This window comes from Triturus cristatus, chromosome 4_1 (genome assembly GCF_964204655.1).
Source record: "Triturus cristatus chromosome 4_1, aTriCri1.1, whole genome shotgun sequence".
Taxonomy (NCBI): domain Eukaryota; kingdom Metazoa; phylum Chordata; class Amphibia; order Caudata; family Salamandridae; genus Triturus; species Triturus cristatus.
The window spans coordinates 941,644,293-941,788,471 of NC_140585.1; the positions used below are offsets into that span (position 1 = coordinate 941,644,293).

The following is a 144,179-nucleotide window of genomic DNA, read 5'->3' on the forward strand; positions in this document are numbered from 1 at the left end:
GGAAGGCCTCCTGAAGCCTAGGAATCTGGTTGAAATATATACAGCAGGACGGAAATCTCAGATGTCTATCCAACGCCTCTTCATTTTGTAACCGCTCTCCCTCTCCTATGTCTCAGCGCGGGGGACACACCGTTAGGTGAAACCAAGCGCTCTATAAATGGAATAAACTAATATGTCCCCCATAGTGCCCTTTACCATTTAGGGACTCTAGAAGGGATCCACAGTCCATAGATTAACATGGGGTGTCACCCAAGGAAACCAGAGGTTGGCAGCTCCATTAGGGTACTGCCTAAATGTCAGGTTTGGTATCAAACAAAGTGCCCTATCACCCCTGACACAAATCTCACATCAAGGGTGATATGGCATGCACCCCGGCGGCTTCCTTAGAGGTTGCCCCGTTTATTTGTGCTCTGGCTGGCAGCCCGTGCTTGCTGCCACCAAGACAGGATTTTGACCAGCCAGGAAGCATGATCACTCCTAGGAGTCAGGAACAAAGACCTCTACTCTACTCCCAGGAAGGCTAGTGAAGTGGCACATTAAGGCAGTGAGCTACAAAGGCTGCACTACCTCTGAAATAAATCAGGGCTGACTCCCAGAGTAGGAAACATCCATCCATCCCCCCCCCCCCCCCCCCCCCCACCCCCACCAAAAGGCACATTTGCACCATGGCAGACTGAACATTAGATAATCAAGGCTAGCCACACCTCCAGGATGTGTAGCCAGGTCTGTACGCTGAAAGAAGGGTTCTGCCATTTTAAAAAGTGACAGAATAGAGATTACTGAGTCGAAATGGTAACCTACACCCCTGTATGTGGTCACCTCACCTGTGGATTTGCCGCTGGATCGAGCAGCCCATTGGCCATGTGCACCCACCCCCTTAACATCGCTAAATCTAGGATTTAAGGGCTACCTCTGACACCAGAAACTCAATTATAAAAAACACTGCATCGAAGAAGATAAAAAAGAGACCGGTCTCGGCGACAACTGAACTTGCACAAAGTAAAAGAGGGATACTCTGCACCTGTGGCAATGCTCCTGGAACTGCCTGATCAACAATCCTGCAAGACTAACTCTCTGTTCCCTCAAACAGAAGGACCCCTGTGGAAGCCTGAAGCACCCTCAGTCTCCCCTGGACTAGTGGCATAGTCCCCCATTTACTACAGGTAAAGCAATGCTCCGAATCCAAAGAATCCCCAGTCATCGGAATTTCAGTAGGATCGCCAAAATCCAGAGGTTGAATGCATTGCGGGGACTGTAGTCCTGCCTTCCACAAATTTACAGGTAGCTGTGCTCCCTGGGCCCACCAGACATCAAAGTACCTTTTTCCAACAATGACCTCTGCCAAGGCTTGTTTGGCAACTGACCGTTTCACTCAACGATGCACCTAGACGGAACTCCATCCGACCTTTGACTGACATCAGCAACCATCCTGGTGTGTTTTTGCATCTTATTTCCTTGCAGCACTGTGTAAGCAGCAAAAGAAGAACTCTCGCTGCTCCTGTTTAGTAATAGGGACAGCCAGGACACCTCTGCACCCGGGCTCCATGGGTCAGGTAAAATCAAACTGACCGTCATGGTCTGGTCCTGGGCCAGCATCAACTTTATCCTGCAAGGGTACCATGCAACTCGCCCTGCAAGTGACTGATTGTTACTAGTGAGTTTTCCCATTGAAGGCAATGTTAAATTTTTACTATATTGTCAGGAACTCTCAACTATGCAGCAAACTACAAAAAGAGAAGGCAACTAATGGGACTCCAACGTAACAGCGTGGTTCGTTAGACATTAGACTCAGGACTCATTGCGTTAATTACAGAACAAGTACATTGGTTATTAGTGCAGCCTTAGGTTTCAGGAACTTGGTGAACATTAACCATTTAATTCGGGATTTCCTGGTGTATTTTAATTAAGATCATTGTGAACTAAGTTACGAGTTTTCTGTTCAGACTATCTTTCTGGTACTGATGTTTTTGGACAAAGAACTTGGATTATGTTGGAGAAAAGGAACTAACTGTTTTAATATCAGAAACTACTATTTCTATTCAGGTAATTCTCACTTGTACATGTTGATATAGATGTTCGCTCTATATCTGCCGTTGCAGTTAAAGTGACGTTTGCTAACTTGCTAACAGAATCGGTTTCAGGTCTCCCTCCCCGCAGTACCCTTACCCTCACCTGGCCATTCTGATCCTCTGTTTTTAGATTAAGAGTCAGAACGGTCAGAAGGTGGGCCCCTTGAAGGTAACTGTTCCCGAGGAACGTCTCTGGCCTTGACAATTATTTAGCACCGATTTTAAATTGCTTCTAAAATGTACAACTCCGGCTGTATGTATGCTATTCGGTGTACATTATCTAAATTAAGATAAAAAAATATCTTGAGCTGTATTAAGTTCTTATAGTCAATGTTGGTACTCCAAAATGCTTATCACAGGTTTCTATAGTAAAGCCTGGTTGCTCTTTGTCACATTACCAGAACTAAGTTAAGGATTTATTAGTGTGAATCCAAGGGCCATATTTGGGGTTTGTGACAGCATTGCATGGCGAGGGCTAACTGCAGCACCACATAATAGTCTACCTTCTTACATTGGTGTTACAGCTGGGATCCTGAACCTGTGTTTTGCAGGACAACCTGGTTCTAAGTGTTTATACAATCAACAAAGTATCCTTCTGAAAGAAGACACTCTTAAGAAGGGGGCTGTTATGTACCACACCTATACATCACTTCCAAAAAAGGTGGGAAAAAGGGGGAAAAAAAACCCCATCTTTTAATACCCATTCTAATAGTGTCATGCCTCACCATAGAGTTCACCCTAACCTCTAAAAGTCAGGGTGGGCTCAACCATGTTCAAGGGAGTTCTTTCAATATTATTATCTGGGGGGCCTAAAACTAAGATAAAAATTCGCCATCCAGTCCCAAGGTATCCCTTTATTAGCAGGCTGGATGGGAAAGATTAAACCCAAGTACAAACAGGATGTTGGATATTATGGAGCCATAATATCCTAAATTCCGTTTTTAATTGCGGCCTACGACGTCTGTCATTTTTTAAATTTTAAAAAATAAATAGAGGACCTCAGAGTACAATTGCTAGTACTTAGTCTGGCTGAACGGCATAACCGGCAAGATGCAGGGCTCATGAGGAGGAGACCGAGGTGAATCGGAGAGTGAGCAACCTTGAAGTCGGGGAAAGTAGTTGGCAGCTCAGCCTACGTCCAAGATACCATGGATGGTTCGAACTGCCCTTATTCCAAAAACTATAACCTTCTAGAGTGACGACAGGGTTCACCCCATCGAGGCAACCATGTTGTGAAGAAATCCTACAAACAAGTAGGTCCTGATCCAGGAACCTTTTTAAATTGCAAATATGACAATCCTGAAATATCACGGTGCATGACGTCAAGCTACAACAATCACGTATGAATCTGCCTTCCATATATCCACAGCATTATTCTGAATGCGGTGGTACAGAGACTGTGTGCCGGAGGTTCCTGCATGTGTGGAACATGGTGCATGACCTTTGCACCATGCTTGGACTATGCCAATCCTCCCTGTTCTGAAATGAGAACACCACTCTATCCTTTTTTACATTTCATTAACAGAAATCGTCACAAGTAGTTATTTCCTTGATTTACGAGTCCGTAAATCTTTCAGATCCCGATATCCTTTGATCACTTGAACAGGCCATCTCTCTGCTAACCTGTTTTCCCTGTGTTCTCCTTGCTGTTTACAACTGTGTATGCTCTACTTGGTCTCTCGTCTTTTTTGTCATCTCTAAATTCTTGTCTGTAAGATTTTTGTTCTGCGTGACTTTGCTTAGTTTTCATGTCCCCTCTTATGTTACCCTTCCCCTCTTAGACTCTACAAATGGTTCTATGTTATTTTCAACTGTGTGCCCCTAGGTTAAAACTCCCCTTCAACTGTATTTAATCCTAAGATTTTTTCTCCTTTCTCCTGTTCTTTGATGGTGAAATTCCTATGTATTTGCATGTAATTACTGTACCACTGTATTGCCTTTCCCTTGCATCTGTAAAGCGCTCTGATACCTCCGGGTCTAGCCAGTGCTATAAAAAAAACTTTTAAATAAAAAAAAAAAAAAATGTGTTCATTGTAGGTAAGAATTCAAGCTTACGCTGCATATCTTAACGTGCATGCAGCATTTTTCGGTCCTGGCGAAAGCCACATTGACCCACATGGGCACAAAGTAAAGATGGCTGAAACATGTTGACCATAAATATGGTAACATGAGACCACTTATGACTGAACGATAGCCACCACCGATCTCAAAACCTGCTCAAGACCCCCATTATGAAAATACCTTAACACGTAGGTGGTCTTGAGTCAATTTATACAATCACATGCACTTTCACAAACAAACAGCTCCATTGTAACTCGCGCTTTGAATCACATCCTGGAGGCATTCACCACCCAGCGTGGGAACCCAATGATAAACATGTCACCAACTAGGTTGGTGAGTGAGGGTTCTTAAATATATATTTTTTTTATTTTAAATGGGGAAAAAAACCTTAGGTTCCCCCCATTTTGAGCATGAGACCCATCAGTAACATTTGTTTGGTTGGTAGGGAGCTTGTTCCTTTTGGTTGGTATATAGATCAGTGAAGGTGGACAAGTTCCTCTCATTCCGGTTTGGTATTTAATATCAGTGCTCAGCTGTGAGTTTTTTTCAGGTGGAAACATTTACATATGGTGAAGTCCCTCACACTTGAAGATTTGTTAGCTAAGAATAGGGGCACTTAGAAAGATGGGTATTAAGGTTAATCATGGCATAATATCAAGGCTTGACATTCACACAAGAGTATGTAAAACCAAATCCTCTTGGTATCAGTTACTATTGGACCTGAATGTGGCTTAGGCTAACGACTGGGATTCTCTTATAGAGCAGGAACGGAATAGAATTAGAACGATCCTACATGGGTGTTCGTGACAGCATCAGCAGCCTTTCCAGCAAGCCCTACCTGACCAGCACAGATCCTGAGGGGAACGGGTGGAACGTGACTCCTCCCTGCCGCCGCCGCACCCGGTAATCTTCCTAGCGGCCGCAGTGTGTAACGGGGGACAGAAAAAACCACACTTCCCAAGCCCCTTTGCGGCGGAAGCCCGCCAACGCTACCACCGCCAACGCCTAGGGGCGTATATCTTCGCAGACTACCCCGGCAGAGCGGGTGTTCGTGACAGCATCAGCAGCCTTTCCAGCAAGCCCTACCTGACCAGCACAGATCCTGAGGGGAACGGGTGGAACGTGACTCCTCCCTGCCGCCGCCGCACCCGGTAATCTTCCTAGCTGCCGCAGTGTGTAACGGGGGATACAAAAAACCACACTTCCCAAGCCCCTTTTGCGGCGGAAGCCCGCCAACGCTACCACCGCCAACGCCTGGGGGCGTATATCTTCGCGGACTATCCCCGGGACGCGAGCGGGCTAAGCCCGGGCAAAGGGCGGGCCGTCTGAGGCCGTCCGAGGTCGGACAAGGTTGGGTTGGGCCAGGGACTCTGCCTGAAATTTCCTCTGTACCATCTACGTACACACGAGCTGTGTGGTCTACATAGGGTAATTATTACGCTTATCTGTATACTGTGCTTTAAGCGTATTGATTATTGTAGCCTCCTTATTGGTCTCACTCATGCCTGGGAAAAAACAAACCCCAGCAAATAATACCTTAGACAATTATTTGATCCAAGTTGTGGCTAAAATCAACAATGACAGGAGATCTTCATTGGGATTGGATTCACTTAACCAATCCCATATGGCCGAGAAAGAGTATGGGGATTCTTTGGTTTTACACAGAAGTAGTGAATCCTGTGTGGCTCAAGTCCCTCTATTTGATACTGACGCCATCCTGCCTAGTGGTGTAGTCGCTCTTACAGAAGCCAATAGCGATAGTGAAGGGGTGTCAGTGATATCTACTAACATCGAGTCCCCTCCTTCTATTATCCCTGTACCAGCTCCGAGGGTTACTAGGGGTAAAAGTAAGGTTATTCAAAAAAGAGGGGGTCTAAGATCAGGCAGAAATAAAATTGCAACCCCTTCGAGGAGAATATCAGTGGACGAGGAAGAGGAGGTTGATCTGCCCAGCGAAGCTCATGTTACCCTTTCTAACGCTCAATTTACTAAACTATGGAGTATGATGGATACAAAAATCAAAGGTATAGTCAAACCCCTGGTTAGTAAAATTGATAAATTAACCGCCGAGGTCAACAGACTAGGTGGTTTATTAGAGAAATCTTTGGCGAAGGAAAGGATTACTACTGAAGTTGTTGAAGAGCCAGCAACGAGCAAAACAATTCTTGCTGAGAATAGGGGATCTGTCTCTAATCCTGTACCACTGTCTAATGTATCTAGTGGTGCCTTTGCTGATCCACCCCCGGTCGCTTCCACTAACGATTCTAATATGGGGAAAGGGTCTTCCGAGCTTGTAGTTGAAGCCTCTCCATTAGTTCTTGTTCTTGCAAATGTACCCCCTTTGGCTTCTGGGGAGGTCGAATCTGCCCCTTCTCTATTAAACAAATCTTTATCATGGCTTACTAACAACATGATAATAACACCCTGGGGGAAGCAACAATTAGCTGTTGAACTTGCAAATGCTAGAAGAGTTGAATGGATTGGTAACAGCATCAAAAGGTTCAGAGGGGACTGTGTTATTTTAACCTTCACTGGCCCTGAGGTTTTGTCAAATATTTTACCTAACATCTTGCCTCCACAGCGAAGGTCAACTTCAATTGTACCACTGACCCTGGACTTTTTTTATTCTCGGAAAGGAAGAGGCATGAACCCCAATATTCTAAGAACTAAATGGAATGTTGTGACCAATAGGAGTTGTAATGATGTCAGATTTCGTGAATGGGGTCTATGTGTGGAAAATAGGTTTTCTGCTCTGTCAAACCTGAATGCTTGTGATTGACAATCATCCCTCTGTTTATCTGATTCACTCTACACTGTTGAGTTGGGCCAACGAGAAGGTTCCCGTCCTGAGTCTGTTATTCCGGAGACCATAGCTGGTTTAATACCTGATAATCTAGTACATAATGGTTTAAATGATAATGTGATGAGTGTATTTACTCTTAGCCCCAATCCCGTATTGGCACATGATTCTGGAAACTTATTATCTTGGAATGTGGCCGGGCTAGGCTCAAAGCAGGGTTGCGGTGACTGGTTTAATTTTGTTAGTAATTTTGATGTTTGCATCTTTCAGGAAACATGGGCTTGTGACCCTGTTTTCGCTCTGGGGTACTTAAACTTTTATGTTCCAGCTTCTAAGGGCCCTAAAGGGCGTCCGATGGGGGGCCTTACAATATGGATCAAACAATCTTTAAAGGCCGTTGTAAAAAACATAGAAACCGGGAAGAAAGATATCCAGCTCATTAGACTTATGAGTGATTTATCCTTATCCATCGATATTTATAATATTTATGTCAGAGGTGGAAACGTAGGAAAATCTGTGGTTCTTCTCGCCCTGTATAATCTCCTCGAGACACATTCAGGTGGTAAAAACATAATAATTGCCGGGGATTTAAACCGCACGTTTGAACCTCTTGATACAGGCGAAGCCTTTTTAGGTGCAGAGGAAGACAAACAATGGGATATCCCCCCCATTAGATACCATCCCAGTAACTCGTTGGACAGAGGATATTTTGGGTTTGAACGCAATGTGCCTTGAACAAGGACTAAGAGCTTTAAATGGGAGGACAAAATCAGACAGGGTACCAGCTATGACTTTTGACAACGGAAGAAGCAAAAGTCACATTGACTATATTATTTGTAGCTTTTCTCTCTGGTCTACTGTTAGAGATATGGTCGTGACAGAAATGCCAGAGAGTGACCACAATCCGTTATGTGTCACCCATAAACGGTGGCTGTCTGAATCCAACGCCTCTACTACTCTTGATGTTAGCCTTCCCCCGTCCATTGTGCCAACAAACGATATGCGTAGGCTAAGATGGACTAGTGTTAGGACAGACCAGCAAGCTATCGATAATATAGGAGCTGCGACCGATAAGGCCATTACGGCCCTAGATGGCGAAGCAGGGATTACTACAAGCCAAGTTAACATCATTGAAGTTCATGAGTCCCTTTTCCAAGAAATCAAACATTATTTCCTGAAACCAGTAAACCCTAAGGCGACTCGTGTTTACAGAGTGGCCAAATGGTATAATCATGCTTGCAAGGCGGCACAAACTTCCTTGGGAGCTGCAATTAAGGGCAAAAACCTGGGGGCTATCCGCTCTGCAAGAAAGTCATATAAAACTTGCATTGCTAAAGCAAAAAAAGATTGGGATGAAGCCCATTGGGAAAAGCTGAAGTGTGCTAGTGGTCGAAAAGATTCTAGATTATTTTGGCATATTGTCAAATGGGGGCAAGAAAGGCCTGAAGAGGCTTGCAATAACTATGTCCCGCAGGAAGCCTGGGTAAACTTTTTTAGTGATCAATATGCTAATAGGGTTCAGATTGTAAATAACATTAGCCCTATCTATACAACTCCTGAGGATAATCTCTTTACGACAGGCGAAATCCTGTCGGCCCTCAAAACTGTACACAGAGGACGTGCTCCTGGCATCGACGGAGTCCCAGCGGACGTTTTTTTAAACGACACTGATAGGTGGTGTAAATATATTCACTTATTAATAAACCACATTGCGAGGGGAGCAGCTATCCCGGCTTCATGGCGGGGTGCTGTTATCATCCCGGTGTACAAAAAAGGTGACCGTTCACAGCCTTGTAATTACCGCCCGATCAGCCTGATCGACACTGTGCAAAAAATCGTTGGGCGAGTGATTGTTAATCGATTGCTCGATTGGGCGGAAGAATTCAATATTCTATCGCAATTTCAGGCTGGGTTTCGTAAGGCCACTAGTACTGTGGACCAAGTTTTTCGGTTCCAGCTGATTCAGTGGAGGACTGTGGTGCTAGGCGGGGGCAGTCTTTATGCGGCATTTGTCGACCTGAGGGCTGCCTTCGACCTGGTTCCTAGGACGAAACTGTGGGAAGTACTTGCGGCCTTGGGGGTCCCAGGAGTTCTGCTGACAATGATCATGAGATTACATGAAGGCACCTATGCTAAAATTCAATGGGGTGGATACGGTAAAGACACTGCCGAATTTCCTGTTGAGCGTGGGGTTCGGCAGGGGTGCTCAATGGCACCTACCTTGTTCACCCTTTTTATTAATGGCATAGTCTCCTGTATTCAATCACAGGCAGTTGATGCTCCTTCTCTTGCAGGTGTAAAAGTTCCGATTTTAATGTTTGCCGATGACACGTTAATTTTATCTAAAACTCCAAGTGGATTGCAAAAAGCATTGGATATTTTTGATAAGTTTTGTGGGGATCACGGTCTCGAGGTGAACGCGTCTAAAACAAAACTCATGGTTTTTAATCCGTATCGTAATTTTAAATCTAATATTACCATGAGTGGACGAACCCTTGAGGTCGTATCATCTTTCACATACCTGGGAATCCTTATTTCTAATGACAATAGGTGGAACCAGCACCTAAACATTGCAACTTTGAGGCACAAGCAACTGGCTGGAACCATCTTAAAGGAGCACAGGAAATCATTAACTAAACCGATCAAACCACCCCTGATCATATACGAGGCAAAAGCAATTGGGTCGGCATTATATGGGGCTGAGTTATGGGGGCATGATAACCTACAAGAGTTGCAAACCTCAGAGAATAAATTCTTTAGGAAACTAACGGGTACACCTCAGAGTAGTCCGTTATTGCCTCTGAGATATGAGCTTGGAAGGAAGAAAATCTCGGAAATGGCCAAACTACGACCAATTCTATATTGGCGTAGGTTATGGACCACTCCTGAGCTCATTCATTATGCATCCGGGTTCACTGACGTTGTTAGAGCAGATTGCTTTAACAAAATCAGATGGTTCAAATTATTAAAATCAACACTACTTGAACTAAGCCTGAATGCACTCTGGTCTGATCCAGCAGGGGCATCATTCCCGAGTAAGGCAACCCTAAAAAATATTTTTGGGGATAATGTCGCTAACAAAAGTCTCCTCAGTATCAATTGTGGGGCCATGACTGCTAGTTTTCTCGAGGTCAAATTGTACCCCATGTATGAACTGTACTGGGATTATATATCCAAACCTTTGGATAGGAAATTGCTTTTTCAATTGAGGGCGGGCTCTCTTCCTCTTCGTTACCTAACATCTAAATGGAGGGAAGGTGGCCCTGCTACATGCCCAGCTTGTGGGGAAGGTAATGAAACATTTGGTCACTTTGTTTTCCTGCAAACCATACTCTACTCCAAGGCGTGTATGGTTGGCACCTATGTGTAGGAATCTGGGCACCAAGAGTAGTATGGTGGCTTTGCGCATAGTAAGATCGACTACTTTAACTTGGATTATAATCGCCACCGCCAAGTATTTGGGGTGGGCATGGACAATTAGGCAGAGATTGCTAGTCCGGTGATTACTCTCCGCCTAGTTGAACAGAGACTGCTAGAGTAATGTCTATTCTCTGTTAAGTGTATTTTATCGTGTCATCTGGAAAAAAACAATTTTTAAATGACTTTTTAGAATAATGTTTTTATAAAATTATATTTAATTGTACTAACTACATTAATGAACGTTACACCTGTGAAATGTATGTCTAAGTGGCTCTTTCACTAGCACAAAGAATATATAAAATGTATATAATTGCAGTACCTATAATTATGAATTTTATCATTGCGATTAATTTCAACTTTTCTTTGTAAATAATTTGTATTTTTCTTATGAACTGTGCGTTTGTCAATATGACATCTCAGATTTAATTGTTTATTATATGTTTGTATGTCTGCTTTTATGAGTAAATCTCGAATAAAGCACATTTTGAAATGAAAAACTTGAGATCTAGTCCTCCAGAGGACTAATCGTGACAAACGCACCCAGCACAATTTGGAGGATGCCTCCTTCAGAAGAGACTGGGCACAGATAGCCTGGCACTGCACTAGGGATTGGCGGATTTTCATCATAAAAACTGCAAAACTTCGGAGGCAATGATGATCGAAACTCAAGTAATGGAAACACCTAAAAGCAACCATCACTTCACACAAAAAGAAGTTGGATAACATTAATAAGGAGATAACAGAATACAAAGATCATTTCAGACTAAGATCCAATATTTTCAAAAGGATCTCAAGACGTTTTACTATACCCTTACTCCGCGCCAGAGTACACCAGCACACAAAAATAAGGCTACACCTCAGAGAATTACACATCAGATGAGGGTTCATTAGACAGTGGGAAATGGTTATAACGTGGCCACAGACATGGCAAGGTTATAACCTCATGCAAAATCCAATGGGGATGCCCTAACAATTCTTCCAACACCCACAACCCCAGCAATACTTTGGGTGGGGAAATGCTCTCACTCAAGGCCCTCCACCAGATTTCCCCCAAAACCAATGGCCTCCTTTTTACGGAGGGGAGGAAGGAAAAGGGACAACCAATTACACTGGAAAGACTCCCAGCCAAGAGTAAACTCCAAGAGTATGTTGAGGGACAACTAACCAGAGATGAGCCAACTCTCAGAATTGTAACTAACTTGTCCTCAATCGCACAGACAAAAAGCAGCGTCCTAAATAAAGGGCTAGGATTTGTACCAACAGCACACCTGGACAAATTCTGCCTCCTACATTGTAAACTGGTAGAAATCTTTAGGGAAGTCAAACTGAAAGCCTTTTTTGAGAAAAACTGAGAATCAGAGAGACAGTGCAGATGGGCGACAGGGTTCAAACCTTCTGCCCAGCCACAATCTCCATCAAATTACTAACCTTTGAACAGACAGGCAATGATATTGAATACTAGAGGGAGACAGGAATGACTACCACAACATGACCAGAGCAGAATATATGGCATTAACAGAGCTAAGAGAAGAGGAACATATAGTCTTTAAACAAGACGACAAGGGGGTGGAGAAAATTACACAGGACAAACAGGCCTACATGACTGAATGCCTCCGCCTCCTATATGATAAGAAAAACGACAAAGTCCTTCTCACAGATTCCACCCAAGAACTAAAGATGGATAGAAATAATCTGGTGGAAACTGCAGAAAAATGGATTTGTAGAAAGGAGGTTGGATTCCTTTTTAGCGCTATTCTTAAAACACCATCTTTTTTCATATGCTACCCAAGATGCATAAAAACAGGTCATCTCCCCCAGGATGCCCGATAGTGTCAGGGATAGGGACCCTTCTGGAGCAACTGTCAGGCCACTGAGATCTAAAACCTTTGGTACAGGGCACATCTACATACCTAAAGCTCAAAGATCTTCCTAACCAATTGAAAGACATTGAATATGACCCTGGGAGGAACATATTACTGAATCTTGATGTAGAGAGCCTATATAAAAGAGCCTCCCTCAGAAGGATACCCTGACAGTGATACAAGAAGCCCCGGATCAGGGAGAGTGGGAATACATCACGCCCGAGCTCTTCATTCTAGACTGCTCACGCCTAGCCCTCAAGAAGAATGTTTGAGTTTGAAAGTACCCTATATTTGCAGACCTTCACAACATCGATGAGCAGCACTTTAGCTTCAAGCATGGCAGGGTTGTATGCATTCAGCTTTTTAAAAAAAATATACTACATGATGACAACCCCTTCATGAAGCACATACGATTGTGGAGATGCTACATTGACGACATCCTGGTGATCCAGAACGGGAACAGTGCCTCAGTCACCCAGTTTACAACACGGATCAACAAACAGGATCCCAGCTTGAAATTTACACACACACACACACACACGACACTTTGCCCTAAGGACACCACAGGCATGGACCATGTTAGGTCCAGAACGCATCTTGTAAGCTGAGGAACAGTACCACAAAATCGTACTTTAAGGTAGGCCACTGACGAGCACAGACAGGCATGAAGAATAAAACCAGACGATTAACCACTCAAGTATGGTGTTGGGCCTTTACAGATACCTTAAGTTGAATACAAAACTCTCCCAAGTTATAAAGTTCCTTATTTCGGGCCAGGAAATCAGCTCAGACCCAAAAGCCTGTTGAAGACCCTGAATAAGTCAAATGTCAAGAATTACTCACAATAAGGAAATACATTCACGGAATCTAGTCAAGGGATAGTAAAAAGATTTTTTTTTTTTTTAAAACCTCCTGTGAATAACCACTGAGCAAAATACCCTGTGTAGCAATACAAAGGAGTTGTTGAGAAACTGAAGTCATGGGATGAGGGTGGGGAGGGGAATTTGGACGAGGATGAGTTGCACATGCGCCATGGGGGTACTTTTACCCATCTTGTGTGGAGCATAACATCATAGAAGTCTAAAGCAGGACTGTAATTTACTAGTAAAGAATTAAACAATCACATTCTACATGCTTAGTTCTATTGAGGATTCCCAGCTAAACACAAAGAATAGCCAAAGGCTGTACAAACAGGGTAAAGTAGATATAGATGGGCGTCTATGTGACTACTGTTGTGATATATATATATATATATATATATATATACATATACACACACACACACTACCAGAGATAAATATCCAGTAGTCTTAGTAACTTATATTGTGGCATGACTGAAGGATTTAACCAAACAGAGCAACTCGTTACATATTTCATATTGTAGATCACAATTGCAAGACAGCATTTCGGAATATATTTTTATAAATAAAACTGTTGGGGAGGTTTTTCAGACAAAGATCACACAACACCTAAATTTGCTTTGTCATACAAAGGATAATGCAGAGTTCTCTTAAGTCTGTTATCTAGCAGATATTAGCATAGGCTAATGTAATGTCAGTTTTAAGTATCAAGCTAAGATACCAAAATAAATTTGATTTGTTAAAGGGACAAATTCAAGAACAATAATGTAGAATTTGGGAAACCTTGATAATCTGAATTATTTCTATAAACAGGATATCTATGTACGGTTTATGAAAACTTTATTATCACACAATGCTAATAAATATATTCTTGCGAGACCAGTTTACCTTGCAAAATAGATATAATTATGAAGCACCTACTACATAACTAAAACAGTGAATTACTAAAAAGAATTTAATGTTGCACGCAAATGAAGGGTTGTAAATTCAATACTAAGAATTTGATACATAATACAGCAAATTACAGTTACAATGATCTGCTAGAAAAGTTAGTTTTCTACGTAAAATATTATTGCCATCTTTGACTCAGCAACTTACAATGCTTGAAGGAATTGCAAAGTTTATTATTCTGCCTTATTGGACTACCTCCTTTCCAGTCCAAATGTTTCACATAAAAGTCAGAATTTAAGAACTTGTCAGTATGTAGTCTGACAACACCACAGCTTCACATTCACAGTTTTGCCCTCAAAAATTGATGGTTGTGTAAAACGTAGTATTTTCTTCAGAATCAGCTTTAAGAGGTCCACATTAAAAAATAACAGCCTAAAAAAGTTTCAAGATACCCAATTAAAAAAACATTTCTCTTTGTATGGCACAAAGTGACTTCCTAAAATCCAGTTACAAATGCATTTTAAGTCCACTTGTGTACATATGACTCAACCAGTTATGAATATATTTTAAGTACGTTTGTGTTGACCAGAGGGCAGAAGTTCTGTTCCGATAGTTATAAAAAAATAGATGAGTGGGTATTCTGTAGCTCTAATGAAGATATTTAGTAAATGGATTTCCTTCATTTGTTTCCATAGCTTGATACACCAAGAACAAGAAGACTGCCACAAGAACAAAAATAATAATTTTTATCCATACAGGAAGAGTGCGTCCTTTCTTTGCTAGTTGAGGTTTGGAATCCACCAAGGTAGTATATTTTGGGACATATTTTGCTGAATAATTTTCTTCCATTTTGTATTCAGATAGATGCACAGGTCGGCCAGCGGCTCCTTTGATGGGTCTGCGGCAACTCACACTGTGAAATACAAGTGAACCATCAGTTATACATTTAAACTGACAAATACTAAACATAAGAAATTCAAACTACCAGAACTCACAGGACCATATACAAGCAAGACATCTTGTGCGGACATCAATTTATAAACTCCCCCCCCCTCCCCAACAATACCACAGTACTGGGCACACATATATACACACAAAATTATATATATATATATATATATATATACATACATACATACATACACACATACACACACACACACACACACCTACCCCCCCAGTTATGCAGATAACTTCAGAAAAATAAACTAAATTCGGGCCTCAAATTGTCATTCCTCCCACTAAAAATTTAAGTTTTCTTGCCATTATCCATGGTGTCCAAGGACAGGACCTACTTTTAGAAGTATGGTCAACTTTCTACGTTGGAGTGCTTTAAACACTTCTAAAAGCTTCTTGCACCATTTATAGCACGTTTTTTCAAAAAGGGCAGGATTATGAGAAAAAGTAATTCCTAGATTTTTATTTTTTCTGAAACAGTTACATGCAATCCAACTAGGGAGAGAAGGACTCCTTTGTCAATATACACATTCATGTATAGATCAAACACTAATCAGTAGTTAAGCTCTCGAATTTTATAAGAATCTCGCATAGGTTGTATATTTTCTTTGCAGCTACAATGTCTTGAATTCCATAGGGCGGAATACTGTGACAAGTACCAAAATATATAAAATACTGGTTTGTACAGCAGTGTTTTAAAATAAAAGATTTCAAAGGACACAAAAGTAGGAGCACGAAAAACAAAACAAAAAAAAGATACATTTGAGAACAAAACTGTTACTTACCAGTAGGCGCTGTTTTGCAGCTTGAATAATTTTCTGGTCTGTATCTTCTCTGCCAACTAGAAGTTGTGTCCAGAAACGTGTTGGTCTTTCCTAGCACCTAAAGGTTGTGCATTTTGGACACTATTTGGATTAAAGTTCATCCGCTATGTGAGGACAGATGGCGCCCCGGACGTTCCTGTGCGTGGTCACCATATTCAAATTCATTTTTCTTTTCCTCCTTTATTTATTAAGGTTTCCCCTCCCTCCACCTTTTTTTCATTTTAGATGGGGTTTTTTTTTTTTTGGCCAGTTTGCTTCTTCCTCCAGTTCCGGTGGGTTGCATGTCAATCCAGACAATTCCCCCGGATGCAAAACTACTTCTACTGGTAAGTAACCATTTTGTTTTGCAGCATGAATCTTTCTGGATTCACATGTTGCGCATCCAATTATGTACCAGTATTTTGTTCCTTGGGCAGGTTGGGATGAAATGCGGGTGTGTTGGCAAAGAGGTGTTGGGAGTATTCTGTCCAACCTGTGCCTTATTGCTCAACTGGATGTCCACGTAGTATTCTTTTGTGAAGGTGTGTAGAGATGACAAAAGTTGCAGCCATGCAGAAATCATTAATCGGTAGGTTTGCTAGGAATGCTAGTGTTGCACCCTTTTTTCTGGTTGAATGAGCTGTGGGTATATGGGTAAGATCTTTCTAGCCCCAGTGTACATTAGAGCCCCTACCGCATCCAGTGTGTGCGCAGCTAATTCTCAGCCTGTGTCTTCAGTTTCTGAAAAAAAAGGCTGGTGGGTGGATGCTTTGGTTGAAGTGGAACTGATGCCCAACCTTTAGTAGGAACCATTGATTTGTTCATAGGACAACCCTGTCCTCGTGGATTTGTAGGTATGGCTCTTGTATAGTCAGTGCTTATAGCTCGTAGACTGTAGGGACAATATCGCTATTAGGAAGGGGGTCTTTAAGGTTAAGACTTTAAATCCGTCTTGCAAATAGGTTCAAAAGGCTCTGTTAGCAATTGCAATATGTTCAGGTCCCTCTTTGGCGCTGGAGCCACCCTCAGTGGTAGCGTTACTCTTTGGTACCTCAAGGGGATTCTTTTCACCACCAGGAGTGTGAAGAGGCTGCTCCCTGTTGTACCTGTGGTGTAGACTACTATTGCGGACAGGTGAACCTTTAGCGATGCATAGATCAAGCTGCTGTCCAGCAGAGGAGTAAGGTGTACAGTCTCGTGCTCAGTCCTAGTTTCCAACGTCTCATTGTCTCTGCACCAGTGAAGTACCTGTCCCACTTCTGTAGTGCACTTCCTAGTGCTTGGTATTTTAGCCCATACCGCCACCCCCCCCACCTTTCCAGGATTTCCATTGTCTTTGGAGGTAGCTGTAGGTGCCCGAATTCTAGGTATTGAGGAGCCACACAGATTGTGTGTCTGGTTCCAGGTGGCTGGGTAGCAGGTCGTGTGTTGCCTGGATTAGAATCCTCTGTCCTCTGTGCCATCCTTCAGTCGTCGGGTGTTTCAACACAGAGGCTGCTTATGAGGAATGTGAATCCAAGACTTCGCGTTCGGGCCTTTAGTTACATTCTTTCGCGGACTTCTTGGATGCTTCCCCCTTTCAGCGTAATGGACGCGAGTCCCCCACCCGCACCCTCCTGCGCTGGTTCGGCCTCCTAAAAATTCTTAGTCTTCACTGGATAGGCCAGCGTCTGAGATTCCAACATCTTGTGGGTACTAGCCATGGTGTGGTGTGCTAATCTGTCGGCGTTGTACCTTGAGGGTTTTTGGCATGAACTTGGCACAGGCTTCTCAATCTTCCTCCTTGTGGTCTTACGGTAGGCGCCGATTGCAGACCTAGTGTGGATCCCTCTGCGCGTACTTGTACTTGCAGTTAGGACAGAACTTAAAAAGGGTATTTTCCATGACCCTCTGCTGCCTCTCCTTCATTCTCCAGCCACGTGGGTGTTACCGGCAGGGCAGGGGGACGGGGGTTAACGGAGGGTCGAGAATTCTCCCGTTCTCTGTACGTACACTCTTCCCGTGGCCCTTGGTATTATCCTATCTTTCTTCGGTTATTCACTGGGATTCTTCGCTGCGCCTCCATCGTGCTTCCAGACCGAATGCTGGAAAAAAAAAAAACGAAAATGACCACGCACAGGAACTTCGAGGCGCTGTGTGACGTCACACAAGGGTTGGAATTAACACAGAATGGTGGTGGTCAATGCGCCTGAAACAAGTTTTTTTTAAATGTATTACTGGACCAAACCACTAGATGGTGGAATAGATGCACAGCATGTAAATCCGGAAAAGGATTCATGCTGCAAAACTGATGTGTCACATAAGAGTCACACCTTTAAATCTAACAAGTGGGAACGTTTACTCTCTGTAACACTACACTTTAAACATATTGTGCTCTGTGACATACACAGGGCACTTAAGAGTTCTTACAACAAAGAAATAAAATAATTGTTTGTGGACCAGATGAATTTGTGCAGGTTTCCTTCCCATGAAGGCTATGCATTTGAAAGTACTGGGACCTCTCATCTAAGTAATACAACTGCACAAATAGCATAATTTCAAATATACCACATTGTATTCGACACACCATCACAGTTTGGACTTTCACTTCTGTGTAATCAGAGGCCCTACGCACAAGTTCCAAGGGACTACGAGGGTGTTGGCAAGTAGAACTCCTTTGACAGGGGTTGAACGAGCTATGCATACCCTACAGCTCAGGAAAGAAATTTTATTTCATACTAAAAATATCGGTTTTCATTTTTGGCCTTCTGGGGCTGGAAGAAATAGTGCTGCTATAAAGCACTGCACTTTGATGCAGGTATTTTTTGTAATGCCTAGCTAATTTCCTGATTATCATAGCAGAGCTGTGCTACACCTCTCTAGCTGTTGGTTAAAAAAAACCTGAAATTTAGATTGCATTTTTTCCTGACACATGCTATCAAGTACAAAACAGTAATGTTTTTTTTTCCTAAAGCACAAATACATTTAGCATGAATGTATGAAAGCATGAATGTATGAAAGCAAACCAAAAAAAACTTTTGCCAACATTGAAATGTGTGTGCAAAACTGTAAATAGATGTAGCATTCCCTTTTATTGTGAAATGCTAAGAAGCACCAAGTTTGTTTGGAAATCTGTGGTGCTTTGCTACTCTTTGTAAATATTTACATATGCACCATCATATGTAAATATTTGACTACCTCAATCAATAAACACGGGGCATAATGCTTTTGGACCAGGCCTTTCATTAAATTGGTGCATTCTGAGAATTGTAGTTTTTATTTGCCTGAGAATAAAGTCTGGAATAAATTGCACGAGCTGGCAAACATGAGTCATATGCAAAATTCTAGACCAAAAATGTCCTAAATTGCACGGCCACATAAGAACGATTGCACCAAAGTGGCCAAGGATTGAACGGTGTGATAGTAGTACTGAGTGTTAGATGAGCATTCCTCAAAGGGAAATACTCTAGCTTAACTCTAGCTTAGAGACTGAAATATTCCCTCACTCAGCCGCAGCGAGTTACAGAAGAGTTGTACATGGTTTGAGTAGGCACCTCCTTAGTCAGCCAGCATTAAATAGCGAGTCTCCGATCCCTCACAGTTTTTTGCCCCCTTCCACTGCTTCCCTCTAATTTTCACTACTTATGCTCCATTCTTGTGAAACTGAGGCCAAAGTTGTCAGCCTTAACAGCAGCATTTTGGGTCAGACATTCGCAAAACTACTACCTCATACTCTCGCTTTGCAAAAGAGTTTATGTTCTGTATGACATGGTTCGTGGTGTACAGCAACGGAGCCCAGAGGGACTCCTAAAGTGACAATGCTCTGAGGAAGGCAGTCTTGACTCACTAGTTGGGAAGATATGAACATGAGGACCAAAAGTAATACATTCACCATAGAAGCAAATCTTTACTTGGGCTCACATTTTGCAAGAATCCATTGGCTTGTAATGGTTCCTATATTAAACAAAACAAAAAAAAAAATGTTTAGCTCCCAGAGAATACTCGGGTGGGATCTTTAGGAAGCTGGCTCTGTATTTGCAATATCAAAAATACATAGTGCGCACAGAGGTCAGTAAGTCCCCAAAGGTATAGCAGAGGGTAAAGTAGATAATATCTTACTCTCACTTTAGTGGTAGCTGGGCTGAGCAGTTAGGCTTATCAGAGGGTAGTGTGAATGCATTTGTTGTACACATTCATTCAAGGCAGGAACACACACTCCATGACTAACTCCAGGCCAATGCTTTGCAAAAATATTACTTTAGTTACTTTTATTTTAGGAACCAAGCTGAACTCAGTTACAGGCAAGTAGACTTTTCAGAAATGTAATACTTTTTATATACAGTTGACAAATGTTTGTATAAGCATTCAAAACACTACAGTTGCATGTAATACTTTTCAATGTCAAAGGAGATACTTTGTATAATTCTCAGAATCAACACTTGGTACAATACAGAGAAAATTAACGCAATCCTATGGGAGGATAAACAAGTAAGTAATTTTCAGGTAAGCCCTCTACTTAAAAGTTAAGTCTTTGAAGGGTTTAACATACACAGGGCAAGGGTCTGACCAAGGTAGGCACTGCACCACCAGTAGCACTGGATCAGTCAGTTGCAAAGGTCACTGGGCCCAATGTTCGCCTATAGTAGATGAGGGTACCTCGAAGAGGCACTGGTTGTAGGTGTGGTTCAGGGACACGGGCCCTGGGGGTTGAGGTCAGCACTGAAGGTGCAACCAAGTAGCACCCCCAGTGGCACGGGGTGGCCGGGTGCAAAAGAGTGTTGGTTCCCCTATAGGAATCAATGGAGATCCTCTGTTGAAGAAATCTGCTGCAGGCTTGGACCAGAAGACTGGCTGAAGGAATCCAACTACTGGAGACGGGAGTTGGATTGTAGGGGCATGCCAGGACACTGTTTGGTCACTCAAAAGCCTTGGGGCTGCGGGTGCAGGGGTGTCTTTGGGCGTGGGTTTCTTTCACCAGATACGGTCGCGATCGGGAGGACCCTTCAAGATAAGCTACAGGCATCGTGGTGAAGTTCAGGAGAGGTCGTCCAACACTGGATCCCAGGTCAGGCTCGCCAGGGAGACATCACTGGATCTTTGGGCCACCTGTACTAGGGCAGAGGACGACGGATACAGAGTGGTGAGGAGTCTAGGTTGAAGGAGGTACTGGAGTCCTTGTTGGAGGTTGCTTTTGTTGGACAAATATGATGTCCACAGGAGACAGTGCCTTTATTGAAGGCTGCCCATGTCTCTACAGTTACTGGAGAGTTGCTGGCCACTGGACACCCCCGTTTCTTGGAGCAGGGTTGCTGGAGGAGGAGGGAGGCCAGTAGGGCTGGGTCTGAACCACTTGTCTTCGACTGCTGCACGACTCTTCGGTCCTTCATAGGTCATCTAATCAGAGAAACAAGGTTCAAGAGATCCCTTCGATACTACATTTAAAGGTGTTACTGAGGCCGGGGGCAGTAGCCAATGGCTATTGTCCCCTAGGGTGACTACACCCTTTGGGTGCACTCTCCCGTTTGGGAAACTGGCACATCCCTATTTCTACTGGGCCTAATTTTCCATACCAAGATGGAGAATTTTGAAGAGTGGTGGTTCACCTACGCTCCTGGTCATCCTAGGGGTGTGCCAGGCCCAGGTGGACACTCCTACTCTGCTTACCAATTTTCCCACCTAGCCTGCCACCAAAAAGTGGGGCGAGAACAGGGGATCAGGCATCTCCACTAGTTGCCAAATCAGCTTTACACGTTCTGGCAGTAGTTATGAGTCAGTAAGATTCTGTTAATTGCTGGGTCAATCCGAGTATCTGGTGACACATTTATGTATAACAGCTCCTACTCCACCAGGCACTTGTAGAACTCTTCCTGGGCGGGTGCTCCATGAGATGTTGGAACTCATTATGAATGCTCCTACTTCCAAAAGACAGTGTCAACACTCACAGGGTTTCAGGATGGTTCGCGAGGACACTCCCATTCAGGGCAACATTAGGATACACCCAAGATGGCACCCACAACAGCACAGTGAATCAAGCATCCCTCCCCTCTCTAGACAAGAAATTACATGGTGAATGAACACCTTTAAAAGAGTCGGCAAAAAAACTGTTTGGACGAGCATTGAGAAAGGCTATCGCCGAAACGAGTCTGCTCTTTGAAATAAACCATCCTGAAACCCGAGAGAACAGACTTTCTTTTGGAAGTAGGAGCGTGTGTGTATGTATGTACGTACATACATGCATATATATTAAATATACACACAAATGTGTCACTGGATACTCAGATTGACCCAGCATTTCACAGAATCTTACTGACCAATAACTACCGTCAGAAAGTGTAAAGTTGGCCTCTGTATGGTCTTCAGTGCCATAGTCTGAAAGACTGAACACAATTTCGAGCCCTGAATAAGGTCAAACACCAAGCCAAGCGAGAAGAGAACTGCATTTTTGCTTAAAACCCTTACACTTGTTAAGGAGAAATGGAAACACAATACAGTATTGTATACACTGTATACATAAGAACTAACTAGAACTGGGAAACCAGTTCCAAAAAGCACTAAGTGCAGTGCCAAAATAGCTTATAAAATAAATCCTTGTCAAGACGTACATACGACACCTGTGATACAAGACAATATATGAAACAGCAGCATATTTTATCAAATCTACACCGCATACCAAAAACCCACTGAAATGAGAAGTTCAGCAAAAATACACAACCGAGAAAGAAAAGGGGGTACTACGTCACCAATACAACACTGCAGGTAACTTGCCATAACATAAAGCAGTCTGTCATAAGGTGGTCTAAAGAATTGACACCACAAGAAAAAACAGTCATGATTCCTCACGAGATGAGAAATGCTGTAAACAAGTACATCCTGTCCAGAAGACAGGAAATGTGGATCCGACAGAACCAAGTATATAAAGCACATCATAGGAAAAAGAAAAACACTATATATATATATATATATATATATATATATATAAAAAACAAACTTTCATGGATTACCAAATATAGGTTGGTCTTGCTGAAAGTAAGACCAACCCGTGCATCACAAACCTTTAGCTGCCAATTTACCACATCACAAAGTGGAGCAGGGACAGGCTGCCTGCACTTGAAGAAATATTCATGTCCAAACTAGACGCTGTTCCTTTTACTTTAAAGGAAGAACTCACAAGCAAATAGCATTCAAAAGAATGCAAAGTATATACTCTGAAATGGAGCAATGCTCCAACTTGCTCAATCTCTTCAAAGAATTGAAGCACTCATAATAAATACAAAGTCCGCTCAAAAAGAGAAAGCAAAAAGCACTGGAAACACTGGTTCCCAAAAAAAAAAAAAAAATCGTGCAAGGGGTAACAAAACCCCCTGGAGGGCATCGCAAGAGGAAAAGAGCAGTTATTAGCCAACTACCATAGTCCTTAAGAGAACATAAAATGAAGTCCCAGAAGCTGTATATCAGAGATCTACAGTATAGAAATAGACTACAAAGTAGCATTTCTGAAGAGCTATACAATAGCAACCCAATACTCTACATAGAGTAAGTCACATACCCAATAAGGGGTATAACCGAGACTAAGCTCTAAATCAGAGTAAAACAAAAGAATAAACCATCTACATAGCTGTAAACACCATCCGGAGATTCGAAAAGACAAATCTTATTATATGCAAAAAGTAATGCAACACTTCAACACTACAAGACATAGCAGAGGGAGGAGATAATCCTTAAACATAAGAACCACAGCTGTGGATACATAAGAAATAAAACTTGACCAGGTTGACATACAAATGACAAGGAGGCATACCGCAGAATCAGCATGTTATGTTACGTTAAAAGGTATTTGTAAAGCGCACAGCTACCCAGGAAGTGTGTCCCTGTGCTTATGACCCTCGGAGCTGGACACTTACTGTCCCTGAAAGGGGGGAAAAAAACCTTAAGTTTGTTGCTGGAACAGCCAGGTTTTCAGCAGTTTCCTAAAGGTAAATAGATCCAACGCCTGTCTAAGTGTTGTTGGCAGGAAGTTCCAGACTCATGCAGCCTGATCTTGGAAAGAGCAGCCACCAGTACGGGTGCGAGAAAACTTGGGAACAACTGCCTGATGCCGTGAAATGACCTCAAGGTTCTGCCAGGGACACAGTGTAAGACTACTTCTCAGATAGTGTGCACCCGTAACTTGTAAAGCCTTAAAAGCCAAAACCAAGGCATTAAAGCAGATTGTTTTTCGGACGGGAAGCCAATGTAAAGCCTTCAGGTGAGGTGAGATCCGAGCTCTCGGTCCAAGCTGGAGGACCACCATGGCGGCCGCATTCTGAACCACCTGAAGTCTCTTCAGTAGGTAGCTACAGAACATTTACATAGTCCAACCTCGAGACAATGAGGGCTCGGACCAGTCTTCCTGTGGGTGAGAGGCAATAGGGTAGACATTTCTTGAGCATCCGCAGCAGGCCAAAACAAGTTCCTGCGACTGGTTGGATTTGGGCTATCACGGACAGGGTGTCATCCAACTTAATACCCAGGTTCTTGACAGTGTTAACCGAGGCGAGGGGATGGGACATGTCTGATGGCCACCATTGTTCCCACTCATCCCGAGAAGGAGAGCCAAAGAATATTACCTACAAATTCTCTGGGTTACATTTAAGTGGATTCTCTCTGAGCCATGTAAAAACCCCAGTCAGGCATTTGTTGATCTTCTCCCCTACAAAGTCCTCATCCTTATCACATGTAAACAGAAGCTGCGTGACGTCCGCATAGGAGATTGTCGCATCGCAAGCTTCGGCCAGGCGAGCAAGGGGACACATGTAGAGGTTGAAAAGCGTCAGGCTCAAGATATAACAGAGTGACACCCACCTTCATAGTGGGAAAAGAGCAGGGAAAGGAGGGGACCAGACCTCTTGGTATCTATCCTCCAAAAAGGAGGAGAACCACTTAAGTATCATGCCACCCATGCCGCACTCCTGTAATCTAAGCACGAGTCGGTCATGTGGCACGGTATCAAAGGCCGCAGAGAGGTCCAGCAAGATCAACACCGCTTTACCTCCTTTATCCAGCTTCTCCTTGATGGACTCAAATTCTGAGCACAGCTCTCCCAGTGCTGAAATTTGATCTAAAACCGGACTGGCTCTGGTGGAAAAGGTGATTAGTTTCTACGTAATCCGTGATAACTGAGTTCACATATTTCTCTAGGGCTTTGGGAAAAACGGGAGTAAGATAGGTCTATAGTTGGACGCCACCAAAGGGTCGGCAGAAGGCTTTTTTAGCAGTGGTAGAATTTTAGCATTTTTCCATCTGCATGGCACCTGGCCATTCCTCAGCGAGGAGTTGGACAATATTAGCAGCTGGGTTAATTACCTCGGCCACCGAGGCCAGCACTTTCGCACGGTAAGGGTCCGTGGGGGAGCCAGACTTAAGGCCCTTCATAATCTCCAGGGAAGTCTCCATAAGAAGAGGGGGAACTGTTAGACATGGACTCTCTACGGGAGCTCCGGTTGTTAATGATTCTGGGCTCCATCCCTCAGCCGGGAGGGTCTCTGCAAAGTAGTCTTGAATAGTTTTGGATTTGTCATGAAAGTAGGAGGCAATTTGGCTTGCCCATTCCATAGTAGGAGTAAACGGCCTGGCAGCCGCATTCGGTGAAGAAAAGTCTTTTCACAATTTTGAAAATGGCCTTGCTTTTAATACCAGAGGACTCCATTTTGGAGGAGATAAATGTTTATTTGCCTCAGATTTTATTGTGATGTACTTTTAAGGCTTGTTTATAGATTTAATTGTCCTTGGAGAAGTTTGCAGGCGCTTTTGCTCTGCCTAATAGCTTCATTGAACCATGGGGCAGAAATTCTAGCTGACTTAGAAGAGCGAGTAGGAGCAAGCTCTTGGGAGCGCTGCTGCAACCAGTTCAAGCAGAGAGCATACCTCTCCGGATTGCCACTGAATGAAAGCAGGTGAAGGACTAGCGCTTCGCTCAGGGCTGCTAGAGTGATTCGATGGAAGAGTCTTGAGGTAGTTGCTCGCTGCTTCATGTAAGATTGAGAGCATCTTACCAACCTACCCACCTTAATTCTATCAGGTAATGATCGGACCATACTAAATGGTAAAGGCACATCTATTTGGAGCACTACGTTAGAAACAATCTGATCGAGGGTGTGACCATCATGGGTGGGGTGACAAACATAAGGGGACAGATTGAAGATGGCAAGGTAATTAATCAGTGAGATGGACTCCTGCTCTGCTGGTTTGTCCATAAGAATATGGAAGTCACCCAGTACCAGCAAATGCTTATACTTGGTGAGATTGACTGATTTGAGAAAATTCCCGGCTAGCCCAGGGGACCTATATATTAAGACTCCGGCCAGGGATTGGTGTGCTGATAGTACACAATCCAGGCCCAAGCATTCCACCCCTTCCAATTCTCCTATAGTGACTATGCTGCAGGAGATGTCCTTTTTAAAAATAATTGCAACTCCACCACCCTTGCCCCCAGCACGATCCTCCTTCAGGATCGGATATCCTGAGGGAATGGCAAAAGCAGTGGTGGGGTTAGAGGCCTCGGTGAGCAGCGTGTACTTTCAGAAAGTACACGCTGTGTTTTTAAAGTTCTTCTCTTTGCAAGCTGCAGCCCCTCTCCCTTGTGGTACCTACAGCATAGGCGGAGGTATGGGGTCGAAAATGCAGAGCTTGAATTCTAGCTAGTCACTTTGTGGTTTGAGACGTACAGAGGGTGGCTGTTATTTAGGCATCTATTTTAGTATTTGAGGAACTCCCTTGAATAGGCTGCCCTACTGTGCCTCGTTCTTACAATCAAAAGCTAAATTACTCTTCCGCTCGGGTGGTCTGTCGTAGGTTTTCTGCCATTGCAATGAATGGATATGCAGCGCTTTGATAGTTAATAGCTTACTGTTCTATATTAGGATTCAAACTTCTAAACTGCAAGTAACAAAAGGGGCAACATTTCCCCACCCAATGAACAGTGCTCCAGTTAAGAATCTTCAGTAAAATCTTATGATGGTACCACCATTGAGGGCATATTATCAAGAATGGAGTTAAAATTATTGCTGCTTTAGCAGCAGGAAACGGCCGCTAAAGCGGCGATAATGGGCTTGAGAATATGCCCTTGAGCATTCCAATAGAAGCCCAGGTTCACACCAGAACATGGGCTTCTATTGGAATTCGAGGGCATATTCTCGAGCCCATTATCGCCGCTTTAGCGGCAGTTTCCTGCCGCTAAAGCGGCGATAATTTTAACGCCGTTCTTGATAATATGCCCCTTGGAGTCTTGTGCTGAAAGAGGGAGTATAAATTGGCTGAAAAGATAACTCCTGCAATAGGCTGACAAAGCATCTATAAGTGTCTGAGAAAAGCTTTCTTGCGGGTCAAAAGTCTCATGGTCATCTGCGGACTGGCTCAGTGGCAAACATCAAAATGGTAAGAACAAAATTAAAGTTTCACTGAGATATAAACAAAATGCAGAGGGGAAACCTATTAATGCCCCTTTAAAAATGCAGCACAACTGCTGGACTATAAGAAAGAAGGCGGATCACGCAAACAAAAAAGTCGAGAGGACCGATACGCAACACTAAGCGTGCCCACAGCTAAGCTTTGCTGAGCCCAAAACAAAGCAAAGCAAGTCAGACATCTCCTGGAGAAGATGGACTGGTCTGTCCTCACATCAGGCAACAAACAGACCAGCAGTTAGATGGACAGCGATCAGTCATATCACTTTCACCACCTCTGGTGGAAGACCATTTACTCACTTGATTCCACTGCAGATTGTGGAGGCTTGGGAGCAGAACTCGAACCTCCTATTGGGAAATTAGAGCCTCTAAAAAAATGCAGTTTAAGTGGAGAGCAGATGCAGGAGGTAGAGTACCAGACTCTCCAAGCCCAAGCGAGGGTTTTTAAGATGAGTTGGGTTCTTTCTTAGCCTTCTTCAGAACCCCTGGGATCAGAGATATGAAGGCATAAAGGAAATCTGGGTTTCACTGAATTCATCACCCAAAAGGTCTTGAAGGAAACTCAAGGGCACAATAGGCTGGACATTAAGCGGTCTCAGACTGCCAAGTTAACCTGCCCTTGCATTCAAGGAACTGGCTAAGTGACTGACCCTGCACCACCATGCTTAATGCAGTACTATTTAGCACTTATGCTGTCCTTAAGAACCAGGATCGACCTGCCCCCAATGGAGAAAAGACCTTCAATGAAAGAAGTATGGTGTACAGCACCAGAGAGCTGATGTGGACACAGACCTCAGATTTCCACCTCATCAAGGTAAACTTCCCAAAGTAGAAACTACACATCGATCACCATCTTGAGCTGTGGATGGGGAAAGTCAGAACAGTGTGCTGCATTTTTGGCCTGAATCCACATCCACCACAGAATATCTTGGGATGCCTGCTCTGACAAGCAATTGTTTCCAGAGAGGAACCACAAGTGTTGGGCACGTTAAAGGCAAAGGTTTCACTGCAAAGCACATATGTGCCAACATGCATGAGGCACAACAATATGTACAAGGTCAGGAGACCAAGACAACTCAGACCCATCTTGACGAACAGAAGCACCAGTCCGAAACTCCTGGCTCATAGCATGAATGTTCTGCACTTGTTCGAGCCGGAAGGGACGTCAAAGGCACTGTGTCAAGAAAGACACCAGTGACAATAATCCTCTGCAGAGTTTAAGATGAGATTTCATAGTTGGAGAATCATGAAGTGAGCAACAAAATAGCTTCATCACGTGGTCTGAAACCAACAGAGTTAAGCCTACCAGTAGTAACCAGTCATCCAGGTTTGGGAACACATGTATGGCTGCCCTGCAAAGACAAGCTAGACCCACCACCATCACTTTCGTGAACACCTGGCCGGCCAAGATAAAGTGAGAGGGCAGGACTGTGAACTGGAAGTGCTCCAACCCAACATAGAACCAGAGAAGATTCTGGTGTAACAGCAGCATTGGTACATGAAAGAACATTTCTTACTAGTCCAAGGACATCATCCAGGCTCTGGATCAAAAGCCACCAGAACCTCTTGCAACATCAACATTTTGAATTTTTCCAGAGGAGTGTCAAGAGGTTTGAGATACGAGATTAGCCTCAGCCTTTTCCCTCCATCCAAAACCCCACCACTGCAAGAGCTGTAGTTCAACTTTTTTTTAAAGTTCTCTAGGAAAGAAACTGCTTGTTCCTTGAACAGCTGCTCGCCGTCTAAGGGCATGTCCACGAGTTGAGTATTCCAGACAATACAGTGGCAATATGGCATCACAAAAGTGCCAATAGAATGAGCTACTGTGTTAGGAGAGTCCAAGTTGCAGTCAAAGCTCAGTCTGGATGTATTTAATTCATCACGGACTAAGTTCATAAACTGCATGTCCATAGGTCTGGAAGGCTGATCACCACATTTCACCAATTACCACAAGGCACAAACATATCAATCCAGTAGGCAAGTTGCATTAGCCGTGTGGAGGGCAAAGCTGCCAGAATAAAGACTGTACGGCCATTAGTATCTAGATTCTTCAACTACCTATCAGGAGGTGCTATAGGTTAGGCATTCCGGTTCAGCTTGGAGGACATTTGAACAAGTAGACTTTGCTGCAGTGACAGCAGCTCTATGTCATCTGGCAATTGGTCTAAATCCCCATGACAGGAACCAAGAGGGCTTCACTGAATGGAAGATGTAATATATACATACACACAACATTTATATTACTAAATGGAAGATCTAATATATACACACTAATGTAATATATATATACACATATATATTCCAACGTAAAGGTTGCCCCAAAAGAAGACGCCGACTCACAAGGAGGATTACTTCCTTTAATGGAGGACTTCAGCAGGGCAGCAAGAAACACCATCCCAATTCATAAAATATATACACACACACACACCAAAACCATCTAATAGGGGTGTTTAAAGCAGCATTGTTCAGTGCAGCAATGAGCAAGAAATCAACTATATCTGTCCGTCTATAAAGACCCAGCCCTTGTATTTTGGCTTTGATTTGATCACTGCCAGTACACCATGTAATACAGCAAACAAGATCCATGCCGGTGATCAGATTCCTGGCGATTCAAAACAGAAAAGGAAGCTGGGACAATATAAAGTGCCCCACCATATTTTGCAATCATTCTCAAGAAACCAAATAAACGCATTTATCTATATTTGGTCCAGAACAGCTTCACATCATTAACCCCTGGTGCATCTAGAAAGACAAACTTGTAGCACAATTAAATAAATTGAATCGTTCTTCCATATCAATCTGTTCTAAGCCCTGACAGTAAAGGTGTTTACAACTCACTGATGTAAACGGGAAGGTTTGTCAGTGGAAACTCCATACTAAGTGACAAGGTAATGTTCGAGGCAAGAAGAAAGCAAAAATTACAAGCAATTTTATTTTCACTGCTGTAAAACCCTCTACTGTTATCTAGGTTTGCAATCGTCAAATATCGGAACATAAACGTAACTTTTTACAGCTAAATCTTATGACAAGTTTTAAACCTACCTAATTCCTGTTGGAGTAGAGGATTCATAAGGGAACATTTCTTTGAGAATATCTTTATTTGACCTTCTTTCTTCTGTTGCCGTTTTCTCCAGTACCTAGTAGGTGGGAAAAAAAACTCTTTATAAAATTTGCATCCTAAAACTTACATGAAGTGCCACCGTACGCTGTGCTAATTTTGAGGAGTTAAGTGCCGTCACCAAGTGAATTATATATTGTTTAGAATGCTTCCCTGTGCTTTTGCTGGTGTTACAAATGTGGTCATTTTCAACTGCCTCATCTTTTTTGGCATCTCATCGTCGTCTATCCGGTTCTTAGCTTCCTTCAATATGAAGCAAGATTCGTTTTACAGACAATGACAAAACAGCTGATGGCAAAAATCACATATCGAGACTGTGGTCAGAAGAATACAGGGCCATTTATGCCTGATGAATATGGTCAGCTTCATTATCCAATTACAGCCTGCTCCGCAGGGCTACACAAGTTATTAATGGCTCTGAGTTACAACGCCCAAGACTCAGGAGAGGGCCATTAACATTTGGCATAGCTCTAGGCAGTGGGCTAGGATTGCATTATAACATTCCCTAAAGCGCCACCATATTGCCATTCGTATAATCGTGTGTATTTAGGTTACAAATAACAATAAAACACTATAAAGTTTTTTATAAAAACACAAAAAAAAAAAACAGACTACTATACACCGTATCCAGTTAAAACAAACTAACCTTTTTTCTTTGCCAATGTTTAAGGCGCTAACACATGCAGCTTTGTGAGACTACAAAGACACTGGAGGGAAACTGCAAGAGTGGAAAGTATAGTTGTACAGTAGTCCAACATGCAGTTTAATTTAAGCACTCAACTGGAGAAGGATGCGTCCAAAGAGCCAATAGCGTTGGGTGCAGGAGTACTCTATTGGAATAAGACAAGATGTGCCAGACAGTCTCCAGCCAATGGCAGAAAGATGCCGGTTGAAGAAAGCGAATAGCTGAAAGATGTACTCAAAGCCCACTTAATGTATATTGCAAAAGGTCAGTATGACAAATGCGCTGCTGATGCCCCGACAAATTCTTTTCCAATATCCGCAATAAATAAAATATTTTTTTTAAAAAGAACACGAGGCAGAGCCACAGTCATCCTCAGCTACAAATACTGATCTATTAAAGAGAGGATTTATTTCCCTTTTGAAACATTAACACTAAAAACACAGTGAATCTATTCAATAAGGTTATATTCTTCACTTAATTGTTTTAGTGCTCGAGCTGAGCCTACCACTCAATATAGAATTTGCTCCTTTTTATTACTGCTGCAACCAAACATGTGCTTGTGGCAATTTTAGTTCTGCAACTTCTGAATTGTGCATCTTGTAGTAGCTGAACCAAATCTCGGTTGTGCATCAAAAAATGCAAAAATATAATAACTGTATCAAGTGCATAGTGGTTTGTGAGGACATTCTTACACAAGGATAACATGAGTGAACTTCAAAGGCGCACAACCCGAAGGAAAGGAGAGCAGGTGATGTTGGAACACAAATCTTATTGGCGCTTGACGATTGCCTGGCTAGCTCTATATGGTATTTAAGTACATTAAAGCTTCAAAAGTATGTTTTCAACTACTGCTTCACTAGGATTTGTGTAAAGAATGGAGGAAATGCAAGAAGGGGGCAGAAAACAGCCCCTGGCGACCAAAGATAATGCAGTGGTTTGGTTATGGCTGATGAAAGGGACTAAAAACAACCTTGCAATATTTCTTGAGAAGATGCTGAATGGCTGCATTCTGATATCCATGAAGGGGACAGCAGACCAATTTGACCATACCCACCCAACGCTTAAAAACTTCTTATGAGCGGAAAAGAAAGCAGAGTATTGGGGAAGATACTGCAGGCATTTAACAACGCATTGTTTTCCATCTGTAAGGTGGTTGTGGTTAAATAGCGCCATAATCTATATGCAGTTATGGGTATTTGGCTTTTAAACTCTCACCATGTGTTCAATTATCTTAGAACAAATTAATGGTTCAAAACTAAACAATATACACAGGGACTGTATAGAACACAAACTTCTAGAAGAGTGTAGCAGTCTTCCGCACAGGTGGCTATCAAAAGGAGTAACAAGATATGAAAAATCCTTTATGCACAAGTGACTTCTCCCCGTATTGCATTTTCAGTTTTTACATTTCTTGGATCAATGGAAAAGGACCAGGGACAGGGTCTGGTTTTGACATTTTTTATTGAGTGCCAAACAATTTGCCTCTGCAACACATTTGTTCTGTTGGAAAGGACAGTGTGGTATAACTAGTTACCAGCTCTAAAAGACAATTCGGAGCCGAAGAAAGTAAATGTGGCGTGAGACTAACTGCAAACAATACTACTGTTAACAAATTGACATGCTACCAACAGTCGAGAATCTAGATAAAGAAGCATTTGAAAGAAAACAGCTGGCTAGTCTGATCAAAGTTCAGGCGAACAAAAGGTTTAGTACATTTCCAAACACAGACAGCCCTTATCTACTAACCAATCTTTAAAAAAATCTTCAATGTTTCTGATTAAGCAAGTGTTGATTGTGCTTTTTTTTTATTTTATTTGTTTTTATTAACATGTGATGTTATATGGTTTTATAAAGTAAACTTTTACAGAAAAAAAATGATTTACAATCCTTTAATTGGGAGCAAGGACTTAACACTTACTTGATCGGTCATAAGTGTTTTCTTTGGTGTTCTTCTGGGTAATTCTGAGAAATCACTGACTGATAGCAAAGAAGCTGCATGCTGGAAATTTCCCGTTACTTTATTGCCCACTTGTCGAGACTCGTATTTCTCATAGTCCGAATGCGCCTGCAGAACAGAGAAAAAGTAGTTTAAGGGCTGCAAATAATATGCAGTGTAAATAATCTTAGAGCAATGTTAGAAAAAGATAAACACTATTTGAGAAACTTAGACTTCCAGAGAAGTTTCAGTATCAAAATGCCAGCAGTCCGTCCAATTCTCACAAAAGCACCAGAATTCACACCTCTCTCAATTCTAACCACCTAACACATTAAACATTTTAACAAAGTCGATTTAACGGAATTACCACTGTGTTCTAAAATATCAGTGTATCCAACTACGATGGAAAAACACTCAGAAGAGACTGACAGTGTCCCTTTTGATCCTCACTATGCTAGTGACTGTATAATGGCTACTGAAGAAGGCATCAATCATATTCCGCCATATGAGGACACAGCCATGAAAAGAGGTTGCCTTTGTAGGTAGTCCGAACTTTGTTATTTCTACTCCCTGTTGGATAACACGGACAAAAAAATAATCGGATTGCTTGACTAGGTCCTAAAGCACACCAATGTGCAGTTGAGTAAGCCTCTTAAGAATTCAAACCCTCACAGCAATACAGTACAGATAAGCTATCGATGTACCATTTCAGCAACCATCTTGCAACTGAAAGCCTAACCAGCCCCATAGCAATCAAATGTAGTAAATATTCATAATATAATTGATAGTTGAGCTTCACAAGTTGGTGGTGGCACATTATATAGTACCACTAAAATTGCCTGGCTGCATAAAATTGTATAGAACTGATCTCAACTGGCTCGGGAAAAAAAAAATACACCAGGCAAACTCATTATAACAGGCCCTTTGTGGTATTCGATACCTCAAACTGCACCAATATGTTTCTAAGCCTTCCAGTGACAAATAGAAGACATGGATACATATAAAATAAAATATATAGTTACAAATGTCTGGTTGCTTGAAGACCTTAGTGTTTCAGTTATGGGAATACTCCCTGAAATGATTGCTTCATCAAAAGGCTGTTCTGCTCCTTCCACCTGTCATTGTTTATGAACAAAAAGAAAAAAAACAGATATAAGTGCTACTAATCCCTCTTTACCAATCAATAAATTCTTAAGTTAATTAAGCCGCGTGTCACCCTTTTTCTTGATGTTCTCCTCGATACTGGTGCAGTGTCCCTAGCAATTGTCGGCAGAGGTCCAATTTTGGTAGAGCTGCTTGTCCAACTAGCCTCAGTCACTGCTTCCCCAGAAAATGTCTATTTAAGCATTGAACATAAGCATGAGCAACAGCTTAGTGAACAAATAAAGACACCATCCATTTCAAAACTAGCATGCATTCCTGGCCAAGTCTTTAAAAAAACACCGGGGCCCTTAAAGCAGTGCATTAATTTGGTTATAAGACGACAGGAGCCAGTATTTTTAACATTACAGAAACCACTAAAGCCACATTGTGTTAACAAAGGCAGCTTTAAAGCCATATCAAAAGGCAGGGTTAAATCCATCACCCCATTTGAAAACCTTAACCAACTAGCGCCAAATTTCAATTGCCAAATTTCACTTGCAAGAATAGAAAAGCTGTGAGAAAATAAAGGTAACATGCGATAGATTACACTATTAGTTCTGTCCAATTCATCATCTTCTGAGGAAAATGCCTTAATAGGAGGCCTGTTAATCCGTTTGAGACTCTGCTCTGGTATTTCAGTCATGTCTTCAGTTGTCTAAATACAAAATTATACTTCATTTTAACTGTGCTATAAAAGTCTTCTAGCCTACATTTTCATTTGCAGTACTACAAAAATATTAGTTGTATACCTTTCTTTCATACACAATTTCTTACCAGGACAGCCTGCATACAATGCACAAAAAAACATGTCACTGGCATGTACACTGGACAAAAAAAAATATATATATCACTTTATTTAAAGTTCCCTTTTGTAGTGGTAGCTTTGAGTACAATATAAGATTGGCACTGAGCAGTAGAAATGTAAAACAAGTCTTACCTATAACATTTCCCCCCCAACTTCTTTTAATAAGGAGCAAGCATTTCCCATGGTGATCGGGGAGAACGGTTCTACGTTATGTAGGCTGTACATGTCTCCAGATTAAAAATTAACGTGGTAAAAGCCCAAACAAGTTATATGCAAGGGGAACTTTAGCTGAAGAATGCCTACATCACGAGGTTGAGGTGAGTGGGGGTGTTTTACAGCACTTGGAGCAAAGATAAGGCTGAATCTAAGGAGAGTAATTGTGAAAGATTCTTTGCAGAGAAATATAGTGTTGTCACACAAGAAAAGAGCCACGGGTCTTGATTAGAAGGAGGTTAATAAACTGTTTGAATATAATCTGTCATGCAAGACTGGTCTAGTGATTTACACATTTGTCTCTAATGTTGGCACTTGTTTCATCAGCTCCTCACTGTTTTTAATCCAGACGCCGGGTAGCCGAATAAAGTTAAAATATAGCTAACCCTGTAGCCAGTCTCGCATTACAGCACTGCACTTTTTTTTTTTTTTTTACACACCCCAAGCTCATAGGGGTTTAGGATACCCAGCCTGACTCAATAAAATCATCCCTGAGCTCCTCCCTCGTAGAGAGGGGGGTTGTAGACCAAGCAAAGAGTAGGTCTTTTGCCTGAGGAGGCCCCCCTATGATGAAGCATGACACCTTTGGTGTGTGTGAGGGGAACCGTCTTGAAAATGGAAACCCCATGTCTTGCACAACATTATATTCAGTTTATTAACCTCCAGTTTATTAACCTCCTTCTAATCTGGACCCGTGGCTCTTTTTTTGTGCGACATTAATTTGGTGGGGAGTTAGCTCACGTAGATCCTTAAAACTCCTCAAGCCCCCAAGTGTATTGAAATAGTGTTGCCTGGCGCCAGTGATGCACCATGACCGAAACATTATAGGAGAGGTTTAATCAGTTTACTAGACCGAACAATCAACTACGCTGCTTTCACACAAGATCTGGTATGGGTTAGCATCCAGGTCAATGGTGCAATTCATTGTTCCAATACATTTTAGCAATTTGATGGGCTGTGTATGAAAATGGTCTACAATTATGAGGGTAGAAATGAGAAATGGCAAAAGTTTAGACCAACTGACTGATCCATAGAGAGAAAATATTTCACAAAGGGTGCTTTAGTTCACCGTTGGTAGCTATGCCGACCATAAAGACAGTTTGAAGGTAAAACGTCCAAGGTGTTCTGTAACAGCACAATGAAACAGGTGAAGAAATGTAGAACTTTGAAGAGCATATCTATTTACCAGTAAGAGCAAAGAGAAAAAACGGACACTTGATGGATCAACATGAATATCAGGGACCTCCAAAAATAGCCATATCCCCTTTTAGGATTCTTACAAGGGAAAGGACCCAAGATCTCAAAAAGCAGGTATAACAGTCAGGGTCCAAGGTCAGGCTGTGATTTGATTTATGGCAATAAACCAATCAATCAGTTTCCATGCGCCATTCCACCAATTTTCAGCAGGGTGCGTGTGTCTAGTATTGGTTGGTCAAAACCTCCGATTCAGACCCAAACAAGTTGAAGTACTAGTTAAGAAAAGGCTCCTTTAGAGGGAGATGTTTAATGTGATGTCCTTAGATATAGGCCGTGCTAACATTTAATGGTACTCATGAATTGTGTGATGTTTTTACTTATTAAGTGCACTTTAACCCAGAAGGACTCTTGGCTCTCAACTGTAATAGAATGGCAGTGAGGTACTGGGTCAAAAATAAGCTGAAAATATCGTAAGAGACCGGTTTATGAGCATTTCTGAACTGTAACCGGTTAGTTATCAGTTGACTGCATCATAGAATATTTCATGTGTGACAGGCATGTACAGAAAACATCCTACGGAGAAAACAAGTAATATTTAAAGCTGCATTATTTGTGCAAAGGGATCTAGTTCGAGTCTATTTAGTCAGCCTTTGAATGATAGATTGGAGAACCTTTGCATACAGAGGTGGATTAAACAAAAGGTTTCATGTAAAAAATAAAAAACAAACATGACAGATGAAGCATGGCAGTGGCACGAGTCTTCATTCTAGTTGCTTGGCCCTAAAGGACCTGTAATCTGGTAAGAGACTTCAAGCTCAGATACAGACGGCTTAACTATTCTAACTGGGAAACTATAAAAACTTGTATTTACAACTGTTTACAATCTGGAGAACATAAGCAACAGAGGTTCCATGTGGAAAAACAATTAATTTGGAACACAATCAAAGTAGGGTTCAATTAATGGAGAGACAAAAAGTGTCCCCCATTTACAACTATACAACAAGCATTGGTAAATGCATTAGGTTTCAACTGTGTGATTAATACGCTGTTTTTTGTTGTAAGTTGTAGCTTGCAAGGTAGTTGTACAATATCAGCTACAGAATGTCTGTTAAAGTGTTATAACTTGTTTATATACAAAAAGGCATTATATTGTACTGTTACTAGTGGTATAGTGCGGGTAATAGCAACATTTTAAAAAGTTGAGGGAAATAGAATTGATGTAATAGCAATACTGTGTTTAGAGGAGTACTGACAACTTTTGGCCCCGGTGCCGCTGCACCTTTCAAATGGTGACCCTGTTGTCTGCAAGGTAACTGCACTTGTGACTGCCTCTTAAGAAGTAATATATTGCAATGTTTGGTGTTTCGGGGTGTTCTTAGAGCTTTGTGCCGCGGTGTCACTGCACCATTGAAATGATGACCCTAGTGCCTGCAAGGTAACTGCACTTGTGATTGCTTATTTAATAGTTGAATATAGCAATAATTGGTGAATAGAAGAGTTCTGACAACTTTTGGCTCCAGTGCCACTGAACCTGCAGTACCATTGCAATCATGGCCCTAGTGCCTGCAAGATAACTGCACTTGTGACTGCCTGTTTAGTAGGAACATTTAGCATTAATCAGCGTTTAGTAGATTCCCTAGAGCTTTTGGCCCTGGTGCCAAAGCACCTGCTGCACCATTCAAATAAAGCCGCTTTTAACTGCAAGATAACTGCACTTATGACTGCCCGTTTAGTTGTGAAAAATATAGTGATGTGTGTTTAGTGGGGAGCCTGGAGCTTTTGGTCCTGGTGCCACACCTGCTGCACTACTGAAATCATGACCCTAACGCTTGCTAGATTACTACTAAACAGGCAGTCACAAGTGCAGTTATCTAGCAAGCGTTAGGGTCATGATTTCAGTAGTGCAGCAGGTGCAGTGGCACCAGGACCAAAAGCTCCAGGCTCCCCACTAAACACAGATCACTATATCTTACTACTAAACAGGCAGTCACAAGTGCAGTTAACTATAGCAATATAGGTGTTTGGTGGGGTGCCTAGCTTTTGGTCCTGGCATCACTGCATCTGCTACACCATTGAAATCATGACCCTGTTGTCTGTAAGGTAACTGCACTTGTGACTGCCAGTTTAGTTTACATCTTTAGCAATATTCTGGGTTTAGTGGGGTCCCTATAGTTTGGCGCCCGTGCAGCTGCTGCATCACTAAAATCAGGTCCCTTTTAAAAGCAAGGTAACTGCACTTGCCTGTTTAGTAGTAAAATATAGCATAGCTCTTGTATATTAACTTTCTTTTCAACGAGCAACTTTTATTATATATAGCTCTTGTAAATTAACTTTTTCAACGAGCAACCTTTATTATAACATTTAGAATTTGATCATAATAGATTAAGTGGAAAAAAAAAAATCAATCCAATAATGCCTACAAAGTGCAAAGAAAGGTACTTCAGCACGAATAGGAAATGCCACAAACGTTCTAAGGCTATAGCATCTGCTTTACCAACCCAAGTACTAAAAAGCAAGCATTCCAGCACACTGTTAGAAGGCGTTTGCCTTTTCCATGGAACGAGATCTTATCTGGACAGTGAATGGGGCTTAAACAGTGTGAACAGCTTTAGAAGTATTGTAAAAGCGTGCAGCCAGGGGAAGTTAACCAAAAAAAAGTTCCACACAAAAACAAATTAACAGTAATTCGGCTATGGCATCTGGCATTGTTAGAGGCAGCAGCAGAAAGGCCACGAGGAGATTTTTACACCGGGTGACCGCAGCAATCTAGTTCGGCCTTTGGCGCGGTCGCATCAGCCATATTTTTATAGGCCTCGCCATCCAGAGGATAAGCTGCGCTCGGGCGACGCTCCTAAGGGATCCTAGGACAGCTTGCGTTACCTACTGAGGGGTGAGGTAGAGAGGCTGATGGGGAAGCTTTGGAAAAGGAGCGACACGCAATTGGCCTGGGGATGCGGTCCCTCGAAATGTTGATATAGAGAGCAACGAGGGAAAGAGTGAGACGGACCAACTGCAGCACTGGTGGAGGTGTGGCGGGGAGCACCCCCGTGCTAGGAGGCCCCAGAACCGAGTTGGGAAAACAGTCAGTGACACCGGCGTCTGTGGCTTGCATTGAATCCATATAGTAGTCTTCTCACATAAAGGTGAGCTGTACTGACACTTGGATATGGGGGTGGGGAAGGGGGGGGGGGGAGGAAACAAAAGTCGAAAATTAAAACTCCAATTTGTTGCACGTAAGTCAGCACAGGTGGAGACTGTCACCCTCTGCTTTCGCAGCATGGCCTAGTGTAGGAGCCGCGATGGGAGAGAAGACACTCACTTAAACCTTCCTTAGGTGTATACAGGGTAGCTTGGCATCCATCGACACTAAAATGGACACGCTGGGGTCCAGAATAGACACAAAGCATAAACTGGAGAGACGGCTGCAGTAAGCAGAACGGCGCATATCCCACATGGAAGACAGGGTGGTGGCTAAAAGCAAAATCGCTTTTAAATATGGAAATGACCCCGATAGCAGCCAAAAATGAAGATCTTGAGGAAAGACGGAGGCGAAATAAACGTATCCTAAGCATTCTCAAATCCACAAACATGGGCATAATGGAAGAATATGTTGAACAGCTGCTGGTGGCCGTATCTGTAGCAGGAGCCTTTTCCTTAATGTTGGTAGTGGGGAGGATGCATAGATCTTTGGCTGCCCTGTCGCACACTGGGGCACTGGTGAGGCCCATCAAAGCCCACCTGCTCAACTTCACGGATCAAGACAGCCCTTGCACACCCAGAGAGAAGTGTACACTGGTGCTTGAAGGAAATACAATGAGTTTCACAATTGCTGACGAAAATTCATTGCTGTCAAGCAACCACTTCAACAGACAAACATGCAATATACTATGCTTTATCTGGCAAGACTGTGGATCTCCCAGCAAGGTGAACAAAGAATTGCAAACACCACAACAGGTCAATGAGTTTACAGAGTTGATGTTAATATACAAGAGAAGATCGCCGGCAGACTCCATCAGGCAACTCTGCAACCTCAGAATGAAGCTGGCCGTGGAGGGGACCTGCACTGAAGCTGGGGATGATGACAGCCCTCTCAGTACCAATGATAGAGCGAGGCCTACTGTTTTATTGGATATGAGACTGACATGCAGGAGTCAGGAGTAGCTGGACTGCCTGTGAGGGCGGGGATGAAGCCCCAAGAAACAGAGTTTATGAACCCAAGGTGTCTGGCTGTCTCCTCCCAGCTAACTAATACAGATTTCCCCGGCATCAGTGGAGGGTTACTGTTCACATGGTTCACGGAAATTGGATTTCTATTGAGCGTTTGTTGTTTAACCGGACTTCATTGTTTTATTCAGAGCAGGAGTGATGACCTGGTGGGATTGGGCTGCGGGGGAAGTCAAAGGGGATGGACTGGTTTGAGAGGGGATATGACTACAGTTAAGGCATTGAAGTGGGACAAAAAAAAAAAAACACAGGGGACACACGGTTCATTAAAAGTACGCAAACACACCAGTCACGTAGATATCAGAAATGTGGGATTACCAGACTAATTGACACTGCTGACCTAGGATGTGGGAGGAATGAATTACCCTCCCAGAATGAGGCCGGTACTTTCAGCCTTGGACCGACATCAGGTGCATATTGGGTTCATGCAGGAAACACATTTGGCATCAAGCGGATTTGCCATGAAAATGGGCATCTCATCTGCTTTTTTTCCACCCTACTACACATATGCTAGAGGGGTGGCCACAATAATAAATGCATGGAGTCCCATAATGAGAGGTGGGCTCCGTCACGGATGATCAAGGGCGGTCGTCATCACATGGGGGCAAACTAGGCACTTCAAAGGCAACGTTTGGTAACCATTATGGCCCAAATGAACCAGAGTTTTAGAGATTATGGGGAACGATCATGGCCACGAACCTGCATGCATACTCCGGGATGGAGATTTAAATCATGGACCCTTGGTGTTGATCATCTCATGTGCACCTCATCTGATAACTCAACTGCTACCGAGGTTTAAGCCATCGGAGAACACCTCCTTTTGGAAGCATGCCCCTAAGACCATATTAGATCAGGTTATTTTAAAGACTGATTGTAGGGGAAAAATAGCGTAGTTCTTTAAAAACAAAATGAAGGGGCGGTGGACTTGTTTGACGATTTGGAAGCCTTTAAGGTTACCATCTGGGTAAATAGCAAATCCAATCATAGGGGAGCGCTCCAATCCTTGTGTAATCTTGATTACAAAGTGAAAAAAGGGTTTTGGAACGTGAACTGGTGGGGGGGCAGGGGAGAGGTGACAACCTAGAGCATATTAGAACCAAGATAACTCAGTTTCACAATGTGGCTGAATAGGGATGCAAATGTAGGGGCAAATATGCCTAGGGCAGGAAATATGGGGGAAAGGAGCCATGAGAAGGCACTGGCCTCAATAGTTCGGTGCCAGAGAAATGTGAATTATATCACTGAGATAACACAGGGTATGGCTGCTCATGACCTAACTGGCATCCTAAATGTTTTCGTAGATTACTATAAAGTGCTCTACAACTCTACTGACCTGATGCCAGAGGAAACTCCTGCGCCATACCATGAAACAGAACTCCGGACGAGCTTGGTGGATCACAGGTTCTCCCTGGAGCAACCCCTAACACTGGATTAGCTCTAGTTGGTCATTGGCTCATTTCCTACCTGTAAGGTGCAGGGGATAGGCTGATTTCCGGCAGAAAGAGGTAAACTTCGCAACTAGGTCCCAAATTGCAGATGTTTGAGGAGGCAAGACACAAGGGAAAACCTCCACAGACTATGCAGGAGTCAATGATTACCATTCTTTTGAAGCTTGGTAAGCTCCCCTCTGTATGAGACTTACTGGCCGCCGTCCCTGCTTAACTGTGATGTGAAAACATTAGTGAAATTGGTGGCTAATAGGCTCTTGTTGCTCATGCCTCAGTTCGGGTAGATCAGTCAGGATTTGTTACAGGATGCTACATAGCACATAATTTGCACACCCTTTTTGCCATATTGCACATTCTCGACCTTGAGATGGACGAGACAGTTAAATTACTAGCTGCCACTCAGGCAGACACTGGAGTGGACCTTTTTATTTTCCTATCCTCAAGAGGATGGGTTGCCATGCACCTTCTTCGGATGATCAGGTTACTTACAGCAAGACAAACATATGGCAAGTGGCCGTATAAACAGTGAAGTCAGATCCCTTCACACTGGCGCTGGGCACGAGAGAAGTGTCCTCTCTCCCTAATCTTGTTCACGATAGCGACAGCAGTTGGCAGCTAGGCTTCGGCAGCTACACTCCAAATATGCTCTTAGATTCATTAGGAGACATATCCTGGTATTGCTCTAGGTGGATGAGATCCAGCTGTACCTGCGGCAACCTGGCGATCTGCTTTAATGTCCTACTACGCAAGTTTATATGGCTCGCATACTCTGGCGTGTTGATTAACGGAATAATGAAAGATTTCTCCCAGTTAAAGGCTAATACCCTGCGATTCACGCCCCTCCCCTGCATTGGTGGTGTGACAAGCTTAAATAATTAAGTAACTGGATACATCTGGAGGGGAAAACTGTGAATCGTGCAAATTATGGCACACAACATTGACACAATATTGGACACCATTGCTGACACATATCCATGATGGATACCACTTTCACTGTCGCTAGGCGGTTGTATAGGGCTTGTGAAGATGGTGGTACTAATAAAACTACTTACTTTTTATCAATTTACTGATACTGCTGCTCGCAGCATTTCTTTGAACTCTGGTCCCAGATGGTTAGTATAAAATGGGAACCACCCACATTTCCATTTCATAAATGGGGATTTGAGGGGGCCGTCTTCTTACTCTACTATATAGGTGTCCAGGCCCACGTTCCTCGCCACTGGTATCACCCAATCAGGCAGTTGAGTCTGTTTAGATACTGCCTGGTTCACCGCTGTCATTCCTTGGAACTCCATTCGCCTCCAACTACAGGCAATACACCACAGTGCCCCTCCACCTCTGCCTGCCACCAGGGCATCACCCTCTACTACCAGTCACACGATCAGATTAATATAATCCCATTTGCAAGAGAGGGCTGTGACATTGGGAAGACTTGTCTAGTCAAGGCATCTTTCTATCGTTACCAGAGTTTGAGGGATGGCCATGAAACACCACTTGGCGGTATCAATTTATCACTGCCTCAAAAGTAGCTATAGAAGCAAGATCCCAGAATTCACTCCAAAATGTAAGCAATGAACTGCCGACTTACCATATTGTAATGAGCAACCAGAGTTTTCTGTAAAAATGCTAACCGCTCCCTCAAGACCTAGGGATAGATTGCAGCCATTCACAATGTACTTATACAGCAGCCTACAGACTCCTAGCCGGAGGATGCTTACCTCACTATTGGGACGGATGAGCCAATTGAGATTGACAGTCAGCAGCTCATCTAATCTATGCCTATTATTCGGTTGCACTGGTTGTGTTGATCCGTTTAAGCTGCTACACTGATTCGGTCATGTGTCTGATACAGTCTCGCCATTGTTTATGTTGATTGGCTGATTCCCATTTTATGCATGTGTTCTGTAATTCGACGACAACTAGGTCTACATTGTATTGCACTGTTAAAACCAAACAAAAACTATATACACACATACATATACACAGATATATTTAGATATTTGTCCAACTGTCCAGTTTAAAACCCTCACTTTTCCATACCACTTTACCAATGTAGTGCAGAGAATATACGGGGGCCTTCCACTGGCTCTACAGAATTTGACTGGATATTTCAAAAGTTATGGCATTTTAAGTACCTGATTATGCTCAATTCTAATATGTTTGAGGTTTACTTGAGCTTTTTGCCTTCCCTTTAATGGTTCCCTCTTCTCAAGTTTCAGTATAATCTCAGGATCTGGAAGACAAAAACACATAATCAATGTCTATTTTTTGTACAAATCTTGGAGCTACGTATTCTATATAAATTAATGATGTATTGAGATGAACTGTAGGAAAGTGTCCCTTTTTGACATAGTCACCCCCATTTTTTACCTGGTAAATAATGCAATTTGACGGAAGTGCATTTGGTTCCTGCTATCCAGGTCCCCAGAGCCAGATCTCTTTCCCCAACACTGTACAATTGTTTCCCCAGTTGGCAACGCCTTTAGCACACCTGTAAGTCTTTAGTAAATGGTACCTAGAGCATGGGTACTAAAGTGGGTCCCTAAGGGCTGCAGCATGTATTTTTTTTTTTTTGAAAAACCTTTATTGGTCACAAACAAATAGTACACAGCTTTTTACCTACATCCTGGATGAACAGGCCGGCAGCGTCAATGCAGTGTCATGAGCAAAAAACAGTGGCTGGCAAGTATCAATCAGTCGACACAGCTCAACGCCTACAACCCTTAAGGGCCGGCAGCGAAATAGGAACACAAGCTGTTTAAGTGTGCATTGGTGAGCAGTCACATCAACAATATAGAGTCAGACAGAGAATATTTGAGGTTCCGTTTATCTTCCTTAACCAACTTAAAAAAACTAACAATATCAGTTCTCTCCCAGGATGTGTCCACCATACTCAGTATGTGGCATAAAGGACCGTTCAGCGCAGAGCTGCGGTGCAGTGTATCTCGCTGCGGAGTGAATCAAGAGCCCGGAGCGGTGCAGCTCTACACCTGGCTGACCTATCTAGTGCCCTGGGAGGGTATGGTTATGATCTAATCAGGGAGCGTAACCTGGGGCTACCATCTAGGATGCCATGCTGTGTGTGCTATCATAGAGCGAGTGCCACTCCACCCAAGACCCAGGGGAGCCGCAGACCCGCTGCCCACCCCGTCCGAGTATCCAGCGTGCGGTGTGCAAGTACATCAGAAAGTGTGCAACCTACCAGGGCGCACTAAGAAACGCTGTGCGTGGTATGCGTTGGAAGGAAAGGAGTAAGTGAGGTGAGGAGATCAATCAGCCACGGGTGCCAGTGGGGGCAGGCGCAGGACAGTGCGCAACGGACGGGCCATCTCCCTCTGAGTCCCCGTGTAGGTCCCTCCCAGATTCATCTTAGTTCTGAGTCCGTAGGAGATATGTAATGAGGGGCCCCCATAAGTCTTTGGGACGGGATTTGAGAGGCAAGAGGTCAGCATAACTGAAGTTGTTCCTGCCAGGTTGACATTGTAGCCAGCTAGATCTTGAACTTGGGCGCTCGCCCCCGTCCCCATCTGCACGCCATATGGCGCTTAGCCAACAAAAGTCCCAGCGTGAAAAATTTCCGATGCGCCTTTAACGCGGGGCAGGAGCGGCCCAGCAGGGCAATCATAGGGCAGGGTGCTATACCCACCCCGATCATTTCAGAAAGGGCCGCGTACACCGCCACCCAGTAAGTAGCCACTGCCCGGCATAACCATGCAGGGGTAAAGTAGAGGCGATGTAAGAATTTAAAATGAACCAGTCGAAGGCGGGCATTACCTGTCACCGCGTTAGTATGAGAACAACTTTCCTCCCACTGTTCATCCGACATTGGAGCTCCCAAATCACTGTCCCAGTCAGTCCGCGCTCTAAGAGAGGGGGGGGAAGCGGAGCCGCCTGTGCATGCTTATATAACAGAGACCACATGCGTCGGAGTGACCGCCTGGAGCAAAGCATGCAGAGGCGTCATGGTTTCCGGATCATCCGGGAAGTTAGGCGTGATAGCCTTGATATTTTGCCGAAGCCGAGTGTAAAGGAATGTATCCATTACAGGAGGAGCGGTTTCCCCAAAGAAGTGTGCAGACGTGCGAAAGCCTCCCTGGTGATAGAGATCGCCCCACGTGTGAATCACGAGCCGCGTGAGCAGTTTGCGTCCAAGTTCCTCGCGGGAAACACTCAGTCTGGGGTCATGTGCCAGAACCATACGAGGAGAATACAGGAATTTAACTTCCATATAGTCTGCCATGCGTCTCCAGGCCCGCACAGTGCAATCCACCGTGGTGGGGTCACGATCCCCCATTCGAACCTCCGTGTATAGATACCCGGAGGGTTGCTCAGGTCTCACACCCATCCTCCACTGCCAGGTGAGCCATAAGAAGGGGGGGGGGGGGGGGGGGGGCAAAGTGGCCCTGGGCTCAATCATAGCATCGCTGAAAGTTGGGTACATCTAGCCCACCCGGATGATAGGGCAACATAAGTGTCCGCAACCCGATCCTGGCCTGCTTCCTACCCCAGATAAGACGAGACAGCTGGGAGTTGAGGGTCCGGAAGAAGCATGCCCCTGGGCTATACGGTATATTGGTAAAAAGGTATAACAATTTGGGAAGCACCACCATCTTAATCGGGGAGATACGGCCCACCATGGACAGCGGGAGATGGATCCAATGTGTGATTTTATCCGAGAGTTTGTCTATGACAGTCCTGTAGTTCGCTCTAATAAGGGCCTCCCGGTTCCTGATCACTCTAACCCCCAGGTATGTTATCTCGTCCGCCTCCCACACCAAGGGGTAATCTATAGGGAACTGCGCAGTGTTATCAGTCATGGGGAACAAGACTGACTTAGTCCAGTTTATTTGTATCCCCGCTATAGCTCCGAATTTAGTTATCTCACGCAATAAAGGGTTAAGGTTCTCTTGCGGTTTGTGAACGTACAGCGTCATGTCATCCGCATATAACGCAATAAGTAGTTGGCGCTCTGGATAGATAAGAGATCGGTGTTTGTGATGTTGCCGGAGTTTGGCCGCCGGGGGGGGAGAGAAAAAGAGAGAGAGAAAGAGAGAGAAAGAGAGAGAACCCCTGTCGGGTGCCTCTGTGGATAACAAAAGGAGCAGAGCGGGCCCCATTGAACAGGACCGTAGCTTGAGGCTGGCGGTACAACAACCGGATCCAGTCCAGGAAGTTGAAGGGCACCCCCATCCGTTCCAGTAAGGCCAGAAAGTAATCCCACTCGAGTGAGTCAAACGCCTTAGTGGCGTCCAGAAAAACTGCAGCAGCCTCACACCTGGGATCAATATCCTGTATCACCGCCTGCAGCGTACGCAGGTTGTGAGAAGTCGCCCGATTCGGGACAAACCCGGCCTGATCTGGGAGGGCGAGACGCTCCATCAGGAGGTTAAGGCGTGTAGCTAGTACCTTTGCCAGTATTTTACTATCCGTATTCAACAAAGAGAGGGGCCTGTACGAGTCGCAGTGCTCTGGGGGTTTACCCGGCTTCAACAGAGATGTGATGAGGGCTTCGCGCATCGTACCCGGCAATACACCCCCATCCAGGGCGGAGTAGTACACTTGCTTCAGTATAGGGGCCAGGACATGTATGAAGGTTTTGTAAAAATCTATTGGTAACCAGGCCAATCCCGGCGCCTTGCCCGACTTCATGGACATTATTGCGTCCTTTATCTCATCAAGTTCTAATTCATGATGTAGGAATTTCTGCTGGGATGGGCCCAACCAGGCAATTGCAGTGTCATCAAGGTACTCATGCAGAGCCATCGGTGTCGTCCTGTGGGAGGTGTACAGTCCGGTGTAGTGATCAGTAAGGACTCGGAGTTGGGCCACAAGATCTCGCTGCCGGACGCCGTGCTCGTCTAGCAGGGAGGCCACGTAATTACGGTACCTAGGGGGCCGGACTGCAGAGGCTAATGCTCTACCGGGTCTGTCACCTTCGCCACACACCCGCGCAACATAAGGCTTCCCTAGGAACTTGCATTCCTTAGCAGCAGCTTCAGTGTATTCATTCAGTTTCTCTCCAAGTTGGGCCGCGACCCCCTGATCCCGCACGTTCCGCGCCATCTCGCGCTCCAGGTGCAGCAGCTCGGCCTCCCGCATGCGCACTTCTCCGTGCAGGCATTTGAGGACTCCCATCGGGGAGGGACGGGGGGGGGGGGGGGGGGGGGGGGGGGGACGACAATGTCTAGGGGCGCCCAACCTGCCAACCACCTCCCTAATTACACCCACAAGAACCCAGACGCATGTCTGGCCTCTCAGTGTGGGACGGAGGTGGGTGACCGAGCACAAAATTAACAGTGGGTGTGCATTATCTTGATCGGGCAAGTTCAGCATCGGCATGCGCAAGAGACTGTGGCGCCACCACAAACGCAGTCAGTCCTGCTGCCCCATCGGTGAGGGCGATCTAGAGCGCTGTAGTGCAGCACTCTCTCTAGCTAGGTCTTTCTTATGTTGCTTGAAGAAGTCTTCCACGTGTTGCGGTTGTTGAAAAAAAAGTTGTTTGCCTTGGTGAGATATTTTCAATTTCGCAGGGTATAGCATGGCGTATAGAATCTCCTGGGCTTGTAATTTCTTTTTTACCCCTGCAAATTTCCGTCGGGCCTCCTGCACAGATGCAGTGTAGTCGGGGAACAAGGACAGCGTTGTATTGCCGTGTCTCACTGTACCAATCTCCCATGCACGTCGCAGCACAGCGTCCCTATCCCTGTAGTTAAGAAATCGCGCAATGGTGGGCCGTGGAGGGGTCTCAGGAGGGGGGCGGGCAGCTAAGGATCTGTGTGCTCTTTCCACGATGAGGTGTGAGGAGAAGGAGTCTTTCCCAAAGAGCTCAATCACAAGATTCTCAACGTAAACTTCCATTTTCCCAGTATTGGTGGATTCCGCAAGGCCAAGAATGCGGACGTTATTGAGTCGGGACCTCGCCTCCAGGTCCTTGTCCGCAATTACTTTGAGAAGCCTTTCCACTTGAGTCACCCGTTTGCCCGTGGAAGCGGCGCCGTCTTCCAGGGTAGAGATCCTGTCCTCAGTTTCCTTAATTCGGGTATCATGTTGTTCCAGTTTAGCCACCACACTGTCCAGTCTGGCATTGATGGTATCAATCTTGGAGTCGATGGTCGATAGGCTTTGCTTCATGCCCAGTAAAAGGGATTTCCAGTCCTCGTCCGGGGGCTCGGCGGCCGGAGGCCCGCTCCCCACTCCAGGCTTTGCCGGGGGGGGGGGGGTTTTCTTGGTCTCGAACGGTAACCTGGACTGTCGAGCGTCACTGCGGCCCATGGCGCGGCCAGAAAGCAATCCCCGCACCGCCCACAATGTAGACCGCAGGGGCAAGAACGGCTGAGAGATGAAGGTTCTTCTCACCAATATCCCCCTGCAGTAGCCAAACTGGGGATGGAGCCTGGCCTCTATCCGACTGGCGGGCGGCAGTAGGCCGTATCACCCAGGTCTAGGTAGGTTCCAGCCCAGGACCTCCACAGCAACACAAGTGGAAACGTTTCCATATGGTGCCAATAAGTGCTTCGAGTCGCGCGGAGACGCGTGACACAGGCGGGGTCCGGACCAGCCCGCTGGCGAATGGGATCTTCCTCCCTGCTCACAGGCCACGTAATCCCAGTCGCGTAGTGAGCCTCGCCCGCTCTGGGACCACCGGGGGGCCACACGCCTCGGCGACCCCGCCTGCGACGCGCGAGACAGTCCGCAAGGGGTGCTAGTATTAGGGACGGAGGGAGGAGGGCCGAGTCCAACAAGGTTCAGTAGGGCCGCAACTTGCAGCGTGAGATTGGCCCATGTGGCCGGTCCAGCCTCGGCACCAGCAGCCACCTCGGGCAGAATGCGGCGGAGGGCCCCAAGCCGCGTCCGTGGGTGACTAGCGGGCGGGTAGAGCACAGTCTCCAATCTCGGCTCTGGAATGCCGCTCAGCCCCGGTGCCGCGTAATACGAAAACCCTTCCCTGCATACATCAGGCCGCAGTAGGTCTTCGGACACCTCCCCCGGAGCGCAGGGCCATCGGCGGCGTAGATGAGCCCCAAAGCCAGGCAGCTCCACAACAAGGCCGACATCGCAGCTACCCGTTCGGCTCACGTCCCCCGGTCGAACCGGCAGCCTTACAGCCTAGTGCCGGAGCAGCAGCCCAGATCAGCGGGTAGTGACCAGTCAAGGTCCCCGGCGTGCACACCCTCCACGAGCCGCTCACCTCTGCAATCCGCAGGCGATATCTCCGCTGATGCGGCAGCCCCGTTCCCTCCCGTGCCGCAATGTTCCTCGTTTGCCACCGCGCCGCGCAGGCCCCAAAGCCTAGCGGGCACGCGCCAACGGACCTCGGGCCTCCAACAGACACCACTCTCCGCCCTGAGGAGCTGCAGCAGGTATCTTGGCTCTCCAACGTGCGATCGCGACGATCCTGACACCGCCACAGTCAGCAGGCTCTTGCGGTGAGGATTCCAGGCAGGATATCGCAGTCAGGATGGCATGCAGGATGTTGAGAGTGCCCGGTCGGGCGGGAGCCTCACTACAGTGCGGCCATCTTGGTTTGGCGCCACCTAGCGCCCCCAGGGCTGCAGCATGTATTGTGCCAAAATGACCCCTCAGCACAGTCCTGCAAACTGCCATTGCAGGCTGCATGATATGGCGAATACAAGTGACGACCTCTCATATTAATAAACCCCAACTGATTCCTGTGATGGATTTATTAATACATGCACCCAGAGAGTACCTTAGCGGTACCCCATGAAACCTACTAGTCCACTAGTGTGCTGACTGACTGGTCCAGTCCAGCCTGCCACTACAGACGCGCTTCTGACTAGCTGAGAGCTACGCTCTGAGAGGTCAGAAACCATGCCTACTCTGGCAGGGGTGTTTACACCTTCTCCAAATAGGATGGCTAGCAATCAGCATACTAAGGCTGGAGGCTTCAACGCCTTAAATATGTGGCCCCGGCAACCCCCAGACCTGGGAGATGCCACCACCTGCTTTGAGGCACATTTGGCACCAGGACAGGCAGGAAATTAGCATGTGAAGTAGACCTAGAGAACATCCAGGTCAGCCACACCCCTATGGTTAACTGCCTGATGTGCCCCACGCTAGGAAAATTCCACCATCTTAGTGATAGCAGAATTTAGGAAACAGGGACAGGGCTACTCCCACAGGAGTCATATAGGAAGCATACTGACCCCAAGGGTAGGTAGCCCATTGGCTACTACTCTTGACTCTACCACCCCCACCCCCCCAAATGTACTATTTGTGGGGCTCCCTGAATCCAGAACTTCAGATTCCCTTGACTGCAAAGAAGAAAAGGCCACTGAAGAGCCAATCCTAGCAAGAACTAAAGACTGCTATGGCCTTGAGTGTTGCCAGCCATTTATCAAGCATCTCCCTTGGAGTAGAGGAGCTACTTGCCTGCTGGCACTGAACACAAGATACTAAAGAAGCTGCTGTCCACGTGTCCACCGAGCAGTAGCCACCCAGGTGGTCAGCGCACTCAAGGAGGTCAGATCTGTCTTTCTGCCAAGCCTGAAGACATCAGGACCTCCACAAGTATTCCTGCACCCATACACAGGGCACCGGACCCTTGCCGCAACCAAAGCTTGTTGAAAAGTCCTGTTCGGACTCTAAAGATATTACAGATGACCAGCCGATGAGGGACATCAGAATCGAGTGACCCAGCTGTCCCGTTTCCCCCCCCGCCCCCTTGCAGGTCCTGACCCACAACAGTGAGCGACTTGACGCTCAAGAGCCAGCCGGATACAAACACTCTGCCACCGAGCTGCCAGGCCCTGAGGAAACTGACAGCTCCCAGACTTGTCCCAAAGTCCCTATTTGCAATCTCGTTCCACGTGTGCAACCCCCCCCCCCCCCCCACCATAATGAATATGCTACTTACCAGTATGCATCTGTTCTTGGCATGTAGGGCTGCTGACATTCATATCTGTGCATAGATCGCCGCCTAGTGTTGGGTCCGGATGTTTGCACGTTGTTGTCCTGGAAGAGTCTTCGAAGTATCCTTGGATAGGTGACTCCTCCCCTGGACTACAGTGCGCATGGGCATCCTCTCCATCCTCAGATTGTTTTTCGCCATTGTGGCAGTGATGGAGTAGATACAGAAAGTGATGACCATGCTTGCAGTAATTCTGAGAGCTGCAGCTGCGACAGGCGCCGGGGAGGAGGGAGGGCGATATGAATGTCAGCAGCCCTACATGCCAAGAACAGATGCATACTGGTAAGTAGCATATTCAGTTCGAGGCATGTGGGCTGCTGAATTCATATCTGTGCATAGAATACATAGCAGTGCCCTCTATTAGCGGCGGCTACCCGTGCCAGCTGCAGCGGTCTGAAAAAGCGTCTTGAGAACAGCCTGACCTACAGCTGCCTGCTGTTTTGACTGCACATCTACACAATAGTGTTTTGTAAATGTGTGTGTAGTGGACCATGTGGCTGCTCTGCATATATCATGCAGGGGAATATTTCCTAGGAAGGCCATGGAAGCCCCCAACTTACGTGTTGAGTGGGCTCGTGGTGGAATAGTTAATGTGCGTTTTGCCTTTTGATAACAGATTTGAATACACTTAACTATCCATCTGGCTATCCCTGCTTTGGAGATAGCGTTACCTTTGTGGTGTGGGGCAAAGGCAACGAACAGTTGTTTTGTCTTCCTGAATGGTTTAGTCCTGTCGATGTAGTACATGAGGGCCCTCCGTACATCTAGTGTATGTAGTGCCCTTTCTGCAACAGTTTGTGGGTTTTGGAAGAAAACGGGCAGTTCAATAGTCTGATTCATGTGGAACTGCGATATTACCTTGGGCATGAATTTGGGGTTGGTACGTAGTACGACCCTGTTGGCGTGAACCTGAATAAATGGCTCTTGAACGGTTAGTGCCTGGAGTTCACTAACTCTTCTAAGGGAAGTGATCGCTACTAGGAAGGCCACTTTCCAGGTAAGGAATTGAATCTCGCATGAGTGTAGAGGTTCAAAGGGTGGACCCATCAGGCGTGTGAGGACCAAGTTGAGGTTCCACATTGGGGCCGGTGGGTGACTAGGTGGAATGACTCGTTTGAGCCCTTCCAAGAATGCTTTGATGGCAGGCACTCTGAATAGAGAGAGGTGCTGCCTGGTTTGCAGATAGGCTGATATTGCGGTCAAATGGACACGTATAGAGGTGTACGCCAGATTGCATCGGTATAGGTGTAAGAGGTAACAGATGATGTTGTGGATGGATGCGTCCAGCGGGTTGATGTCATTATTACCGCAATAAATGACGAACCTTTTCCATTTGGCTGCATAGCAAGCCCTGGTAGTGGGTCTCCTGGCCTCCTTGATGATGTCCATACAGTCAGGTGGCAGGTTGAGATAGCCAAACTCTAGGACTTCAGGAGCCAGATCGCCAGGTTCAGCTGTTGCGGATCTGGGTGCTGAACCTCTCCATGGTTCTGCGTCAAATGCGCGGGTTTGATCCGCAGCCTTTGATGCGGCACCACGGAAAGTTCGAGGAAGGTGGTGTACCACGGCTGGCGTGCCCACGTGGGAGCAACTAGGACGAGTGTCAGGGAGTGTTGTCGTAGTTTGCGAGGTATCAACGGCGCTGGGGGAAAAGCGTACGCAAATCTGCCGGACCAGTTCATCCATATCGCATTGCCCTGCGACTGCGGATGTGGGAATCTGGCGGCGAAGCTTTGGCATTTTGCGTTTTCGCTTGTCGCAAATAGGTCTATCTCTGGATGACCCCACTGCTGGAAGTACGGTTGGAGTACTGATGGGTGTAACTCCCACTCGTGCATCTGGTGGCTGTGTGTGCTGAGCAGATCCACCATCTGGTTGTCCTTGCCGGGGAGGTGTTCCGCCATGAGGAACATGTTCCTCTGAATGGCCCACTTCCACATGCTCTGAGCCAGATGAGACAACTGTGGAGAGTGTGTTCCTCCCTGCTTCTGTATGTAGTACATGGCGGTCATGTTGTCCGTCCGGATCAACACGACTTTGTTGCACAAGTGTACTTTGAATGCTTTCATAGCCAGGAAGATTGCCATCAGTTCCAGAAGGTTGATGTGCATCTTCTTTTGTTGTGTAGTCCATAGTCCCTGCACTGTGTAGTGGAGTACATGAGCTCCCCATCCCTGGAGAGACGCGTCCGCTGTCAGTACTATTTGTGGAACAGGCTCTTGGAACGGTCGGCCCTTGCAAAGGTTTTGTGGATTCCACCAATGCAGAGAGTTGTATGCCCGACCGCTCACCAACACTAGGTCTTTCAACTGTCCTTGAGCCTGATTCCACTGACGTGCTAGGCACTCCTGAAGTGGGCGCATATGTAACCTCGCGTGCGGGACTATGAAGATGCAGGAGGCCATCATGCCTATCAACTGCATAAACACTCGCGCTGGAAGCGAGTGATTGGGTTTGAACTTGGAAATCAGCAGTTGTATGCTGTTGATCCTCACTAAATTTGGCTGAGCTGTGGCCGCCAGAGTGTCTATAGTCGCACCTAGGTACTGTTGTACGTGTGCGGGCTGGAGATGGGACTTTGGGTAATTTAGTGAGAATCCCAGACTGTGAAGAAGGTGAATGGTGCGGGACATGTGGCTTGCACATTGCTGGGCTGACTTCGCTTGAACGAGCCAGTCGTCTAGGTAGGGGTAGACGTGTATATGCTGCCTCCGTAAGTGCGCTGCCACCGTAGCTAGGCACTTCGTGAAAACCCTGGGCGCTGTTGTCACGCCGAAGGGAAGGACTTTGAACTGATAGTGCTGCCCCTGAACAGTGAACCTGAGGTATTTTTTGTGTGAGGGGTGGATGGGTATGTGAAAGTACGCATCCTTGAGGTCCAGTGAGGCTAGGAAGTCTCCCTGCTTGAGAAGCGGAAGGACTTGCTGTAGGGTGAGCATGTGAAAGTGCTCTGAAAGAATGTACTGGTTCAGGGGTCTCAGGTCTAATATAGGCCTGAGCGACCAGTCCTTCTTTGGAATTAAAAAGTAGAGGGAGTAAACCCCCGTACCCTGCTCGTGGATGGGTACGACCTCTATGGCGCCTTTTAGAAGCATACTTTGCACCTCTTGCTGTAAGAGCGTTAAGTGCTCTGAGGACATAGGACGGTTTCTTGGTGGTATTGTGGGTGGAGTGGAGGTTAACTCCAGACAGTAACCGTATTTTACAATATCTTTGACCCACCTGTCCGTGGTGATGGAGTTCCACGTGGACAGGAACCTTTGTAGTCTTCCCCCGACAGGTGTTGTGTGGTCGGGAGGAAGGGAGAGGACGTCACTGCTTGTTCTTGGGGGAGGACCTGGTGTTGCCGTAGCCACGTCCTCTGCCCTTTGTACTGGAGCCACGATATCCACCTCGGGTGTTTTTATCGTAGGTGGTCTGTGTATTGCCTTTGTTATACGTTTGTTGTGACCCCTGTCCTCTACCTGCCCCCTTGTTTCCGGGGCGACGAAAGGAGCCGCTCCGAAAGGACTGAGTTTGGAGGGCGCCCATGGACTTTGCAGTGTCCGTGTCCTTTTTTATCTTTGAGGGTGGTGTCAACCTCTGGGCCGAATAAATAGTCGGGGTTGACGGGCTGGTTCAGTATGTTGTTTTGTACCTCAGGCTTGAATCCTGAGATTCGTAGCCAGGCATGTCGTCGCAGCATGACGCTTGTGTTTATGGCCCTGGCAGCCGTGTCTGCAGCATCTAGTGCACATTTGATGGAAGCATTTGTGAGTAGCTGTCCCTCTCTGATAAGAATTTCTGCACCTTCTTTGAACTGGTCAGGGAGATGTTGGAGTAGTTGCTCCAAGGTGTCATAGTGCGCTCTATCGTAGCGAGCGAGGAGCGCTTGAGTGTTGGCTATGCGCCATATGTTGGCAGCCTGGGCGGCAACCCGCTTGCCGGAGGTCTCTAGCACCTTGGACTCTTTGTCCGGGGGAGGAGCGTCACCTGTCGTTTGCGAGTGTGCCCTCTTGCGAGCATTCGCTACGACGATGGAGTCGAGTGGTAATTGTCCTTTGATGTAAGTAGGATCCCCAGGTGCTGATCTGTATTTTTTATCAATCCTGGGGTTTATCACTCGTGCCCTGGTGGGTTCCTTGAAAATGTCCTTAGCTGGCTTGAGGACCCCCTTCAGCATTGGCAGAGTTTTTACATGTCTTTCTGAGGATGCAAAAGTGTCCATTAGAAAGTCATCCTCGATGGTATCTGAGTGAAGCTGTACCCCATGGTTATTTGCAGCACGTTCAATAAGAGCGTTGAACGCCACAGTATCCTCCGTGGGAGATGTTTTTGCCCCATAGAGTTGTGGGTCCTGTGTATCGAGAGGTGCACTGGGGTCTGCAGGGTCGCCCCAAGTTTGATCAGGGTCCTGCTGGTCATCAGGGTCTGTGTCTACATGGTAGGGTGCTTGGTCATCCATGTAGTCCTCCAATGCATCCGTGTCGGAGCGTGTGGGGGAGAACCGGTGTGGATCCTGGTAGGAGGAATGGAACGGTTCATAAAGGAGAGGTTCTGATTCCACAGGCAGCTTCCTTTTTAGTGGGATCCTGAAAGGGTCCAATGGCGGTTCCGAAGTTATTCTTCGGTCGTGGAGAATCATCCTGCCAGTGTCGGCGTCGATGACACGTGACGGAGACGTCTCGTCCGGTGGAACCGGAGTCTGGGTAACCCGTGTCCTGAGTTGGAACATCTTCGGGATTGTTGACGGAGGCAAGCCAAAGGTAATGTTGGCTGGCCCCGTAGAGGTTGCTGGAGCTCCGATCGGGCCGGAACCCGGCGGGTCTTTGAGGGCCGCCGTGGTTTTGTTGCTTTGCGTCGCAGCAGGCCGCACTTGGGGCGTCTTTGAGGCTTTGGCACCGGGCAGGTTCGTAGAGCCGGGCGTGGATTTTTTCGGTGCCGGCGGGTCCTCGAGTCGAGGTGTGGAGATCACCGTCGACGTCCTCGATACGTGAGGCTTCGGCGTCGTCGAGGGAGCGACGCGAGGCAAAGCAGGCGGTATTGCCCTCGGTGTAGTTGGCGTCGGTAGCAGAGTAGGTTTCTCGGTGCCGATGGCCTTTTTCCGGTTGTCGACTCCGATGTCGCCCGATTCCAGTTCGGCACCGAAGTCCCTCTTGGTGCCGACGCGTTGCGCTGGCGTCGAAGGCGTGGAAGGCCTCGATCCGACCAGCGCCACTTTCAGTTTCGGTTTCGTATGAACCGGAGCAGCTTTCGGTTTCGTGGTAGGGAAACCAGCTGGCTTATGCAGCAATGGCTGCCGCTGAACGTCCGAGGCCGGGCCCGAGGGCGGGGCCGAAGAACTACGGGATGGGTCTCGGGTAAGGCCCGAAGGCGATCCCTCGACCGGAGCCAAAAGGCTGTGGCGCTGGTGTTTCTTCGGTTTGAACAGGTAGGCCTTGTTCATCATTGGAGCTACTCTCTTCGGCCCCTAAGGCCTCCTCGTCGTCTCCTACCTCGGTGTCGTCTTCACCTCTGTGGAAGAGTGACTCGTCGCCCTCGTCCGATCCGGGGTCGTGTTCGGAAACGGGACTGGAGGGCATGACTTCTAATTCTTCGACGTCGGCCTCGTCGAAGATGTCTGTTGGGGCCGGTGCCGCGTGCCGCGCCTCGAGTCTCGCCGCTCTTCGGTTCCTTAGAGTCTTCTTGGAACGGAACCGGGCACAGGCCATGCATGTCGATTCGTCGTGGTCCGGCGAAAGGCATTTGTTGCACACCGGATGGACGTCGATGTGTGGGTACTTCGCATTGCATACCGGACACCTTTTGAATGGCGTCCTGGATTCCATCGTCGAAGTAGTCGATGGACCGGTAAATGCGAAAGAAGTCGGTGCTGAAAGTTAGTAAACTTAACAAAATTCTATCGAAACCCGATCGATAAACAGTACCGACGCGAACTAAAGGCCTTTTGGCCTCGACCAAATATTTTCCTAACTTGAGCTAAGATAGCACATCCGAACCCAATGGCGGAAAAAAACAATCTGAGGATGGAGAGGATGCCCATGCGCACTGTAGTCCAGGGGAGGAGTCACCTATCCAAGGATACTTCGAAGACTCTTCCAGGACAACAACGTGCAAACATCCGGACCCAACACTAGGCGGCGATCTATGCACAGATATGAATTCAGCAGCCCACATGCCTCGAACTGCAGCTCTGCCGGTGGAACTTTGGTCCTTGTCCCTCTACCACCCAAGGACTGAAAGGGGTCCCACTAAAAAGTATTCTAAGTATATGTATGCAGTGAGCGTTCCTTCTCCTATAGGAAAGCATGAAGCTTAAAAACGCACTGGTGGTTAACACTGCTAAAACTATAAAGTCTATTATGAAAAAGTACTTGCCTCTTTTCGAAGTTCTTGGTTTCAAAATATATATATATATATATATATATATATATATATATAAAATACCAGTTATATTTCTAAATTGGTGTGGATCTCCTATTTTGTGTGTGCGCATCATTTATTGACTAGGTGTGTGCAACCAATGTCTAACACTACTCTCGGATAAGCTTATGGCTGCTCGACCACACTAAACTACAAAGAGCACACCCTGGTCCACTCTTAAGTGATACCGGGACTCTTTATACGGCATACCTCTTTTTGGAGTACTATATAAAGAGCCAGCTTCCTACATGAACCAATTGAGTAATCAATTTATAGGAGATAAACTTAAGGACACTCACCTTTGGGACCAGCCATGCACTTGCATATAAAATGACATGAGCACTTGTTTATTTTTGTTTAGCAATCTGAGTTGGATCGGTAAAGAAAAAATAAACACCTCAGGATGGGTGGTGGTGTATGGGAGGGCATTTGTAATCTGTGTTGGCAAGCTACATGATTGCGAGTGCGGGAAGCTATATGGAATGGGGAAGGAAACAAAATGGCAGAGGAACATGGAGCAATGAAAAGCAAACAAATGGGGCCCAACCTGGAGCTGGGGTGGCAAAAACAGATGGGAGCGAACGAGCAACAAAAGTATTGAATATATTTGACACCAAATGGCACACTGGTGTCAATTCTTGATATCCCTAAATGTGTTTGCAATTGGGATCTTAAAATGGAAACCTATTTTGTCTATTCTGTATTAAAGCAGTCACGTCTGCTAAATGAAGCCCAATAGATGTATAAGGAAGGCCTGCTTTCTGCAAGTGTAACAAACAGCAAATAATGTCCTGAACTGAGGCAAGAAAAGGGTGTCTGTCTACTTCAAAAGTAATGCACAAATCTTTACACTTTGCCACGTAATAAGCTCATGTAGTAGGTCAACACGCCACTAGCAAAAGGGGCATATCTCAACGTACTTTGGAATTAATTTCCCACTCATATGTGGCTTGAAGCGTCCAGTTTAGTGAGTCTGCAAAGTGGCTGTCCAACCACTTCAGATTCGCATCTAGGAGCAAATCCTGGCGAAAGATGGCCAGATGCCATATCCTTTGTGCTAATGTCAAAAGTCATATTCTGTGCAATGTAATTCTTATTTAAGTGTTTAGATCAATACAAACAAATAGGTTCTCTTCACCAAAATCATATACCGGTGTCCAGTTCTAGAATCGAAAATAGCCAAGCATCGACAATATGTACAGTTTGCAAATCTCCTGATGCAAAAACACGGGATATGCATCTCCCATGCCTTTAGGTTGGTGTCCAGTTACTTTGCAAAAACAACAGTCGATGGACAGAATGCAGAATAAGGTCATACATTCACCCCAGTACAGAGATCTGGGCCTAAATCCATCGTGTTTTGCTCATCATGCCATTCCAGTTTGAACCCAGCCATATGCAAATCAGTCTTGACCCTGTGCAACAGTCCGGTCCAGGGAAGACATGGCTTCGCAGTTCGGGCTGGACTGTTCCCATGAGGCACAGGGTCAGACTGATTTGCATATGGCCATGTCTGAACTGGGCTGGCAGAGTGGGCTAAAGAACGGTGAGGGATTAAACCCAGATCAGTTGACTGGGGGTGAGTGCTTGCAATGTTCAACACTCCGTCCATCATTTCCTTTGGTTTTTGCTTTGTTCGCCATAAGTTGGCAGGGTATGCTCAGACGCGAGTCCCTTGCTCACTTTGCCACTGGATTCAAGCAAGCCTGGCTTAAGACTGCGGATTAGCCAGAAACCGGTCCCAGGATGCTCGTTTCCAGTCCAGGGAAGACATGGCTTGGAAGTTCGGGCTAGACTGTTCTCATGAGGCACAGGGTCAGACTGATTTGCATATGGCTATGGCTGAACTGGGGTGGCGGAGTGAGCTAAAGAATGATGGATTAAACCCAGATCAGTTGGTGTGAGTGCTTGCAATGTTAAACACTCCGTCCATCATCCCCTTTGGTTTTGCTTTGTCCAGTTACTTTGAATAGTCCGGATGTAGGTTTCACAGTGGTCCACTGGAGATCTCAGTTCCATTGCTTTACCTCCATAAGAATACGTTCCCTCGATATCCTCTGCAACAAGGGTTGTTGATGGCTCTGGAGGGCCTCTGAACCACTTCCTCTGCCCATCAACATTCCCTCCAATATTATAGTTTGAATTTTTAAAGGCCTGGCAAAAAGATCAGCCAATTTACTCGTGTTCTCTCGGTAAGCAAAGGTTACAGACCCTATGCTCGTCTTATGGTAACCTATTGTTGCACTTGGGGCAAATCTGAAAGGCCATAAACTCCCTCTCCCCACCACAAGTTATCCTCATATACCATAGTGGTAAAAAACACCTGGTCTAGGTTAATTTTATAACAGCCTCGTCTGCCAATGTGTTCTGCATTCATTGGCGAAGAAGCTAGCGTTTGGAGTCGGAATGATGTCCTTTCCTACCTAGTCTGTTTGGCAGCTGCAAAAGCTTGTCCAAACCAAATGGTGACAAAAAATATTCCTGATGTGGATACTTGCACTGGTGCAGTGTAGGCATCCGAGAAGGATCACAGGTCACCTTGAAACAAACTTGTTCTTCGAAGAAAAAAAAAAGACAGGAATTCAGAAAACGGTGACAAAGGGATAAAACTAGGTAACGATGTGTACTTTAGCAAGCATTTGGTCTCAAGTTTCTAATTTTACTTTGAAGGCGCCAAGTCACTTTAATATTCCATTGCGTGAAGTACAATTTGGACAGGTCCCTGGCTCCTCATTTCTTAGAACGTAGATACAGAAGCGAGCCCAATACTCATTCGCTAATACTGAGCCGCTGACTTAGTCCACCAGTACGATTAAAGCTAATGTGTGCCCATTTACAGTAGGGTGTGAGGGAAACTCACTGCCAGAGTCATACCAGGAACAGTCTGCTCCTAGTGCGCAACTGCCCAGATGAAGGCATATTCTCTTCACAGTTTTACTATTTACCTTATCTTGGTGGACTATCCCTGTGAACAGACCACAGTGCTCAATTTGATCTTGCAACATTCAGGCACTGCCCCCCATAATATGGCCCAGGGGAGGCTGAAAACAACAATCAGAAAAAGACACGCTGCTCACCGTCATCATCACTGTACTGATCAGAGTCCGTGTTGCCGTTCTGTTTGGATTCTTCAGCTGTTGAAGAAACTGCGTGTGAGGGTGGTGGTAAATCTGAATCCTCTTTCAATTTCAGCAGTTTTTTCTCATACACTTTTCTCGTCGATCCTTGGACAGGAAACAGTCAAAACTATATAATTTCTTATAGAAGCACACCAGAAAAAAAGTCTTTAAGTCATTGAAAAATCGACTGCAAGAAAGAATGCACTGAACACAAGATAGATATTTTTCTTAAGTATATTGTTTGCCCCAAATATCTTGTCAGTACACAGTATGAATCTTCTAATACGTATTAAGCAAGCAATGAAAGCTTTCAAAGAGATGTTCAAGAAAACCATTAAAGCAGAGGAAAAAAGAAAACACAATACTGAAAAAGAAAAACACCAATGAAATGTATAAAATACAGTAACTACAGGTTTCCACAACAACGATTTACATTTAAACAGAATTTAAGGATAATTCACTTCGTGGAAAATAACTACAACCAATGACTTGCAATTATTTGAAAGTAATGCACAGTGGATAAGGGTTTCTGGCATACGTCCAAAATGAAGTTTGTGGCTCAAAACTCCATGAATAAATAAGATTAACTCCATGCTCAAGATTTCTAAGACAATCGAAGGTCTTTATTGGAGTAAAGGGTTGGGCTAGCCAGGTCAAAGAAATAGGCGCAATCCATTCAGAGTTGCAGCTGGGGGTCCTATGATGTGGGGACAGTCTTTCCTGGCTCGGAAGGTCCAAAAAACAAACAAACAAAAAAAAAAAAAACACAAAAAAACAGAACTCAAAGTGTGAGAGGTCGAGCCACACACTTCAAATCAATCCACGTATTTGTGTATTGTATTACCAGCCACAGACTCCAGACTGGCCTTTAACCTTGCGTTTTGGTATGCCTACCTGGACATGCTAGAGTTTTAGACTGGGGTTGTAAAGTGATAGGTCCACATGTTAACTTGTTTCCATTCACAGTTCATAGCTTTTCAGGTCGGGATTTTTGCATAAGGAGAGATGCAAGACTTTAGTGTTTGATGGTACATGGATTTTCATTCTACCCGACAGCGTTGCACAGATTCGTTGGCATGCTAGTAGTGTGAAACAAATATGGAAAGGCTGGGAGCTAGATAAATGTTGATAGGGGGTAGAAAAATCAAAACAACATGAGTCTAAGTTGCTGCAAAGTGATGGAATTTTCAATTATCTCACAATCCGAGACTTGATTAACCACCTCTAAATGGTAGACCTTATTTTTGACCTACCCTGCCGAACCACAATAAAGTAGAAAATGTAATCTACTTTTTCTTTACCTGGCATTTGCAAGGAACCTTTTTTCCCCTGAGAAAAACCCATCAAAATACATCGGCAGCCCCAGGATATCCGCTTGCCACATGGCAACTCTTAACCGGGGCCAACAAGATGAACAGAGGGGATTTCAGTCTGCTCGCTTCACCCACAGCTCTGTTGTGAGGTCATTACCATTTGCTTCCATCCAACACACCATACAGCATGTAGCGAGCCCTCATTAGCCTTTCTGTACGAGTAACTACATTCTGACGAATCACAAAGTGGTCATCAATACAGGAAATATGCAGTTTTACTGCGGGCTTGAAGAATAATTTATGCTCTTTAAAACATATTTTTCCAAGTGTTTCTTTCCTGCACAGTGCTACCGGCCTGCTTGCTTTTCTGGATATGCCTGCATATTTCATTAATTAATGTTACCAAAACCATTCAATTGTGCCTGCCATGTATGCACAGAGGCACTCATCTTGGAATGTGTTTTCAAAAACTATCCAAAAAAAAACACCATTCCAAAATGGTCACCGTGCATCTACAATTAAGGGGGATCTTTAAAGATTTTAAGTATAACAAAAATTATTTATAAGACAGGCATTGGAAACGCGGAATGGTTGGCATCTAATGCTAGACGTGCTGGCTTTACAAATTCTCGTCGTGCTTTGGTAAGGTGTCTAATCTTCAAATCTGTATGGGTTTGGTTCCTGGGGAACCATGCTCGGGCCTTTTGTCACTGCACAATTATTAGTACTGGAACTTATAATAACGTTCACTAAGCTTTTTGTACACATTTAAAAGATCAACTAGATCTAAACAATTTTGCCAATTTCTAACTTATGCAGGACATTCTTTCCTAATACTACCCTAATCAAGGATTTATGAAGAAAAATCCAAGTACTAGGTTACTCCAGAGGTCTAATGAAGCCAGCGATTTAGGTACTGCAAACAGGGTTTCTTTGCTTCAGGCTAAGAAGCTCATTATTTAAGAAAGACCAGCGTTTAGCAAGCAACTACCTCAAAGCTTGAAGTGTTGGCTATCAACTACAAAAAATAAGGATAGAAAGGCAGCCGTCTTCCACAGTTGTTAAAAAGACCACATTGAAGAGGAGTTTGTTCAAACAGATGTGCTCTCTTCAGGCTAGCGATCGTATCAGTCAACATTTGATGGACTGCCTGTGAAAGTGGACAGAGGGGAAAAAAAACTTGTACCCATTACAAAGTTGGATCCCATCTCAATCCTGAGCACACACAACAGTGTCGGGGCCTTTAACAGAAAAGGGTGGGTTCTGAAAACACCCAAGTAGAAAGGAATCACTATGCTAAAACTACTACTGCAATGGTCTTTTCTGGAACAACTGCACCAACTGATCATCCATTCTAAGCCACTGAAAACCAAAACTCGGATGAGTGGTGCATGGCTCGTCATAGCAGCCAAAGTAAGGTCCTCCTAAACTGTGAATGGCAGAGAACAAGAATTCAGATCTCCATTTTACAAAGGAAATGTTATTCAAAACACTTCATTCAGTTAAGGAAGCAGGCTGTGCGGCAGAGAGGAATCCTAAAATCTGTATTCTTTCCCCCCTTTTAATTTCTTGAATTGGAAAAGGTGGGAGGCTTCAATTTCACTAGATTAAGTAAACAGAAAATTGAATTTGAAACTACTGCCCTGGCCTTTAGATTTTCCAGTTTGAGCCAACTCATGTGCAGGTTATCTTATTACAAGTATTACAGTATCCAATACATTAGTTGTGTCACGTAACAGTAACAAACAAAAAAAAATCTGATCAGAACATTGGTCACAAACAGGAAACTCTTGAGCTGCTAACTGACAAGTTTCGTCTATTGGTGCCTGCCACCAGAACACAACTGGAAGAGAGCACAAAACGTAAGTAGCAGGGAAATCTGTTTAGGTCTCGCCTGAGCCAGCGCATGCGCTCCACTCGCGAGACATTTAGTGTGTGGTCTTTAAAAAGCCGACCACAGCTTTTTGGCTGGCATAGAGGGTGCGGTTACGCGCACAATGACGAGCAGAGGCGCCATCTGGCTTACCTCTCTCGTCATGGTGCGCGCACATCGCACACCACCCGCGATACGCGCCTCTTTTTTTTTTTTTACTTTCAGCGTTAGGTGCGCGCGCTTTTCAACAATAGCAGCCTTCTCCATACCGCCTGGCCCGTCCTCCAAACCTTCCATGTTGCGTCCAGACTATAGCGTTAAATAAACAGTGCTTGTTTTTATTTGCAGAGCACTTTCACTTAACAAAAGCGGCCTTCTCCATACTGCCCAGTCCCGCCCTTCAAACCTTACATGTTGCTTCCAGACTACAGCTTATAAACTGCGCTTATTTTTATATGCAGCGCATTGTAGCACGCTTTCACTTTTAATAGCGGCCTTCCCCATACAGCCGGTCCCGCTCTCCAAACTTTTCGGCTCTGCTGCAGTGGCTGGGCCTGCAAAATTAGGACCCCCCCCAGTCAAGTGGTAGTGCTGCTTTATTCTCCATGGCCATGGGCCACACCCAGGTCCGCCGCATTGAAGGCCTTTCATGTTGCACTAGCTTCGGGAGACCACAGAGGCTTCCCCATCTTGACCATGAGTAGCACCACAGCGTCCCGCCAATGTGCTGACTGGGTGCTGCAGCCAGGCGTATGGATTCACAGCCGAGAAGGATGGATGCCACTGCATCTCCAACAGTGGTGTAGGTGCAGTGCCACTCCGATGTCGAGAAAGAGCCCAGGTTGGCAGAATAACTTTGGATTTTCCTGCCCGCCATCCGGGAGTTCGTTCGGAAGCTGTCCGCCATCTTTGGCAGCTAGGCCACACCCCCCAAAATAAGAGAATGTATATTGATTTTCATGTAAAGAAACCCCATTATTCTAGCTTAGGAAAACCATGATAGTAAAACCAGTAAGCGATTGTTATGCATGCAACTCTACTTTATCATTCCTGAGCAGCAGTGGAAGAATGAATAACATTGTAATGGAAGGTAAAATGCCCATGTATCAACGGTAATCTCCTCCTCTCCCCCCCCCCCCCACGTCTTTAGTTGCGGTTAGATCTGCTTCATTATGATCCCTTTTTTTTTTTGTAGAGTTGGCCATTTTACATCTAATGTGTCAGTCTGGAAGCAGTTAAATAGTTCATTTGGACTGCAGGTAATTTCTCCTTCGCACGGTATGGGTGCGGAGGTGTTGCAGTTTTGTTCACAGAGTAGATAGACATACATAAGGCAGTCTGTGTTTGATTTGTTCATCATGGACCTCCAGCCACGCTGTTACATGGCCTTGTGGACCGAGGACAATGCTCTGGCACACACATGCATGGAGTAGAAGCCAAACATGAGGCTAAAGATAAACGTAGGTATTAATGACAACTGAGTAACTAACACACAGTAATCAGCACTGGTGGTTGCAAGGCAGCAACACTGCGACTATTTCGGGTTTACCCCTGGTAAGAGATGATGCAAGGCTGCTAGACAGCCAGGATCCTAGATTTGTGAGGCACATGGAAGCGCCGGAGAATCATCTGGGTTGCCAGGCAATACCAGAATCATCTCTTCGAGCTTGTGGTCAGCAGCAAGCCCTCCTACTCATAAAACAAATATAGGATCTTAATTACGCAGTGTTATCCTTTGGAATTTTGTTTCATTAGTAAGGTTTCTGGAGTTTCACGTTTTGTCTTCTCATTCAGCAGAATCATGGAACATGAAGGGAAAACTTCCCAGACTCCAAGTTTAGGAGAAATGAAAGCTTCGGTGTGGAGAATTTGTGAGGCTGTCATCTGCAATGTCAATATTAATTTGAGAATTCCCTTAAGATTTTTAGTTTGTTTCCTTCCAAGTTTGGCTAGAAAGGCCATGTGGCTCTCGCCCCTCCCTTCCTGAGGAATAGGTTATGTGCACTGAGGAGTGAGACTTCATTGCGAGGCACCTAATGGCAAAGCGAGACAGGTGATTAAAAAGGCTTCTGCAATTAGGAAGTAAAGTGCTGGTGACATTCATCCCTTGTTAAAACAGAAGATTTGTCTCAGGGATATGACCCCACAGACAGGCTGGCAGGCCCAGTATATTGACACAGTAGAGACCTGGTTAAGAGGCAGTGGATTGCTAAACCTAATGTAGCTCTAAATTTGGACGAAGAGTCATTGGGTGGGGCATGGTTAAATTATGAATCAAGTTGCTCTGAATGTTTAGGCTTAAAAGAACAGATATTTCAGCTGCAAGATAAGGTTAGTGAGTACTGGATCCTGGATGAGTGCAACCACCAGTTTTCTTCATGATGTGGCTGCCAATCATTATGCCACTGCTATATACAAGTTATATTGCAAAAGCAGCGACTCAAAGAAGCCAGGTAAACAAGCATTGGCATAGCCAATAGGTCTAGCCTTTGGGACCTTTTAAGTGTTTAGCCATGCAATGGTTGATATTGTTGCACCAAAGATATTGTGCTGCATAACTAAATACTTATAAGGTCCCAAAAGCGAGACCTATTGGCTATGCCAATGGCGGTTTAAAATGGACTCAAAAGGCTACTTTTACCAGGACAAGATGACACCTGAGGTACTGTGTGAGCTCTTATTGCAGCCTGCCTTCTTTTGAAAGTTACTTAATTGCTAGGCTTTTAATGGTCCACAGGCACAAGCAAGCATGATAGGAAGTCTCACTTTACTTAGGAAAAAAAAAACTAAACAAGTCTTAGCACCTTCAAAAGTTACTTCCCGACACTCCAAAATTGCGTAATTTCAACTTTTCGGGAAAGACTGAAAACAAAACAGCACTTGGTTAATGAAGAAATGGGGACTACTTTGTCTAAGTTTGAGGAGACGTTTGCAAAGGAATCACTCCTAAAGATTTAGAACTGAATACTACTGTTTAAGTGCCAACCATGCGATTGGTCGAAGGCAAGAGTCAAATGTGCACTAAGAACAAAGTATGAAATAACTATAATAAAGTACTAGTTGCAAATATTTTTTTGCTCTTTTATCCGTGTAAAAAAAATTAGTTTAACACATACCCATTATAGGGCCAGGATTCAATCCGTATTTTAGGAGCTCTTCTTTTAGATCTTCATTACTCAGTCCAGTTACATCAAAGTCATCTTTTTCTTCTGGCCTCTGCTTGTCAGTTTTCTTTGTGGCCTTCTGGAACAAAGGCAAGATAACCCTGGTTAATAGCTGCATGTATTTGAACAGCGAAACCAGTAAGGCAGCTTAATGAAACGGTTTTAGGTTTGAGTGTGCCCAACAGACTATGGACGCTAAATGCTTTGTCAGGTCAAAGGCGGCAGGGCCCACTTCATGAATACTCATCATGCGCCAACTGCATGTACTAGGCTTTGGCTATGCTCACTGTCCCTGCTGGGTACAGCCAAAGACCCAACAGATCCTTGTACTTACCAACCCTAATTCCAGGGCCACCTGACCTTCAACCATGGCCCAAACAATGTGGGTTCAGAGCCTGACCAACTACCACTCCTATCGCATATGCCAACTGACAACTCTTTAGACTAAAGGCGCAGAGCGAAAACCCTAAATTCGGCACCCCTTGTTGTCAATATTCTGCAGGCATCTATCCTGGATTAATCACCCCCAGTCTGCATGCCAGCTTTAAAATGTTTAACAGTGATGCATCAAGGGAGGTCTTCACTGCAACAGTATGGTAATCTGTGATATGAGGCGATGCAAAGTGAGAAGTAAAGGCCACTCTGAGTAAGTGTCTCACAGAAACCACCGAGCGCACGGCTAGGACAGTGTGCAATGTCCTGCAATTACAAGATGGAGAATTTGGCCACACATTGGTCACACCACGATTCTAATATCCCATCACACAGCACTTGCCCAAAGCCCCCATATTTCATATCAATTTTGGCACAAGTTGAACTTTCATTTGAAACAACAATTTCAAGACCTCAACTGTGGGCAGTCAGATTAGAATGTTCTCAATCACTTCCCTACACAACATCGGCTAGTGGGTCAGTGTAACAAACATTTTACAGCAGACAGATGTCAAGTGCCCAAAATGCTTTGGAGTTGGCTAATTCCAAAATTTCAGACAAAAACCCTTGGCTAATCAGATTAGTTTTTCATTTTAATGCTGTACATGAACTGGACAGCAGTTGTACTGGACAAACTTTCCAAAAGAGTAGGTTTCCTATGTCCATCTGGAACCTTTTGTACAAAACTCAAACAAATACTGAATGAAGATTGGGCTAAACAAACTGTTGTGTTAGACTTTATGAAATAGCCTGTACCAGGACAGGGTCAGGAGAAGAGCCAAGTTGATGAAGTATCTGTAAATTAATATAAGCTGGGCCTTGAAGACCAAAGTACAGCATCTAAATATCTAAAACAAGCTCACTACTACATCAAGATCCCTTCTCTATTGTATACCCTTTAATACAGATATAGTAATTAAAGTGTGACCATACTATGTAACATTTCCTGGTTAAGTCATAGATAATCAAATGTAGACAAATTGTGGATGACCCAAAAATGTATTTTTTCAAAGAAAAACTTAATGTATAAAATATGAATTCGATATCTGGCAGCTACGGAACCCAGGACACAGGTAGGGCACCTGCCCCTCAGCTACGCATAACACGTTGTCCCCAATAGACTATTGGATAGCAACACTCGGGGCTAGTACTTGGACAAGCTCAATAGACCATATGCCCAAGACACTATCAGATCATGCAACTGTCTGACTGGTACTCCCTACACATCCCCCCTAAGCAATTTATATGGCGCTTTCCGAAGATGGCACTGATGGACCAAGTATTTAATGTGGACTTCTGGCAAGCCATAATAGATTATTTTGAGCATAAACTTTGACCAGCCTTGGTTCCGCACCTGCGCGCCGTGAGAGGTAATATACCTTTAATTTTTTGGCAGTCTATTCGGCACCCCACATACTTACCTGCTCCCTGCTGACGAGAGGCAATTACCTCGAAACACGTGTCCAGGGATGGCATAATAGTGACATACTCGTGGCATAGGCGTACTCACCGAAGCCACTACATTATCCAGAGTTCTATGGGGCTATTAGCTGGTATGACGAGCAGTGTGCGACCTATTTCGTATTTGCATTTAAGCTCTCTCGAGCGACTTGGGCTGACGAGCCTTGGTTCCGCACCTGCGCGCCGTGAGAGGTAATATACCTTTAATTTTTTGGCAGTCTATTCGGCACCCCACATACTTACCTGCTCCCTGCTGACGAGAGGCAATTACCTCGAAACACGTGTCCAGGGATGGCATAATAGTGACATACTCGTGGCATAGGCGTACTCACCGAAGCCACTACATTATCCAGAGTTCTATGGGGCTATTTGCTGGTATGACGAGCAGTGTGCGACCTATTTCGTATTTGCATTTAAGCTCTCTCGAGCGACTTGGGCTGACGAGCCTTGGTTCCGCACCTGCGCGCCGTGAGAGGTAATATACCTTTAATTTTTTGGCAGTCTATTCGGCACCCCACATACTTACCTGCTCCCTGCTGACGAGAGGCAATTACCTCGAAACACGTGTCCAGGGATGGCATAATAGTGACATACTCGTGGCATAGGCGTACTCACCGAAGCCACTACATTATCCAGAGTTCTATGGGGCTATTTGCTGGTATGACGAGCAGTGTGCGACCTATTTCGTATTTGCATTTAAGCTCTCTCGAGCGACTTGGGCTGACGAGCCTTGGTTCCGCACCTGCGCGCCGTGAGAGGTAATATACCTTTAATTTTTTGGCAGTCTATTCGGCACCCCACATACTTACCTGCTCCCTGCTGACGAGAGGCAATTACCTCGAAACACGTGTCCAGGGATGGCATAATAGTGACATACTCGTGGCATAGGCGTACTCACCGAAGCCACTACATTATCCAGAGTTCTATGGGGCTATTTGCTGGTATGACGAGCAGTGTGCGACCTATTTCGTATTTGCATTTAAGCTCTCTCGAGCGACTTGGGCTGACGAGCCTTGGTTCCGCACCTGCGCGCCGTGAGAGGTAATATACCTTTAATTTTTTGGCAGTCTATTCGGCACCCCACATACTTACCTGCTCCCTGCTGACGAGAGGCAATTACCTCGAAACACGTGTCCAGGGATGGCATAATAGTGACATACTCGTGGCATAGGCGTACTCACCGAAGCCACTACATTATCCAGAGTTCTATGGGGCTATTTGCTGGTATGACGAGCAGTGTGCGACTTATTTCGTATTTGCATTTAAGCTTTCTCGAGCGACTTGGGCTGACGAGCCTTGGTTCCGCACCTGCGCGCCGTGAGAGGTAATATACCTTTAATTTTTTGGCAGTCTATTCGGCACCCCACATACTTACCTGCTCCCTGCTGACGAGAGGCAATTACCTCGAAACACGTGTCCAGGGATGGCATAATAGTGACATACTCGTGGCATAGGCGTACTCACCGAAGCCACTACATTATCCAGAGTTCTATGGGGCTATTTGCTGGTATGACGAGCAGTGTGCGACCTATTTCGTATTTGCATTTAAGCTCTCTCGAGCGACTTGGGCTGACGAGCCTTGGTTCCGCACCTGCGCGCCGTGAGAGGTAATATACCTTTAATTTTTTGGCAGTCTATTCGGCACCCCACATACTTACCTGCTCCCTGCTGACGAGAGGCAATTACCTCGAAACACGTGTCCAGGGATGGCATAATAGTGACATACTCGTGGCATAGGCGTACTCACCGAAGCCACTACATTATCCAGAGTTCTATGGGGCTATTTGCTGGTATGACGAGCAGTGTGCGACCTATTTCGTATTTGCATTTAAGCTCTCTCGAGCGACTTGGGCTGACGAGCCTTGGTTCCGCACCTGCGCGCCGTGAGAGGTAATATACCTTTAATTTTTTGGCAGTCTATTCGGCACCCCACATACTTACCTGCTCCCTGCTGACGAGAGGCAATTACCTCGAAACACGTGTCCAGGGATGGCATAATAGTGACATACTCGTGGCATAGGCGTACTCACCGAAGCCACTACATTATCCAGAGTTCTATGGGGCTATTTGCTGGTATGACGAGCAGTGTGCGACCTATTTCGTATTTGCATTTAAGCTCTCTCGAGCGACTTGGGCTGACGAGCCTTGGTTCCGCACCTGCGCGCCGTGAGAGGTAATATACCTTTAATTTTTGGCAGTCTATTCGGCACCCCACATACTTACCTGCTCCCTGCTGACGAGAGGCAATTACCTCGAAACACGTGTCCAGGGATGGCATAATAGTGACATACTCGTGGCATAGGCGTACTCACCGAAGCCACTACATTATCCAGAGTTCTATGGGGCTATTTGCTGGTATGACGAGCAGTGTGCGACCTATTTCGTATGTGACCATACTATGTAACATTTCCTGGTTAAGTCATAGATAATCAAATGTAGACAAATTGTGGATGACCCAAAAATGTATTTTTTCAAAGAAAAACTTAATGTATAAAATATGAATTCGATATCTGGCAGCTACGGAACCCAGGACACAGGTAGGGCACCTGCCCCTCAGCTACGCATAACACGTTGTCCCCAATAGACTATTGGATAGCAACACTCGGGGCTAGTACTTGGACAAGCTCAATAGACCATATGCCCAAGACACTATCAGATCATGCAACTGTCTGACTGGTACTCCCTACAAATACCCCCTAAGCAATTTATATGGCGCTTTCCGAAGATGGCACTGATGGACCAAGTATTTAATGTGGACTTCTGGCAAGCCATAATAGATTATTTTGAGCATAACCTTTGATCAGTCACTAGTGCCCAAACACTATGGGAGGCAATCAAAAGGTACCATTCGAGGATTCTGTATAGCTAGATACGCCAGAGTATTAAGGGACCGAGGAAGGCAGTTCGCCGAAACGCGTCTGTTCCGGAAATAAAGACCTGTTGCCACGCCACCCGTGAGTGCTTGCATTCTTTGTATATGAAAGGATTTGGAGCGTATATATATATATATATATATATATATATATATATATATATATATATATATATATATATATATATATATATATATATATATTACCTACTGGCGGTCGCCAGTAGGTAGTTATAGTTAGGACCCTGTTTCCATAGGAAATCCGCAACATTCTATTTTGAATAACTTTTGCGCCGGTCGACGAATCCTTGCGAATTTTTCAAAATAGGTGGGGCGCTACGCTCCGCTCCTACCCTGAAAGTCTCGGGGGGATTCGTCAAGCGGGGGCTGAGATAAAAGGGGGGTCCCAAAACGCGTTTTTCCCATGCATTTTTCCATAGGACCTTTAGACACAGCTACAGCCCGAACGGCTGAACAGAATTACTTGAAATTTGGCAGAGAGGTAGCCATAAGGTCAAGGAAGTGCCTTTTGCAGGTCTGGTGTAAATCTGTTCAGTATTTCCTGAGTAAATAGCATTTAAAAGCATATATATATATGTGGGCGGAGCCTAACCACACATCTCATCCTGAGATCTGATTGGCTGTCAGCACTTCATCCAAGAAGTGTTGGCAGCCATCTTGGGACCAATATACATGATAGCACCTCATTAAAAAGCATTGCAGTTAATAGAAGGTTTTAAGACTTTAGTTACATTATAAATCATTTGTTGATGGTACCATACTCATTTTAGGAATTGTGGTATGTTCTAAGGTGATTTCACCATGTGAAAAAGCCTTCTGCTGGGATATCATGATTGAGAGAAAAATATTTTCTCATGCTTTTCCCACAGAGGTTTGGAAGGTGATCTATAGGCTAAACTGAGAGCTTATTTTCTGTAAATTCACATTATCTTTCTCAGTCATGTGAGAATGAAGTCTGACATTCAGTAAAACATGTACATCCAACAAGGGCAGAGACTGTCAGTTGATTCCTTTGTGTTCTACTGCAGCTTCCCAGAGTGTTCCAAAGAACTACTAGAGCGCTAACAGTCCTACTTATGATAAACGTATGGCACACCTGAAGCCATATTGCTTGGATTAAAGTGGTAACTCTTAAAACATTTAATTTAAAAAGGAACAAAATGAGGGGGTTCATTTTTCCATAAAAAGTATGATTAGTGCTGCAGAAAGAAAAATTAGGGCACATTTTGAGTGACTTCTCAAATCCTCTTCTATTTCATTAAAAAATTCTGACATGCAGACTGAAACATGCACTTTCAATACCAGCAGCAGTTTTCCCTGGTGAGCAGTAGCTTTACTACAGTGATCTAATGAGCAAAAAGAGTGCTAACATTCTGAATTTATGGCAAATGAGTGACACATCTGAATGCCTTCTTGATGGAATCAAAGTAAAAAACTGAAAGTATTTCCTACTGAGGAGACTGCAGTAAATGAGGAAATTAGGAAACTTCATAACAAATAAGTCTCCCAAGATGGCCACCAGAGACAAAAGAGCCCAAATGTAGCCCAAATATCACCCAGATGTAGCCCAAGTATAGCCCAATGACAGAATGTCCCAGAATGTTCTTAAAAACAACTAGAGCGCTTACTGTCTTCATTATGACAAAAGTATGGCACACCTGAAGCCATCTTGATTGGAATAAACTGGTAACACTTAAAACATTTAATTTAAAAAGGAACACAATGAGGAGGTTCATTTTGCCATAGAAATTATGATTAATGCTGAAGAAAGAAAATGAGGGCACATTTTGAGTGACTTCTCAAATCCTCTTCTATTTCATTAAAAAATTCTGACATGCAGACTGAAACATGCACTTTTAATACCAGGAGCAGACTTCCATGGTGGAGTAGTTTTACTACAGTGATCTAATGAGCAACTAGAGTGCTAACATTCAGAATTTATGGCAAATGTGTGACATATCTGAATACCTTCATGATGGAATCAAAGTAAAAAACTGAAAGCATTTCCTACTGAGGAGACTGCAGTACATGAGGAAATTAGGAAACTTCATAACAAATAAATCTCCCAAGATGGCCACCGGAGACAAAAGAGCCCAAATGTAGCCCAAAATCAACCAGATGTAGCCCAAATATAGCCCAATGACAGAAGTGTGCAAAACACTTATTATTTTGTGTTTTTGCAGTGTTATATAGTGCAGACTTGTCAGGTATTGGAGTGCTTTACATGAGCATTGGTTACATCACACAAGAACAAATTCATTTTGGTTGTAGACATGGGGAGACTAAGTGATTTGACCAGAATCACAGAATGTCGAGCTGAAGCAGAAACTTCAACCTGGTTCCCCAGTTGCAAAGTCTGCAGTTCTGGAAGTAACACCACATCCTCTCCCCTAAGTGCAACATTTAATCAAGTGGTCAACTGGATAAAAAAACATAAAGATAACAAATAATTTAAAAGTGCTTTGTCGCTATTTGAAAACTCAGAAAATATGTCCTTATTTTAGTCTTTTAGAGCACTAACCATAATTTTGATGCCAATAAGACCCTCTCATATATGTAATTTCTAAAGGAAATGCTCTAGGTATTACAGTTTTGATTACATCAAGATGATGTCAGGCGTTCCTAACTTTTGTAATAAATATAGAATGTTAGCAATCTAGTTGTTCATTAGGATACTGTTGAGAGGCAGAGGCCAGGGGCACGGACTCTGAAAATTGAAGGCAGGTAGGAGGGTGCAAAGGCAACAATTTAACCACACTGAGCAGGCAGGAAGGGCCGTGGAAGCACAACAGACTATGGAGGGCAGTGGAAAGGGGGGCAGGGGCAACAAACCAACAATACAGGACTTGCAAGAGAGGCTGTTGGAGGGAAGATCTATTACGGGTCAAGGAAGCTAGGGGCGGTCCCCAGATCCCCGGGAGCCACCACAGAACTGAGCAGGAGAGTGAGTCAGGGACAAAAGGGGCACCTTAATTTGAGCCGGGGTGCCTAGGAACGCTTGCTCCAAAAATGAAGAAAACAGACATATGAGACATGGAATTGGAGGCAGAATACAATGGCAGTTTAATGAGAAGATGCAACTTCAAAGAAACCGCAGAATAGAGACATAAAGTACAAAATACAGAATCCAGATAATCATACAGCTGTCATAATATTCTCTGTATCTCAATTAATGTACTGACAGAGAGAGAGAGAAAACACATCTATAAATGCATCATGAGAAACAAGTTACACCAAGGAAAATGTTACCTAGGAACACTCACGTTTACTCTTAGAGCAAGCATTCCTGCAATTACAATACAAAATCTTTTAAATGCAAAAGTAAAGAGAACAATGGTTAAACATAACATGACATTTCATATAGGTAAAATAGAATAAGATACTTCAAGCAAAGCAGAGCAAGACATTTTAAGCAAAGGAAGACAAGAGCTCCCAGCTCTTGGGGAAAACCTGCACTGCCTGTTAACCTACATACAGACGGCGAGGTAGTCCGTCGATATCTGTGGGTGCTCCCTTTTTATATCATTTTGTGGGCTCCTTTGCACGCTACATCTACCTACGTATGCTACCCAAAAGCTTCGTCTGCAGATTTTACCAGACATTTCGTCATTTACCCACTTAATGCTGACAATGGACTGGGTGAAAAGGTCAGTCTCTCAGGCCAATCGCTTATCGTAAGTTCCATAGAGCAAGCAGAAAATAATGGGTATTGTACGGGAATTCAATATATTTATGTATAAAATCTCCTCAGTTCTCCTAACTTGACGCTCTGCGGTTGCCACTTCCTTAAAAGCGGGAAACCTGCCCAGGAAGCAAGTACCAGTCCAGGATGCAGCCTACTGTATGTCGACAGCTTCAGGGGGATGTTGAACTTTGATACCGAGCACGGAGCACTCGGGTAGGGTGGGGGCTACTAGTTTGGATCAGAAGGCCTCGCAGACCTGCCTTCAGACTGCTATACACTAAAATTGCAGAGCTATGGTCAATTTAACAAAGAGGCCTACATATTGAACAGAAGGGCCTACACAGGGGTTTTATGCTGGCTGAGTGGTAAGGATGTCTCAGGATAATTATATAGCAACACAGGACCCGCTGGTCAATTTAATACGGCCTACAAATGCAGCTGGCAGGGCAAGGACAAGGGTCTCATACTTCAGGTGTGGACAGAACGGGCCAGGGGCCCCCTGTGATACAAAATCTACCCTCCTTCAAGGCTGTGGCAATGTAATAGACCATTGTGGGCAGAAGGAAGAGGCAATGGTAGTACAACCATACATGCCAACAGACCCGATTCAGCCAGGAAACGTCCAATGTTTTTAAGCTCAAATGGGCTTTATTTGATCTGTCTCCTGTCTACAATATCCTCTTTTTCAATGTAACTCAAAGGGGAAAATCAATACCCCAGTTTTTTTTCAAAATCTCCCTCTTACCAAGTTCAAAATGTTCGCAAGTATGGTACATTGGATCATGGAAGGAAATGGGATAGGGACATGGACTTGGATAACAAAGGACAGGAGGGACATGGAGAGGTGCACCAAACTGACCCTGCAGGGCAGGCATCAGGGTTTGCAGCAGCACAATACACCACACAGGGCATGCAGGACGGGAGTGCAGCACAACAATCCATAGAAAGCAAGAGGGAGGGGACAGGACCATGCACATGGACAACAGAGAACAGAGGGGCAAGAGGCAATGGTAGCTAGCTGACCATAATGGACAGACAGGAGAGAAAGCTGCAGCATAACAGACCATAAAGGGCAGGAGGGACGGATCAGGGGCATTACAATGGAACAGACAAGCCAGGAGGGAGGGAGTAGGGCTGGGGGCAAGGGGGCAGGGCAGGAGCAGCAAGGTAGCCATGGAGGTCAGGCAGGATGGGCACTAGAAGCAAGACACACCATGAAGAGCAACAGTGAGACTGTGATGGCATACACACAGACCATGGAGGGAAGGTGGGAGGGGGTCAGGGGCAGCTAACTGACCACACAGGGAAGGTGGGAGGGGCCATGGCAGCACAGAAGACCATGCATGGCAAGTGGGAGGGTTAGTGGCAGCACAATGGCTATGATGGGCAAGAAGGAGGGTGGAGGGGCATGCACAAAGGACAATGGAGGATAGAAGGGAGGGTCAGGACCTGTGCACAGACAAGAAAGTTCAGGGGAAGGGACATCACAACAGACCACACGGGGCAGGCAGGAGGAGCAGTTGCAGCACAACAGACCAGGGAGGGCAGAAGGGTGTGGCAGTACAATGGACCATGTAGGACAGGAGGAAGAGGATAGGGGCATGGCATGTGGACAGGCAGGGTGGAGGTGGCAGGGACAGGTTACAGTCATCTGACAATGCTAGGCAGGTGGGAGGGGAGTGGCAGCTCAACAGAACACTCAGAGTAGATAGGAGTGGCAGGTCCATGGGACATGGTGGGCAAAAAGGATGGAGCAGGGGCATGCACAAATACATCGGAGGGCAGGGGGAAGGAGAATAGGGGCAGCAAGCTAAGCACAGAGTTTAAGCAGGAGGTCAATGATGGGGCATAGAATTGGGCAATGGAGGGCAGGAGGAGTGGACTGGTACATCATCTTAAATTGAGGGCAGTGGCAGCACATCAGACCATGCATGGCAGGAGGGAGGAGGCTAGTCCATGGATTCACACAACAGAGGATAGGGAGGAAGGGGATGGGGCAGCAAGCTAACTGTTCAGAGAAGGCGGGTATTAGGAACTTTATTGTTTTTAAAACATTGTGTCTGTGCGAACTACTTAAAATATGAACAAGTATGCAGCATAATCTCACTTTTATTCAGGAAGAAGAGGACGTTTGTGACTGTGACTCCGGGCTCACTTGGCAGAAACACCCCCTGACCCTCCACCCCCTATCGCAAAATGTAATGCCCGTGAAAAGGGTAGGTGAACACAGTGTTATATAGAACATAGTCCTGAGAGCACGATTGAAAATGAAAACTAGATATAGTGTATGGTATAAACTATGCACCAAAAAGTGTGATATAAGATGAACCGGGCGTGAAATATAATATGCAATACATTGTGCGCAATGACAGATTCATTGGAGAGCGCGAGATAGCACAGGCACTAGCGCGTGCTATGCGATATGCGCCTTGGAGTGTAATATGCACAGGGCAGTGTTGTGTAACCTAACTAGTCTCTAAAGTTGTAATATAAAATATGTGCTGGGGAGTGTAACGTTGCATATGCACTGTGACAAATATATGGATCCCAGATTGTAATATGTATGGCATAGCACTGTGCGTTATAACATAGGCATCGAGAAAGGCACGTTAGATGGGGCAATATAACCCGTGCGAAGACAAGTGTGGCATGACATATTCACGGGGTGGTGTTACAGTGCACATGGGCTAGAGAGTGTCATAGCATATGCACTAGCTAGTGGAATACAACACAGAGGTGTGTGGCACTCGGCAGGCAATGGTGGGTGTAACACAGCATTGGGCTCTGTCAGGAGCACGCTGTGACTCTCAAGTGATGTTCGTCCCCTTTCCAGAGAGTAAAATAAAAAGTATTACACATCCGGCAGTGGATGTGTGTTTTATTAACCGTGAGGGGGGTTTCTTGCATAGTTTTGGTCGAATTTTTGTCGAATCCCCTTTGAATGGCTTGGTGTGCATGTGTATTAAATGTGCCCGTCAATAGCTACCCATGTTTGTATAAATAAACGACAAGGGTGTCTACCAGGATTAGGCACGGTAGGGCATCAGACATGTCAGAGCTTCACTAGTGGTGTAAATACATTCCACGTGGATTCATTGCATGCATAGTCGCCTTTTAATGAATATCACGCAAATCGTCATGGTGATAGGTACGTACGGTTTGTCCAGCATGTCCTAGGTGTGTCTATAAATATATATTTTTTAAAAATAATAAAAAACAGTGGCCGGCCCTGGGGATTGGGGTCAAAAAAATATAATTAGGAGACTGGCCCTGGGTTATGGGGTCATCAGGGCCAATAAATTAGAATAAGAAGGGGAACCAAACAGCCCCCCTTCTTAAAAAACTAAAATAAATAAAAGACTGGCATCGTGCCGGAGGCCATGCCCCCTCCGTGCAGCACTCTGCAAACGCGCCCCCAACAGGCATCTCCAGTATGCGCCAGGGAGCTGCGCTGCAGCCAGGTGTTCTGAGGCCAAGCCCCTTTTTACACCTCTCTGCAACGCAGCTCTGTGGCGCTTACTGGAGGTACTTAGTGGTCTAGTTTGACCCTAGGGACCCTTAGGATTCAGGGGGACTTAATCTCTCAACTTAGAACAGCCACAGGGCGCGTTTACACAGTGGTGAAGGGAGGGGACGGGGCCTGAGGTGACGTGTGCAAACACGCACTATGGCATGTTTTAAATTGGGGATATAATTTCCCTTCAATACTGAGGGCCCCTGGGGGCTAACTAGCCCACCAAGTGCTTCCAGTAAGCGCCACTGAGCTGCATTGCAGAGAGGTGGTCCAGGCCGTGCCACTTTTTACACCTCTCTGCAACGCAGCTCTGTGGCACTTACTGGAGGTACCTAGTGGGCTAGTTGGACCCTAGGGACCCTCAGGATTCAAATGAACTTAATCTCCCAACTAAAAATGGACACAGGGCGTGTTTACACAGTGGTGAAGGGAGGGGACGGGGCCTGAGTTAACGTGTGCAAAAACGCCCTGTGGCCTGTTTTAAGAGGTAGTTTTAATCCCCATGCCCTATTATACACTAGGGGCTTACAGAGGAGGTCATGCTAATCACAGGGGGACCCCAACGCATAATGTTCCCTAGTGTATGTAGGTGTTTACTGTATTCTAAGTGTCTTTTAACATAGCACTGGCTCTAGGACTGGTTAGTCAGACTCAGTTACCACCAGTATCCGTCTGAAAAAGTTGAGGGTACAGGATGATTTTGCAACAAGGCTTCTTTCTGCTCTTCTTTTTGTTCTTTCTGCACGTTATCCTTCTTCCTGCACTTATCTTCGTATTTGAGGACTTCTGTTGCTTCTTTCTGCACTTCTTTTGTTTCTTTCTGTGCATTTTTTCTTCTTTCTTCACATGTCCTATCTCTGTAGGCATAGTTAGAGATTAGCATTTAAAAAACCTTTGAAATTCACAGAAAAAACCATAGGTTTCAGGCACGTTATAGTTAGGAATTAGCATTTAAAAAACCTCAGAAATTCACTGAAAAAACCATAGGTTTCAGGGGTGTTATAGTTAGCTGGACTTTTCACTTGTACAAAACCATTGAAATTCCCCCGTTATAGTTAGTTCAGCTAACTATAACTCGCGCGCCAGCAATGCACTGCTGATGACGTCACATATTACATCACTCATGACATGGTCAGTGACATCACTCATGACATCACTGATGACATCTCAAATGACATCACTGATGACATCACTGATGACATCATCCTTGTGATAGAGTGGCAGACCTCCTCTCACCCTAATATAACCTTTGATACACACATTCAAAAATAGAGACTAAAATTTTCAAAACAATGGACATACCAATACCAGTTACAACAACCTCTTCAGTAATTCTAAGATCCACATACACATCCACTCATTCACCAACAGTCCTATACAGTCACTCATACATGTACTCACTCGTCATATGTACTCATACACCTATACATCCTGTTACACAATGCCACTCATCCATAGAGTTACTCACACACATAGTCACTCATGCTAATAAAGAATCAAACATACATTTACTTGCATATACAGTTATACACACACCACCATACTTACTTCTACGGAAACTTACACATACTTAGTCTTTTAAACAATCACTTATAGAAACACATACTTATTCATACAGGAACTCTTTCAATCTCTCACTCTCACATATACTCACATATATACACCAATAGTCACATATACTAGTTTAAAACATATGTAGTTACTCATAAAGACACTATTGAGACAGTCATTCACTCACTAACACACCCATACACACACTCATCCACCCATACAGTCCTGCACACATGCTGTGTTCAACACATACAAACAGTGAGTCACTCATTCATGCACCTATGCACTACGTAATACCCCCCACCGAACCATGCAGACACTCAGACTGATACTCAAAAAACCAACTAATAACCTATATAGACACCCATGTAGCTACTCACCAACCCATGCAGCCACTTATACACAAAGTGAGAGACTGATACAGATATTTACATATTTAAACATTACTCACTAAGCCATGTATTCACTATGATACACTTAATCAGTCAGTAACACAATCAATTTTTCAAAAACAAATCATCCATTTAGACACTTATATACCCATTTATTCTTCCATCGACCTTGAGATATACATATATAAAACATATTTAATTTTCAGAAAAACACACATTCACTGGATGATGTCATCAGTGATGTCATCAGTGATGTCATTTGAGATGTCATCAGTGATGTCATTTGAGATGTCACTGACCATGTCATGAGTGATGTAATATGTGACGTCATCAGCAGTGCATTGCGGGCGCGCGAGTTATAGTTAGCTGAACTAACTATAACGGGGGAATTTCAATGGTTTTGTACAAGTGAAAAGTCCAGCTAACTATAACACCCCTGAAACCTATGGTTTTTTCAGTGAATATATATATATATATATATATATATATATATATATATATATATATATATATATATATATATAGAATTTAGTGACCTCTTGCCTTGCCCCCCCCTTATCTCTTAGCTAAGTACATGGAGGCATACGATAGTGGAATCCTTCCCCCTAGACTGAGAGAAGCATTACTAATTACACTGCTCAAACCAAAGAAAAACCTGGCACACTGCGGCGCATACCGGCCCTTATCCCTCAAACCCGGATGCTAAAATACTTGCCAAATTAATAGCAACCCGAATACAACCACTAATGCAAAATGTAGAATTACCAGACGAATCAGGATTCATCCCAACACGATCAATGACGCACAACCTGCGCACTATATTTGCCAACTTGACCCTTACCTGCCTTCGGCTGCAGCCCTCTGGACGCAGGCAAGGCATTTGATTCAATAAAATGATAGTTTATTTTCTCAGTCCTCCATAGAATGGGATTCCAGCATCCGTTTCTGCACTGGAATAAAATATTATATACCAAACCATGTGCGAGGCTGCGGATAAATGGTATTACGCCGCCCCCTTATATATAAACAGAGGAACACAGCAAGGATGCCCCCAGTCACCCCTACTGTTCACACTAGCACTCTAACCGCTAGCGTGTATGATTAGACAAAAGCATGCACACAGCATTGCAGTTTCTGTTACGCCCTATTAGCATAACATTATATGCAGATGAAATGGTATTATACACCAGGTATCCGGAAGACAACCTAAACACGGTAATATGGGAATAAACCAAGATTTGAATATTACTCCGGACTGAGTATAAATTGCACCAAGTCGGTGGTAATCCCGCTAACACCGGCCACAAAACAAATCCCATTTGATTTCCCTCTGCAATGGCAAACTGAACCAGTCAAATACTTATTTGGCTACATCCTTACAAAACTAGAAAACCAAGTGGCTAGATGGATCCGGCAGCCACTGTCACAAAGAATTGCGATCCAAACAATGGTGGTTCTGCCACGTTTTCTCTTATCATTTTTATGAACACACCCATTGTCCTTGCACAACAGTTTCAGAAAGCTGCGCTCCTGCCGGACTACACTCACATGGGCTGCAAACAACCCAGAGTGGGGTGGGAGGAACTAACTTGACCCTACAAGCAAGGTGGGTTTAGGGCCCTGGACTTACAACTTTGTGTGCTCAAGCACAATACGCAAATTACTGGATACACCCACATAATTACATCCCACATGTAGCTGTGGAGACGGATATAGCCCACCCAACACCATTAGTTACCCTAGTGACACACCCAAAGCGGTGGTCGTTGCACACCATGACAAATCCAGTAGCCACTACAACCATGGCATACATTGATGTGATGGGCTGACAGGCCCCCCACCTACGCCGCTGCTTTGCCATTGCTACACCACTCTGAAGTAACAGTGATGCAAGAACAAAAGACTACTGTGAGAAATGGGCATACATGTAATGAGCAATGTGTTTCTTAATGGTCAATTCATAATCCAATCAGATGCACTGCCAGCTACCAATTGCACACCGCTAATGGTGTTTGCATACTTTAGGCTGTGGGCCTCACATTCCCTAAAGAGCCCCTTCCACACAATACACTACTTGTATCTGCTACACAACAAGGCCTCATTACCAAACTTTATAACGCAGCTCAGCGAGAGCAGCATAGGCAAAATGAACACGCGATGGAGAAGTGGAACAATTTGCTAAAGACCACTGGGCATACCGCTGTGCCCTCTTGCAAGTACTTACACCCAATTATTTATAATCTTCGGGTCAACAACTTTAAGTTCCTGCAACAGCCGTACTACACACCAGTACAGGTATATGAATATGGTAGTCGTGACACTGATAGATGCCTACGCTGCAATACCGCACAGGCAGATTTCCTGCTTGTGGCTTGGGCATGTCCACAGATACTGGCAGGAAGTAACTCACGCAATAGGAGCACTGCTAACTGAGCCAATTCTTAATACCCCCAAAATACTGCCTCCTTGGTCTATACAAGGTAAAACCGCCCCCCAGACGCAAACTATTAGCTCTAGCCTTGTCCCTGGCCAAGAGGCGAGTTGCTATGCGATGGGGAAGCAAACACGCGCCATATAGAAAACACTGGCTAGCAGACATGGCATACTGCAAGGAGCAGCTCGAAATTTACGCAGAGGAACTACCAAGGTCCTCCTGCCCAAGGGAGTTCTGGGATCCATTTGTACAGTACTTAAGATCTGATCCTGGGGAGTAACAGATACCAGCTGTGTTATTTAAAGGGAGAGTATCCGGGAAATGCAGTGTTTGAGTGTTATTTATTAATACGGATATGATATTAAGAACGGATGTAAGTTTTCATTGGCTCTAGGAGCATATAAATGTGATTGTGTTCTTGCTTATCAAGGATGTGCTATAATATACCAATGTAACCATTGGTATGTGTGTTCTTGCTTATCAAGGATGTGCTATAATATACCAATGTAACCATTGGTATGTGAGAAGTGTAAATTGATATGTACCAGACCATCAAATATTTTTTAAAAAGAAAGGTTTGCGGTACTTGCAGATAAGACTCTGTAGAAAAATGAAGAACCACCCATTGATTTCAATCCCTTTTCCATTAATAAATACGCACATCGACTACACCAACCACTCAATTTCTCTTCTTGAATGAATTCATCTCCCGGACAAACACTGGCAATTCAAACAGGTCTAGTTTAGAACTGTAAGTGCCTCTTCAATCACTGATAAGAGTAGACACTTAATAACTCATCACTTATGCGCTCCATCGCTCATCTCCTGCATCTGTGCAGTCTCACTCCACATACCAGTCCACAATAAATACACATGCAACCTCCACAAGATTATGCAACAAATTAAAAGATTTCAAAAGTAGGATGTGGCCTAAACATAGCTGGCACATGCTTGCATTGATTTTTTTTTTTTTTTAAATGATAGCAAAGGGTGGCCATCTTAGATTGGTATTGTGCACAGTGTCATTCTTTCAAAGTTTCAACACGGCTGCTATGTTTAGAAACAGCATGCTGGCCATGTTTGAAGCAGTGAGCGTGCTAGATGCTGGGAACTGCAGAAGAAATGAGCAGCCTAGTAGCACCGTATAGGGAGTTGCTGGTTGCTCCCAAAATTTTTTTTAAAGAAATAACAGCCTATAAAAGAAGTGCCGATGGCTGAAGCAGTCTTATCCAAAGCTCCTAATTATATAAAGGAAGTATGCATTTTTTTTGTCACAAGACTTTGGAAGTCAGTGAAAAAGCAGTCAGGCTCAGATTTTACAATTAAAAAATATGTACATTACAGCAGGCAAAATAACATGCATCCCTTTCCCCTCTCCGTCCAAATGGTCTAGAAATCACCACCACAGTACAAATCTTTTAACCTCAAGGTTTGATTAAATGGTAACAGAACACCAAACTCCTTGGCCGACATGGTCATCTATGACATGCGGTCTGTGGAACTGCCTCCCACTCCACATCAAAACGTACTCCTCTCTTCTTGAATTCAACAAGATGTTGGAGAACTGGCATTCCAGTGTACCAACCTACCACAGGCAGGCTAGGTGCACGCACCTGCTCAGCGCCAGAATACCTTTGAAAATGATGGTGCGCTTTACAAAAACACGAGTTTCCATGCAACAAGATTTTGGCAAATTCAACAGGTGTTACCTATGCAAGGTCTATTGGCTTAATTTTTTATTTAATGCTTTGTTGAATAGTATGGTATGGTCTGTTATTGTATGGTGTGGTACGGCCACTGTATAGTATGGCATGGTTTGTCAATGTATAGTATTGTATGGCCTATCATTATATAGTATGGTATTGCCTGTTATTGTATGGTTATGTCCAATCACTGTATGGCATCCCCAGTTACTATATAGCATGGTCCGTCACTGGTATGGCATGGCACAATATAGTCCAGCCTGTCATTGTATTAAAAATAACTGGATAGGCCATACAGTGTTGTCCTGAAGAGACTAAAAACAACGAAGTAAAGATGCATTGGGACAACAAAGTATTTAAACATTAAATACATCAGTGGCTGAAGGATCACCCTGGAGCTTTAAAACATTAAATATGTCCACGGTTACAGTGTGAAAGTGCCTCGATATCATAGATCTTAATTAGTATTTGAACCATGCTCCATCAGACAAAAACATGGAGAGAAAGTAAAGCCAGCAAGAACCTCCTGGTGCCTGAATATGCCACTGTTAAAGTGCGTTAGATAAGTAGATCATTTACAGTGTTTGTTTTTCTCTGGCAGAAGCACGAACCCCTGTTCTTTTACATCATTAACTTTAGGCTTCAGATAGCAGTTGTGTTTGAGGGCAGTATGGGGTACAGTAACCCAGGTGCATTTTTAGTGCCACAGTGACAGTCCAGCTATCACAAGGTTCTGGGCTTGATTGAGAGTTTTTCGATCCACTGGACTGCTGCGTTGGCGTGGAGGGAACAGCCACACTAAGAGTGCGGTGGTCTCACCACAGCAACTGGGGGAGATCTGTGATCCCTCTGCTGTGGTGGGGCGCTCTGACCCAGCAATATGCCAGTGCTGCCGATGTGTCACCGCCAAGCATATTATGAGTTTCTCACAGCCACAGCTTTCGTGGCAGTGAAAAGCCTAAGGGGCACCTGTTGCCTCTGGGCCAGGGGATGCATGCAATCGAGGGGGGGAATGGAGAGCCCCCGTTTGCATGCACCCAAAGTTCCTGCATGGCATGGACTGCCTTTCTAACACCCACCGCCATGGGACCACCAAAGCACTGCCCGCAAGACCACAAATTAGCTCGTAATCTGGTGGGCGGAGTGCGGACAAGTTTGGTGGTGCAGGAGCAGGGCGGTGGCATGGCAGCTTGCTCCCACACTGCCAAACTCATAATCAGGCCCTTCGTCTTCAACAAAAACAATGAGCCCTTGGAGTGCTACTGAGAGGGACCCAGCCTCCACCCACGTGTTGGTTTCCCTTAGTAGGGGATTTGATTGGGTCAAAGTAGGTTGCTTCAAGTAAAAATGGTGTCTCTATTGCACTTTTTGGCTTGTGGCAAACTTTATACAGTAGAACTGAGTTGGTAATGGTGGCAAGCCAATGACCTGATGTATTTATTGTGAAAGGCATATGTTAAAGGACACAGGCATTCAACAGTGGCATGTTATTAATCACAATTAAAGCCTACAGATAGAAATTCTATTAAATGGAATCTCACAGATTACCATAGTAGACAATGGTTTTGGTGCTGGCTACTCCCTCTCACAAGCCATAAGTATAGAAGCACTGCGAGAATCCCTGTCTGGAGACATAGTATTTTGCTTTGCCAACTGTAATTTTGATTACATCTATAATGCCATGACTGTATGTTTGATAGTTGCCTTGTGGAAAACGTTACAGTCAGTACAATTGGCCTGAGTTGGTTATGGTGACAAGCTAGTGTTAATACAGACAGGCCTGATTTGTGAGCAGACAAAGGTTATGACGCAAGCAATAGGTATGGTCTGGTTGTTATGAAAGGTTGTGATCAAAACAGTAGGCCTGGCCCATTTGTTGTGACCAATGTTTGTTAAAGCCAATAAAACTCCAACAGTGGATTATTATCAAGCTATGTTACAGGCTATATACAGGTATTTGATGCATGCAATCCAACAAAAGCAAGTGGTTTGGTGGTGTTCATCCACTCTGATAAACCATGGTAGTACAAGACTTCCATTATGATGTTTCTGTTAAGGCCATATTGAGAGGAGTTGTATAAGATTTTTCCAAATTTAATTCTGTACATATCTGCTCTTCAGTAAGCCTGTGTTGGTTATATTATCAAGCCAATTGTAAAGGCTAGAAGCCTTATCAGTTCACAGGAAAAACTTGTCAGATTCCTTAGGAGTGATCGGTTTATAATGAAACGTTATGACAAAGCAAGTCGGCTTGAGTTACTTATTGTGAAAACCATGTTATAAAGGCAATAGTCACATAAGGTGGACTGTTAATATACTGAGTTATAGCAGATATTATGTTAGACTGAATCTTGCAGTTTACCATAGTAGGCAAGGATTTCCGGGGTAATCCGAACAACCACTAGGATAGGAGATCTTTACTATGGTAAGCCTTAATAGGGCCACTGACATATGCAATTATGTGGCTGCAGCGTTTACCACATGATTATAGACTTATTACGTGTCACAATTTTCAGATTTCACAAAAAAGATTGTTCCTAGCTCAATGGATGAGAACACCACTGCCGCAGAAGGTGCTGCATACGTTGAATGTTAAAAACAAAAATGTTTAAAAAGGAGGCGCAGGCTGCCGCACTTCGTTATTAATCGCACCTTTGGGTAGGCCAGGACCCTGGGCATTGTAGGAATGAAGGAAGAGGTGCACGAGACTCCCGTGCTTATTTTTAATAGAAATGCGGGGGTTGCCTGTTCTGCAACCCCAGTGCCCTGGGGACCTCCACTTCCCATGGGCAAAATCTAAAGCTCATGCCGGGGGAGGTGCTTAGGCAGGAATTGATCCGTGAAACCCCAAGGCCTCTCCCGACCAGCCTCGGGGACCGCTACCTCCCCAGGGCAAAATAAAACAATGCGATGGAGCAAACCCCTCCAACGCAGCCCCAGGGACCGTCACCTCCCGGAGCTAAAATGAAATGAGTGCAGGGGCCCATGGGGCAGCCCTGATGACTGCCACCTCCCCAAGGAAACTCTTTAAAACGAAAGACTGGGGGCATGCAGCCCCCCCACAGCCCCGGGGATCACCACCTCTCTGGGGCCGTGCAGTGCAACGGGTGCACCTCCACTCCTGGAGGAACGGATGGCCCTGAGGACCAACATTGCCCAGGGCTGGCTCCTGCTAGGTCCTTGGATGCCCGCCAAGCCATACCAATCTATGCTCCTCTGAGCAAGCAAGAGCATGCTCAAAGCGGAGTACAATTGCTTTGACAGAAAGGGAGCTGCATGTCCAGCAGCTCTCTGTCAAAACAATGCCAGCTCCCGTAAAGCGGTGGGGAGCCGGCAGGGACTGCGAGGGCCTTGGGGCTCCCCCCGCAGTCCCCAACACTACAAAGTGAGTGCCCTGGGTGGGTGGGACCAGGGAACCCACACTAGCGACCAGGCCCCAGGGATTGGGGTACCCAGTGCCAAAACAAGGTTTGGGAGGGGTCCGCTCGCCCCCCTACCCTTTCATTCTAAAAAAACGCCAGGTCAGGGGGTGAAATCTGCTCCCCTCCCCTAATAAAAAGGGAACAACAATTGCTGAGAGTTTGTTGGAGGCCACGCCCCCCTTTCCCCAACACACTGCAAACGCGCCTCTTAGTGCACTGCTGGTTTGGGTGACTTAGTCCTCTTGGATGTGGAGGGTTCTTTTGGGCACAGAAGCCCTGCTGTTCACTCCAGTAAGTCAGACATTGTAGGGTTCCTGAGAGGTGGTCGAAGGCCCGCCCCCTTTCTCAACTACTAGTTAAAAACCCTTAGAAATGGACTTGAAATACCAAAGGTTACAGGGACAACCTCTTAAACCCATGCCAGTACTCACACACCCACTCAGTCGTACAGACAACCATTCTCTCGCCAACTCACTTAACCAGAAGCCCACTCAAACAGCCACTCACTCATACAGCCATTCAGACACCAACGCACTCAATAGTCACTACATACCCACTTACCCACCCATAGAGCCACTCGGACACTCACAGAAACACCCAATCACCAATACCGCCACTCCCACAGCCTCGCACTCACCCACACCCTTATACAACCATGCAGCCACTTACAGACCCATACACACAGTACCACAGCTACTCAATATGTTACAAGTAGTATCACTCAGTAGTAGTGCACCTAGTACACTAATTTAACTTTTGTCGTAGGTTAGTATATATCTTTAACACCCATAAACTCTTAGCACTTGCACTCACTTGATGTCATCAGTGATGTCACTGGCCATGTCATGAGCGATATAATATTTGAGGTCATAAGCAGTGCATTATGGGGGCTTAAGTTAGTTACCTTAGGTAACTATAAATGCTGAATTTCAGTGGTTTTGTACGAGCCTTAATATGCCCCTGTAACCTTCAATGCATTTGTTTTTTTTTTAAATCCTATTTCCCACCTATAAACGACCCTGTAACCTTTGGTTTAAGCGAATATATAACATTTCCACATAATTTCACCCATCATGACGAACTATGAAAGCAATCCCAACAATGGTAAAATGCTATAGAATTGATAAAGGGCTCTCATATAACTGATGAAATCTATGCAAAATAAAGTTTAGTTTTCACTGGATTTTGTGCAATAAAAGTAGCAATGATATATACATACACAGAAAAAAAAAAAGGTTAAAGGAGTTATGTGTACTTCGTGAACCAAAGCGTAGAAGTGGCAACTCAGTCCTTGCCACTTCTACGTTTTGGTTCACGACTACACGCGTCTCTCAGTAGGTGTTAACCTATCAAATTTGCCCTACTATATGGTCTGGTTACTGCTCATTGGCATTGAACTTACTTAATTTCTGCCTCTGAGAACTTTATTTTGGCCTTGGGAATTCGTCATTCCTTACTTCCCGTTTTGTCAGTCTAATTCGGAATCTCCGACTTTGGTCTTATTTTGGACCATTCAATTTGTGTATTTTAGAACTGGGCCATAGTGCAACCTTTATATGGATGTGCTGCACCTACGCATTGCGCACCTAATAATGTATTTGTATTCTTCAATATTCCCAACATTTGCCGTGAAAAAGTCTGTGTCAGACGAAACATGTGTGCTATTGTGTGCTGGGAAAATTTCTTTAAAACATCTTAGATTATAATAAAGCATACCAAGAAAACATATTGGAGGATTTGATGTATTTATACAATTCATTGACGTCTCTAGTCTCCATCTTGCTGGAGGAACTCTAACTGTAATACGGGTTTATACTGACCCATGACCAAATACTGTTTGGTTTTATTGATTGTGCTGCAATAGCCTAATTTCTCTCTTTTCAGTATGTGCACATTTTGTCTTAGTGTACATGACAACTTTGGGTAGTAGGTGTTGGAGGCTGAAATAGCACCCAGTTGATAACATATCGGCTATATACATTTGTCACGCATATCATTATTTTACAAATATTTTTTATATTGTGGATGTGCGGTTTTTCCCCTTGTTAGGGACACTACTACCTGTTCTTTTTCTCCAAGATAAGTATTTAACAGGCACACAAACAGCAATGGATACCTACCGCCTGCTAAATTATTTTAAGAACTGGCATTTGTCACATTTAGCGACTATAAAAAATTTGTATATTTGACAAGCTGCGCATCTCAACTGTCCATAAAACTAATAGCTTTTAGGCAACATATTGTAGAAAGATGCTGTTAAACGCACAATTTAATTCAAAGTTTGACTGCGGCAATTGCACTATCTCGGTACCATACTCAGTAATATAACCACCTTAAGAGAACCTTGATCCCAGACCCAGCCCTGGCAAACGAGCTGCCATAACAAAAAGGGGAACCCCTATATGGATAAGGGTACAGCAGCAGGGGATAAATCACAAATTAACACAAAAAGGTTCTGCTGTACCTATCGATTTTGACACCTCGCAATTAAGTCGATAACTGAAAAAGACCACTCTTACTAGACCATGCCATTGAATAACAACACAAATCTGGTTAACAAAAAACTTGTTTAGACTTTTTTTTTTTTAAACATCTAAGTCGATGTGGAAAATACTTCAGTCAAAAAACAAAGCGTATGAAATTTATTTCAGCATTAGACTGTTTATCCTGTATCTTACTTAACCTTGAAGAAGTCGATGCCAGAAAAGTTAAAGGGGTTTGATAGATAGATAGATATAGATATAGACAGACAGACAGACATTATCTACTGGCGGTCGCCAGTAGATAGTTATAGTTAGGACCGTGTCTCCATAGGAAATGCGCAACATTCTATTTGGAATAACTTTGGCGCAGATTGACGAATCCTCGCGAAATTTTCAAAATAGGTGGGGCGCTCCGCTCCGCCCCTGAAAGTCTCAGGGGGAAGGGAAGGGGGGGGCGGGTCCCAAAACGCGTTTTCCCCATGCATTTTTCCATAGGACCTTTAGTCCAAGCTACAGCCCGAACTGCTGAACAGAATTTCTTGAAATTTGGCAGAGAGGTAGTCCTCTGGTCAGGGATGTGCCTTTTGCAGGTCTGGTGTAAATCTGTTCGGTATTTCCTGAGAAAATAGCATAAATATATATATATATAATATATATATATATATATATATGCTCCGTGCGCAATTCTGATTGGTTGTTAGATCTTAGTAAACATTCGAATCGGTCGAAAGCAGGAAGTGTTGGCCGCCATTTTCTCTCGCAGTGTGAGGGGATAAAAAACAAAGGTGGAGAACGTGAAAAGGGGGCAGGGTGGACAGTTCCTGACCCCCTAGCCTTTGTCAGGGGGTCCCAGAAAGACCCCTAAGGGCCAAAATGTTTTTTTTTTTTAAATTATGAAAAATCGCGGTGTACGCGTAGCGTGCGCGTACGGTGTAACCGGCAAAATTCCGCGAATTGCGTAACGTGGGCGCTCGGTGTGTGAAGCGCACCGAGCGCCCACAGCGTGCGCACGGTGAAAAACCTTTAAAAAAATAAATACATAGCTTAGCATTAAAAAAAACGTACAAATTCACTGAAAAAACCATAGGTTTCACACATGTTATAGTTAGCTGGACATTTCACTCGTACAAAACCAATGAAATTCCCCCGTTATAGTTAGTTTAGCTAACTATAACTCTCACCCCCGCAATGCACTGCTGATGACGTCACATATTACATCACTCATGACATGGTCAGTGACATCACTCATGACATCACTGATGACATCTCAAATGACATCACTGATGACGTCATCCATGTAATAAATTACTACATCTTCTCACACCCTAATATAACCTTTACTACACCGACTCAAAATTTAAGAGCTCCATTCTCAAAACCATACATACTGCAATACCAATAACTACATACCCACTTATTACTCTTAGGTCTACATACACCTCCACTCATTCACCTGTACAGTCACTCATACTTACAGTCACTCCATACAAAACTATCATATGCATTTATACACCTATATAGACACTCACACACCACCAATCATCCATAGAGGTACTCTCACACCTACTCAGTCATGCAAATAATCACACTCCCATTTACTCACCTATGCGGTTATACACACTCAAGTTCACTTACTCATAAAAATAGTATCACATTCTTACGCTCTTATAGAATCATTGATACAAGCACACACTCATCCATACAGTCACTCTCACAATCACAAACTCTCACATCTACCCACTTATATACTCTTACACGCATATATACTGCCTTTCACATATGTAGTTGGTCACACATGTACCACTAAGATATACATTCAATCCCTAACACACCCATACATACACTCACTCAACCATACAGTCCATCACAGATACACTCTTAAAACCATGCACCCATAGAATCACCCACTCACATCTATGCATAGAGTCACACACACCCTACCCACACAAACACTCAGGAACCCATACAGATACTGAGACAAGCAATCAATAACTCATATAGACACTTATATAGGTATTCACAAAACCATGCCACCACTTATACACCAACATACAGACACATACAAACATTTACACAGTTTAGTCACTAGTCTGCAGTAAGATACATTTAATGACTCACTTATAGAATCATGTTACGCACCACAGAAAATAATCAATTTACACACTTGTACACCCACTCATTCTTCAACTGGCCTTTCCCTATATATATTGAACATATTAAAATTGTTCAGAAACACACACTCAATGGATGACGCCATCAGTGATGTCATTTGAGATGTCATCAGTGATGTCACTGACCAGGCCATGAGTGATCTAATATATGACGTCATCAGCAGTGCATTGCGGGGGCGAGAGTTATAGTTAGCTAAACTAACTATAACGGGGGAATTTCATTGGTTTTGTACGAGTGAAATGTCCAGCTAACTATAACGTGTGAAACCTATGGTTTTTTCAGTGAATATATATATATATATATATATATATATATATATATACACACACACACACACACACTTTACGGGTCGTACCACTGACATTAACTGGGTTAGAACACCCGCCAGAATTCCCCCGAGTTGTACACGTTTCTGAATATTTAATGTTTACATAGTTATAACACGTTGGAGGGCTAACACAAACCACACAACGCATCCTAACGTTCAAAGGAAATAATAACAGCGCACGCGGATGAAGCACTTGGGGGCGTGAAACCCAAACACATTAATTCATCAAACAAAACAGATGACAGTTTTAACAATACGTTTACTATTGTAAACTTCGTTACAATACTTTGTTGATTGCTTACTGAATACTGCAATATTATGTTTCAAGCCAAAACAAACAATTTCACTCGATAAAAGTAAATTACAAAATAACTAAACTGTACCACATCAGGCACTGATTTGAGACAGTGAAAACACGTGCTTTTAAAGTCGATTAATAGGTAAAGTTTCCACTGTAAATGGAGTAACTCCTGTTAGCTTATGTTGTGGCACCACAATCAATTGTCCATCACCGAGAATACATTTCAACGTAATCGGCTTTGGCTTGCGGGCAGTGAAGACTCAAATCTACCTTTACTGACGGGATTACACAATGACAAAGGAACGGAAAAGTGGGAAGAACGTATCGGAGCTCTGAAATAGACCACTTTATGCATGAAGCAGGCTGCAGAAAAGGCGGGACTGCGTAGTCAACTCACAATGTACATTGTAAGGGGTTTAACTAGGCCTCCAGGGGGCGCGGCGCATTAACAGACCTACATAAACTACGTGGAAGCGGGAAATCCTTCAACCCGTTAGGAGCCTACAGTTGTACGGTCTAGACACCAAAACAATTAAGCATGGAGGCTGCACTGGCGAATGTGACTTTTTAAATACGTTGTACGGGTCCACGCACTATTTAAGTTTGTGGTCAGTACAGACTATGGGGCGGCCCCTCACAGTAGTTACAAGTGTACAAAGAGTGTGTGGAAAGGGGAGAAACAATGGACATACTGCACAGAAGAGCAACGCTCACTCGTCCGCAGCGTGTGCACCAAAGCAATACCTTCTGCGGCACTGAGTTTACTTAACAGCCAATTCCATGTGGATTTAGCTGCACTGTCAGTATAAACAACACCCTCCCGTGAGGCCGGGTTTAAACACGTGGGTCAGAAGGAATCCTTGGCAACAAAGCGCCACCCGGCCTCAGTGTAGCAGAGAGGGAATCGGACGAGAGCAGAGCAAACCGACAAGCGCGGCGAGGAGCGCACCAGCTGGGCTAGCGGGCAGCTGCACACACGCAAAAGGCTTTAAGTAAAGGCGAGCGTTAGGCAACCCATGAACCATAAGGCGGAAAAAAACTCGCGGTCTTATACACTGCAGTAAAAGGCGACTGCGCTCGGTTGATTAGCACGTCCACGGAGTGTTTTGATGGCCGCAGCTGCACCACCGACGATTGGTTTATTTAGCACGGTTAACCCCAGCAGCAACGACTAAAGCGGTGTGGCTGACCACCCTTTTCAACGCCAGGATAACCATATGCAGACAGGCAGCCATGCTGGCCCTGCACACTCGCCTAATGGTGCAATCTGTTATTTAAAGCCTCAATTGCCCCTCGCCCTCACCATGGAGACTTTAATATGTGCTACTCTCCGGAACCCACAACACCGCCCTGGGAACATATGCACTCGTTATCAGGCGCTCACCTTGGGCCTGCCCCGGGCCGGCGTGGTCTCCCTCTCCTCGTCGCTGGAGAAGTCGCGGGTCTTGCCTTTGTTGCGCACCGTTAGGTGCTTGCGGTAGAGCTGAACATACACGTCCTTGCGCTGGTCCCCGGCCGGCAGCGCCACGCTGTTGGCCAGCAGCTCACTCTTAAGCTTGTCTTTGGTCAGCACAGATGGGTCTTCCAGAAACTCGGGCATCCTGCACCAGCTCTCTGGTTCTTGCCTGGCTAGCCCTAGTCAGTCCAGAAGCGGTTCCCCGTGCTCTGAGCTGCAGCGGGTGGAGGGGGCGGAGGCGTCAGGCGATCAGCTAAGCCAGACAAATGGAGCCCGCTCTCACACTGTCGAGGAAGGTACAGCTCACCCCGCAGCAAAGCGCGCTACAATTGGACGAAGGCGGTATGAAGCGAGCTGCTTATTGGCTGCCCTCATCAAGACACCATACCCAGACTCGTCGCTATTTAACAGAAACCTTCAGTCGCACAAGCAAAACGGCAGGAAAATGCCCTGTTTGAATCAAGCGGGAGGGAGGGCGTGGGTGGAGCGGCCTGACTCCATCCTCGGCACTCCCCGCTTCTTAGTGTCTGCTTATTATTGTGCTGCGCAATAGCATTAGAGCCCATAATATTCATGAAACATACAAATCCTCCCAGTTATAATAGCCCTATCAGAAAGCTAGTGTATGTGGTATCCCATTAAAAAACGGTCTCGTAATTAGGGTTGCAATAATTGCAAGAGGAAAATACCGGCCTTTTCTGTTTTAAGAGCCTGCAATGGTCTGGACATGTTATTAAAGAGGGCTTTAAACAGAATGATCTAGAGTAATTTGTTTCATGGCTTTTCTCCCGTTCTTTACCCTGATTAAACAGGGTTCATTACCACAGCTCTAAAACATATGTAAACGCGCTTTTATATTTGCTGTTCGAAGTGTTCATGGATGAAGGCTAAGAATACGCGGGGCGGGGGGGGGGGGGGGGCGGGGGGGGGTTGCCTTCCTCCTTCCCTTGCTCACTTCATGCCAGCCCAACTCTGCTGTTTCTATGGAATCTTTCAAAGTTCCCGCTCCCACCTCGACATCACCGTCCAAGTAGTCTTCACCTGTGTTTAATTATCATTTCCTCCAAGATAATACCTCACAGTGACATATAAAGTGGATTTCATTTCCAAATGCTTGCAAAGCCAATGCCAAAGAGAATTTCAAACTAAAACGGAAGGATGGTTCTATAAATCTCAAACATACTGCCTTTGAACTATTTAAAGCTCTGCTATAATATTTGACGATCTTGAAATGAACAAAAGGATTCCCTCTGCCAGGAGCTACAGGGCGACCATGGAGTGTTTTGTCTGGTTTATTAGCAGCAACCCCCCCCCCCCCCCCCCAGTGCTCCAGATATGGAATCCATTAAGTAACTATGGTTAAAGAGCCGTATGGGCCATGCTTATTGTGAGCCAGTCTTTCCCGTGGGGAGGGGGGCACACTTATTTTTGGGGACTGCCACTTATTTCACTGTATCCAATACTCAATAATCACACCCCGCCCAAAAAATCTTATGCAAAATCTCAAGCGGTTTCTGAAATCCTTGTCACAGCACTGCAGTATCCTCAGACATTAAGGGAACCACCATCGATACCTAAGGCCAGTTTTACTACTACTGTCAGTGTCCAGCCTTCACCCAACTCCACTACCAAGGATTTCACATCTTCCAAATGTCGGATGGTAGACTGCATGGTTGTACATTAACAGCAAACCTATCTCAAATAATGCTTCATGAATCTCTCTCTGCCAACTGAGTCCACACACTTGTTCCATCAGTAGCATCTCTGTTCCATGCTATCAGGCAGCAACGTCTCCTCCATCCAGAGGGTGGGGGAGAAGGCACCTCTCGATGAACAACTGGGACTCCATTTAGTGCACTACCCATTGCCTGACCAGCATCAGACACTGGTGCTAAACTCTAGTGACATTGGTTGATTGCCTCTTCGCCTCCTGTGATTTATCCACTGGCAAGATGAGCCCTCTCTGAGGGCCTATATGGTAAAATTAGATAAACCAAGTATTATTATGGGGGGGACACAAACCAGTTGGTAACAATGCTTAGAAAGGGTAGAACATCAATATGAAGCACTCTATAAAAAACAGTAGGTGTTACCGGGCAGGGTGTGAAAGCTGCAACTCATTACTTTGGTGACAGGAACCTATACTTTGGGACTGCTGCCTTTCTTTGTGCATCCGCTGCTGCATAGTGGACCAGTTCTAACCCCACCCTTTCACCTGCAGCATAAGCAGACGGCACAGCGGTAGACGGAGCAACAGGAGAAATATATAATTTCATTTTGAGGGCCAAACTGAGTGGTTGAGGGTTAACCGGTTAGAGTGTTGACCACTGTGGGGATGTTTAACGGCCAGAGACCGTTCACTTTTTAGCAGAATTATATATTCCCTGTATCATAGGCGAATACCAGGTAATTGATTCATTTACTCTTCAACCAGGGACCTTCGTGTTGCCATCATGTGCAGGTCCTGCCGGTGCTCAGCACTGGCAGTTCTTAAAAACAGGTTCCGAAACGGGTCCCTCTCAGGCTCTCCATTTTGGACCTAAATCTCAGAATGGAAAAAAAAATCTTAACTCTGCAGCAGTTCACTGTTTTTGATGTAACTTTTATGTTTTTTTGCAGTTCTGTATTGCAAACCTCGAAGTGCTATACATGTGCTCTAAAAAGGGCATATTCATTCATTTTTTGGTAGGCACGGGCGATTAAGTGTTTTGTCCAGAAACACAGGATGTTGAGCCGACCCTGAGACTCAAACCTGTTTTCTCAACTCCAAAGTTGGCAGCTCTAGCCATTATGCCACAACCTCTCGCGCAAGAACTAAACCATTTTCGATATTATATACAACAAATCCATAGTTGTATGTATGCATGTAGTATATTTATCTTGTGCAACTAATAACCTTTGACAAAACCAATAGCCATGGCCTGTTGTGGGTGTAATGTTACTTGTTGTAGTATATATTGGGATTCAATAACAGAAGTAGCAAACTATCAGTCAGGCGGCATACTATGCTGAGCACAGATTTTTAGCATAAATGTTTTAAGCGATGCCCTTAATTATATCGGCCATGCCCCTTTGAGAGACGCCTCAGTTTTTTCATTCCACTTAAAGTCCTATCTGTTAAATTATCAGTTTATTTACAAACACAGACAGGCAGTGTATCAACATAAAATCATTACCACGAATGCAACATATTTATCTTCGTCGTCAGCCTTGTCACGAGAATCTGAAACAGGACGTTAGCCAATGTCCCTACACGCATAAATCTTTCAGTACTCTTCTGTAATCAAATTGTGCAGCAGGAAGAAGTGGCGTCTGTGTACACGCAAGGATGCCTTTATATTTCTATATTAGCGCTATCATATATCCACTTAACAATGCCTGCAACTGTGAAGCAGCCAAACAAAGGAAGGGCTCTTACCTAATCCCAGAAGGGTGCTATATGAAGGCATGCTGTAGTAATAAGCAGCGGACGCATTTGTGGTACAGCTGCTACCCAGGAAGTGAGCGCCATTTAACCCGTGCTAGTGGGGTCCTGTTGGGAAAGGAGCGTTGAAGTTGGCAGCAGCCTTAATGCATTACTTACAAATGAGCTGGTCTCGAGGCGCTTACTTGAACGAGGGCTATATGTGACGATGTAGTCAAGGGAACGGTGAGGCACAGTACCCACGCAAATAAGTGCTGTAAGGCGTTCACAAGTGCTCTTTACCGTCATTAAGTGAACAAATCCTTTAAGTGCTCTGAGGAGATAACATGAAAAGGCAGAAATCATTTAGCTGCGTGCTACGATACGAAACCAGGCATTGTTGTCTCACGCTGCAGGACACATTTAGACTTGTTAAACACAGGTTTTGGCAACAACAACCTTGATGTGGAAGATAAGCCCAGTGTTTCCTACCAGCATTCGGAACTGTGGCCGCAGAAGAACGGGATCTGGAAGCAAGACAAAGGCACTCAGCGAGGTACAGGCCGGGCTTCAGAGCAGCAAACATAGCAATACCATCAGCTGTTCATGCTGACAAGTAATCATCTATTGGGCATACGTTCAACGCACAGCATATACATTTAACACCGTTCATCTCCTGAAGCTGATAAACTTTCATGGCCGTCCAATACTACGCAAATGGCGGCCTGTTCCATTTATAAACAAACAGCAAAATAAAATAAGAAGCAGCCGCCATTGTGTCAGATGCGCACGTCATCCTGCCTGCAGTAGGAAGAAAGAAAATAGTGCTTACAGGCTGATAAAGACTCACTCTGTAACAACAGTAGTAAAGGGGCTAGTAACCATGGGAAGTTATGAATGAAAAAAAGACGGAACTAAGGAGGGACTAACAAACCAATTACTGAATCAGAAGCCTGTATTTACGAAGGACAAAGACAGAAGCCAATAACAAATATAGGCGGAGAGTGGGCGAAGCTTCTCTTCCATACTCCACTACAGCAGATCGCCAGGGCAGCGCATGCGCGCTGACTCAGGCTCGACCTAAAAATAAGTAGTTGTTATCTGGCCAACATCTCATGTGTATTTAAAATGTTCTAGCGCTCCAACAACCCGAAAGCAACACTAATGTATAGGTTTCAAATTAGAACTATAAAAAAAAACTCATATGAGAGGCAAAAATTAGAGGTGGGCAAGCCAACAAATTAAGAGGGATAGCCGAGTCAAAGGTCTGGTTTGGATTTAAGGGCCCGTGTACTAGCCGAGTCCCGGAATCGTTTGCTACTTAAACCATACAATTAAATTAAATTTCATTTTTTTGTATCGGTATGAAAACCTTCAAACAATTTTTTTAATCAAATAAAAGTAGTCCTTCATAATGGGACCTGTATAAAAACATTCATACCAAAACAAAACCAAAGGGGATGATGGATGGAGTGTTGAACATTGCAAGCACTCACCCCCAGTCAACTGATCTGGGTTTAATCCATCAACATTCTTTAACTCACTCCGCCACCCCAGTTCAGACATGGCCATATGCAAATCAGTCTGACCCTGTGCCTCATGGGAACAGTCCAGCCCAAACTGCCAAGTCACGTCTTCCCTGGACCGGAAACAAGCATCCTGGGAAAGGTTTCTGGCTAATCAGCCGTCATCAGCCAGGCTAGCATGAATCCAGTGGCAAAGTGAGCAAGGGACCCACGTCTGGGCATACCCTGCCAACTTAGGGCGAACAAAGTAAACCCAAAGGGGATGATGGACAGAGTGTTGAACATTGCAAGCACTCACCCCTAGTCAACTGATCTGGGTTTAATCCATCATCATTCTTTAGCTCACTCCGACACCCCAGTTCAGACATGGCCATATGCAAATCACACTGACCCTGTGCCTCATGGGAACAGTCCAGCCCGAACTGCCAAGCCATGTCTTCCCTGTACCGGAAACAAGCATCCTGGGACCGGTTTCTGGCTAATAGGCCGTCATCAGCCAGGCTAGCTCGAATCCAGTGGCAAAGTGAGCAAGGGACGCACGTCTGGGCATACCCTGCCAATTTAGGGCGAACAAAGCAAAACCAAAGGGGATGATGGACGGAGTCTTGAACATTGCAAGCACTCACCCCCAGTCGACTGATCTGGGTTTAATCCATCATCATTCTTTAGCTCACTCCACCACCCCAGTTCAGACATGGCCATATGCAAATCAGTCTGACCCTGTGCTTTATGTAGTTTTGCTTTGGAGTATGCAACAGCACCATGTGCGGTCGCATTGTAATTGTGGTGTCGGTACCGCTGACCGGATGTCAGTCGGTCGGTCCGAGACTGCGCCGAAGGAAACTCCGACATCATAATATGGCTCTAGTGTAATAAACATCAGACTTCGGTCTGCATACAGTCCACCATCTGGTGCACCGATAAATTAAAGTGCTAACAGTTATAAAGCTAAGGACTGGCCTCACACACCACCTGGGGTCATGCTTCATCATCGGTCGTCCTCGCCCTCTAAAAACTTGGTTTGAAAGAGGGCGGACATTCACCTGACGACAGGGATGCACTTCTAAACTAAGTGGGGGCCCAAAGTGAGTGAGTGAAATTTAAAAACCATTACAGTTGCCAAATTAAATTTTAATGGAGAAGGTAACTGTATGGTATTAAAAAACAGTGGACGGTGATATGGGGAAGTTTATTATCTCCTCGCCGTGTTCAATTTGGTTAACATGTTTCTGCCTGGTGTCCTAAAGTGGTACATGGCATTCATCAGGACCTATATTATCAAGGGCTCTTTTCTTACCAAATCTGTGGTGAGAAAACCACTAGGTGGGGTGACCTTAGCCACTCTCCACTTCCAGTGGCTCTCTGCAACCCTTTAAAAAATAAATTGTATACAAGACAACCATCAGTATGCTCTGGTCACTGAAAAAAAACAAATAGGAACCACACCATACAAATTAGCGTGCATGGCTAAGTGTGAAACACATGCCTGTCATACGTGCACACACAGAAAGAATTACAAGTGGGAGTGTTATCTCTCACATCTTACCCACTGACTTCAACCCACGTGCTTCATGGGAGGAGGAATGAAGGGAAAGCCCCTGTAGTCAAACCCTAGAGAATTGAAAAGCACAAGTAGCCATTTTAAAGAAAAGTATGTAAAAGAAAATAGGATGTCTTTGTTCCATCCACAAGCATACGTCACACATTCATCTTTCATCCCCTTACTGCATCAAAGTGCGCTCTCCGCGGCATCACCTACTTGTATTCAGCACTCCTCCCTGGTGACAACTGAGCTGCGGGGAAAACTGTATATATAGTGTGCTTAAATTGTGCATGTGGCGAGAAAGGGCATTGAATTAGCGCTAATTGGAAAGATACGTGAGCCTTCCGGTGTCCCAGTGTGCGCCGATGAAGGAATAGAAGAATGCCTGACTTGTGTTCGGTATTCTTTCTAAACGTCGCATACTCCCTGCACTGGCAGCCGGTGTCATGAAGAACGCCTGCAGAGAACATCTGGCGGGCGCCTGTTTAGGGGCGGGCGTAGAAAGGGCGAGTCACACCTGCGCGTCGGTGCTGTGGGTATGTGCCTGTGTCCCACGAAACGTGTGGGCGTGAATGACGGGCATGCCTGTCCTACGTCTAGAGCTGAATATGGAGGGTAATGGTACACAATATGGAGCTTTCGGGCCCAAATTGTGCTAGATAAAGCCCAACTGAAAAAATGGTAAACCAAAGGTCCAGGTTTACCCACTTTGTTGTAAAAAAATAAAACACTCTAAAAGTGCGTAATTAAAGCTAAGGGTGGTCTATGACATACATTTTACCTGTTGGTACTCTGGTCAATCAGTCTATTACTGGTGTGCTTTCACATGGTTAGTTTGAAATAGAAAAACCACTGTCACACAGGAGTGTTGGTAGTGTAAAGTGGTCTGTGATATTGATGGAGCTCAGGTGGTACAGACCTGCAGTTTGTTTAAAGGGTGTGAAGGTTTATAACCATGCCTTTAAAAAGATAAGCTCAAGTTTGTCAAATAGTATATTAAGCTAACTTTCAAGTTAACAGTATGTCTCTCTATTATTTCATCACTTACACTCACAATCCAACCGTAAGCAGCTTTAGGTCACAACATCGGGAGCGGCCTCACTTGTGTATAACAGTTTGTGTTAGAGGCTGGCCTGCTCCTGACGCCCTGTGCCTCTAGTTCCCTTCCCCAGTTAAAGCCTGGGGCTAGTGTGGTCACAACAGTTATAAGGCGCCTATGATGATGGGCATCAGACTAGTTTAAGAGGCAATTCATGCTTCTGCAAGGTGCCAAATAGTTATGCAAAATGTTGCTCACTGAATGATTAATCGCAGATTGTTTTTATAGATATTAAGCTTATTCGTGCAATTCCAGTCAGTGTTACCCTCATGCATGATGCCTAGCTGTACTGCATTCAAATTCATATCAAACTGTGAGCACTATCAGGTGTGCGTTTTTTAAAATGCTTCTGTCAATTGCTTAACGATTGGCCATGTCCCTCAAAGAAAGGATGATACGTTCTTAAATATATCCTCCCTATCTATCCTATAGCATAGCTCGGTCGCGTCTGTAAAGGTGCAAATCCCATATAACTAAAAATTCGTCCGCAACCGTCGGGATCGAATGGAAGTAGATCTTTAATTAATCAGAAAAAAGTGGGTTATAGTATTCCCCAAAAACCCCCCACCCCCACAGAGCAGTTGCACAGAGAGTCCTCCTCTCTTAACCGTTTTATTTTCACGAGATATGAACTTGTTGGAAATATGCCTAGTCTGGACAAAATATATACCCACCTAGTTTGTTTAGGCTGTATTTTGTCCACTTAATCTCTGAATCCTATCTCAGTCCTAGACTTGTGATAGGAGTCTATTAGGCTGCAAGGGTCGCACACTCCCTGCCTCGACATCCCTTAATAAATTGTAATAGCGTTTCTTAACTAAATCTGCCGTATTGTGGCCCACCTGCCTTAGAGCTTCACATAGGTTAATTATGCCCATAGCCATTAGATATTTTCTTATGTGTAAAGACCACAGACGTGCCCCTTTACCGGTAGTCCTGCTCACCTCTTCTATGGCTTTTAAATAGCTCTTGGCCTTTATGTTCCTGATTAATCTAATCCAGTATAAAACTGGCTGAGTTCTAGACTGATCTGTGATAGAAACCACATCCAGTTCCTCAAAATCTTCCAAGACCCAACAATGAAAGAAAAAAGTTATTTCCAGTTACCGGTAACTTCTTCATTTTTTCGTTCCCCCCATATATCGGCCCTATACAAGGCAGCCCCTATCACCTTCTGTTTTTAAATCTGCTACATAATACTTAAGTGCTTGTAACCTGTCTTATATCTAAACTTTACAGCTCGACTGGCTTGTTACAGAGTAAATCAAACAACTAACATCACATAAAATATGATAAAGTCTGTTTAAAATAAAAAAAAGTGTGTTCCTTTAACATGTAGAAGTATGGACATTAATAGGGCATATTATAGCATTGTACTGAGAAGTACTTATAAAAGTGATCGTTTTGTATAACCGGTAGCCTGAGCTCCGTGTTTGAAAGTGCTGTCATATGTAGTAATAAAGAAAAAAGAGTTTTGGTGAAATGAAATATTTACCTAGGACCGCACATTTTAAGCAGGGAAGACATGATTTATCTAGGTTTGTTTCTGGTTTCATTTTGCCCAAAGCAGCCAGAAAATGGCTATCTATTTGTCTTTCCTTATGTTAAGGCTTAGGGGCCGATTACGATGGTGGGCGGAAAAGGCTTCCCTGCGCCATGCTCACGCCAAAAAAACGCCCGCATGAACTGCGGCATTTCGGCCGGTCAAATCACGATGCAATGCACGTAAAATGCGACTGCAGCGGACGGAATTCACAAAAGATCGTCCACTACGGTCAGAAAAGCTGCAAATCAGACCACGGCGGTCGGGGAAAGCTGTTCAATGGACTAAAAAGGCCGCTTCTACCATGGTATGACCGCACAGCTAATTACGATGAGATTGCGGAGATGGCATAGCGAGCATTGTGTTCTGACCGCCACGGTCGCGCTTAGGCCAAGTGAATGGCGGGCGGAACAAAGTTCACAACAATGCTCAACGTGGTCTTGTACTCTCCTCTGCCCTCAATCACATTAGACAGGCAACCAATGATACACCCAACTGTCTTTTGGTAATGAAAGCCATGCTCAGCATGGAAGATACACCTGGTGGTCATCACTCATGTGGACACACCCACATACCACAGCATAAAACCAACTACTTCCTAGACCAGCCTCTTTTGCAAAGCAGGCCCAGAGAGACAGAGAGAGGCAGGACACCATTTTACAGACATAACACATCACACAGCACACCATCACACACACCTATCTCCACACACCACCACTACTCATCCACACACCTGACACACCTCACAAATCTTCACCATCACCTTGCTCCCTCCACTTTTCACTCATTTGCAACATGCCACCCAAGAAAAAGCCCACATTCACAGACACAGAGTCGAAAGTGATGGTAGACAACATAATTAGGGTAGAACTACATTTTTTTGGGAACCTGGTCCAACAGACCCAGGTAGCGAGGTAAAATCACATGTGGGGAAGCATCTACAACAAAGTCACTGCAGTAGGGACCACCCTGCGCACACTGCGTGACATTAAAAAGTGGTGAGCCGACCTCAAGAGCAGGGTCAAGGCTCGGGCCCAGAGGAACCATGAGACGGCTCAAAGAACTAGTGGTGGCCCTCCCATTCCACCACTAACATTCACCGAATGGGAGGAGAAGGTGCTTGCCATACTGCACCCAGAGAGTCTCACAGGAATAGCTGGGGAGTGCAGACTGGTAAGTACATGCTAAATGAGCACATCACACTGCAATGTATTGTTGTGCACAACAATTGAGCCTCAATTTCCATAGTAAATAAAACTTATGTAGAATGCACGCTTTCAATATGAATGTCTCACAAGGCTACCATTTCCTTCCTCTGCTTCACATCATAGGGAGGTAGTCAGACCATGCACCCTGGCCTCCCTCCCAAACAGCATGGAGCAACCTCCCCACTCCACAGCCATGTTGCAGCCATCACCCTAGATAGTGCCTCCTAACAGGTAGGTAGCCATCTTACTAGGGAATGGGTTTTTGGAACCTGGGAGCAAGACCACAACTCCCACCGGGCCCTCTGGCCTCCCTCCCAAACAGCATAGAGCACCCTTCCCAACCCACAGCCATGTGACAGCCATCACCCTCCTCTGATTCACCTCACAGGTAGGTATTCATCTTACTAGGGAGGGGTTTGTTGGGACCTGAGAGCAAGACCACAACTCCCACCAGGCCCTCTGGCCTCCCTCCCAAACAGCATGGAGCCCCCTCCCCAACCCACAGCCATGTGGCAGCCATCACTCTCCTCTGCTTCACCTCACAGGTGGGTAGTCATCTTACTAGGGAGTGGGTTGTTGGGACCTGAGAGCAAGACCACAACTCCCACCATGCCCTCTGGCCTCCCTCCCAAACAGCATGGAGCACCCTCCCCACCCCACAGCCATTTGGCAGCCATCACCCTCGACAGTGCCTCCTAACAGGTAGGTAGCCATCTTACTAGGGAGTGGGTTTGTGGGACCTGAGAGCAAGACCACAGTTCCCACCAGGCCCTATGGCCTGCCTCCCAAACAGCATGGAGCACCCTCCCCAACCCATAGCCATGTGGCAGCTATCACCCTCCTCTGCTTCACCTCACAGGTAGGTAGTCATCTTACTAAAGGTTCTTTTTTTAGGACCTGAGAGCAAGACCCCAATTCCCATAAGGCCCTCTGCCTTCTTCCTAGACAGCATGGAGCTCCTTCCCCAACCCACAGGCATGTGACAGCCATCACCCTCCTCTGCTTCACCTCACAAGTAGGTAATCAGCTCATGCACCCTGGCCTCCCTCCCAAACAGCAAGGAGTTATCTGACCACCACATCCCACACCTGGTAGCCAACTCTGTAAAGCTCCATAAGTTGTAGCCAGAGCACACACAGCTAATCCTATTTAGAGGTCACATGAATTACAGTGTCAATGATGAAGTCACATGTAACAGCAAAGCAAAGCCCAAGAACGCAATGGGCAAAATCAAATGTGCAAGTCCCATTGTCTCAAAGCATAAAGGCTCAAATCAACACAACACATGCATGGAGACTCAGTCAAAGCTCACAAACCACACCATGTCAGTACAAAAAGTCCCAACAGAAATCATTAAGTTGCTGCATAGCAGACAGAGTTTAGTAACAATGGGGTAACCCAGTATCCCTCAGAACCTGGGCAATCGTATACAAAAGTAACAGTTGGTTCTGTTGGGTGAGAATTATTTCTTAAACAATTGAACCAATCATTGGTTTATTCATAGAAAAAACAATTAGTCATAAGCAACACACACAAAGACCATATGGGGTATTTAAGAGTTTTATAAATTGCGTCATTTATAATTACCCAAATTACATTTTGCAGGGCTGTCAAGACACACAGTGAAATATAGTATGTGACAAGGTGACATGTGGTGCTCAGTGATATGGTGATAGTGTGTAATATATACAGAGTGACTAGAAGAATTCAAGGATTTGAAAGGCCAGAAAAATAGATATTTAAGTAGATCTGCGGACTGAATAAATAAGTCTTTTCGCAGAGCCTTTCAACTGGTCCAGGGGATATTTGTCGACGTTTCAACCCAGGATCTGCACCACTATCTAGTCAGTGCGGGTCTTCATCAGGACAGGGACAGGGAAGTGACAGCCTGTAAGTAGTAAGGTGCACGGGTCAGGTGTGTTCCAATTATTGTATGCTAAAACTAATCAGGGCACACATGGTGGTAAAAGACTCACCTAAGAATGCCCAGTTGGGTTTGCAGGGTGTGATAACATTTAAAACTCCTTGTTTAGGTATGGCAGATGCCCTTGTGGGAGCATGAGTCTCCTCCACAGTGTTTGGCCTCCTTTGTGAGGATTTCTAGATGTGGATAAAAGGGAAATACGTGGGGAAGTTAAAATCTGTCCCATAAATGAAGTCCCTATCTTAGGTCTGCCCAGATGCATGATGTGATGACTCACCCAGTCTTGAGCAGTGGGTGCGATCACACTTCGTAGTTTCATGGGCTCAAGCAAGGTTCTGCGGGGAAGGAGGAATTAATTAGCCTCTTCTGACCAGATCGCGTAAAAAACGGGCATGCTTACATTGTCCCAATACCCTCATATTCCGCTCACCTTCTTCAAGTCGTTAGTAGAGGCTCAGGTTACTCGGAAGTGAGCTCAGGCATTAGTCCTGTCTCACCGGTTCGTATCGACAGCTAACTCCCTTGCGAGGCTGCTTAATAAACCAGTCGGGGCATGTTGGACGTGCGCGTGTACATAGCGCATATGCGGGCCATTAACACTCACACCAGAGCACTCAGACACCAAGTAATCTCAACGCAGCACATGGAAACAGCAGTCCAAGTGAGACAGACACGAGACATCATCCCCAAGGCACACAAGGAGCACACATGCCAGCCCAACTACAAGCACATCAGAGGACAATGAGAAGCAGAAACACAAAAAACATGCAACCACATTGCATACTTCACATTCCTCACCCTCCAAGAGCCCTCCCATCCTCAAACCTGATCCTAAATCTGCACAGGAACTTGCCCTGACTGCCATGGCCCTGGTGCCTGCCGCAACTGGCCCCACCCCACTTCAGAGAGCTGCCGGAAGGCTTCACGAGCACCTGCTCCACTTTCTGTGAAGGAGGAAGCAGTTGTGGCCACCTCACCTATCCTTTGGTCGAAGACACTTGGGGGCTATAGTATCCTGAAGCAACTGAGGCCCAGCCATCCACATGCAACATCAGCCTCTGAGCCTCTCCACTGCATTTCACGACCTCCACGTGCGACAACTCCACCAGGTCCATCAAGCCCTCAGGCTCACACATCCAGGGATCCCTCTACCTCAACTAGTTCTCCCCCTCCCAGGTCCAGTCCTCCGACTACCCCAGACAGTTACCCCCACCCAGTTCCAGTTCTCCCCAAATTTGAAGCAGACTCCCCCGTCCCGCCCATTCCTTCCTGAGCGGTGCCTGACCTGCCCATTTGCTGGCCCTATCCTGGTGAGATTCACATGGCGGTGGACTGTGTTTCAATCATCTATGTGATATTTCAAAGCACACATGTGCGGACTTGAGTTTTTTCTGGCCTTTGCCCTTAATGTTTTGCACTTAAAATCCTGATACAGAGTTTATGTAATAAAAAATTATATTTATGTTGTGAGCGTTGTCGCTGGCCTTGCTCATGATGCAGTACAATGTATGTGTATGTGTTCATGGTTTCCATGCTCTGACGTCAACATTACCATTGGCATGTACTTAATTTGATATTGTCGGTGTTCCCAGAGTTTCCGGCAACTAATGTTCACTTTGGACTCTGAGGATTGATGGGGGCAGGCTGCTTGTCTGTGATGGTCTACTCTGGTCTTCTTCATTATGTTGGCTGGGCTCTACTTTTTCACACATGTCAGATTTGTTTGATCTCCATCAAGAGCAGCTATTCCAATTTACATGATGACTTGAGGGGTGGACAGGGTACAACATATCTGTGTGATTTATCTTGATGTGTACACACCAGTGTAGGTGTATAGTCATCTTGGATAGGTATGGCTTCGTAGTCACATGGATGGATGTACATGTGCGCACTGGAGCCATCAGACAGTGTGAGTGTTCTGTCATTGGCAGAAGTGTTCATGTGTATGTGCCCTTGAGCATTCCCCTTTCACACATGTATGGTCCAGTTGATGAGTGCCTGTTTATTTCCATGATCAGACACCTTCTGGAGTGTTTGTGCACATGTTGGCATTGTTGCCGGAGCAGTGTGCAGTGTGTCATTGTAACCTCACAGTCCTAGGGTACATCTACATCTTGTCCACATCATTTGTGGGTTTGCAGAGTGTGTCACTGCAATGTCTGTGTTGTGAGTCTTGGGATCCGGCCTGGCTCTTGTTTACCTTTGTTCTCACTGTGCTGAATGACTGATAAACAAACTTGATATGTGACTTTTCACATGCATTGCTGTCTCTTTCCACTTTATATGCTCCACTATGTGTTAGTCTGATTCATAGCAGTCACAGTCATACCATTGAGGCCTACACAGTGTGAGATACCAGACTAAGGCTTTTTGCTCTGTACACTCCTCACCTGTACAATTCTCCTCTATACACCACTTCAGTCAAAACATGTGTCACTGTATACCATGCACATGTTTGACCCTCCCCACCACTCCATGGTTTGACACTGTACTGTGTGAGAATGATTTGTATCCAGAAGCATTGTTGCCCTCCGCACTGTTTCGGTATGTGATCTGTGAAATTTGACCCTACTTGATTTCAGTCATGGTTGCTGATGTACATTACAGATGGGTTTCCAGCACAGTCCTCTTGTCTTGTTCCACCATAGATGTTTGCCTGAGTTGTGTAGCAGTAGGTGATAGAAAAAGTGTGTAGCTGTTTGATGCGGCACTGCTACCCATCCTGAGTGTGAAGTGATGTGAGTGCTGTGAAGATTTGTGCTGTTCAAGTTCATGGTGGTGATTTTAGTTATGTCTGTTACTGGAGAAGTGACTCTTGCCTTATCCATCACTTATGTTGCTATACATTTGTTTCTGGTCCTATTGACATGTAATTATGGTCACTGTGCCTACACTTAACTTCTTGCTGCAGGTATGTTTGGATGACTAGAGGCTCTTTTATATATGTGGAGGGGTGTGGCATGGTATGTGGATGTTGGTAGGCTGGGAGAGTGTGATGTACTTGTACAACAATGGGGGCAACGTTGTTCCGTAGATTCAACGCTGCGGTGACAGGACCGGCACGGTCGGGCTTGTTGCCATCATTTTCAATAAAGATGGGGGCCAACGTTGCTGAGGTGACATTAACTGGGCGGGCTGTGTGATTTGTGTGGCCATGGGCAGGAAGTGAATGTGTTTGGCCCCTCTGAAGTGCACAGATGTAACATATTCAGGGCTGTTTGCATCTGAATAAATGTCCCTGCTCCTGTAGCTGCTGCCCATCCCTCTGAGGCACCTACTTGCACCTCTTTACAGCTCATCAAGGGTTGTGAGGGTTGATTGTTTACTGAGAGAGTTGGAACTGTCAGGGAGCAACACAGCAGGGCAATTGCCACCCTGCTGTGCCTCTGCGTGGATTGGGGATGGAGGCGTATTTGCTAAACAGACCTGGGGAATGTGTGTTCTTACAACTGGTAATGGGGGCCCCCTCATCTCAGGTTACCCTTGCTACACCATGGCAGTGAAGCCAGGGGAGAGGGGCCTCCTAAGGTGGCACCTTTCATGACATAGTCTGACTCTGTCACATTGTTGGCCCAAAGTTGGAGGGCTGACTAAGGGGCCCTGGGCAGCTGCCCACACTGGCCATGCCTTTTGCAGGCCCAGGGTGATCTCCTACCTGGCTGCCAATTGGGAGCCACAGCGGGGCATGCATCATCCTCACTTTACAGTCTGCAGTGTATTGACTCCCAGCCCCCAAGGTATTCTGCCACCTTGAGCCCGATCTTAGCAGTGTGAGTGATGCTTGTAGGTGGGAGAGTGGAGAGGAGCGTGCTAGGAGGACTCAGCATGAGGCAGCCTTCAGGTGCCCTGAGGGTGTCACTCATGCAAATTGAGGGCGCTTCACACATTGCAGTTCGCAGGTTGAAAAAACATCATAGACTGGGCCCTGCCTGCACGCTTGCTGGGAGTTGTTGTTGTACAGGGGTTGCATGTGTGGAAATGTTTTGCACGTACCTCTGCTGTAGGGCTCAACTGCGTCTTTTCTGCTGGTAGTGCATCGGGTAGAGCAGCGGAAAGGCCTATAGATCCATGGCAGCCCTGGTTGTATGGAGTTGTTCTGGGTCGACTTTTCCTCTCCGTAGTTGTGCTTCTGCCATCCGCGATGAGGTGGTTTTACCGCCGCGGTGTGATGGGCTCTTCGATACATCCTAATCTGGTTGGCGGGCGGAACGTCATTCCGCACGCCGGTCTTGCTCTATTGGCTCCATCCGGCACCCTTGCGTAACGAAAAAACATGCGGATTGGCCCATGGTATATGGCGGTCGCAAGAACTTCTGCCCGAGTGGAAAAATCAACAATTTACACCACCTCCACCACTGCGGATGCACTTCCGTCCGCCATCGTAATCGGCCCCTTAGTTTTTACCATTCAATGCATTTTTCTGCAGTTCATAAAATATAGCACAAACTCTACCTGAAGGTATTTATGTGCAACTACAGCAATATCGTCGGCATATGCAAGTATTTTTGTCTCATATCCGTTGGTTTTATAAGGTTCAATCACAGAATTCTCTATTATCTGATTGATAAATGGATCCAGATATATAGCAAATAGGATTGGGGAGCATGGACAGCCTTGCCGGGTACCCCTTGCCACCTCTATCGGACCTGATGCCATTCCCATCATTTGTAATCTAGCATAAGGTTGACGATACATTGCCTGAATGGCTGTTATCATTTTAGGGCCGATCCCTCGCTCCGCTAATGCCTCCCAGAGATATTGCCACATCACTCTGTCAAATGCCTTCTCGGCATCCAAGAGAATCACTGCCAGTTCACCCCCTCCTCCTGCGGCTATATCTAGCAAGGATATTATTCGTCTAATATGATCCGTTGTTCTCCTTTCTGGCACAAAGCCGTGTTGCCAGGGTGAGGCCAAACTGGCAATAATTCTCTGGAGCCGAGTTGCTAGAATCTTGGAGTATATTTTGGCATCTGAATTTATCAATGAGATGGGCCGATAAGAACCTGGTGCTGCAGGTGGTTTTCCCTTCTTATGAAATATAATTATATCTGTTTCCTTCCATGGATTGGGGGGAATCCCACGATATTGAACATCTAAAAACAGATCATGAAGAAAAACTGCCAGTTCACCATGAAGCAATTTATATAACTCTATCGGAATTTTGTCTGGGCCAGCGGCCTTCCCTGAAGAGAGTGAATTTATAGCTAGAAGCGTATGCCGACGATATTGCTGTAGTTACACCAAATCCAATAACAGCAATAGCAGAAGTTGAAAGACTGGTGGAGGAATTTGGAAATAGATCTGGTTACTGTCTCAATAAAGGGAAGACGCAGATAATCTCCACTAGAGCAATAAGCTTACAAGACCACCGCCAGATAGAAACTGCAACCTACCTTGGGGTGAAGATTGGGTCTGATCTGGATACATTATGGGCAAACAATATTGACCCAATATTAGAGGATATATCCTCTGAGCTTCGTAGATTGGATAAATTACATTTAACGATAGTGGGTAGAGTAAATGTGTTAAAAATGAAGATCTTTCCTAGAATTTTGTATTTATTTCGAGCAATTCCATTAGAACTATCATTTAGCACATTCCAGAGAATGAATTCAATGTTTTCCAATTTTATTTGGAGTTATCAAAAAACAAGACGAGCGATGCGGACAATGACTCTCCCACGAGAGAGAGGGGGGTAGGCTGCCCCAAATTTATACTATTACTATCTGTCGACCTTTTTGCAAGAAATTGGTGTTTTGTTGGGTACAGATAGCGATGTGGGTGAGGACGATCTACCATCCATATATCAACTTATAGTGGGGAAAGAAGCAGTAGCGCTCCTCCTCAGACGATTAGAACCCAAATATTATAAAAAAAAGCATTCCAAATGCTTGAAAGCTGCCAGAACGATATGGAACCAAATAAGCAAGATTATGAATATTTCAAAATGTAATAGATATACTCCATTGTGGGGAACTACGATATTTCCACCTGAGCTCATGGATAATATGGCAAGAGAGTGGGCACAGGTAGGTATTCAGAGACTTGGGGACCTACTTAACGATAATTTAGACATATTACCGTTTCAGGAACTGGCGCAGAAGTTTAAGATCAATAACAGATCATATTTTAAATATATCCAAATAAGGGGATGTATTAAGAATCAAGTCAGGAAACAGGAGAGTTTCAGAGTAATACCGCTAATGGAAATGATATATCGGGAAAAAGAGAGGATTGGAGTGCTCTATAAAATACTAATGGAAACAATACCCGATGATTCGGAAAAAACAGAGATAAAGTGGGCATCCAAATTAGGGGATGATGATATAGATGTAGACATGTCACTAAAGCTGAGTGAGAATAATTTATGGCTGCTAACCTTCAGGCCCAACATTATAAAACCCTCTTTAATTTATATTATACACCAGCAAAACTTTACGGATGGGGTAAACGAGACAATGATCAATGCCCTAGATGTCAACATAGTCCAGCGGACATTACTCATATGTTTTATGCATGTAAAACTTTGATGCCATTGAAAAAGGGTATAGAAACTTTCTGGTATGAATCAATCAACTATACAATCGAAATAAGTGCGCCATTGATGCTTTTGGGATATGATACTCGAATTAGTCTAACATCGATACATCGGGATTTTGTCTTTGTTTCAATAGCAGTCGCTAGGCTACTAATAGCCACGGCGTGGAAAGATATGGAGCCACCGGTATATGCACATTGGCTGTATCGCTTACTGAATATATACAATATGGAAATGGCTTTATATAAAAACAAGGGCCTTCGAGCTAGGAAAAAAGGGGATAAGATCTGGGCCCCAGTTATTAATTGGTTAGAAAGAAGTCATGATGAGTTGGAGGAGAGGACAGGAATAGGGTAAAGGGGATAACAGAAGATTTGAAAGTGATATGGTTAAATTGATTTATGGCTCATCTATGCTTCAATTTTTTTTTGTTTTGTTTTTTTGCTTCCTATATATGTTTGATTTTATTAATTTTTGACTGCTATAAGATTGAATCCTAATGTATCTACTTCTTTATCTGTATGTTTGTTTGTACCTGACGGCATAAGATAAAAAAAAAAAAAAAAGAAGGTATTTATGTGCTTTACATGAGTGCCAGTTACATTACACACGGTCACAGGCATTGTTTATAGACATAGGGAAATTGAGTGATATGCCCAGAATCACAGGATGTTGAGCCAATACCAAGGGGCTTATTATGACCGTAGCCACAGTGGTGGTGTGAGCACCACCACATCTGCTGTCCGACCGAACTATTATGATTTGGGCAGTCGGACGGCATTGGCACCACCGCAAAACTACAGGGATCAGAGATCCCTGGCAGTGTTGCAACAGTCTTGAGGCAACAATATGTTTGGCAGGACCAATGCTTCACTGCTAAGCATATTACGAGTTTTCACTCTGCTGTGATTTTCATGGTGGCGAGCCCACCATGAAACATGTGGCGGAGAGGAAACAAGGGGAGCCCTGTTACCTCTGCGCCAGAGGTTGCATTCAGGAGGGCACATGGTGTGGCCCACTGTCTTCATGCACATCCTGTTCCTGCAGGGCATGGACATGATAGTCAATGCCCTGCAGGAACCTTGAAAGGATGTTGCCTTTGCGGTACCTGTTATGGCTCTCACAGGAGCCTTTTAAAAGGCACCGCTGTGGGCCAGCCACCGCAGAAGTGCCCTAGGTGTCTAATTATGGCTTTGGCGGTGCGGGAGCGAGGCGCTGGCATGGCGCCCCACCCAAAGTCATAAAAAGGCCCAAAGACACAAACCTGTTTCCCCAGTTCCACAATCAGCTGCTTTGACCCTAATTCCATATATTGGGTAGAGGGAGGGATGGAGGCAGGCAGGAGCCACATGAAAGCTCGGCTCGTTATGGGCTTGATGTACCAACATGACCTCGAGCTGTACCAGGGCCAGACTTCAGGCTTAAGTCTGACTCAAGCTTTCAGCGGCTCACTAACCTCTAGCAAAAATACCTGCCACAAAAAAGCACCTAAAATCTGTCTCTTCGAGGAATCCCAGCAAATTTCTGAGGTGGGTCAACAGGGTGTCTTCTATGAACTGGCTCCTCCCACCCTCCCTCAAATAGTGTTGCCACATGCCGTTTTTTAGGTCTCGCTGGTCTGGCGAGACATTTTGTGAGGGCTCCAAAAAGTGCTACCAGGACAGCCTAGACCAGGGGTCTTCAAACTGTGGGGCGCGACCCCAGGGGGGCCGTGGAGTGATGCAAAGGGGGTCGCGCCTTCCCAGTCACACTTCTGCCCAGGCCCAAGGGCTTCAGCCCCCCCCCGTCCTGTGTCTCAGCCCGGGCTGCTGCAGTGAAACTTGAGCTGCTGGGGGGCTCAGCTGGGCAGTGTCTGGATTCCTATCTCCGGCACCCCCGTGTTTTTTCACAGGTCTTTAAAGACCATTTGCATTTTAACATGCCTTTGTAAACTGGTTACAGAGGCTTAGGTTTTTTTTGCTGGTTCCAGTACCCCCTGGGTCCCCACTGTGCCTATTCCTTACATTTGGATTTTACATTCACTGCCATAGTGTGAGAATGCATTTCATGGAAAGGAATACAAAGTTGGCTTTCTGGGGGCGCCGTGTGTGAAAGTTTATTGTGCTTTTGAAGCACCTGCTGCAGCGTTTCTTTCCCGGCAATTACCAGGCCTCACATAAATGTCAAGATAACTCCTGTGATTAATTATCTTCCTGGAGAGAGATCAGAATTTTGTATAGTTGAGGTTTTGACTTAGGTGAAGTTAGTGCAGAGGGTTAAAATGCCTGCTGCAAAGAACGTGTACCAAGTAGATTACAGAGTGCGTATGATGTGAAGAGATCAGCAGGTTACTGCTTTCAAAAGAGACATCCTTTTGTTACTTGCAATTTATAACTTAAAGTCCTAATATAGAATAGTGAGCTATTAGCTTTCATCCTAGAACAGCATGCACACTACAAAGAGTACATTATTAGACCATTGATTAATGTTGCAAAAAGGGTTAATTTGGCTAGAAATCAATTCTTATTATTAAAGGAAACTCCCAACTATGCTGTTTCTTTTTCGACTCTGAGTTTGTGCTTCTCCACACCAAGCACTCTTAAACTATACTGCCTACCAGTATGGATGACATGTGACTCCTATACTTTTAGTCCTTTGGCTTATGTAACATTTCCTATACACTGATTTACACACTTATGATTGATTGTCTCTGTGTAATGTGTGTGTGATGCAAAGTGCTCGGACACCCTACACTGGTATGAGTGGCACTATATAACTAATTCAATGCATCTGAGAGTGTGGGGTTATGGAGACTTGGTCACTGTTAAAGGGTGCTAGTGAGAGAATCCGTGGTGGGGTGGTTATTGGGGGGGCACCAACAAACATTGTCGCACAGGGCACCACCAGCACTAAAGCCGGCCCTGGGAAGTATGCACAGATAAGCGCTGAAAATACCGCTTTAGGTGACTGCTTTTTTTTGTACCGACTGGGCCATCAAAATAATCTGCTGGTAACTCTAACCATAGGACTGGAAGTTTGTTGCAGGATCAGCACATTATTTATTTCCTTCACCCTCGATCCCCGATTAATGCCGCAATAGTTTAACTTAGATCTTAAAGTCTACGCCCCGTCAATAACATGCTGAGTTACTTCATGGGTCTGGGAATGCACCCTGCATTCAGACAACTCATTCCTCATTCTCGCCCTTTATTGTCACGCTCACCTTGCACTCACAGTGATCACAATGCACTCACACTGATCACCATGCACTTGCACCATTCACCCTCTCACCTTGCACTCACAGTGATCACTCTGCACTCAAAATGCACTTGTCCTGCTCACACTATACCTCAACCTGCAGTCACACGAGTACACTACTCATCCTGCACTCATGTGACACTTCACTCACCTGTCCCCCTCACTACTCAATATGCAACTCACTCAAACAAGCCCATCAGTAATCATACATTCATTCATCCCATTCTGAACTTGCATCCGCACCCAAAATGAGAGAGGACAGCAAGGGAGTGAGAGAATTTGATTGAAGAGGTCAGGGATGAGGAGAAATGTGAATTGCCGAAGAGAAGTGTGGACACGCAAGAAGTGAGAGTGATCCAAAGGTGAGGGCTTCTGTTAGAACAAAGGTGAGATGTGAAAGAGGAATGGGGGGACTGGAGAGGTGTAAGATACAAATAGACAAAAATTTGAATGAAGAGACGAGGTGAATGAGAAGTGCTGAGGGGCACGGGAGGTGACAGGGCCAGAGAGGCCATGAGATAAATGTGAGAGACTGTTAGAGATTAGGGCAGTGAAAGGACAGAATGGCAAGAGGCGATTAAAGGTGAAGTGAGAGGTTGAATGGGGAGAGTTCAGAAGTTATAAAAAGGGGTGAAAGAAAATGACCTGCAAAGTGAGAGAGGGATCCGGGGTTAGGAGAGGAGAGAGGGATGGAAGGGAGGGGGTGAGAGGAAAGCTGCATGGGTAAACGGCTTAACTCTACACAAAACCGCCAGGGTTTTAAGGGACCCCTGCTTCTTTCGGTCAGGGCCAGGTGAGCTTCTAATGTGGCAGCACGTATTGCTGCAGAGTGGAAGGCCCTTCACAAAGGTTGACTTGAAATCTTTCTGATGATAATTGCTGTATTTTGGTTATAAATGGGTACTGATTGGGTGAAATCTTTCCTCAGCGTTACTGTGTGTAACAAATATCAAAATAATGAAGCAATGCTATCCCAAAATACGCGGCATCACATAACCTCATTTACATTTTCATCCCACACAATTTAGTCAACAGGTTTAGACATTTTTGTCAGGAGGGGGTCCTTACGCCTCAAAATGTTGACAGGGGGGTCTCGGCATCCAAAAGTTTGAAGACCTCTGGCCTAGACCTACAGTGCATGTGCGCGGGCGCGCGCGTCGCACTTTACCGCGATTACTTTCACTTTCGCGGCCGCTTTGATGTTCTCCGTGAGGCTTCAATAGAGTGCAGCAGTTAAAACAAGCATTGGCATAGCCAATAGCTCTCGCTTTTGGGACCTCATAAGTGTTTAGTTATGCAACTGTTGCATGGCTAAACACTTATAAGATCCCAAAGGCGAGACCTATTGGCTATGCCAATGCTTGTTTTTACTGGTGTGACCACTATTTTAATATCCAAGCCAGTACAAAAAGTAGGAAAATCACTTAAACACACATGCCAACATTTTGAAATTAGAAAAGGTTAGATTTTGAAAAAAAAATACAAGACTTTATTTTCCCCATTGTAGTATATTGAAGCCAAAGCAATTTTAGAAGGGAGACAACTAAAATAAAGCCATTTTTGGTTTAAAAAATTGTCAGTCTCCCGCCTGAATCTGGACTGTTGGTCGGTATGCTTAAAGCAGGTACATATCAATACGTGCTACAGGGGAGAGGATGTGGTGTGAAGGCCAGAGTTGCCGACTTTGGAACTGGTGACCAATGTTCAAATCTCGGTGTTAGTTCAACATCCTGTGATTCTGGACAAATTATTTTATCTCCCTGTGCCTAAAAAACAAAAATTAATGTATCCTTCTGTATTGCAACTAGTGCTTGTGTAAAGTGCTCCAATACCTTCGGGTCGAGTTTGCGCTATATAAAATTGGGAAAAAATACTTTAAACTGTAAATATAAGAAGAAAACACCTTAAAATGTGTTCTGCAGCTGCTGTAGTGATGGCTGACTGATACTTAGGGCCTAGTTACGATCTCCATCGGAAACCGTCCGACCTCAGGTGGAAGGCTTTCCGCCTAATTACAATTTAGGCAGTCAGAAGTGAAACCGGCTAGTGTCCGGATTACCATGCACGGTTTCCGTCAGGCTTTCCATGCCGGGCTATACGGCATGAAAAGAATGTCAGAAAGCGTGTTTTGGGTCCCTTCGCAGGGCCCCCTTCTGTTTGTTGCCACTGGTTGGGGCCGTGCCCCCTTGTTGATACGTGCACAGTGTGGCAGGCGCCCTGAGGTCCCTGCCACATGGTGCAGGGATGAACACAGCCTCCAATTTCCCTATGAGAGCTTGTGCTGTGGCCAGTTTACAGCCATAACACATGGTCTCCTAGGGAAATGTGAGTATGCGCCCGCACCATATGTGGTCGCATTGTAATTTGGCTGTCGGACTGCCGATCGGAGGTCAGTCAGTCCCTTATCCGCAACGGTGTCCGGCAGACGCAAGTACGCCCAACATTGTAATAAGCTCCTTAAAGTAAATAAAGATGATGTTAAAAATTAACGCAGAAGATTTTCTATAGAATTTAATTTAAGTATCATGTCCAAGCCTTTGCAAAAATTTAAAAAGTGAAAAAATGGCTAGTATTTTTCTTTAAGAAAGGCTAGTATTTTTCTGGGAAAGGCAGAAACCATAGCTTCAAATCATCTAAATTCCGTGGAGTGGGAAGAATATGTAAAAATCTCTAAATGCAACGAAAAACAACCAAATGAGTAATCGCCATCAACAGAGACCTGCTATCATTTAATAGCCTCGTTAAAAACAATGATAAACCAACAGAGTATGGAAGACAGAGATCCACATGCTACAGGCTGGGTAAACTGCGAAAACCTATTAAAAATACTCACCAGAATCATAAAGGTTGCTGCCCCAGGTCCAAATGGGACCATAGCAATTGTGTTTAAAACAAATTCTACCTTTTGACTGGAGCCATTGAGCAAGGTTTTTGAAAATTGCTACCCCTCAACCACAATACCTACATCTTGTCAACCGTCTTACACCCACTTCATTTCCAGTACAATGTCCTACAAATATCTAGGGGTAGAATTTTACACATTGGGCCACCACAAAAACATATGCAAACTCCAGAAAACAAAGCAGCAGTAACAATATTTGCATGCACAAAGGCAGCAAAACATATGAAGTCCCATCTCTAACACACTCATTTAAAGTACTAAACACAAGGGGCCTAATTACGATGTCAGTCAGAAAGCATTCTGACTGACTCCGTGTCGGAGTCGGTTCTGACCGACTTGGGTTCAGTGAGAAAAACTGACCGATTACGATGTTTCCCGAACACCGTTTGGTCAGGCTCCCATTGACTTCAATGGGAGCCTTTATTCCGACTGACAACACAGGCTCCCATTGAAAAATGTGGTGGTTATGAAAAACCTTGCCCCCTGTCGCAGGCACCCCATGTTGCTTGCCACACCGTGTATGGTTGGAAAGTGGTGTCCCATGGGTACCCCCAAGGGCCCCAACCGGAGGCCTCTGGGTGAAGGAGGACCTGCTAAGGGCCCCCAAAGTCAGTTACCAACAGCCGTTTCATGTTGGACAGACCAATTTTCAAAGGGTATCTGAATCTGACATCGTAATACGTCAGTCAGAAACGCAGTCCATAGACCTGTACGATTCGGTTTCAACCAACTTCTGATTCTCTGAATACTGGTCAGAACCGAGACGGAGGGACCAAACTGTTACCTTCTAACATAATCGGTTGGTTGGAAATGTTTCAGAGTCGGTCAGAATTATGGGTTTCAACACGGGTTAGGAAAATCCAAATGCCGTTCGGATCCTTTTGGACCGACAATGTAATGAGATCCGAAGTATCTCCCAAAACTAACTTAAGGACTAAAACATGCCTTGGGAAAATCAGCAGAAGGCTCTACCAGGCACAGACCAAAATAAAAAAAATTATATTTAGGTTGCCGAATTCTGTAAGAGAAGCACAACTTTGATTAGAATGTTGTGTGATGGAGCAAACACTGCAAAAAAATACATAATTATTAATGTATTTGTTTAAACTAAAGCAAGCTGAAAAGTAGTCATTCATGCACCATCTTGGTCAAGTATTTGTCCGGAGTCAAAACACCCCTTTTTCTTTCACCATCAACTTCACTTAAAAGGATCTCCAAATGATGACCCCACCTGTGAATCCTTCAAGCTGATCCTCCAGTGGGTGTCTGGTCAGAATATCGGAAAAATATATTGTGATACAAAAATATTGTGTCAAGAATATCGGGACATAAAAAATATCATCCACAGGAATATCGCAATAAAAATTTAATTTTTAGTGTTGTTTTTAATATAATTGTAAAAAATATCAATGTAGAAAATATCATTGTATGTAATGTTGTTTGAAGAAGTGTCAATTAATATGTAATTTATTGTATAGTGTTTTATTGCATCTGTTTATATCTTTTTAGATTAGTGTATTTAGTAAGCAACATTTTTAGTTATGAACTTTTTGACATTTGTATAATTAGTAGTATTAAAAGATATAAATTTGGTAATATGTTTTTGGAGCAGCAAGATATTGGGGTTTTAATGGATGCCGGTGGGGAAATTCTAAAAAACATATATATTTTAAGATAAAAATAATGTTAATAATCTTGAAAATATGCAAATTTTTAAATGGAATTTTATTAAATTTTTTTTGAAAATAGTCAGCAAACATTTTATTTTTATTACAGTATATATTAATGTATACGAGAAAATGTATATTTTTAAAATAATTGTAACATTTTTCATCAAAAATAATATATAGAAATATTTGTATTCAAACAGTTATAATTTCAGAATTTTTGTAATTTGTTTTCAAAATTGTAGATGTTTAAAATATTTTTTTGAAATTGTAATTTTATTTTTAAAATATATTTCACAAATTTAAACACATTAAATAATTTTTGATTTTATGATTGTTCATTTACAAATCATAGTTTATTTGTCATTTTATGGTTTATAGTCAAAACTATTGACTAGGTTGAAAAAGAATTTCAAAAATATATTAAATAATAATACTAATGCACTCATATTTTTTAATTTTAATATTTTAGTTTGTATTTGTAGATTTCTAGTTTAGGCTAGTTTGTATTAAGATTAAATTATATTTAATATTATAGTATACATCTGTGTATGAGTATGGAGTATTGATTGTGTTTTTAAATTGTTTAATGTGTATTATCTTCTTTAAAATGTTTTATATTGTAGTGAATACTGTAAATTTCACATCTTTACGACCAACACCTTTTTCACATACCCTTAAAGTGGAGTGGGATTATTAAATGTCACCCTTTTAGTGTCTAACACCTTCCTCCAATATGATTGGGTGGGAATAATAACTGTCACCCTTTTAGTTTCTAACACCTTCCCCCATTATGGATGGATTGGAGTGGGAATAGTAAATGTCCCCCCTTCAGTGCCCAACACCTTCTACAAATTTATTTCAATTGGGGTGAGAATAGTAAATGTCACCCCTTTAGTGTCCAACACCTTTCTCCAATATGGTTGGATTGGAGTGGGAATAGTAAATGTCACCCCTTTAGTGTACAAACACCTTCCCCAATTTGGTTTAGATCACAGTGGGAATAGTAAATTAAAAACCTTTAGTGTCCAAAACCTCCCTCAAATGTGCATACATTGGAGTGGGAATAGTAAATGTCACCCCTTTAGTGTGAAACATCTACCACCAATATGGTTGGATTGGAGTGGCAATAGTAAGTGTCACCCTTTAGTGTCCAAAACCTTCTCCCAATTGTTCTAGATTGGAGTGCGAATGGTACATTTCAAACTTCTAGTGTGTCAAGCCACTTGTTCAAACTGATATAGATTGGAGTGCAACTAGTAAATGTCACACTTTTAGTGTCCATCACTTTCCCCCAATACAGTTGGATTGGAGCGGGAATAGTAAATGTCACCCCTTTAGGGTCCAACACCTTCCCCAAATCGGTTTAGATTATTCTGATAATAGTAAATGTCAACCCTTTAATGTCCAACACCATCTTCCAATATGTCTGGATTAGAGTGGCAATAGTAAATGTCACCACTTAAGTGTGCAACGCCTTCCCCATATTGGTTTAGATTGGAGTGAGAATAGTACATTTTACTCCTTTTTTTGTCCAACACATTCCTCAAATTGGTATAGCTTGGGTTGGAAATAGCAAATGTTACCCTATTAGTGTCCAATATATTCCCCCAATATGCTTAGATTGTAGTGGACATATTAAATGTCAGCCCATTAGTGTCCAACACATTCCCCAAATTGGTTTATATTGAAGTGTGAATAGTAAATTCCACCCCTTTAGTGTCCATTACCTTCCGCAAATTGGTATGGATTGGAGTGGGAATAGTAAATGTCACCCTTTTAGTGTCCAACCCCTTCCCCAATATGGTTGGTGTGTAGTGGGAATAGTAAATGTGACCCCTTTAGTATCCACGCCTTCCCAAATTTGTTTAGATTGGAGTGGGAATAGTATATGTCACTCCTTTAGTGTCCAACACCTTCCCCAAATTGGTTTAGATTGGAGTGGGAATAGTAAATGTTAGTCCTTTTTGTGTCCAACACCTTCCTCACATTGCTATAGATTGGAGTGGGAATAGTAAATGCCACCCCTTTAGCGTCTAAGACATTCACCCAATATGGTTGGATTGGAGTGGGAATAGTAAATGTTGCCCCTTTAGTGTCCAACGCCTACCCCAAATTGGTTTAGATTGGAGTGGGAACAGTAAATCTCACCCCTTTTGTGTCCAACACATTCCCTAAATTGTTTTAGTTTGGAGTGGGAATAGTAAATGTCACCCCTTTAGTGTTTAACATTTTTTTGTGTAAATGATTTATGTTGGAGTGTGATTATTTAGGTCCTTATTAAGACTTTGGCTGCCTCACAGTGGTTCTCCACACCAGCACCTCGATGCTAGATGCCAAAGCTGTCCACACACTGCCTGCCAAATTAGGAGTTTAATCCTGGTCTGTCGGATGGTGCTTTGGCGGTCCCACAGCGATGCCTTTCTAAAGCTCATATCTGAGCCTTAGAAAGGCATCGCAATAGGTGTACCAAAGCACATTCTTGCACGGAATGGACTGTGCAGTCCATGCCGTGCAGGAACTGGGGGTGCATATACCCCATGGCCCAGAGGCAATAGGGGGCCCTGTAGGGCCACCTTAGTTTCCTCACGCCACATTTTTAATGGCGGCCTCAGACCGCAGCAAAACCGCAGCGGGATCGCGGCTCCTCTGCGGTTGCAGCGGTCCTGTGGTGGACCGCCACCACAACTACGGCGGTCCTATGGACTGCCATAGTCGTAATATGGCCCTTAATTTGATATGTTTATTCTGAAAACCTTTATTTTATTTTAATTTGTATGAAGTAGAAATACTTTGTGTCATTTTATTTGTATAGTTATGCATTAGTAATATAATAAAAAACAGTTGTACATTAGTAAACAATATTGATATTAATTAGATTGTTTTGTATAATATAGACATGTTACACATTTTTCCCTTTTTATTTCTGTTTTCAAAGTTTTTTTTTATTGTTTATTTTGACATTTTTAATGATATATATTTCATCTGAACAGCAAAGAGTTTTATGGAGGTAAGTAAAACAAATATTTCTTAATTAATCAAAAATATGTGTAAATTATATTTACACAGTATCATGTGTTGTACATTTTCAACTTTTATCTTCCGTTGTTAAACATTTTTATTTTGTTTTAAATACATATTTTATACATCATATGAACATTTATGCTCACTGTGGATTGCACCACCCAATGCAAATCTCCAAAAACAATAAATTGGTAAAAGTCCATCCAATAGTTGTCTGATTCCAAATTTTCTTTATTCTTCTTTAGTTATGTAAAAACACCGGGCAGCCAACGCGCTTCGTTCTTATAAAAAGAACTTCGTCAGGGCTGTAAAAACAATTTAAAAATACAAATATAATAGCATAAAAAACATTGACAAACAATGTTACAAACAAATATTACACCAAAACAGGAAGTGTTCACAAAATATCACCCAAAATTGATAAATCTCCATTGTACATTTATAATTAGATTGCCATATAGCCAGTCAAGCACCTGGGCATAAACCTACACATTTCTGAAAGATTGATTCCAACATTTTTTCAGAATGTCTGTCTCCATCTTTAACAAGAATTATCATAAAACCTATATAGGCCAATCTCTAACAATTCACAAACATTTATATTTCAAAAATAGATCCCCATTATGCACCATCTAGAGCTCATAGTATCATATCTGTATTCATAGTCCCCCTTAATGGAACCTCAAAATGTAACCACGATTCCAAATTGATACATCAGGCAGGCCTCTATACATAGTAAAACCGTAAATGTGTACTTAAACATATCAACATCTGTCATTTCTTTATCATTAAATTCGAAACAAAATGGATAAGGGCATTCAGAAAAATAATAATAATAACTTAATATATAAACTACTACACAAGTCTTCATAAGGGCCTACATAATGCCGCCATCCTATTCTGTGTTTCCAAATCTAAAAAGAATCAGACAGCTATATATGGACCCCAATGCATCTACCCCTTGGTTTGAAATGATTGAACAACACCATCTATATTTTATACCTAGTGGTGAGAGCACAAAAGAACAACTTGATTTTGGCCCTAGCTACTCACCAGTGATCCCGACTGCTAATTCTGCTAATATCACCCATTTTGGCTTATAAAATAAATTAATAGCTACATCAAAAAAATGTACACCTACCTATTCTTCTGGAGATGATTGTATACTAATGGTAGAACTCGTGTCCAAATATTACTCAATTGCGAATTTCTCCTGGTACTCCTTTTATTTCAAGACACCTCTAGCATCCTTACCGGTAATTATGCCTGGCAAGGATAAAAATTGCCATTACTGATTGTGTATCTACATCTTCACCCAATTATCAGCAATGGACAATTAATATATTGATTTTCTTATTTTATGAGTTATAGCACTTATCCCCCCATGTTAATGTCTTACCTATAACTTCAAGGTTATTTCAAAAGTTCCAGTGGTCTTATGACTTCTTCCTAGTGATTGGCTACTGTGCCTGCAATAAGACGACATATATAAAATATATACTTATCAATCCCGATCTGCTATCAGTCCTTTCAACCCACTTAATATTTACACAATGAGAAGCAAAGACAAATATACTAACATATGCTACACTTGTAAGTATATTTACGGCCATAATTTGTTAACCTAAGGATCCCACTGGACGATAGTACATAAAAAGTGCCGCTCGTAGGAGCTGACTTGTGTTTGCCGCCTTTGGGACCCAGCGTTCAGGAACCAGCGCAGCAGTTCCCGCCCACACCTGCCTCATTACTCCTCGCGGCCCTCGCTTCGCGGGAGCCGCTCGTAGGTGCTGAATTGTGTTTGCCGCCTTTGGGACCCATCGTTCAGGAACCAGCGCAGCAGTTCCCGCCCATAGCTGCCTCATTACTCCTCGCGGCCCCCGCTTTGCGGGAGCCGCTCGTAGGAGCTGACTTGTGTTTGCCGCATTTGGAACCCAGCGTTCAGGAACCAGCGCAGCAGTTCCCGCCCACAGCTGCCTCATTACTCCTCGCGGCCCCCGCTTCGCGGGAGCCGCTCGTAGGAGCTGACTTGTGTTTGCCACCTTTGGGACCCAGCGTTCAGGAACCAGCGCAGCAGTTCCCACCCTCAGCTGCCTCATTACTCCTCGCGGCCTGCGCATCGCGGAACGCGCACGGGCACGCGCCGGGCGAAGCCCGGGCCAAGGGCGGGCCCGTCTGAGCCCATCCGAGCACGAACGAGGAAGGGACGGGGCCACTCTTTTCAATCCTACATTTGATCAGCATATGAAGGTTAGTACTCATTTGCTGGATTATTAAGACTGCCCTTCGCTCTTTCTTTATTTTCTTTGTTACGAATTATTGGAGAAGTTGCAAGGGGAGAAAGTCATTATCAGGAGGATCTATCGTGGGTACAGTTGACCAATTCTTAACCAGGGCATCTTCTGTGCTGCAACATGAAATTGAAATGACTGAAAAGAGGCTATCTATGGAGCTGATTTTTGATAAGCGGTCGTCAATGGGCAGGCTGGCCCTGGTGTCCTCACCAGTGCCTCAATTAACAGTCGATATTGTGCCCTCTGGTCACACTGGTGAGGGCAACCAGTCATCAAAAGTAGTTGGCAGCTTGTCAAGTCCCCCAGCTACTGTGGACTCGGTAGTAGCTGGTCCAGCCATCCCCCCACAAAATCACGAGCTTTCAGGAGCAACTAGATCGAGTTTGCTAACTTGGTCCGCATCTAGTTCTAAACTGGGGACTATTTAGCAGGTACCAGATTTAGCAGTCAAAAGAAAGCGTGGTGGAGCCACACTGAAGAATAAAAAAGCAAAAATCCAGAAATGTGGCAATTCGGGGACAAATCCGATAATAGGATCTGTAGTTGAACTCGATATACCCCAGCTTACTGCACATGGGTCTTCGACTTTACTAAGTTCTGGCGACATCTTTTCCACTGAGTCCAGGGAAGACTTTTGGGCTAAATTGGAACACATATTTACTGAGACCTGTCTTCCTATTTATGACAGACTGAACTCTATAGAACTCAGACTTTCACACCTTGAATCACTGTTTAACCCTGCACAGGCAGAGGGTGGTATGCGGGCTGAAGTTGGTAACGGCAACATAGAGGGGTTGTCTAGGACAACGAATGCAGTTTGTCACCATGTAACCCCGCCGGCCACAAATGACTTAGTGGATTTATCTGCCCCAACTGTTTTACCCGATGAACACCCAAACCAACCTAGTGATATTGTTGTGCTCAATGATCCAGCAAACCCTAGAAATGCGGAGGGTGGGGGGGACACAGGGGCAGTAAGCTATGATCGATCAGCAAACATGGCTAAGACCTCTGATGTACGAAAGAGTGTGTTTCCACGTATAGATCTTCCTCCTGAATCTATACCTTATGTGGTGGTTCTAGCAGGGGTTCCTGTTTTAAGCCAGGGAAAAAAGGAGGTCTACAGTGAGCTTAAAAAAAATGTATCCACTGGCTAAACTACAACAGGCCTCTCCCAAACCAGGTTTCTAGTGAAATTCTCTTTGCTAGACGTGTGGACTGGGTGGGGCTCCGGGTGAAAAATATTCGGGGTGATTGTGTTGTAATTAATTTCAGGAATAGAAGGGCCGACGAGCACATCTGTAACTGGGTGGCAGATAGCTCAGCAACACAAATAAAATATTTTCCCCTAACTTACTTCTATCCGGTTGTGCCTACCAACTTACACACTGATTCTATTAGAGGAAGGCAGCCTTGGGGGGGATAGGGAAAATCTGGGTTATAATTCCCAGCCAGGATATCCTAATTGGAAGGGATCCCAAAATTGTTCCCCGGCACTGGCTATGTTCCATCATAATAACAGATTTAGCATTCTGGATCAAGTAGATTGACGGTCGAGGTGTAGTTCCCCCCATTTGCCAAAGTTGATAATATGAGTTTTTTAGTAGCTAGGGAGGGTCCTGTAATGAAATGCACCTTTTTTCAATATGGTCCTCTGGGGAAAGAGAGTACTCCCGCGGCATTTAGAGGTAAAGGCAGGGCGGGTAATACTAGCAAGCACGTTGGTGCCCCGTCTCCAGTAACACAGGAGGGTGTAAGCAGCATGGGAATCAGCACAGCTACGAGAGGGGCTCGAGACAGAGCACCGAGGGAGAAGGGGCCCGACTCAGGGATGGGGGGGTTGCACATGGATGATTTACCACTTGGGGCAGTTAGTTGTAGTAGGACACATAATAATTTTAAAGCATGGGAGGCAAACAGTAACATCAACATTCTCTCATGGAATTTGGCAGGGATCAAGAATAAATCATTATGTCCAGATTGGGGTCTGTTTGTAGAAAAACATGATATTTGTTTAATGCAGGAGACGTGGGCCCTGGAAAATAACCAACGGAGAGGTTTTGCCACTTTTAATATACCAGCCACAACGAGGGGTAGGGGCAGACCATCCGGGGGCTAAGCATCTGGGTGGGCACGCACCTGGGTGCTAAAGCAGAGCAGCTGCCAACAAATTCCCATGATATACAATGTGTCCTCTTATCCCTCCCAGCTAACAAACAAGTTGCCTTAATTAATATCTACTCAAGGCCAATGCAGAGTGGGCAAGAGTCTAGAGTCATTGAACAATTGAGATACTACTTACTGACTCTTGACCCAGAGAACATTCTAATAATAGGGGGCGATTTTAATTGCCAGTTTGAGCCCCTTAGTAATGTGAGCCTAGATGATTCAGATAGTGAGAATCAGTACTGGAACATCCCGGAACCTCTGATCCCACCCGTTAGAGCGTGGACGCCGTTGGTCCTCCAAATAAATTCATTTATTTTTTCTTTTTCTCTGAGGGCTTGTAATGGGAGATTAAAATCGGATAGACCTGGCCTACCAACATTTAACAGAGAAGGGCAAACCTCGACCATAGACTACATTATGGTTGAATCCAGATTTTTGGATAGGGTCTTGGATTTACAGATTTACCAGCAGAAAGACAGTGACCACAATGCTCTAGTTATGACACTTAAGCCAGGGAGTTGGAGCCTGTCTAACTACTCAGTAGTGACCACTTTAGTTCAACAACCTCTCCTGCTACATAACAACAGGCTGAGAGTAAAATGGCCCTACATTTTGGGTTCCCCAAATAAGTTAGCACACATATACCAGCAGGCTGTGCCGTATCTTAGTGAAATGGCTGGGGTTGTGCCATTGGGCACTCAAGTAGGGCTGGACGCTAGGCCAGTAGAAATAGACAATCATCTGACCTCTAAGATGCTTGGGGTGTTCTATCCGGAAGTAAGCATTAAGGAAAAACCGGTCCTATCTCATCCCTGGCACAATGCCTCTTGCCGCAAAATGAAAAGAGATTTATTAGAAGCTATAAAGGCCAAGGACAAGCCGAGGGTAAAAGAACTTCGGTTGCAGTACAAGCAGGTTATTCAATCTGAGAAGAAGGCCTGGGAAGCAAATAAATGGGAAGATCTGAGAACTGCTCTCCAGTATAAGGATTTGAAATCCTTCTGGGCAATAGTCAGCGACGGTGGGAGGGATGGTGGATTAGCCATAGTACCAAATATAGCACCAGCAGTATGGGAAGCCCATTTTGGAACCCTGTATGCACATTCGGTCATTGACGATTTAGCACCTTCATCTTTTGGCCCCCTCCATGAGCATCGATTGGGGAGGGTACAGGAGATCACTATTGTTGAAGTTGAATCTGCTATCGTCAAGCTATTACCTAACAAAGCGCCCGGTCTTGATAAGCTTCCAGGGGACCTATTTCGGTCAGAACCAAAAATATGGGCCCCTTATCTCTGTGTCTTGTTTAATTCCATCCTAATGGAAATGGATCCGCCAGATACCTGGCGAAGCGCAGAGATAGTTCCTATTCACAAGAAAGGCTGCCCCCTACTACCGTCTAACTACAGGCCCATTAGCCTGATAGATATCACCCAGAAGCTGATGGGACGAATAATCCTGGAAAGAGTCCAGGCCTGGGTTGAGGAAAACAAGATCTTGAGTACTCTTCAGGCCGGCTTTAGGACGAGCACGTCAACTATTGACCAGATCTTCAGACTTCAGGTCCTGTATTGGAAAACAGTGAGTGTGGAGGGTGGCAGCCTCTACCTCATTTTTGTGGACCTGAAGTCTGCATTTGATCTGGTCCCTAGGGGAAAATTGTGGAGTGTACTTTTAGATCTTGGCATCCCAATATACCTCCTGGATGTGTTAATAAGGCTCCACACAGAAACTTATGCCCAAGTCCGATGCGGGAAGCATGGAGAATTGTCTGCTCGCTTCCCGGTAAAAAAGGGGGTGCGCCAGGGGTGCGTCCGGGCCCCTAACCTTTTTAGTTTATACATAAATGGGCTTATAGATCATTTATTAGGTATAAAGGATATTGATGCCCCAAGCTTAGTTACAGGCCGGGTACCCGCATTGATGTTCGCGGACGACACCTTGCTGTTGTCCAAGACATCAATGGGTATCCAACGTACCTTGGATGGCTTCGCCGATTTCTGTGCATCAAGAGGCCTGGAGATAAATCTATCTAAAACCAAATTTATGAATTTTAACCTACCCAGGCAGACCCGCCCAAATCCAGTATTGGATGGCATACCTTTGGAACGAGTAAAAACCTTTGAGTATTGGGCATCATCCTTGTGGAACATTTGGAATGGGATGCCCAAGTAGCAAAGGCTGCTTTAAAGTTGACACAAACGGTGGGTGGGATTTCGAAAATGCACAGAGTATCTGTGTACAAGCCTGCTGCTCCAGTTATAGAAATTTATAAAGTACAGGCTAGAGCGGCTTCTATGTACGGGGTGGAGCTTTGGGGGCATTTTAGGCCCACAAGCCTTACAAGGGTGGAGCACTCATTTATGAGGAATCTGTTGGGATTGCCAGTTAGCACCCCGTTAGTACCTCTTAGGCTGGACTTAGGGCTTCTCCCTATTGAGGAGGAAGTGGCCTTAAGGCCACTTACCTACTGGAGAAGAATATGGTCAGTTCCCGAACTAACTCCCTTTAGAAGTGAGTTCAGGGATGTGTGGGCTGAAATTAGAACTAAGAAAATCCCGTGGTTAATTCATATTGAGGAACTCTGTAATAAGATTGGCTTACCCGAGTTATGGGGAACACCAGAAGTAGTGTGCCCGGCAATATCTAGGGCCGAGCTGGTATACCATTTTAGGCACCACAATCTATTGTCTCTTCACGTGAGCTCTACAGTTGGTAGACTGACATCTCAGTTCCTCCAAGTAAAAGAGGATTACAAAAAAGAGGATTTCCTTGACCTGATTAATCCAGCTTCGGCAAGGAAACTGTACATGCAATTTAGGATGGGTAGTCTGCCGCTCATGTTATTTACTAGTAAATGGGACTTAAATAAAAATACTGAGTGCCCAGCGTGCAAATATTATCTTGAAAATGAGATCCACGTCCTGTTTTTTTGTCCCAAATATCAGACTGTACGCAATCGTTGGGTGAAACTATCTGTAGGAACTTTGGCTTCAGAGAATGTTATAAGGCCTTGAGAGTATTAAAATATGATACGCACCCTCCTATCGTTTTCGCCGTCTCCCGCTTTTTAAACGGGAAGTGGCTTAAACGCAGGAATTTTTTAATGAAATAAATTGTTGGCTTACATATTTATAGGAAATTTAATGTATACCTCCGATAACTACTTTCAATGGTTTAATCTGATTTTAATGTGACGGTTTTACATTTGTAATGTAGGTGTATATATATGATTGTGATTGTTTTTTATTTGGTGCATGTTATTTATCCTTTGTAACATAGTGTTTGTGTGTATTTTACTCTGTACTTTTATGGTCCGTTGTGACCGAAATAAAGTTATCGAAAGAAAGAAAACAAAAATAAAACATTTCTAAATATGTACGGAGCATTTGTATTGTAACGACACTTCGCAATTGTCCCAAACAACATTATGTACACCTCAGACCAAAACTTGAGTTTGCAAATAATATATACTTCACAGACACACATAAGGTAGTGAACATCTTATGAGTAACTATTATTTTATAATACACCTTGTATGTAGACATATATAGACATATTTTGAATTCATCACGGGGCCTTAAGGACTGATAACATATCGGGATTAATAAGTATATATTTTATATATGTCGTCTTATTGCAGGCATAGTAGCCAATCACTAGGAAGAAGTCATAAGACCATTGGAACTTTTGAAATAGAGATCTCCGCGACCGACGCGTATGAAACACAGAAGAAAATCAGTGTGAACGAGGCGGAGAAGCCCGCACGAGCCAACAACAGCGTCGGTCTCGGTCAGAAGAACGTCTCCTTCATGCCTAGAAAAGTCAAAGGAAAAAATACAAAAAAAGGACCAAACAAGCAATGACAAAGCCAATAAAGATAAAAAAAACCTGGGACAAAGACACACCCACAACTCCACCTATATAAAGGACATCAATCACTATCATGATCCTTTGCAGATAGGAGACAACAGCCAGCAGCAAACACCATCACACAGCAACCACAGACACACTAACATTAGCACCTCACCAAAAGCACACACACATACAGCTAGAAAAACCAACACTAACCCACCCTCACTTGCACCCTCACACACACAACACTCACCACCATGACCCATCACCATGCCCCCAAAGAAGAATCCAAAGTTCACAGATAGTGAGTTAGAAGTGCTGGTAGACGAGATCATCAGAGTAGAGCCACATTTGTTTGGTATATTGGTCCAAAGGACCCCCATGTCACAGAAAACCAAGATGTGGGCGAGGATTGTGGACAAGCTGAACGCACAAGCACCAACGTTGCGCAAAAAGGACGATATCTGGAACAGGTGGTATGACGTGCGCAGGAGGGTCAAGAAACTCATCTAGAAAGAATACGCCTTGAGTCAGAGCACTGGGGGTGGCCCTCCTGCAAAACCAGTCTACTTCAGAACCTGGGAGGAGAAGATGCGGGACATCCGACCACCAGAGAGCGTCCATGGTCTAGCAGACATGCCACAGCCTGGTGAGTACACAAACAACATACTCAATATTGTGTGGCAAGGGGACAGTGAAACCATGCACCGTTAGCAAAGCCACAGTAACCAATAGATAATCATCCCAAGATGTGTATGCTAGTCAGACAAACACAATACCTGCTATCTCATAGTGACTTGGAACTGTATCATGACATGTACAAACCTACCAACAAATAGAGCAAGGCAGTGCCACAAAGCCAAATAAACACTGTCAGACAGTTTGCCAACACAAACACACTACCTCACAGTGCAGCTGCCTAACAGGAAGGAATAGTGGGTATGCAGGTGAAGTGAGTGTATCCAAAAGCATGATGGGGTTTGTAGTCACAGATAATGCTCCCCCTCAAAATTGGCCCATCAAGACCTCTCTGAAACATGCCCACATCACAGGGAGTGGACAATGACTGACAAGATGGCTGACACTGGGTCCTGCTGTGGGGAGCACAAGGCCCTGGTAGGGGTTGTGTGCAAATCAGAAGCAGGACACCACTGACTGACATCCTGAAAGACAACTTGCATGCCCTCCAATGGAAGCACGTTTCATGGTGGGATGTATGTCCGGGTGGGAAGGAGGACTGGCAGCTCTGACCATACTTACCAGCATGTGGAGACACACACACCCATCAACACAAACTCCACACAACTCACCGGGTAGAATGCATTGACCCACACCTCAGTGAAATATCAGCAAAAGATACACCATACTGGGTGCTGCTGTGTGAAGCACAGGGGCTCTCTTTGGACTTGTAGCCAAGCAAACACCAGGATTTCACAGTCAGCCATCTTGTCATTGCTGTCGCACCCCCTCACAGGGAAGCAGAGTCAAGAGGGAGGAAGTATGGGCATGTTGGGAAGGGGGTGTAGCCAAGAGCATGATGGGAGTTGCAGTCACAGGCAATCCCCAGCCACCCACATGGCCCAGCAAGCTCACACTGAACCATGCTCACCTCACAGGGAGTGGGAAGGGACTGACAGGATGTCTGACACTGGGCTCTGTTGTGGGAAGCACAAGGCCATGCTGGGAACTGGGCACCAACAAACACCAGGACTTCACAGTCAGCCATCTTGCCTTTGCTGTCACATCCCCTCACATGGAAGCAGAGTCAAGAGGGAGGAAGTATGGGCATGCTGGGAAGGGGGGTGTAGCCAAGAGCATGATGGGAGTTGCAGTCACAGACAATCCCCAGCCACCCACATGGCCCAACAAGCTCACACTGAACCATGCTTGCCTCACAGGGAGTGGGAAGGGACTGACAAGATGTCTGACACTGTGTCTGAGAAATGATGTGGCTGATAATCACACATATGCACTGGCCAAACAAAACCCAGTCGCACACACAGCCATTGCAACCATATGTTCAAAATCTGTCTGGGGATGCAGTGTCCAGGGGTGCCCCCTGGCCGTGCAGGGGAGGTGTCTCTTGCAGATGACAAATGTGGAGAGTCATATATGGTACATTGCACATAACACACAGGAACTCACATATACATCATTGACAGGGGACATGTGGCACACAAAGACTATCAAACTCTGCTACCACACACGCCCCAATAGTACAACATATCCCCAGTGGAATAGCACGTATGTCCTTGTTAAATCTCACACGTGTACAGGGATTACACACCTGTGTCAGCAACGTGATGGCCCTTGAGTAGTAATGGACATGTACAGACAAATCTATACATGAGCTGGGCATGCGTACACTTCGACATGCACATTGAAATGTTTCTTTTTGACTGGGCAATGTGCAACAACAATATCAATCTCTGTCCGTGACAACATAGAACAGAGCTGTGTACAGGCAGGCATCCGTTCGTACAGTAGAAAATGTCATGTTTGTGAACCAGTGATGCCTGTAGAAACATAACTTACATTGTGTGTCTCTTCCAAACACAGGTGGTGCTGGGGACACAGCACTAAATGAAGAGGATTCCCAGTCCCAGACTCTGGTGGACACTGAGCTCTCTGGTTTGTCTCTGTCTCTGTCCTCTTCGGATGACAACGAACAGCCTGGCACCTCTGGTGTGAGTCATCATGCAGCACCAGCAGCACCAACATCAGCACCCCCTGTACCCACGCCTCCAGAATCTGGAAACAGACAGGGCACCCCTGCCAACACGGACAGAACAAGGCCACAGAACACCCACAGCACAGGGACACAGGACCCCCCGGAAGCTACAGCCAACACCACCAGCAACACAACTCAAGGGGTCCCAGTGTCACCTGTGCGTGCCGCTGCTGGTCCTGCCCGTGTGGATAGGGGTGCTGGGAGGGGTGGGAGGCAGAGGGCGCGCCTTGCAGAGGGGTGTGGACTGCATGATGACCCCCAACTGGCATGCATCATAGATGCATACCAGGATAGCACCGGAGGATTTGGCCAGGTAGTGGGGATCCTCAAGGACATACAACAGGAGCAGGCTGCCCTCCATGCCCGCATGGAGGCAAAGTGGGATGCACTTACTGCGGTGCATCGGGGCATACTCCAATGCCTCCTCCAGATCAGCACAAACATGTCCACACCTCCCTGTGTGGCCACAACATCTGTTGCCACACCATCTGCAAGTGCCACAGGGAGGGAGGAGGACTCTGGCGGAGAGGCCCCTGCACTGCAGAGGCCTGCACCTGAGGATCCCCCCCAAGAAGAAGAGCGGTCGTCCGAAGAAGGACATGTGAGACGCAGATGTCCCTGCACATCCCCCAGAGCATCTAAACCTGTTCTGGACAATGTTCTTTGTGCGCAACCCGTTCACCTTGTCCGATCGGACACAACTCGCCCACATGACGTGAAGGGTTCATGTTGGTCCAATGTAGCAGATGACTGTGGACTTTACTCTGGACATTTCATCTACCAACTCTACTGTGAATTTTGGATTCAAAACCCAATGTACAGCACCCACCATCCTGTGCCCTTTCCTCACACATGTTCATAAATAAACTCACCAGTACACCATACACTTGCCTCTGTTGTGATTCCAGCTTGTCATGTGTCGTGGAGATGTTGATCTGCTAAACAACACAGCGCTTGCCAAATACTACAACAATGTGACCACCGTTATGTGAGTCATGGTGATGTGACACATGTGAGGGAGACACACCACTATGGCACCACAACACATACTCACCATGGCCATGTTACTCATCCCACACAATGATGTTGACCTGAAACACATTGGTTGCACAGACACAACAAATATCCACAGTCAGTGGTAACAAGTCCACAGGTGAGGTAAGAAAATGTCACTCAGATGTGGGAAGACAGACAACGCACCTAACAAAGCATAGCACAGGTTCATTACACATCAGCAACATGTTTATTCCACAATAGTTGCAAGGCAATTGTACGTTACGGTGGACACACGGTCACAAAGTGCCTGAGAATTGAAGTCCAGGGGTGTGTGGCACATCACTTGTTGGGAATTGACAACTCCCACACTGGTGTTGGTTTCTGGGTGTTGGAGGTCAGTGTTGGCCAAACAACAGGCAAAGTACCCTGGGAAGGACAGACACAAGACACAGTCAAAAGCACAGCAGAACAGGAGAGAAATGCAATACACATGCACAAAACATGTCACAAGAAACCTACACAGAAACAAGTTAGCAATACTACACTATTGTGGAGTACAGACCACCTGAATGGACATATCACTGCACGCATCCAGTCAAGTGGCACACAGACACACTTAGACAGCAACAGAGCTGCCACAACACATTCCAGGCTACCTCCACACATTCATATAACAACCCTTGAAACTCACATTCAGGTGAAGAAGTTGTTGATGAGCTGTGAGCGGACGTCACCCTCATCCTCATCATCACTGGCATCTTGGCCCAGGCCGGGATCCTCCACAGGTGCCCGAGGTTGGACATCGTCATCCTGGATGAGAGGCACCTACTTCCACACTGCCATGTTGTGTAGCATGCAGCATACAAGGATTATTTTGCACACCTTTGCAGGGTCATATGGGAGGGCCCCTCCGGTCTTGTCCAGGCAGCTGAAGCGGCTTTTCAGGAGACCAAATGTCCTCTCAATCACCCTCCTGCTCCAACCATGTGCCTCATTGTAGCGCATCTCGGCTGGTGTCACAGGGTTCCTGAGGGGTGACAGCAACCATGGCATGTTGGGGTATCCGGAGTCACCTACACACAAACAATTGAACAATTGGCTGAGTTTTGTTGGAGTGCGGAATACAACATTGCCAAACACACACAATGGTAAACAGTCAGTACACACCGACAAGCCAGGCACGCTGGTCTGGCATCTGTGACATCAGAGTTGCAATGCGACTACTCCTCATGATGTAGGCATCGTGCGCAGAACCGGGGAAACGTGCACACACATGTGTGATACACATGTCTGCAAGACATACCACCAGAACATTGATCGAGTGGAAATGTTTCCTGTTCCGGTATGCTTGCTCATGTGCCTGTGGTGGTATAAGGGCCACTTGTGTACCATCAATAGATCCGATGACGTTCGGCATCCTCCCCAGTGTTTAAAAGGCATCCTTTATTTCAGGGAGTTGAGCTGGGCTAGGGAACTTGATGTACAGGTCAAGGAAATGCAACATCCCCTCCAAGACATCGCATAGCACACGACTAAACATTGTTTGCGACATACCACCAGCAGTAGCCACAGTGTACTGGAAGGTACCAGTAGCAAAGAAGTGCAGGGCTGCCATCACCTTCACCTCTGTGGTCAGTGCTGTAGGGTATGTCCGGCCAGGTAGCAGATGTGGCGCCAACTGCTCCGCCAACTCCTCAATCAGTGGCCTGGTGAAGCAGTACCGTCGGATGCAGTCACGTTCCTGCATGGTTTCAAGGTCTGGGAACGGTCGATGGACAGCTGGTGCCCTGCAGAACAGAGATGCACAAAGGAAGATTGTCGGTTCATCCACCCATGTGGCCATGACCAAGCAAAATATCACATGATACATCATTACAATACACAATGTACTGAGGTGTGTGCTGTTGGGCATGGACACATATGTCACCTACATGGACATCACCTCACATCTCATGTCCACATGTCCACAAAAGTCCCATGTAGTGCAATGGCCAATCATTGGGCTGTGTCACCCTACCTGTGTACTGCTGTGACGTTACAAACTCACACCACAGTGACAAGTGAGGCCTGATGTCTCCCAGGCATCACAGATCTTTGCCACGCAGATACCCAGGGCCCTATATTGCCACATCGACCCTGGCATGACATGGCGTATCACGTACACGCCACAAGGCAAGCGTGAGTCCCACAGGTAGTGTCCACTGTTGTCTCTGCAGGCCCTAAATGTACGTCTCTTAGACACACACACAACATCAAGGTTGCTGCACAAACCACATGTAAGTGGAGACTGTCTCCCATTGGGCACATTTGATCAGCCACATCTGAGACACAACATACACTTAGACTGTGGGTGTACATCAGAATTGTGTCTACAGGTCTCACTGTGACGTACATGCCATCACCCCCAGGACTCAGGGTGTATGTGACATGTCCTAAACATATCCAACATGTAACTGTGTCCATGACTCATGCCCATAACTGTACAGTTGCACATCACAGTGGTAATGTGCACAACACACAAAGGATTCTGCCCCCATGAACACGTGCACAGCCTAGGAGTGGCTGAACAAAAGTGCCACACAACAAACCAAATGTTGCCCCCCCTCAACACACAGGGAATGCAGCCTTACATGCCATGGGACACTGTGTGGCCAATGCTGTAGTGTGGTAGGCTTGCACATGTGTCCCTGGCAAGTAATTGTGTGTTGAAGCCGTCAAATAGTCACACCAATGAGCTCTGACGCAGGTGACAATGCGTACGCATTGCACAGTTCATGACCGAGCCGTGCGTACGCTTTGCCATTGACTGCAATGAGGTCCGATGCGGGTGACAATGCGTACGCATTGCACGGTTCATGACCAAGCCGTGCGTACGCTTTGCCATTGACTGCAATGAGGTCTGACGCGAGTGACAATGCGTACTCATTGCACGGTTCATGACCAAGCCGTGCGTACGCTTTGCCATTGACTGCAATGAGGTCCGATGCCGGTGACAATGTGTACGCATTGCATGGTTCATGACCGAGCCGTGCGTACGCTTTGCCATTGACTGCAATGAGGTCCGACGCCGGTGACAATGCGTACGCATTGCACGGTTCATGTCGAGCCCTGCGTACGGTGTGTGCCCTTGATATGTGTTCCAATTGCTGGTCTGACTCGCCACATGCGGCTGGGGTATTTCAAACAAACCCATGCAGCAGGGGACTTTGTGTGCCTCAAGAGTTTGTATATCAAGTGTGTCACACTTGCCTAGCCACCTGACTACTGTCCAGGGCCAAACACTGTTTCACGTAGACCTGGGCAGTCATGCCTACCCAAGGGCATTTAGAAACACTCTGTAATTCCACTCCTGTGTATCAACTTCCAGGTTGTGCTTAGTGACATGTGCCTTCAGGTGTCTGCCTCTGTGTCATTATGGTGTGGCTTCCTGTTACGTACAACTGGGGTGTTCATGAGTTTGAGGGTCAGTAGGATATCTGATATGAGAGACAAGACCTGTGTGACATATAGGTGTGTGATCATTTGACAGTGAACAATGGTGTATGCAACTGTGCACTTCAGGCACCTGGGTTACATGCACAGCAGATGTGCTAAAGTACAGGGATTTGTGTTCGCAGAGAGTCATATGTCTGATTTGTATGATGTGGGGTCTTCTGGGTCCGGGATATGTTGTTTGCAGGGGATGGGCAAGTGCACTTGTCAGCTGCAGAGTTTGCTTTTGAGGGATAAAAAGTAGATTTCCCGTATATAAGGGGTATTGGACTCATATTATGCTAGCATGATGCATCTATACGTATACTTCCTGTTTGATATATATGCTTTTGCTTGGAGGAAATTCGTTTATTTCCTCCCTGTATATCTATTGCTAAAAGAGTAGGCCGAGAACCATACAGACGCCATCTTCTGATTCTATGCCCGAGCACGGGCCGTGATCACGTGTTGATCACGTGCAGTAGTCAGGCCCCAGTTCAATCTAAGTTACTGGTAGCAGCTGAGGTAGGCTGTTTTACTCGACTGTTCTAAGACTCAAGGTCGCATCTGGCTTTGGGGGCAATAAGCGCATTCCTGGAGGTGCCGTGTCTACACTCCCAGGCACCAAGACGAAAGGGAGTCACCCCTCCTGACCTCCTCAGCAATAGATAGTCAAGCCTTTGTACTGATCTGATGTGTGCCATATATGGTGCTTTCCTGGAGCTCGAGGGACAAACTGGTATTTTTCCTCTTACAGTGATTGTATGTGTTGAACCGAAAAGTATATAACCTCATGTTTGAATACGAGCCAACAGTCTTCTCGGCGCACCTGATGGGTGAGGTTCGGAGAGGCTCCTCTATAGAGCATTCTGTTTAATAAACGATTGAACCTTCTTTACTGCCAACTGACTGATTATTTGGTAATGGTACTGGGACTATTGGTAGGTATAGTCCAATAGTTTATTTTTATGATACATCAATTGGCGACTCCGCCGGGACTCCGTGACTAGGTCGTCCTCCCCGTAAATGGGTGGTAAGGACAAGGGGAATTCTGGTCGAGCGGGTGGACGGAAAAAGGATCCTTTGAAATTTAGATATCTTTGGTATGAACTTACTCCGCTCTCACGATCAGAGTATCCCCTGCTGCTAGGGACCCTTCACCGGAGTCCTATGGGCGTAACCCAGGAGCTGACTGTGTTGGTTTTCAGGAGTTGGTAGTGGGAAACACGCAATTGTACCTGTGTGCACCAGGTGAGTGGAATTGTTTTGATGTTCTTGGCATGCACTGTTGAGTGAGCAGTGCTTTTGAAGCAGTTAACTGTGACAGTATTTGGTGGTCAGTGTACCACGGAGAATCTTAGGGGTCTGACGGGGCAGCATTGTGGTAGCTGCACGTGCAGATGCTTCACGGACCTTTTGTGAATAATAGAGACGCCGATCGGACGCCCGGTGTGGCACGTGTGGGGGGCCCCCGGCCAGACTGCTCTCGGAAAAGCCGGTGGCTGTACCTGGGTAGCCTTGGGAACACATCTGAAGCGGTGCTAATGAAGCGGGCTTAGTCAGAATAGTCCCAAGAGTGAACCAGGAAGGCTGCAGGATGGTCTGTAGGTCGGTCTGTGGTTATACCTGTCTGACGGTCTCTTGGTAGTCTTTGGACTGCTTGATTTTGGTATCTGTCGGTCTTGGAATTTGAATTTGATTGATTGTCCACGAACAGGAGTCGACGGGCTCTGTTCTTTGTTTGAAAAGACGTCATTTTGAATATTTTTGTATGTATATTATTGTTTTGTGTATGTTTGAACGGATGTATGTCGTTACAACGCACACTTTTACAACGCATGCACTTACAACGCATTTTTTACAACGCAACATCCATTACAACGCATTCCATTCCATAGCATGACACTACAACGCATTTTTAAAAACTACCTTTACAACGCATTCCATTACATCGCATACTACCTTTACAACGCATACCATTACAACGCATAATATTAAATTGCATTTAAGGTAAGTATTAGATAGTATAGGGGTAAAAATTACTTTTCTAGTAGGGTAAGTGTTGGATAGTATAGGGGTAAAAATTACTATTCTAACTCCAGGGGGTGCAACAGTAGGGAAAGTGTTGGATAGTATAGGGGTAAAAATTACTATTCTAACTTCAGGGGGTGCAACAGTAGGGTAAGTGTTGGATAGTATAGGGGTAAAAATTACTATTCTAACTCCAGGGGGTGCAACAGTAGGGTAAGTGTTGGATAGTATAGGGGTAAAAATTGCTATTCTAACTCCAGGGGGTGCAACAGTAGGGTAAGTGTTGGATAGTATAGGGGTAAAAATTACTATTCTAACTCCAGGGGGTGCAACAGTAGGGAAAGTGTTGGATAGTATAGGGGTAAAAATTACTATTCTAACTCCAGGGGGTGCAACAGTAGGGTAAATGTTGGATAGTATAGGGGTAAAAATTACTATTCTAACTCCAGGGGGTGCAACAGTAGGGAAAGTGTTGGATAGTATAGGGGTAAAAATTACTATTCTAACTCCAGGGGGTGCAACAGTAGGGTAAGTGTTGGATAGTATAGGGGTAAAAATTACTATTCTAACTCCAGGGGGTGCAACATTAGGGTAAGTGTTGGATAGTATAGGGGTAAAAATTACTATTCTAACTCCAGGGGGTGCAACAGTAGGGAAAGTGTTGGATAGTATAGGGGTAAAAATTACTATTCTAACTCCAGGGGGTGCAACAGTAGGGTAAGTGTTGGATAGTGTAGTGTAATATTATGCGTTGTAATGGTATGCGTTGTAAAGGTAGTATGCGATGTAATGGAACGTGTTGTAAAGGTAGTTTTTAAAAATGCGTTGTAGTGTCATGCTATGTAATGGAATGCGTTGTAATGGATGTTGCGTTGTAAAAAATGCGTTGTAAGTGTAGTGCGTTGTAAAAGTTGCGTCTTAAATGTTGTTCCCCTGTTTGAACGAGCGTGAGGTTGTATGTTTTGTGAATGTTTGAACATGGCCATGTTCGGAAGTTTGTTTTTATGATTGGATGAGGAACGCGTGACGACAATAACCATGCCGTGTTTTAGCAAATTGAGTTGTTTTGGATGTTGT

The 144,179-nt window shown here is 44.8% G+C and overlaps 1 protein-coding gene across 4 annotated transcripts; it reads right to left on the minus strand.

Moving 5' to 3' along the window:
- Positions 1-13,895: 13,895 nt before the first annotated feature.
- Positions 13,896-96,314, minus strand: TMPO (thymopoietin). Of its 4 annotated transcripts, none has more exons than XM_085653825.1 (10): positions 95,867-96,314; positions 67,664-67,790; positions 61,320-61,466; positions 44,048-44,145; positions 34,573-34,680; positions 34,099-34,218; positions 33,905-33,997; positions 32,865-33,011; positions 30,186-30,280; positions 13,896-14,876 (listed from the first exon to the last, which is right to left on the minus strand). In XM_085653825.1, the coding sequence occupies exons 1-10, from the start codon at positions 96,080-96,082 to the stop codon at positions 14,612-14,614; spliced, it is 1,416 nt and encodes a 471-aa protein (XP_085509951.1). In that variant the 5' UTR covers positions 96,083-96,314; the 3' UTR covers positions 13,896-14,611. The 4 variants fall into 4 exon arrangements, with proteins under 4 accessions (XP_085509951.1, XP_085509952.1, XP_085509953.1 ...); XM_085653826.1 differs by having other exon boundaries at positions 67,664-67,787; positions 95,867-96,228; XM_085653827.1 differs by lacking the exon at positions 34,573-34,680.
- Positions 96,315-144,179: the final 47,865 nt, after the last annotated feature.

What these genes read in the sequence shown, in the direction of transcription:
- TMPO (XM_085653825.1), bottom strand. Translation starts at nt 96,082, where the DNA reads ATGCCCGAGTTTCTGGAAGACCCATCTGTGCTGACCAAAGACAAGCTT. An exon ending in CGGCCCGGGGCAGGCCCAAG is followed by an intron (nt 67,791 to 95,866) that starts GTGAGCGCCTGA and finishes CCTTTGTTCCAG; the next exon opens with AAGGCCACAAAGAAAACTGA. An exon ending in AAACACTTATGACCGATCAA is followed by an intron (nt 30,281 to 32,864) that starts GTAAGTGTTAAG and finishes CCCACCTACTAG; the next exon opens with GTACTGGAGAAAACGGCAAC.